The 144,179-nt window shown below is 41.2% G+C and overlaps 3 protein-coding genes and 1 long non-coding RNA gene across 7 annotated transcripts; 1 reads left to right on the plus strand and 3 right to left on the minus strand.

Annotated features, from left to right (window-relative positions):
• Positions 1 to 2,653: 2,653 nt before the first annotated feature.
• LMBR1 (limb development membrane protein 1) lies at positions 2,654 to 79,566 on the minus strand. 3 transcript variants are annotated; one of them, XM_055707445.1, is made up of 17 exons: positions 79,239 to 79,565; positions 63,603 to 63,675; positions 61,067 to 61,106; positions 58,789 to 58,928; positions 52,183 to 52,286; positions 32,135 to 32,261; positions 31,636 to 31,704; positions 29,191 to 29,255; positions 28,029 to 28,101; positions 21,564 to 21,644; positions 20,455 to 20,531; positions 20,152 to 20,229; positions 19,203 to 19,276; positions 18,878 to 18,968; positions 17,286 to 17,352; positions 12,936 to 13,097; positions 2,654 to 10,329 (listed from the first exon to the last, which is right to left on the minus strand). In XM_055707445.1, the coding sequence occupies exons 1-17, from the start codon at positions 79,299 to 79,301 to the stop codon at positions 10,247 to 10,249; spliced, it is 1,467 nt and encodes a 488-aa protein (XP_055563420.1). In that variant the 5' UTR covers positions 79,302 to 79,565; the 3' UTR covers positions 2,654 to 10,246. The 3 variants fall into 3 exon arrangements, with proteins under 3 accessions (XP_055563420.1, XP_055563421.1, XP_055563422.1); XM_055707446.1 differs by lacking the exons at positions 58,789 to 58,928; positions 61,067 to 61,106 and having other exon boundaries at positions 79,239 to 79,566; XM_055707447.1 differs by lacking the exons at positions 58,789 to 58,928; positions 63,603 to 63,675; positions 79,239 to 79,565 and having other exon boundaries at positions 61,067 to 61,096.
• A 1,033-nt stretch (positions 79,567 to 80,599) lies between these two features.
• Positions 80,600 to 100,618, minus strand: LOC129736007 (uncharacterized). The gene is made up of 3 exons (XR_008732099.1): positions 100,543 to 100,618; positions 93,460 to 93,561; positions 80,600 to 81,826 (listed from the first exon to the last, which is right to left on the minus strand). It is a non-coding gene; the product is annotated as an uncharacterized LOC129736007 (long non-coding RNA).
• Positions 100,619 to 102,986: 2,368 nt separating this feature from the next.
• NOM1 (nucleolar protein with MIF4G domain 1) lies at positions 102,987 to 118,099 on the plus strand. Of its 2 annotated transcripts, none has more exons than XM_055709213.1 (11): positions 102,987 to 103,864; positions 104,609 to 104,731; positions 105,721 to 105,916; positions 107,891 to 108,214; positions 108,744 to 108,854; positions 110,119 to 110,286; positions 110,872 to 110,993; positions 114,531 to 114,663; positions 115,032 to 115,163; positions 115,895 to 116,004; positions 117,048 to 118,099. In XM_055709213.1, exons 1-11 carry the CDS (start codon positions 103,020 to 103,022, stop codon positions 117,223 to 117,225), a joined length of 2,442 nt encoding a protein of 813 aa, XP_055565188.1. In that variant the 5' UTR covers positions 102,987 to 103,019; the 3' UTR covers positions 117,226 to 118,099. The 2 variants fall into 2 exon arrangements, with proteins under 2 accessions (XP_055565188.1, XP_055565189.1); XM_055709214.1 differs by having other exon boundaries at positions 102,987 to 103,859; positions 104,607 to 104,731.
• An 11,182-nt stretch (positions 118,100 to 129,281) lies between these two features.
• On the minus strand, positions 129,282 to 132,470 carry MNX1 (motor neuron and pancreas homeobox 1). Its single transcript, XM_005442371.2, has 3 exons — positions 131,864 to 132,470; positions 129,716 to 129,876; positions 129,282 to 129,617 (listed from the first exon to the last, which is right to left on the minus strand). The coding sequence occupies exons 1-3, from the start codon at positions 132,468 to 132,470 to the stop codon at positions 129,282 to 129,284; spliced, it is 1,104 nt and encodes a 367-aa protein (XP_005442428.2).
• Between the last annotated feature and the right edge of the window lie 11,709 nt (positions 132,471 to 144,179).

The following is a 144,179-nucleotide window of genomic DNA, read 5'->3' on the forward strand; positions in this document are numbered from 1 at the left end:
GCAGCAGATGCACTGGTTTCCCAGCAAATAACCAATGCTCAGCTAAGTTCTGTACTTCCTTTCTTTAACACAGCTGTGCCCTCTGTGCAGCACCCATAGGGGGTATGAATAGCACATCTGTCTTGGGGAAGTCCAGTGATGAAAATCCTGTGTTTTCTCTGAAGGATAATGGTCTATCAATGGAGTCTGGGGACCTGCTGCTTTTCACCTCTAAATCAGCAGTGGGCACCAGCTGCAAAATAGAACAAGATTCCACAGACCATGCAACTAATCAGGCTCATTTGTCCAATCGCTCACAATTCATCCACATATGAAATACCTGTATGTAACTCCCGATCTAACAGCAATCAATTTTCTTTTCAGGTTCAACAGATCAGCAATTGGCTGTTGAGTTTTTATGCCATCAACCTAGGTGGATTTTTTTTTTTTTTTGAGATAGTTTCCTTTATAGCTGCAAGTTAAGATGTGTTTCAGCAGTTGGAAGGAGAAGGAATATTAATAAGTGAAACTGACTGGGAGAAGATCCAGATGCAGATTGGCGTAGGGGGGTTGTCCCCCCTCTTTTTTTTTTTTTAAAGTAGTTTTGCATTTATAAGCTCTTTTATGCTGTTTTGAAGGCATAGCTGTCTTCAGCACAATTGAGTCTTTTCTGTTTTCCTGTATTTTGGTTCATCTGTTCCAAATCGGTAATATTAAAAAGTTTTTACGGTTCAGAAATTTACCTCAGCAGCATCTCTCTTCTACTCAGCTGAAGAGCCCAAAGAGGCTGTAGAAAAAATTGAGAATCAAGATGTCAATAGCGTCTCAGAATACGAGCCATAAGATCTGAACATTTGAATTAGCACTTTGCTGATCTATTTGCCTTCCCTTGTTTCACTACAGGTTTGGTCATTTCTTTGTTTTTCCTCAGGCATTTTGGCAAGAGATATTTGACTGTCCTACCTGTATCACGCCACTCAGTCCCACACTTCATCCTGCCTGTCTCTCTTCTAGTACCAGCCATTAGTTTTCACAACAGACTGTTCTGTTTTCTTCTTCACATGTGTTTCATCATACCTGTCTTAAAGCATTTGAAGTTTTCCTTGGGAGAGCAACATATTTGTCCTTTATGTTGCTTATATTATAAAAATAAAATCCTCAAACGTTGATACATATAGCTCATACACACACATACTTCTAACTTTGGAGCCTTTTCAGAGCCAGATCTTCCAAGAACAAATGATTTTGTATGGACAAATGGTACTTCCAGGCAATACTGGCAAGATCCATTTGTGTCATGCATCACGCGAGGTGGTCACCACAACACCAGCTGCATGGCTTTACAGTCTGAAGCTGGAAGGGGGAAAAGGCTGTACCAGAGAACCGTTAGGTGAAGTGTTTTACAGATCGGTTGCTGGTTGACTGAGCTACAGGACTGCCAGCTGGTTTGACTGCAAGATCTTGTGGAGAACATGTGACACTCCAAAGGACTAGGAGTTGTTAAACCTATCTTGAAACCAGGGAGGAGGGAAGAAAGCCTGGGGAAATGTGGACATTAGTGTCACTTCACTTCCCAGAAAAACACTGGTACAAACTAAAAGAACTAGTATTTGACATGGGATTTGCCAAGAAGAGAATCACACTGAGCCAATTCAGTTCGTTTTTGTAACAGGATGCAATCCTGCAGATGAAACAGAAAAGTGTCACAAAATATGAAAGTGCAAAATATACCCTTATATAGGAATAACTGCATGTATGACATGACTCACATCATCTATATGTAGCGACTTTCTGTAGAAAGACATCCAGAAACATATTGGAGAACGCAAGTTCAATACGAATGAATGATGTTGCAAAAAAAGATGCACCAAAAAGAGAAAAAAAACAAACCACAAAAAGTGCTGAAGACATGACGCAGGGTAAGGGCTCAAGCTCTGAGATTTCTGTGTCCAGTTCCCAGCTCTGCATTTCTAGAAACATGTAAGGGTCCCCACAGGCAAGGAGGGATGATGGGAGGCCTACATCAAACAGCTGGGGGTACTGAGGGTCTCTTATAGTAAGATAAAAGGGAAATGGCACCTTTTCAGGTCTGGAAAAAGCTGGTGCAAGCAGAAATACTTGTCTTACTATGGACCTCTGAGAACCAGTCGAAAGCTTAAAGCATGGCAAGGGCCGCTAACATTTGACGTTTAGGAAAGCTTGGACAATAACGGAACACTGGCATACACCGCCCTAGAGAAAGCACAGGGCGTACACACATCATGGACAGGCCCTGCCGGGCTGGGATACACCTACGAGTAACGTACGCCCTTCAGTCAAACTATTAAATGACTTATACATACACAACAAACTATTGGAAATTACTTCTACATTACAACATCAGCATACTCTTCTGGAAACAAACCCCACTTGCCTAAAGTAGAGGGTTCAAATTAATCGTGTACCTGTCTTAAACACAGGGCTGTTATGAATGCCTCTGGATGTACAGAAATCTCCACCATGTATTTTAAAAACCTGACCATATGAGAATCTCAAATGCATGTTAAATTGCAGGGAGGAAGGAAGGAGAGAGAGGAATGCAACTATTCACACCAACGACTGACAGAGTAATTTAGAATGCCACCAGTAATTTTTTTTTCATTGCTTCAAATAACAAAAAAAAGCAAAACTCCACTATGAATCAGACTTCAACTTTATTGAAAACACAGTAAAAAAAAAAAAAAATCCTACAAAACATTCAGTGTAACAGTTCAAACAAAGGAGAAAAAAAGCCACGTTACCACTGCTTTTCACAAAAAATTCAACCTAAGGTGGCAATACTTTCATTTGTTTGTAACACAGCAAAGTATCCACAATGGAGAACATTATAAAACATATTTTCGGGTGACCTAAAATAAGCCAGGAAGGATTTGGTGGGGAGAAGGTACAGATACAGAGAATTGCTCTGATTAAGTAACGCTAAAAGCATAATTTTTCAGCTATGTTTTACCTTGGTCAAAGACACACCCATGTGAAAGGAACATCAGTTGCTCAAGAATGCAGAGTTTACAAAGCCTGAAGTGCAAATAGGACCAAGAGGGGAGCGCAGATTCCATTTAGCATCTCTCAGCCTCTCATGCAGTTAAGATTGTGCATAATTTTTTTGTTTTGTTTTGTAAACTGGAATCTTAACCGGTAGTGAGAAATGTGAAAGTGCATGACACAAGCTACCTGCTGCTGTCATTAACAGTGCCAGCAATAGCAAAATCCATAGAAACACCAGTTCAGAACTGGGTTTTTATGGCTACATCACCCAAGTCCATGTGAAGCCCATCCCACGTGACGAGATGGTCAGCAGCACCCCGAGAACGTTCGTAGTCTCCTCAGCGGGGGTTTCAGAGACAGAGCTTCGTGAGGACACGAACAATGTGCATTTCGATTGAGGTAATGCAGGGCTCGGGTTGTAACCCTACAGGAAAGCAAAGGAAATCTAGGGTGGGGGTGGGGGGGTGCGTACACAGCACATGTTTCATACACTTTTAAGGTTTCAAATCCATGACCCAAACATACCTTCATTTTCTATCCATTTGTTTTTAAAGGAATAGAAGTCAAGCCACATAACACAAAAATACTTGGAAACCTATCTTTAAAAAATGAGAAGTAGCTCAACTTTGTTTTGTCATATAAAGCCAGGGAGGAGAAAGCTACTTGCACAGATTGTGTGAATCTGAAGTATTTTGGCCCAGACTAGGAAAACTTGTAGCTAGGGGGGAAAGACAGGTCATGCACCAGCTAATTTTCTCCTTCAGCATTTGAACACATCCATCATATTCACGATTCGGTACCACCACCGTGCCACCCTTCTGAATGATTGTTCTACATAGAGAGAGAAGGCGCAGAACATGCCCATACACATGAAATACAAAGGTACAGAAAACACACCAGGGCCCTTACCTTGGCACCCTGCAAAGTCTGACTGACCAAAACATGAGAGTTACACACCGGGATGACGCATCTCAATCTCCAACAGAGTACGGCAGCAAGACAAATCAGCAGCTGTGGCCTTGCTCTACAAGTTACAAGGAAGATAACCAAAGGGCAGGTCCACAGAACATCAGCTACTCCAGAGTAACTGGCATCACCACCAGCTCACACTGGCTGTACAAGCACGTTACTCTCTCACTGAGGAGTAAGCCGGTTGCCTTATGCTACTGAGAGTTACAAGCACATACATATGCAATGGCTAAACCATTTTCACCTTGCTCCTACTTCAGACTTACATGAGCTCTTGGCAATATGTTAAAGGACCCACCCTAATGTCAGAATTGTTTTAATGGAATCCAGTGGTAAAAAACAGATCAAGTATAAATGAATAAATAATTTTCATAATGGAAGAACATTTCTAACTAGGGAATGTCTCTTTATAGATTCTGTGGGAAAAGGAATATATTAAAATCAAAGCCAGTGCCCTCATACTTCAATAGCTGGTACCTATGGAAGCACAGAGTATCTGAAGAATGCAAAACAAAACACTGTTCGTAGAAGGAGCTTCATCCAGTGGTGCAGACTACCCCAGCTTAATGGAAAGGAAGGGGGGGGGGGGGGGGGGGCAGAAGCAGCAGCAACGCTTGAGGTTCACATACAACAAACATACAGAAGCAATTCAGAAGCAATATCCCAAAGTGGTAGGTACAAATGAATTGCCAGATACCTACAGCCTTTAAGAACTGGGATTTCCTAATCTCTAAGTTTACGTGAGGCCTTCCTACAGACACAGCTTTTAAATAGTCTGGAATTGGGTATGTCAGGATTGCCAACATTTACAGGATATTTCTGACACTATCCCTTTGACTGTCTGGAGTCACCTTCTAGACTTGTCAAAACATGTAATGCTATGTATGTTAACAAAAAAAACCCCAATCTACCAGCAATAAATGAAACTGAAAAAGTTACTTAGAAAAATACAGTAATTAACACAGAACTAGCAAGCATCCTCAGGTTTTCTGTTGCCGAGACAAAACTATCTTCAAAAGTTCACAGGCTTCTGTAAATGTGAAGTCAAGGATACCGTTGCACTGTGAATTACAAAACAGATTTTAAGAATTTATGAAGTTCTTTTCAGTGTTAGTGAATTACTGGCATATTTAGAAAACATACAATTAACTCACATATACTAACAATACATGTGTTTCTTCTCTTTGAGAGAAGAGTTTTAGGTGCTTCAGTTGTGACACATTTCAAAAAAAAACTTCCCATTTAAGTTTCCTTCTGGTATGCTTATAGATCAAACATTAGATCTACGTAGATTCTTCTTGTTCTGTTATTTCACATTTTGTCTACATCAAGAAGAGTATCTGTTAACAGCAACGCCACCGAATAAGATTATGTCTTGAAAACACAAAGAAGGAAAGCAAGCAGAGATCTTAGATGTTGTCAAGAGTTAAGGCCTGATTTAGAAAAAAGTTTCATCACCCCCGACTTTCATGAAGTTAAGGATTTTAAAATGTATTTTTAGTAACACGGACTTTCGAAGATTGACTAGAAAAAGACTCAAAAACAGCCTGTCTACACAGGTGAGCTCCACGTCATTTCTCCCCTTCCCAGTTACCGGGCACAGTGGGGATTCTGGAAGTCACATTTAGATGTGCTCTGCTTCCTAAAATTCTGACCGATATTGTCAGGTTTTAATGGTTAAAATGAAACTTGTAGGAGATCCTCTTTGGACGTGGTCTGGGGGAACAACAGTTCCAGTCAGAATGACACAGCATTCTTGAAACAGCAACAAGCCAAACACCGAACGGGCTGCACAAAAACGTACCCCCAGCAAATCCTGAATTACTTTAGTCCCAACAAAACAGAGCCCAAAGTGAAAAGCAACAGTTCAAGAACCTGCACAGCTATCCCCTGGAAACCCCAGGAGCCTGCCATCCCAACCAGAAGTAACCCAATTCAGCAACTACAACTGCGTGCAGCAGGCGGACAGACCACAGGCTGACCTCCTCACGCCATGAACAGAAAAGGAGCATCACAACTTCTTATGGCAGCACGAGAGACTCTTTGCCTGAGGTGAGGGGACGGGGCAAAGCAGAAAAAGGTGGCAGAGGGTCTCACCACCTGGGTGACAGCTAGTGACAGGGAGAGATTGCTCTCTCTGAACAGGATGGACTCAAAAACGGCATTTTTGGAAGTTCAAATGCTGTTAGTGCAACTGAAATAACTTGCCAGTTTACCAATAGTAAATTCAATATTCAGGAGCTCTAGGTTTCAGCTCCTGAAACACACAGGCTGGGGAGGGAAGTTAGTGTACACAATATTGTCTCAAGTCAGCACTAAAATAAAAAACCAACACAAATATTAACACTAGGGGGTAGGGGATCTTATTTCCTTAAAGCATTTAAAGGTTGACAGTTCACATCAACACTTTTTTAAACAAAACCAAGCACATTTCTTTTTGAAGAGCTTGTTAACGTGGCCTTAGTGTCTGCTTAAATGACTTTACCTAGATTAAAAATCAGAGTATATGTAAACCAACAGGATTTAGCTGTCTTCCTTCAAACCTGTAGATGCTAGCTAAGTGTAAGGCTCAGCTGCCGTACGTACACCTCCTGAGCTCATCCGCTTCTGAAAGAGGAGGAAAAGAAAGGAAAATAACCTAGAATGTTCTTACAAAATTCAAGAAAAGTCACACGCATGAAGAGGCCAACTGCTCTTTGTTTCCGCGTTACTCCTGTCTAAAGTAGATTGTAAGTTCTTTAAGAAGAGGGCCATCTTGTCTTTACTGCGCAGCAGTGGGAACATGTGAGCACCTGACGTGGCATCAGCTGCTTGCAGCGACATAGGGGCGAGCAGGACACACAGGGTGGGACAGACAAGGGCCGCAGCCCCCTTCCGACTGATCGCTCCTGGTGACACACTGGAGAAAGTGTCACCCTGCAGCATCCACTCGCGTGCCCATCCCATTAAGCACGGCTGCACAAGCTCCTGTCTGCACAGGCCTGATGGCAGCACACTGCTGCGCCTCCCTGCTACTCAAGGTGGTACTTTGGAGCCAGGCAAGGAAAACATTGACAAATCTTTTTAATTTCCATGACGCAAAAACAGTCAACAGGGTAAAAGGTAGTGGAGGAGCAAGACCAAAGATAAACATTACATTACAGACAGTAAACAAAGCTTCCTATGAATGCAAAAACTGTACAGTAACCAATACTATTACTTTTTAGCTTAAAGGGATAAGCATGTGTGCTTTACGCTTAGAAAACCCGCAAGATTACAGTTCTGCCACTGCATTTAATATTGTGCTACCAACACAGAATAAAGCTGAGAAACAGCTAACTTAAAACACTTAGTTTACATCTACTTTTTGGTCTTGTGTGGTATCTAGTTGAAGATGGAAGCATTTATGTGCTTTTTGCCTCCTGAGAAGTGAGGCAGATGTTAATGTTACTAAGATCAGCTGTATATACCTTGAAGGTATAGACCACCTGACTCTACATGAGTCAAAATACTAGGAATGTATCGAAATATCCATTAATGAATTACCAGTTGCTTGTATTTAAGTGACCATATGCTTCTGTTAAAAGTATATAGTGACCTGTATCTTACACAAAGTATATGGGGTAGCATTGTATCTGTAAAGAAGTTTTGCACAAGCATGTCATTTCAAAGCCAACGGCATGTTTTAATGTGGACAGAACAAAACACTGTCAGTAGTTGCGCAGGGTAGTTCTGAATTTCTCATCCACCTTGGAAACCACACAGCACCTTAACCACCCTCCACAGCTCGGTGTAAACTCTTCCCTAACGCAGCCTGAGCCCACACAGCTGCTCAGATGGTGGAACCCCGCAGAAGGGGTGGGAGCAGGCAAGGCTGTAACATTCGTTTTGAACGAGAGTTTTACAGTCTTGCCTGAAACTCGTATGCTTGTCAGCAGGGACTGTCTCTGCTCAATTGAAGTAATTGCCTGACTCACTTTCAGAAACCACATACACATTGTAATCCCATCTTCTTCTGTGTTCTTGGGTCACTGATGCCAGGACAAACATCTCTCCAAAAACACGAAGAGCCAAGACCTATGCTGGTTCACACTCCCTACATTTATTCCTTAAATTCATTTATTCAGTTTCAGACTGTATTTAAATAACTGTCTTTAAGTTGTAATAGAAATATTTGAATAAAGCTACCTAGACTCACACACAAGTCACCAGCCCCATTAAAGACACCAGGACAATTTTGGTCACACAATCACTTGCATGGACAAGTGGATACATTTCCGTTATTTTTAACTATAACGCTAATACATAAGGCTACAAGCTCTGAGAATACCTGAATGACGCTCCTAATAGTAAATCTTCCAATATTTTAAATGTAAACACATTTTAAAATAACTTTTCGTTACAGCTCCCTGTTCTTGTTTACAGGACTTTGACTTGCATAAAGATTTCTCACTCAAACGTCAGCATTGAACTCAAACAACAGAAAAGATGCTTGTGAATCTTAGTGAAATCAAGCAATTTTACTTTGTCTTCCAAGACTCTACAACACATCAATAGTCATTTTAATAAGCCTTGAATTTAAAGCAACCACAAAAAAAAAAAAAAAGTAACTCTCTAGCATCATATTTACCACAGCAATATTTACATTATGCCCCAGTTCAAGTCAGAAAAAGGCAACTGCAAAAAAACTGAGAAATCCTCACATCTACTGGAGCTTGATCGCTGAAGCACCCGCAGCAGGGCTGGGGGGCTCACACACCCACAGCCCAGACCAGCCACCTCCGAACAGCCAAAGGGTGTTTGACACAAGGTGTGGTTTGTTTGGGTTTTTTTTGGAACCACACTGGAAAGCTAGTTGTCACCTCTTGATTGCCTGTGAGACTTCAAACTACAGACACACTTGTTGTTTTACAGAAATGGGAAATACACAGGAACATTATCTGACTCGCTCCGTAACAGGCACACGGAAGGTGTCCCCTCTCCAACCTGTTTGAAGATTAATTGTGGCAGAGCAGAATGAAAGCGCAACCAGATTTTGAACACACACTTGGGTTTTGGTTGACGGGGGTTTTTCTTTACTATAAACTTTTTAAAGGACTCCTAAGGCTGAAGTAATGCTACGAAAAAGGAAATTGCCACCCACCAATGCCATCCTGAATCTAAGGCCTCTGAGCAGTTAAACTGTAACACAGAAATTCATACTACCAAGACTGAACACAAGTTTTACTTACCAAGACACCTACGTCATCTCTATAAGCTTAGAATTTAATTTAAGGTATCTACACATACAGGCCTATATACATGTTCATGTGTACATTAAAAAACGGGCTAGTGAAAGATACTGGATTATGCCACTGAACAGAAATCCTGGTAACTATAGTATAAATTCAGAGAAATAATTTAATTCAAATTAAAGATTGTAAAAAACTGCAGTTGCGGCCTCCTCGGCCTGTGCTACTTGCATTGATTACAAGTACTGCTTATACACAGTAGTTCATCAAGAATTTTACAGGGGTACTCGGTAGGGTAAGTGACCTCCGTGGCACAATAGCTTACAGAACTGTAAGAGCTGTGCCAAGGGGTCTACACAGCTTTTTACAAAGCATACTAGGCTCAGATTTAACACTGAAGTTAATCTTCATCTTGTACTTCACTATTCAGTAAGACACTGACTACCAGAGAAGCAACCTGGCATGTACAGCTAAGAGCAGAAAGCTGTGACCGCTGGCCTTCTAAGAAAGCTCTGTGACGTTAGACTATGAAGAGCCTACTGCTCCAGCATGGAAGGAACTGCGATATTTTTTTTTAACATGTTCTTAGTGGAAGTGTTTATCTACTGTCAAGGATACCTACTCCAGGTATTTTACATTTCCAGTAAGGGTCATATTGGGCTTCAAGTGTATCTTTTTTTTTTTAAACCAAGTCCCAAAGTTATCTTTTATAGCTGTGTCTGTACAACACAGGAGGTACTGTGCATTCAAATGGCAGCAGGGTTATATCTAAGAATGTGAGGCTTTCAACAAATAAAAAGGAATGCATTATTCTCTTCAGCTTCCAGTCTTCAAGGCACCTCCTGCATTAACTTACTGGGAAATAAACAAGCAGACCGAAAGTTCACTGGAAAGAGAAGAATCTGATACACGTAACTTCCTCAGAAGCACACAGCATCAAAAAAAATGAGACAAGGTTGGACCCAAATTATCAACAAATGAAATCAATATAAAAATGCTGATGAGATGACAGGAATGCCATGAGGTTGATGTTTTCAGCTCTGTTGATTGCAGGTGATTGTTAATCACAGTGTTTTCTGATGCCCATTCGCAGACGGCTTTGTCTCTGAGTCTCTTGGATTGTTTGACAGATGAAGTTTATCTAATCCTGCAAAACATTACACGATAAGGAAAAACTGAGATTCTCCCATGTTTCAAGCGTACAGGTATTCAAAAGAATACATAACAAACCAACTTCTACTTTGTGATTAAGGACTTTGGGTTTGCTGAAGACCAAAACTGACATTCTAGCTCAGGTAAGAATTATTTCTGGGAAATTCCCTCAGTTGTGTTTTAAGGGAGAAAAGTCCACTACAGTGAACAAGCATGGAGGTGACGGAAGCCTAAATTCACACTGCCTAAATCACAGGCTTAGATGTTAAAAACCCAGAAAGACTTGCAATACTTTACTCTGTCAGCCTACAAAGACCAAAATAATTGCCTACATTATTTATTTTTAAATACAGCATCCTTCTGAAAAGAATGCATTACTGTTCTTAAGATCACTGGTGATGACCACATCACTCCTCTAAATTGTTTGTATGTCTAATAATACTTTTAGGCCTATGATATTACCAATTTGTTTGTCTGCATTTTCACCCATTTGTTCTTATTGCATAGTTCTCTACTATGAGTGCTAATTATAAATTGTCCCATCCTGCTCCAGGCAATTAGTTAAACCACTCTTTTTGGTCAAGGAGAGATGGGGAAAGATGATAAATCTATGAAGTCTCTAAAATTAAGGATCAAAAATGGTAAAAGCTTCTTATTCATTTGGTGTAGAATTGTATTGAACATTTTACTGAAGTGCCATGACATACCAAGCTAAATTTCTTGCATCATTGGAATCCCAAATTTGACTGCACTGCTATATAAAAAACCCCCGCTTAATATTGTATTGTTGCCAAGTCCCAATATTATATGAATTCTCTTGGTCACAGGCCTGCAGGAGGCATTTACCTCCCACTAACGAGCTATGATGCTCCACCAACCTCTAGTCCTCAGCATCACAGTTTTCAGCATGGGGCAGTAACGAGCACACAGATTTTGGTTCTCATTCTCCGAATGCCATGTGACAGTTTTTAACAGACATTGTTATGTATAGTGTTGAAAACAAACCCAGCTTGTGTCAGGAACCTGCACTCTTCAGGATTTATAACTCCCTGCTTATGTCAAATGCAAACCTTTCACTAATTACTTTGCTTTTCCATTTTAATCACAATATTTACGCAAAAATCATGTAATACGTGATAGCAAGAGGCCAAAAAAAACCCCTAAAGAATCCGCAAGAATGATGCCATCCAGTGACCATTATCCTCCTATGCCTGCATTTTGAATTTTGTTAATCTGCCGTCAACATATATTTATTCAACATTGTGTTTAATACAGTATAGTGCCACAAATTATCAAGATAAAACTTTTACATGATTTGCTTTAAGACAGAAACTTTAAAGTTTTACTAGACCTGCTGCTATAAGCCCATGCTGACTGATGTTAATTTATTTCCTTCAGAGCTCTACAACAGCCGTTACATTATACGAAATAATCCCTTTACAGTCAAAACAGTTGCACAAAAAAAATAGGATTATGCAAGTCAACTGAAAGAGATGAATCAAGGTCTTCTCATAAAATGACCTTAACTAAAAGCTGGGGGATAATGTCAAATACATCATACTCGCACCATGTATCTGTCTCAATCAACAATGGAACTGCTCTGAAAATATTTTCAGCATAAAAATCAATGGACAGATTTACACACCCCTGGCCCACTAATCCGTTCCCCCGGAGCTTCAAAACGCAACATCAAAAGTCACAGAACGGTTTGTTTTAATCCTACACTATCAGTCATTTCGTATTTCCCTATTTAGTAGGTCTGGGTTTAACTTAATTGCCACCAGCAGAGGTGCACTCTAGGAAGCGCCTGGATTTTGTTTACCAGGGTCACAATTCTGGAAAGCAGTAATCGGTGAAAACTAACCTAAGTACCTTTTAGACACTACAAACTGAAACCGGTTATAAATAAACACTGAAGTTTTACCATTAGTCCTCTCAGTTTAAGCAAACACTACTCTAGGGTTCTAAAGAGGTAGGAGCTTCATTAATTAGTAAAGATAAAATGCAGTAACAACACAATTACTAAATTTTTACCCTCTTAGTATCAAATATTTTTCAAGCCTTTCTTCTATGGCCCAGAAACATGAACGCACAATTTGATCAAAATTTTGACTATATCAAGTACAGGTTCTACTCAGCCAGTTATAAAGATCCTGTGTATTCTCTACAAAGATCTTCTGAACATGTAGTGCTCAAAAAAAAGTATCACAACAAAGCAGCTAAGATTTCCACTAAAGCATTTTTAAGGAATTAATAAGTTGCTTTAAACAAAAAAGAAAAAAAGCCAACCCACACACAAGTTGGAGTTCTATTTTGGAATACTTGCTGAGTAGCAACGCGAATGTTTCTGTGCTCTCTAAAGGCTGAAAAATCTAACTGCAGATCCGTAAGTACACAGACGTCGCATTAAGATCAATGTTGCACCTCAGCTCCTGACTCTTCAAAAAATAACACAAACCTATGCATTCTCACCCTAATTTAAAGAAACTTTCACCGAAACAAGAGTTTTCTGCGAGTTTCAACAGAACTTTAACAGTAGCACAGCACGGTATCAATGCTGGAAACGTTCAAGCACAAACAAAGTTTTCAGCACTGTCTTACCTAATGCCTTCAGGAGCTCTTCTCGCACAGCAGAAGTGAACTTTCTGACCAGACACAACGTTGTCATGATAGCAAAGAGCAAGTTATAAGATAATACAATATAGAAGTTTCCCAGCCAGTTAAACCTTCCAAAGTCTCCAAGCAGATCAAATCTGGTGATTCCTGTTAAAATCACATTTAAGATATACATCAAAATCTTGATTACATTTTTTACAAAACACAATAATTTCATTCTATTAGTTTTTACACATGGAAGCAAAACTCTTTCAGACAACACACTATAGAACACGTGGTTAAACACACAAGACAATGCTCTCAAGGTAATTTGCTACTTCACTGGCCGCTAAAACACACATATCAAAATGTTAGTTAAGTTTCCTAGTAAAATGTTTAAATAACGTAGAGCTGAACTACATTGTCTATTCCAGATAAGAATTCTGCTTTTATAATTTCAATAAATGTATCCAGGAAAAAAAAAAATCAGTATTAGTATGAAAATTGCTTGAAATCTCAATTTCTACAAAATCCTTATCTAACCTAGTGAAGGATGAAAAGCACTGTGGGCTTGCTTACTTAAAAAAATACAGGCAACAAAAAGCCTTTCCACAAGAGCCACAGCATCTTAAACACTAAGCCTCTGTAACTGTTTTTTCAGACCTGCTGCTTTTAAACCAAAGTTTAAAGACATCTTTCCAGCTGCAGTTCTTTTCCTAGATCTACCCACCACTATAGCCACAGAGCATTTGCACAGGAGGAAAAGAGTTTGGCTGAAAGACAGTGCTGACAGGTCTTCTTCACACTGGAGCTCATAATACTGACGCTTGGGCTTTGTGCTGATCAAAGGCTAGTCAATCACTACAGCTAAGGGAGCAAAATTTTTCCAAAACGTGGAAGTGTCCACAAGCTGTAGGGTCCATCTGAGAGGGCAGAGGAGGAAGAACCACAGGTCGTTCCTTTGCCAGGTCTACATCAAGGACTGCACTGAGTAAAGGGCAGAATATTAAGATGACACCCAAACAGCAGTTGTCCAGGACCGATGAGTCATATTCCCCAAAAAATTTGGCACAGATGATGTCAAAGTGATGTGCGCTCTCACAGTTGAAAGCAATAGTGGGAAGGAAGGAAGTTTACCTTGCCCCAGAACTGAAATGGCAGCAGAAAACTAAGCAATCAGAAAACAACCCTGGCTCTAAAGTTCCTGGAAGCGAGTTTTCTATCAACCTTATTTTGAAAGAGTTTGGGGGCTTTTAAAAACTGTGACTTCAACAGTGACAATAAATTGAGAGAGAGAGAGAGAATTTAGGGTCAGTTACCATCCTTTCAAAGGGTAAACCTGGCACATGATTCTCATTGTACTTCGATACCCAAGACTCACAGCCAGCTATCACAACATTGAAAGATACACACGCCTCTTGTACTCAGCATCAGTCATTTAAATAAAAAACATGGGAATCAAATTTGGTATCCCAGGAAGACATGCCAAAATGAAGAAAATTAAAACAAGTGTCAAAGGATAAAGAAAACAAAAAAATCACTGAAGCTGATCAAAACAACAAGAGAAGCAGGGAGAAATACCAAAAAAGCAAAGGCGGCCTTAGCACAAAACCAAAAACTAGCTGACTGAATTAACCAGTAAACAGATGAAGGACAATAAACACAGAGATGCTTTCACACTTGAAGGCAAACAGTATCCTTAATATTTTTGAAGGAGTGTTTTATCAGACTGTAGAGCTACAGGAAAATTGGGAAGCAGGTTAAAATGTATAAGCTATAAGACCTTTAAAGGAAAAGAAACAAAACCAGGTAGAGCACTGGGTGAAGAGTTCTCTGGAAAAGAAATAATACTCCTTGACACAAAGAGGTTCAGAAGAATAGCCAGCAATAGAGCAGGCATTATAAGGACAAACAACAACGAAGCCTGACACTTCTGTTAGAGCAGGTGGGAAAAATATTGTCCACAAGTTACATTCATTTTCTTCTTATTAAAGAAAAAGCCACTGCTCATCAGAAAAGATCTGAGACAATATCATTTTGTAAATTTGTGGGAAAAAAGGGTCAAAAAGCTTTTGATGACTTTCTTACAGAAGTATCTACTCAGCCCACAGAGAAAAAAAATTCCCATGACTGCAATTTGAAAAACTATTCAGTAACCAAACAGAAAGCTACATCTCTAGTGAACACGTATCTCTCTCTCTCTCTCCAAGAAAGTTGGTGACAATTTACCAAACAAACTAAAAACCAACTATGTTTTTGACTGTACAGACAAATAAGTTTCAAATCACTGTTTACTTAAATGATAAAACTTCTGTACATCAGAAAATTCAATTTTGTTTGCAATTCTTTTTTTCTGTATTCTCGACAATTAAGTGCCCCGTTCCCAGTTTGTTTCTCAGTGGTTAGCGATACCGAGTTAACTTCTTTTAGTAAAAACTTTCCTGGAGTTCTAAAAGAATGACAATTAGACACATCCACCACCGACATATCTAATGAGAATGCTACAAAACGTATAAAAAAAAAAATTCCCCTATTTCCATTTTTAAAACTTGAAAAAGGTCAGTACATGTATTAGGTAACTTTTGCTTTTTTACCTTTCCCATAAGAATAAAGTCTAGTCTTTTCTGTATAGTCTAGAAACTCACTTTTTTAATAAAGTGAAAGACTATGAATCTGCTTAACATATTTATTTCTTTTTTATCTATTCAGTGCCACAGGGCGGTAGCATGTAGTGCAACACACTGATATTTTTGCAAAGCACCACATGACTCACTGTACTCTAACACACTCTATTAATCCTGTTTGGACAGCTGTGACTGCATTTGTTAGCTGTGTGTTAATTGTTCCATCTTTTTTCTTCTTTTATTTATCTCTATGGCAAACTATTCAGGAATTTCATTTGTTAGTCTTTTTTTTTTAAGAGAGTTTTATCATTAATCTGATTCCTATGAGACAACAATGCACCCAGCATGTATACTTACTTCCACAGAATCCATTTATTACCAACTGTTAATCTCGTAGATCATTAACAATGATTTTTTTTTTTTTTTTAAACAAGTGATGAATGCAGTAACTTAGTGGACACAATACTAATGTTAAAAAATTTTCTAAACTAATTTTTCAACATAACATCTTGCTCTAAGTGCTAGAACTGGTTTGCTACTTAAATCTTTAGCATACTGGCTATATTTTAAAACTGCACTGCTTTAAATACTTGAATTATTCTTTTGCATTTTTGTGAAGTTTTACTGCAGACTTTAGAACATGAGATCTAGAAGGTGTATTTTAAGATTTAACCCTCCAAAATGCATTGGAGGGGGGCATGTTATAGGAATTATCTAGTAAATCTAATAAAAATCATCATCTGTAGATAGACACAGCATGAAAATATACAGTACCGGAAAGTATGAACTGCTCTTCATTTGACAGTATGCTGGTTGAAAGGAGAATCAGCCACAGAACTGCTGGGTACACGTTACTGGTCTGTGGGCCTGAGCTTAAACTCCTCAGCTCGTGTTTAAGACTAGTACAGCCCGAGGTGAAGATTTTTGTTTTGTTCCGTTTCATGTTCTCAATGAAACTCACATTAGCTGCAAGTATTCTGCACTACTTAAACATATAATAGCCTTGCAATCTAACTTCAAGAATTCAAGCTGATGATTACCTAATTAAACAAAGTGAAGATACAAAATATCTTCTCTTTCCAACTGGTTAAAACAGTTTTTCCACTTCAAATGCTACTGCCAGTTCTTAACAATAAAATCAGAACTGCTTCAGTTCTACTAGGCTGGGCTACGAATTTTTATACTTGAAAACTGAAGTAACAAAGAATGCAAGCAGATTATTTCAGGGAAAATGAGCGTAGCCTGGTATTATTTCTGATATAAATCTTAATTTATTAAGATTCATTAACTTTATAAAAAGACATTTGCACTCAGATTTTATACTGAAATCCCCAAACGTAGTTTTTCCACAAAAACTGAGCACTGTAATTTCGCAGTGAACATGAAACTGTTTTACACTACTGAACAAGCAGTCTCTGTATCTACTCTTCACACCATCTCCTGTTTTAAGTTTTAAATCTGACCTACCTTTTTAAATAATCTACTCTCTAGAAAATGCTTAGCATCTTTTTTTTAGCATGTATGTTCTGCAGTTCATGTACATAGAATGTATGTTCAATGGCTCATGTTGGGGCAAAAAAAGAAGACCACACATATATGCTCTTTTTATTGAAAGTGGTGGCAAATTAAATACATATTACGAAGGCTACAGCTACTGGCTGTTCTTTCTTCTTGTTTTTTAACCCAATTAAACATCCTTTATTACAATGTGTTATACTCCCATTTCACTTACCCAGTGTTCTTGACATCACTGGCAAAGCAGAGCTCAGCACCAAGATAGAGACACAGTTTCCAATGATCTGTTTGAAAATGACAAACAGCATTTAAATTATACAGAGGATTGCTGAAGGGCAAAAAACACAACCAAACCACACAAAACAACGGAAAACTAAAACCAGTAGTCAAGATGAAAAAGAATTCCTGGAAGTTACATTCTCCAAACTGAACCTAAAGAAACTTACAATAGCATAGTTAGTCTTGCTTACTTCTGTCACATTTCTCCATACAGCGTTTCACAAGATGAAGATGATCCAAGAGACGAGTTAAAAACAAAAGCAAATATGTAATCATCTGCTTGTAATCAGTGTTATGTACGCTTAGATTCAAAATAATTCAAAACTGCCATGTTGCAAAGCATCAACTGTTTACTTAGTTCCTGCAAACTTTTATAAAAAGAACCATTCCATAGGCTTAGAATAGATGACTGATACATCAGCTTAAGCTTTGTATGTAACTGCTTGCAGGATTAGCATTATTTAAAAAATTACAACAAAGAGCTTCCTTTCAGTTGAATGCCTGTTGACTACTTTAAATAGTACGAAAAAATTCACAGCTGTTCGATTTTACTCTAGTTTGTGAAGCCTTTATAAAGAGTAATTGAAACTTTCTCTCACAAGGGATCACTTTCTTCAGCTCTAATTCTATCAGAATCCAAAAGAAAAAAACACAAAAAACTTCTTCAAAGTAAGTAGACAGTTGTGCATTCACGATTTAATTCTACACTATTCCTGCAGTACTGTAAACAATCAATAGGAAACATTAAGGACATTCCAACTCCCTACTACTTATTTACTATAACCGTGTTGTGTGTTTACCTACTTTCTCACTTTCAACATTTTATGGTAAAAATGTCTTTATCCATTACCTTAAAAAACTAACCAAACCAACAAACAAACAAATCCCACAACACACAATGAAACACATTGAAAAAAATAATTAATTAAATTCAGCATCTGTTCCCTGGTTACCAATCACCTCCCCTTGTCAGCTGTGGGAATATTTTGCCAAAAACCTAAGCATGTTCCTCAGCCTTGGGTAACAGCACTCGTTATTCTGAAGCCAGTGCTAAATTGTAGAAAGTCAAATTAGCCTCAGACTGCAAAACCGTTGCTTGAATAGACCTCCTCAGTCTTAGTTTAATTATTCAAATTTGTATTACTTTGTCTGTATTACTTCTAGCAACCAAGTTCTTCAGATTTCAAACAAGCTCCCTGAAGTACAGTTAGCACAATCAAAGTTACTCATTAGCAATACGTTTCCTTTGAAAAAAGTTCTTTCACTAGCTTTTCTATAGCTAGTTAACAAGCTCTGCTACTCCCGGCTTTTTACAAGTGAATGGATGCCATCCAAACTAAACAGAGCACATCCTTTTTCCCACTCATTCAGCATTTTGAAAATCTTCCAGTTTGCATTTACGCAGCTTACAAACAAATACTGATCACTGCAAATGAGCCATTCAGGGCAATTACTAACTAAAAGAGTCAGTTTGTCTTGGGTGGCAAGAAAGACAGGAGGGGGCCATCACCAACACAGACTTTACCTTACCTTTGTCATAGTTGTGTCATCCTTCCTGGGAGTGAAATTTTCAAAAAACCGAAGACTGTAGAAGCCGACGACAGAGGATACCATAAGATAGCTGTGAGAATCAAGGAAAAAGGAACCTCCAAGGAATGCGAGTTTCACTCAGGTTCTCAGCAGTCTCCTAAAAGTCTTAAGAACCAAAGAAAAAAAAACAAAAACACTTCGAGTGCTTGAGAAGGACTGACCCATCTCTTTCTTCTCTGCAGGCAAGTGTCTTAGTAAATAACCAGTGTCCCAGAAAACTAGACAGAATACTTGTTAACAGACAGAATTCTTAAAGAAAGGATACAAAATCAGAATGATTTCAAGTGCTGCTCCCACAAAACCAAAGGTGGATAGAGAGGCATTTCCTATTCCAGGCCCCTACAAGGAGAAAAACACTTTGCATCATTTAGTAAGGTACACGCAACTGTTCATAAAGTTGATTTCTACCAGGACTAAAAAACCTAACATCTTACATGAAATACAGCCTTTTCTCAATTCAGTATTTAAGGGGCATTCTGATTTTCTAACATGCAGGTCTCCCACCCTATGCAACTACATCAGCTAGCTTTCAAACTGGAGTGAAGTGTATTCCTACTCACATTTTATGTATGCTGCATCTACCCACCATGCTGCATTTTATACATGCTCCACTCATTACTTTGGAAACTAAAATGTCTCAGAAGATGACACTTCCAGTTGTTCGCAATACTACAGACAGAGCGGACATCATCACTAAAAACCTTTTACAGCTCTGCAAGCTCATATACAGCTACATGCAGGGGAAAGCATTGCCAAGTTAACAAAAACACGCCCTCATGGTTAAAGACACTGCTACTCAATGTGCTGTTCTTTCTTGAACTACTTTTATAATAAAAGAAAAAAAATGTCATGTTTTCTAAGAGGAACACAAACCGAGACAGGCTTTTCATATTGGCTTTTAACATATTTTCTTAAATTGAAGATTTCTAGTCCATACAAAAGTAGGAGACATGAGTAAAATGCAAACTCCAGATTACTGATTTACTGAATCACTATATCTTAAAAAAAGATTCTGGACTAGTTTTATTAAGAACTCGCTGTAACAGGACATGTAACAAATGTTTATGTGTGCACAGGACTGAAACCTAGAAGCAAAGTCAAGGCTGAGGCACATTAGTTTCAATGTTATTAAAGCAGAAGTTCTCACTTGCGATTTTGTAAGGGCTCCAAAGCTTTACTGAAGTTATAAAATTCATAAGAGATGTTTACTTTACCCCTGATCCCTTTGGCATTGCAGTCTCATCAACCAATAGGTAAAGAATGTTGAGAGCAACTAAGAGGACTGAGATGGACTATAAAAAAGTAGAAACAGTTGCGTTATTTACAAGTATCCCACATTTTTTAAATTTGTATGTTTATCCCCACCAGATTTCATAATGTTAAGTTTTTTTAAAACGGTCAAGAAAAGAATATCAAATTTGTTGCTTAAACACACCATTCAAAAATGTTAAAATTATTCCCCCAAGTGACTGAAAAATTCCTTATAATTTTTCTTGGAAGGGGGGCAAAATTCTTACCGTCTCAATCAGTAGCAATATCATAACAGCTGGATACACTAAATTCCTTTCCCAAGCAGAAGCTTTTTTCTTCCGTTCTGTTCAGAAGAGAAAAACAGAAGCTTAATACCGTAAATCACCTTAGAATAAAACGAGTCATTTAGCTATCTGTGTAAGTTCTTGTTATAGCTATAGGTAACAAAAGTTATCCTAACAAAATCTTATCCTGAACCAACACCAACTGGTTCACAAAAACATCCACCCTAAAGAGCTGTACAAAGCAATGCCAAAAATATGAAGTCTCTTCAGAGAAAGGCTGGGGAGATAGAGAAGCAGATCCTTCTTTCTTGTTTACAGGCTTGTTTCACCAGAACTTTTTTTTTCCTCTGGCATACAGCAGTTCTGAAAAGTTTTAAATATAATTACTTTTAAAATATGCTGTTCGGATGTCTATTTTAATGTGTCCTAAAGGGACTGAACAGAATTTCAAATATTTAAACAGTATTTTCCTTTTAAAACATAAAGCAAGAAAGACACGACTAACTCACCAGACTTCACTAGTACGTCTAAAAAGAACACCCCAAAACTTTTTGTTACCAGTCTTAGTTTTGCACCTAACATGTTGATACATGCAAAAATCCCTCAAGCCTTTGAGTAAGTAAGCTGACTCCTGCTGAGTGGTTACCATTACCAGAAGTATTACTTTTTAGTTATAAAAGAACAAACCTGCTGAGAATTATCTTACTGTTCTTAAACACAATTTGACTTTTACAGAAATAATTCAAAAACAGAGAGGAAAGTAATGTCTTAGATCATCCCAAATAATCATATCATCATATACGAAAAGACCGTGCTGTTGAGCTCCATGCAAGGAAGTCAAGAGCATTACAATTTCTCTTCAATTATGTTAAAAATAAGATCTACATTAGACTCCTTACTTAAATTTGTTAGAGGGACACAATGACTCCATGTAATGTATCTGGAGAAACTCACAATTTAGGAGTACTGGAAATGGACACATCTGTTTAAGAACAAAGTGGAATCCATCGACTGCTACGAGCTAAACACAGTGTCTTATGTGCATTTATTAAACTGCAATCCACATGAAGCAGTAGAAAGAAGTTTATTACCTAGATTCGTTTTCTTGCTTTTCACTTTTTCAAGCTCCCGTTCCAACTCTACCATCTGGCATTCCACCGTGGAAGATGTACCTTTTAAAAGAAGACGACAGTGTTTTCTTTTGAGTGAGACTAACTATAGCACTGTAAGACACACCACGACGATTCAGATTTAGGAAGCATCACATTAACACGCGTGGCTTTAAACTGCAGATGTTTGAGACTCTTCAACCACTTTTCAAAAAACAGAGTCTCAGACAAGGACCTTCCAATTCTGTCTAACCGGAAGAGTCCAACACATCCGAGGTTTCGCAGCGTGACCTGCTGGGACCGCTGCCTACGCTGCCGACCAGCTGCTGCAAGAACCGAGAGAACAGCTACTGCTGAACTGTCACACAGGTCCAAAACCCAGTTACCGTGTGGCAGCCTGACACAGATGCCTCAGTCTTGTACCTCTATACAATTCATATATCAAGATGTAACAAATTCTCTGGATGCCCTTCAAGGGCATTATTATTTAGCAACTTAAAGACAAGTGGTCCTTTGCCTCCAAACTAAGCAAGCTGATAGCCAGATCTCCAGTTGCAGCTTTCCCCAATCCTTTTTACCCAGCAAACTCAGTTTCCATACTGCTGACCTGCTTGTTGACACCTCTTCTGCTCATGTAAAGTTTGCCTGATTTGGTCAGTCTCTCTGTGTCTCTGACAACCATAATCCCACCTTCCTCACAACCACCCCTGAAACCATATTCTTTCATTTTCCTTTATACAGGTTACAGCATGTGTGTGTCACTGTTGTGCAATTCCTCAAATTCTCTCCTCTACACCAGCTGAAAACCGACAACCACGATCTTAGTTCCTCTCTCTCTTGCTAAATCTCTGCCTAAAGTCGCTCAGCAACCCTTCCTCTTACCCCTACACAGGCTCTAGGAAATCCAGCCCATTTTCCCTCTCCATCCTTTTTCTCTTCCACCTCCCGCTCTCTCGCAACCTCCCACCTTTCCCAGTGCAAGCACACTGTGGTTTCTTCCCTTGATTCCAGTTCCTCTATAAACACTGCACAGTGTTCAATGATACAGCTCTGAAATGCTGACTGGAGAGCTGCTATCTCAGTTATCATCTCATCATTTCTACTTTAGCTTTTACTCTTTGCTATCACAAACGGGAACTACTCTTCCCGGATTAAGTTAGAGAAACTCTCCACTCATCTTTGCCTCACTCTCATCCCTTTTATTTCTGAGTAATCTCACTTGAAAATAAATCAAGAGGGCTCATTTTCCCTGTCTATTCCAGGCCAACCTCACTCTGCAAAAACACGCCATGGTAGCGCCAAGGTCTTAATAAACCCTAAGTCCCCTCTGTCACCTTCTTTCTTTCTTTACACTGGCACCCTTCGCCTGCTGGTCGTTCCCTACCCTCGGCCTCACCTCTGGATGCAGGCTAACCTCTAACAGCACCACACTCCAGGGACCTTTTTTAAACACTCCCTAATAAATTTCTATGAGACTAATAGCCTTGTCCGGGCTTTTATCCCGTATCGTGATCATTTGCCTACAAAAACTAAGTAGCACTTAGGTTACTGGCACACTGACGCTACTTTATAGCCCAGTCTCATCATTCCCTTATTTTCTGTTGTCTGTTCATCCACCCAGCAATCTCAGCACAAGATAAGAAGGTATATTTCTAAGCCCATCCAGTCCGCGCATTCTCCATATTCCAGCACAGTGATGTCCTATCTGAAAGCCAAGAAATACACACGTATTTCTGGGATCGCATTTTTTTTTTTTAACTTTTACTCTTTTTATTTCAGAGTATTAATACTGATATTTTTTTTCTATGCGAATTACCGGTGAGACATCCAACTGTTGAAAAAATTAATTTTGAATATTTAATTGCATGCTTCTTCCAGACACATTTTTGCATGTAACACACAGTCTTTGTGCTATGCCTAAACATTTACCTCTGTTATCAGCGACATGATGTGTATGTGGTACAAATACATAAATATCTCAAATCCCAGGACTAAACCAGTAAGACCTACAAATGCTGTTTTGTAATAACCGTTCACTTGAAGTACCTGCAATATGAGTATCAGCTTAATATCTCAGTGTTTTTTAAATAAGTAATCATAATACACAGGTTTTGAGAAAAAGTCATTTTGAAAAAAAAGCATATCTAATTATCATTATAAAAATAAGCTTTTGCACTGATGCATTCCCTCTGAAAAAAAGTCTAAAACATCTGTTTTATGGAATGACTAATTACTATGAGTTGAGAAAAAGGATAGCTATAGAGATCAGTGAAAAAGTCTCAAGAACTTTACTGGAAGCGGTTGAAAAAGAAAGAAAATTCAAGTTAACATATGACATTTTCTTCTTCTCCTCCATAATTTGGTGGGTGTCAGTCTCTTCTCCCAGGTAACTGGCAACAGGACAAGAGGAAACAGGCTCAAGTTCTGCCAGGGGAGTTTCAGATTGGATATTAGGGAAAATTTCTTCACTGAAGGGTTGTCGAGCATGGGAACAGGCTGCCCAGGGGAGTGGTGGAATCACCATCCCTGAAGGTGTTTAAAAAACACATAGAGGGGGTGCTTGGGGACCTGGTTTAGTGATGGACTTGGCAGTCCTGGGTTCACGGTTGGATGCTATGATCTCAAAGGTCTTTTCCAACCTAAATGATTCTGTGATAATTGATTTAAGGGTCTCTAGGAAAAGCTTTATTTAAGATATATGTTGTTTCCCCGCCCAGTATAAAAATCCAGAGCTCAAAACACTGATATTCATTCACAGGAGTCTTTCCAACAAAGTCAACGTGATCACATTAGGTCTCTAAGAGACACTTCAGTAGAAATTCTGAATCACATTTAAGTGCTATTGTAGTTCCTCCTTAAAAATATTAGCAAACAACAGGTCGCTACACAAAAAGATATTTTATGAGAGGGGAAGGCAGCGTTTCAGATCAGTCAAAAGAGTATTTGAAAAGGATGCAGCTAAATTCTTAAAAGCTCTATAACATTAGCTTTATTTCAAACACGCACAAAGTTCAATGTCAGCGCTGTCTAGCCAATAAATCAAATCGGTAGACGAGACTAGTTTGGACTAGCAATGAAAAGTTAGAAGGGATTCTCCAAGAAAGCCACAAAGCAGCTCATTTAAGGTCAATTTAACGGTATTATTCTGTTTTTCTTCCAGCCCCAACATAAGACTTCAGTACCTCAAAGGAAATTGTAAGAGTATCTATTTGCATTCCCCCTAGGTGATTGGCAGTTCAACACCAATTAGTTCAAAATTACACTGTTACTAGCGTGCAATAAAAACAACACCTTTCATCTTTCTTACATAGGTAAGGATACCTTCAGAGCCAATAACTTTGATCAAGTAAGTATTTTTGATCCTACCCCACCCGTCTCTTTGGATTCAGGAAAACTAATAGCTGAAGGCAACTTTTTTCTTTTAATATAAAAAAGTCCCAGCTTTATTCTTTAACTGTAGGAGTGATGTGGGTACTGAAATATAATACACTGGAAACAAACATTTTCCCAAAGCCCAGTATCTCTTCAATAGATAAAAATACTAGGGTAGATAACAGGATCAAACTTTCCCCTCCCCCCTCCTCTGATTTTCAGTTATACACTGTAGACCATCTGAGAAGGAAGAGAATTAGTTTCCACCAAAAAGATACGCAGTTTCACAGGTAGATTTGTTTTCACATATGAAGAGCTTTACAGAATACTCTCATCAATTGCATCACCACCACAACAGTTACATCTATAGGAATCAAAAACAGCATCAGCTCACACAGCTAAATGTTCTTCCTCCTCTGAAAGCTGAAGCTTTACACAACCTATTCAGTGGAAACAGTGATTCATGTTACCCCCTTCCCACATCCAGACACTGTCTCAGAAAACATTAATTAGAACATGGCAAAGCAATGCTAAGAGTGTGATAATAATTGTTCTAAAAAAAAACCAAAAAACAAACAAAAAAAAAAACACAGCCAAACAGCAAACAAAACACCAAAACCAAAAATGTCAGCATTGACAATCACTAAGTATTGCTTAAGCCTATGGTTTGGTTCTCTTCAGTTTTAATAAAAATTCAACTCTTTGGTTATATATTTAAATGGAGTATATACATCAGAACACTTTTCTGCAAAACTGTCCAGCAGGGTTGCTGGAGCACATGCATTTCCTCTACCACAACCGTGAAAGAGATGCAACAGCCATGGCCCAGGGAGCGTGCAGCCCAATACACCTGCTCGGATACAGCAACAAAAATCCTTACCCAATCTCTGTGTTAAGTCACAGACTATGGCCTCTGACATCACAGCACTACATTTATTGATGTGATTAGCACCACACCTCCATTTGTAAACATTTTTTAAGAAGGCAATGAGCATGATAAGCATGAGTCTTCATAGTTCTGGCAAAAATGCTATCTATTTTTCTGCCATAATTCATATTTATTAGGAAGACTTCTGGCAGAGAATATAAAGCTCTGTATGCTTGCCACAAAAGTGAGAACAATACTTAATTAATTACTCACAAAAATCTTGCAGAGTACCTTCTTGAGCATAGAACATACTGCCTGCCACCTACATGCTACATCCAAGTTTAGATTTACTTTACAGCTTGTCCATTAATTTCCTCTGTACACCAAACTGTGGGTTTTCGAGCATTCCTTCAGCTGGTGGTTCCATACCATTCCCTCACCACGTGAAACAGAAGAATTCCGTTCCCTCTCCTGTCAAAGGACATTTAAGCCCCACGTCTTTCACCTCTTAAGAGTAGGCTGGTGAGAGCTCTGTGGAACATGGGTGGGTTGCAGTTCCACGTTACGTTGCATACTAACCGATTCACTGAAAGAGAATCCATTCTTTTGGCTAGCGGTAAGGGGAGCTACCTGCACACATCCTAAATCCAGATCCAATTAATTAGTAGATGCCTACAAACAGGCTAAGTCCATCTCACGAGGGATATTGCTGAACTGCAATATAAACAACTGTCACATAGACTTCTATGCAGAAAAACAGCAGACACTCGGCACCTAAACAATCACATTCTCTACTTAAATAGCGGAAACTACTCTGAACTACGTCTAATAGATACCTGAATAACACTGGGTCATTCTTCTGTATCGCTTTTCCTTGTGCATAAGCACAATCACCATGACAACATAAAATATTCAGCAACAAATATTTTACAGTTGCTAGCTAACATCAAACACACAGAACAATTATAATTACCCCATCACAGCTTCAAAGACATCCACTGCATGCACCTTTTTGCTTGTCTGTGTAAAAGCATATATATATATATATATGCATGCATGTCAGTATAAAAACCTAAGCTTCCAAAACAGCAAAGGTGAACGTCACTTTTAAACTGAAACCATGGCTGATTTTAGCACAAAGTTGTCATTACTCCTTCACAAATTTTAAATGCTGGAAATAAAGAGAACCACAATGATCTACTGTTATCAAAGATATTTTCCCTGACCAAGCAACTTTGAAAGGGGACTTACTGAGACTTGAAAGAAGGAGAGATTGAGACGTATGACAGAAGACTGAAGACCAAGAGAGAAAGGCAGAAAATTTAAAAAATTAAGGCTAAAGTCAGTCATAAGACAACACAACAATGGATGTGTCATGACATTAATATTCTTTGGGTTTCCAACCTGAAGCAATTGTATAAATAGTGGATGGATGGCTTCTCCAAAGCAATTCAGAAGAGAATTTCTGCAACATGATTTCCAGGTTTATAGAATCGATACATTTTCTGTAATTGGTGCCTGCCATGCTGCAACACTCATTCTCTTAGAAGCCAAACCTTCATACTGCTTTTGAAACTCTTCAGAACAGAAATACCTTATCAAGAAGTGCAAAAATTTAATACTAAATACAAGATGTCTAAAACATTTGTACAATTATTCATTTTGATTGTTCATTAACAGATTTCAAATTATTAAATCTACCAAATAGCTCCTAGAATATAAAGGACTGCTCCAATGTTTAATGAATTATTACCTAAGATTCTAAATATAATGAACTGAAACAGAAAAAAATCCTCTGAATAAAAAACCCCATTATGCAGGAAGTTGAGCCTCTTGCTAATCTAAGTTCATTGTTCTTCAGACAAGGTTAAAATACAGTCATTTACCAATCCAAACTATTTTGCAGTAAGGGTGGTGGGTCTGGTCAACTACTCAATTTGCTTTCTTAGGCTCAGAATATTCACATATTAGAGCTGATGAACATGCTAAAAACAAAACCAAAGCAAACCACACACACACGCGCGAGCCAATCTTGAACACCACAGTGAGCAACGAAATGTTAGCTTGTAATGCTTGTTACACACACCCCAAGACGTTGAAATTTTCTATTTTGAGAGAAGAGGCTATGTAACAGTGAGATCAATAATCCTGACCAGAACCACTCTATTCTCAATACAGTATTTGAAGCACTATCAGAACAACCATACCATTAAGCCGCCTCTGAATCGCTTCCTCCTCTAAAGTGATGATATACATCTGCTCATCTAGGTCTTCGAGGATCTGTATTTGGAAACAGAAACATGAACTCACTGTGTATCAAAGTAATTTGTTTTTCCAACTGCACTAATCTAGTCAGGTTCATTTAGTTTTAGTAACCTATGTCTTAAATATGTAGTCTACAACTTTACAATGCTGATACAAATATACTCCACAAAAGGTTATTCCATTCCGCTACGGATTATTTACTGTAAGCAAACTTTCTGTAAAGTTTTCATTTCAGGTTAAAGCTCTTATATTCAGTTTCAATCTAAAGAGACTTACAGAACAGGGGAAGAGGCAGTACGCTGGACCTATATTCAAATCATATCAACCTATCGACATCCACACTCAATTTTATTTAAACAAAAATAACTGCAGATTTTGAAAAAGTATATTAAAAAGTGACTGCTGAAACCAAATAAATTTAAGCCTGTTTACCTTACTATTAGCTGTTTTGAGTTTAAAGCTTACAGATAGCAAAACAGTGTATATTTTCTTTGTATTTGCAGGGTTGAACTGACAAATGAGAAGGAGCGCACCCAAATTTTAGCAAACGCAAACTAAGAAACATGACATCGAAGTCACCAGAGCACTTGTACACAGTACAAGCTTTTCCCTTCCCTCACAGCATTCAGTCCAAGAACAGCAGAGTATCTACGTGTAAGAAGTTCTTACAGATGCCAACTACCTACATTTCACCCATCTAAGTGTACCCCCAGGTACCCTTCTGGCAGTCCAGCCTTGGTGTGGTCTTGTATCCTTTGCTCCTGACCTCAGAACAAGCCTGCGCTTTTCAGTCATTTGCAAAACAGACATAATAGGCAATGCTGACAAATATTAATATTACTAACAGTTTTGCAAATCGGAAAATCAGAGGAAGTCCATACTATTTTAAAAACCCAAAGATTTTTCTGTGGAAAAAACGGCTTTTGTACTCTATGAGAAATTTAAACAAGTACACAAATATTGACTATAGAAACCCTAATAAACTGAATAGAGAATTAAGTAGAAGTGCAGAATTAAGTAGAAGTGTAGGCATTCCAGAAAAAAGTTCCCTAATGGCATTCTGCCCTCTGACAGCACATGAGGACAGATCTGTGTAACACTTACTGTTGGCTTCACCAGCAACTGACCCATTACTGTAAACATCCGTGAAAGTCCCACGGGCGTGCATACTGCAGAGGAAGAAAGATTATACAAAACAGTGATTTGTAAGTCAAAGACCAATTTTTATTTGGATATTCAAAGTGCTATTCCACATATAACCAAGCACAGTGTTGAAAAGAACTGAAAAAGCTTTAAAACTCCAATATGAACTTTAAAACATGTTGTTATCATCTGAATTTTGAACGAGACAAGCATCTCTCCCCCTCCAAGAGCATAACTGATTTTTTTGTCAACAAGGATCATCACATAATCAGATCTCTTAAACTTGCTCAGGTAATTATTTATTCAAAGCATGTGGCACCAGAGGCTATGCCTGCACTAGTGAATTCAGCAGTGCCAGGAAACATTCCTGGGCAGTAAGACTTGACTGCCTGCACCAGTAAATTGCTAGAACTATCCCTGGCATGATTTGCCCTGGGCCAGTTTGCACTTTCCCAAACCATTCTCAGGCGCAGTTCTGGATTTCACGCACTCCAGGCACCATTACCGTGAGGCAATACATGCGCAGCCACCGTCTGCAAACTGCAATATCGCGGATGGAATGACACTAGTTGGCCACAGTGCTGGAGAACACCTCAGACACATTTCACAGGCACAGGTATAGCTGTAAGGTCAAGCGATCATGAAGCTGCTTTGCTCTAAGTTATACTGCAACTTCAGTTAACAGCAGGCTCGGCTACCAGATCTTAGGCTACTTTCCTATGAAATACCAATGGGCCCTTTTTGATCATAGCCTGTGAGAGTTATCAGGTATGGTACATACCTGCTTGTTGGGAGAAAGGCTCAAACCACGATAATAGAAGATTATTAGTAAAACTCAACAATTTAGGGAGAATAGCCTTCAAATACTGAAGTGTGTAGGAGATGGAAGGAACGTGTAACAGCACCGATGAGTATATACATTTATAGTTCCCATTATAGTAAAATGGTGTTGCCAAAAAAAGAAGCACACAAGATTTTATAGTGAGGATTACATTTATTTTATTAACCAGTGTTTCACACTACTATGTATTACAGGGAAAATACAAGAGTATTCAAAAGGCTAACTTCGGCTAGTCTCCCTCTGCTACAGGAGAAGCCTGCAGGAAAAGGAGAACAGGGAAAGGAAGCGGTACTCCAAATCACCGCTGCAGTTAGCCTTACTCGTACACTGCTCCAGCAGTTAAGCCAGCTGAAGATCTACTGAAGCTCTACCCCAGCACCTACCCCTTTCCCACCGCTGCACAGTGCCTTTGGAGGGCCTTACATAATTTCAGTGATGTCCTTGTGTAAGTTACAATTAACTCTTCCCAAAAATGGCCTTTAATCCCAATTAATGTATGGTTTACAACAGCCCCAGAACACACAGTGTTTTCAGCTCTGCTGAAACAAATTGTGAGACAGATGTAAGAAGTTCGTTAGCCAACTTCTCCATTAAAACATTCAGCAGCTATTGTGAATCTCACCCTTCAACAGCCTACATAAGACATGCAGAATCATCTTTTTCACTCCCCCTTCCTTGAATTAAACTGGACTTAAGAATCTCCACATACAGAGAACCTAAGGGGACTCTCTGATGTCCCTGTGAGCAACGACTTTCACAGACAGATCTGCTTAGTTTTACGGACATTTCAAACTATCATTCCCCATCCTTTCTCCACAGCGACAGCCCTGTGTCAGCTGTAAACCTACAAAGCCTGGAGAACAGGTGAAACCATGATAACCTAGAAAGGGAGATGTTCTGTTCCCCTCTCGGCAATTTTCTAGAAAATATTCAGGAAGGAGCTGAAATTGCAAGTGGGATCTGTAGCCTTCCATCATCTTCCTTATTCCCCTAAACACGGATGACTGAACTCTGGCTAGGAGCAGCTGCTGTAAGGTTAGGGTTTGCACTGCATTTGTTTCATATGCAATCATATAACTGGCCTCCAGACTGGCCAGATACCAGTTTTGTGATTAAGAAAGCTAATTGCATGGTGTTCCAACTTCTACCTGCATATGAACGTCTTCAATTAAAAAAGGAAGAAGCGCAGTTTACTGAATATAGAACAAACTAAATATTCAGAATACCTTTCTCTCCATATCACCAACCTCCTGCACACATTTCATTTAATAATTATGTTTTCTGTTGCAGAATGGACTCCCTATTTCTTAAAAACCTGCTTTAAAAAGTTAAAAGTTGGAATTATTTTGAGTAATGCGTGAAGTTCCTCAAAACCTGAAAATGTAAGGTAACATTTGTTCAAACTTCAGAACCCAAACCTAACAAATTTACATCTAAATTCAAACGTAATAATAATACAAAATTCAGTTAACATTCACAATCTTAATTTTCACAATTAAAAAGCCTCTTAATTTTTTTTTAACAGAAAATCATTCATCTTTTGGAATAATCACAAAAATACTTACACAGAAGTAGTAAGCATCCCATCAGTGATATACAGGAATATAAATATGGGAGGTAGAATTCCCAGAGGTCTGTAACGAAAATATTGTGCACAGCCTTAGCTTATTACAAATAGGCTACTTAGGTCACAAACACAACTGAATTAACTTTTCTTAGGTGTTCAGGATTAAACAACTGTATTTCCAAGAATAAATTAAGAATTACTCAGTTAATAATCATGCAACAAAACCCCCAAGTACTTCAGCCTGAAAAATATCTTCAGCTTTTACTTCCATTCCACTTAAGTCACTTGTTTTTAGAACACATCATGTCCACATGGGCACAGAATTCTCAGCATGGTAAAAACGGATTTAACAGAAAAAATGGTAATGGCTAAATTAATACAGCTTCTTCACAACCTGTGCAATACTCACAGAGCATTTACTAGAAATGCACTTAGTTCAAAACATCCATTTCCATAATTAAAATGAAACCAGTGTGGTGTTTTGTTGAATTCCATACCATACAAAGACTCCATACTGGCAGCATCATTGTCTATGAGTGCTGAAGCCACCCATACGATTCCAAGGATAAGCAGTGCAAGAAGAATAAGCATTACAAGGGTTTCCAAAATGCGTGCTCTGATGCCCTGTGGGCAGAAGAGGGGAGAGGGAGGAAAAAACACAGCCAAAAAACTTTAAATCAGATACTTTCAAACCTACAAATAAACAGCAGTTCCTTCTTTCTACACACATACTCACATTTTATCATGCAGACAAAAGCATAACAGTTGCACATTTTAAAGGCAGTGCATAAAAAAGGAAGTACTTATGGCTTTATAGTGCCCAGATGGCGTTTTTCCCCTTAAAACCATAGAAAACTGTTTTAAATTGCATATGCCTTACAGTTCTCATTAATCTCATTATTACATAAAGTATTCTTTATACCGTATGATTTTGCTCAAGCATTTTTAAAAGATGGATTACTTTTCTAATACTTTCAGCAAAGAAAGTGGATTAGCAAATTTTTATCTATGATTCCAATCAAGGGAATGGAAAGCCAATTATGGCAAATAGCCAAATGGCCCAGCAAGCATTAAACCCTGCGCAGGTACAATGCACCAATTTAGTTAAAATACATTCTTCAACTGCAACCGCTCCTGCACCATTCCTCTCAGTCTTCAGAGCCCTCAAGCGTGCTGTCGGAGTACTGCTCGCTCTTGGCCTACCCATGCGCTGCTGCTGCTGCTGCTGCATCCCTTACCTCCCCTCTCTGCATGCTCCGCGCTGAGCAAAGCATGTACTTCTCGCTTACAACACACACAAATCACAGGTCTACAAGGTTGTATGTCACAGCATTAGCTCGAGTCTAAAAATGTAGCAATGCTCTAATAGTTGAACGTTAGACTTGCAAGTGTAAATATACCAAATAACACACAAAATCATAGGTTTTTTCCCTACTGGTGTTTTTACCACTAATTTTACTAAGTTCAAGCCACACAGTTACTGGGACAGTTTCTTCAGACATCCATGCATTAAGGGACCATCAGATTGCTGTTCATATAATTTTATTTTTCTTCATTTGCCAGTATACATCTCCACAAGCAAACGCAATCTCTTCTTTCTCACAGGCTAACCCCCAGCTTGGGCATATTCCACTGAAAAGTCTACTTTATAGTTAAATGCAGAAAGTTTGTTCTACTTTATAGTTTGGCTACTTTTCTCAACTCTTCCCTCACTGCTTAACACAAGAGGATATTCTTTCCATGATCGACATTCACCCGGAAAATCATGCTCCCTACATAACCGCTGCATCCCACCATGAAAGAGGACCTCAAGCATCCTAACAAGGAGCACTGATCCCTTCTAGCACACCAACTGCGCCACGCCATCAGTCCTCTGCAGAACAGCTAAAGTAGCAAGAAGGAAAAACAGACAAAAAGAGACCTTCACAAAATCCCCCTAAAGGCTTAAATGGGCAGATTAAGTCCAATTCCACAGAGGATCTTAAACATCAAATTTCAAATTAAAGGTAGCATGGACAGGATATGGATTTATTCCTAGAATGTATTTTGTGTATAATACAAGTCGCTTTAAGGTTGTTAAAAGTTAAATAACGTGTTATTTGTTTAGTACTCAGAAACCAGCTTTCAGTCTTCCATGATTTATTTTGAACGTGAGCATCTAAGCCAAATATACATATTTGAAGATTAAATAGCCATAAGTTTCATATGAAAGTTTTGAGCTTTAGCTGTAAATTACCAGGAAACAAACAGATTACGCTCTAAGTACTGAGCATTGGTTCAGAGCCTTCACTTAACAACAGAAGGAAGTCACAGGATTAGAAGAAAACCTAAAATATTCAAGGATGCATGCACAGAGATCTGCTTCAAGTTCTCCAGAAACCTTGAAGACTCCCCTCCTCTCCTAGGCAAGGAAAATATAAAGCTACCTTCCGGGTTTCAGAAAGTCTTAGCCACAGAAAGTGGATTCCTTACTTCCCTACTATGAGACACACGCACAAATCTCAGCCTCTCTGACTTCAAGTTTCACAGCAACAGATTCTTCTGGACAAACCCGGAAAATATTTCATTTTACACGGTAACTCAAACAACAAGTCCTCCTCCCTTGGATGGAGTAGCGATACTGTCAAAACAGATAAGTACACACTGTGATGGAGATAGTCAACTGTAAATAACATTTTTTCATTTTTACTGCAAGTGTCTCTGAAGACAGGTAAGATTAGGACAATGCAAATAATACTTACTTCCAAAAAAAGGGAAATGACCACAGTAAGTACTCCAAAGTAACCACCGCTTTTGTCCAAAAGCTCCATTGGCACAAACTCTAGAAAAAAATCAGTCAGCTGCCTAATGAGCTTTCCCATTTTTTTTTGTTTCCATGCTAGTTTGAATAATATTTGATTCTCAAAAAAAAAAAAAATCTATCAATCTCCTTTGGCTCCCACTAATTACACCTATCTCCACACCTCTGTGATACATCAACAATACTGCAGTCTCATGTACATGCTGAAAAGCAGGACTGACACTTCACTCCAAGGGCAGAACATTTTTTATATTACACAGTACAGACTATCAGATTCATACACTGACAATCATTTAAAAATAGTAAAATAGTAGTATTTTTAAGAACTTCAGTGAAGTGACTAGATAGAAACATTCTGTCACAGGCACTAATGAGTAGCTTTTAACAGTCCAGGATTAAAAAAAAAAAAAAAAAAAAAAAAAAAAAGAATTAAGATGCTTAAAGCATATAGGTAAATACTTAATCTCAATTAGGCACCCATAAAACTCTGCCCTATTAAAACATTAATGTTCCAGGCACATTAGTTCATACTTACATACATTAGTGTACCTATCAAATAGCTTCTATTTGTAAGGAATGAAAGGTACAGAATTTACCCACCATGCGCACACAGAGAAAACCTCTGGAGAATCACAGAATGGCTGTGGCTGGCAGGAACCTCTGGAGATCCAGCCTGCTCAAGCAGGGCCACCTACAGCTGGTGACCAAGGACCACACTCAGGTGGCTCTTACATCTCCAAGGACAGAGACACCACAGCCTGCCTGGACAGCCTGTGCTAGCACCCAGGGCACCCTCACAGTATTTAAAAATTAAAAAAAAAAATTAAAAAAAAAAAAACAAAAACACACCCAACACACATGGTAGTGAAAACTGAGCCCTAAACACCTTTATTACTTCTTATTTTTGCTGGAGGTAGTTTTGTTTGTTACAAATTCAAAGCTTGACCATTACCATTAGGAACATCACCAATTTAAGAGCTGACAACAATCTATACTCCTGACCGAGAACAGGAAAAAAAAAAAAAAACAAAACAAAAAACCAAAAAACCCACACACCACAGGTAAATGCAAGCAACATTTAATTTGATTACTATGAAAGCAAAGCTATGCAAATATATGTTGAAATTCAATGCTGAATTATCTTTTTCTGAGCAAAAACCTCTTCACTGACATTTTGGTTTTGGCTTAACATTTCTTGAGTCATTTCACTTCTCTCCCACAGCCCCATTATATTACTCACATTTCTTAGATGAGCCAAATGTCACAGCATATCTTCATGGCACAGAAGATATTGCCACTTCTATTCCACATAATACTGGTTGCACTTTTTGAATCCATTTACTCCTTACATTTTTTTGTGTGTGAAAAGGAGCATTAGTCTGCCATCTTCAAAAACTGCAACAATCCCATCTAAAACTGGAGATTTCAAACCAGCTTGTGAGAGAACATTTATTGTTCATGTGCAGTCTACACCACTGTATCTGTCTTGAGCACAGAATTAACAAATAAATGCAATGTTAGAAAACGTGTAGCATAGGTACATAGGACTACTGCAAGTTAGCATGCTAACCAAGCAAGCAGAAGCAGTCATACAGCACTAAATCTTAGTGTCAAAACAGTTGACTGCATTTGAATCAATTGGAAGAGTTCTTTGAGTCCTCACCATCAGTGTGCAACTGGAAACAAAGGGAATCTTCACCACACAAAGGAAGATGGCCTACCCAGCAAGTGAGGTGTGTACATGTGTGCATGCATGTACACGTGCTGGGGCAGGTAACGGAAGGAGGAGAGAGTAGTCACCTTGTACATCAGTTTTCCAGTTCAATTATTTATCAGGAGAAAATGCCTCATGAGTTCCTATGATCACTGCTTTACATTCCTATGGAAACTAAACTGACTGTAAGAAAGAGAAATGGGAAAAAAATACTCTGTATTTTTAGCTTTCCATATTCTATTTGAGAAGGAAAATTAAGTTATCCAAGTCTTCATCTAGTCTTCTCTAATGGCTCTGACAGGGAAGAACAAAGAAAAGAAATAGGCACTATACAACTAACCAGCTTTCATCAGGTTCTTCAGAAAGTTGATCTAGATCTCCACTTCCAAACCTGCATTTGACAACACAAATACTACTTCATTTTTTAGGTGCCCTTCATTACAAACAGAATGCATATAGCACAATAAATTCACTGTCTTATGAATTATTTTAATGCAATTCCACTTGCAGTTTAACCTGTTTTAAGGGAGGACAGATTTATTGACCTTCAAACCAAGCATGGATTGCACAGTAAAGCACTACGGTATCGCCAGGGTATTGACACAGGGGGGAAGATACCGGTTTGCACCTATCCTATGTTCCAGTACTTAAAGAATTCAAACATAAGATGCAAAGTGAAACAAATTATAAACATCTACACAGGTTATTAAAGGGGGGGTGGGGGCATGAGGAGAACCACCTTGACATCGCTATCAATTAAAATACCAAACTCAGATTTCAGTACAGCATTAACTACACAGCCTTAAATAATGTTCCCATGCTGTGGACGTATAAGCAAAACCGTAGCCTTTAGAAGTAATTAAAAATGTTCCACTTTACCTCAGGCTAAATTGTGTTGGTTTTAGATACTATGATAAGACAATTCTAAACAAGAAGAGTGAGCTCAGGCAATACACTTGATTTTCAGTAAGACAAGCTGACCCCTGCAGTACTTCTATTAGCATGTCAACTTCAAGGAGGTCAAATTCATTAATTTCTCCTGGCCAAATACTGCTGTGATGCTGGTTAGAGTTGGAGGGATAACAAAACCAAAAAAAACCCCAAACAAAACATAAAAAAAACCAACCAGTGCTACAACTACCAAATACCAGGAAGAAAAATCGCAAGCTACACAACAATTGAGCTTGAAGTTATAAAATTAAATGGGGAATAGAAATACATGTTAAGGTGGTGGGTTTTCATACTTTCACTGCTATACACTGAGGATATTGCTCTGACTTCAGCTTCCACTTACGTGCACAAGGCAAAGGGGTGAGAAAGAAATAAGGGAACTAGAAGGATCTAGAACAAAATATATTCCTTTTAAAAAAAATTTGTCTAGAATAAAGCCTGGGATTAGAAAGATTATTTCCCAGTCAGGAAGATTAGAAAATACGAATCTGAAACCAGGACACATAGTCCTCAAAGGTAATGGATGAAGCAATGCAGACCATGGTTACTTCTTCAGACACTCCCTGAAGATCTCAAAAAACCCAGCATGACATGAACAGATTAGGGGGTTTTATTATAGCGAAGGGGCTCAGAAAGCATCATCACTTTTGTAAGCATTGGTCCTCCCCATTTGTAAGCATCAGACTCCCCATTATTTGAAGGAAGGTGGCACTCTTGCTGGATAGTAATTTTAGTTGTAGTAGCCCAGTTTTGAAGTCTTCTTCCATGAAGGTATCTAGAACAAACCATCAATTGTCATTGCTTCCAGCACTACAAGTACCTAAGATGATCTTTGGTAACTGCTAAACAGGAAAACAAAACACCTCCAACAGCTTGCAATTTCCTCAAGTGAGTTTCAAATTATCCATAAGGCAAAACGGACTTCTGAAAGTGAATGACCTGCACAATTCCCTATTGTCAGGGAAGCAGAAGCTTGGCATCACACAGGCCAACTTGGCACATAAAAGGAGTCTTGTGGAAGATGGAAAAAACCCCGAACATATGGTCAACAAAAACTTTTGGAAGCTAGTAACTATAATCTGATAGAAACTAAAACTAAAAATTTTTATCAAGAAAATCAGGGGGAAAAAGACTGGCAGATTATACCCTCTAACCATCACCACTCCCTTTTTTCTTTTTAAACTTCAAGTTTCATACTTTAGACTCAACAGCTCACCTACAACTTTACTCACAGCACATTTTAAAAATCCACCCAGTTCTTCAACATCAGGATATCCGACTCAGACTTCCTTAAAGTTCAATTGCTGAGACATTCAGAAGTTTTTATATTGTTTAATACTGAGCTACTTACGCTGCCTGGAACAGCAGGCATAAGGGTTCCTATTTCCCAAAAAGCCCGACTTTAACAAGAAAGGTTTCAGTTATTCTAGAAGCATTCTGACAAATTTTTAGTTGCTACTCTGGAAGGCATCACCGAAATCTTACCATGTTTCTTTCTTATTATGATTAATATAGGTAAGTCATCCAGGACAAATATCCAAAACATTAAAAAAAACAGCACATGCCAAAAAAAGGGTCATTCTTCAGCTGAAAAACCCAGTGAAGTACAAACGGCAACAGCAGTCCTGAAGGGATGACAGGTGTCATACAAGAAAGTCAAGAAGTGTAATTACTAAGGAAACTATTTCTCCTCCCCGGTACATTTGTTAAGCAGGATGACTACCATGCCACTTGTAACACATTAAGACTTTTCCCGCTATATGTATTCACACATAAAACCTAGAGGCTGGTTTTTACTTTTTAAGAGAACATACATTTGTTAATAGTTTCTTACAGCTTTTCAGTAAGGATTGATTCTTGAGAACGGAGACAGTAGTAGTGCTGGGGTTTTTCCCCATTTTAAATTCTGTAACTATTCCGAATGATGCAAATGTAGCAATACAAAACGCTTTGCCATTAAGCTAGCATAAGTTCACAAGCAAAGACTCTGCTGCATAGGCTGGTTGCCCAATGAGGTCTTGTGCAACTAGCAGTTAGCACAGGGATTTCTCCAGCCTACGACGACTCATAAGGACAGTGCATAAGCAAGAAACCTACTGACTGCTCCTCACTCCATTAAGAGTCGCGTGCAAGATGGAGAAAGGCTTGAAAGGAAATCTCTGACAACTGCCATTCTTGCAAAGCTAAGGTAAAACATGCACCATATATCCAGGAAACACTGTGGAAGATACGGTTATATTCTAAGCAGTGACACAACCCTGTGCCAGAAACTCACAGGCTGTAGCTTTTTGGGAAAGAATGATTACACAGAGGAAGGCAATCAAGCCATTTTTTGCCAATTTTTGCTCTGCTGGTTGTGATAAGGAACAAAAATATTATATTCCAACAGTTTAAGCATATTTTTTGACACTAACGCTGTAAGAATTTCAACATATATGTACAAATAACATTTACAAGATTTCTTGTGTTTTAACGCTGATGAAGGAGTAGAAGAGCTTGCTACATGGTACTTTCCCTTTCTGCAAGAGGCAAAATTCCTGGTAAAACCAAAGAACAACAGCCCCACCCCTACGTCAAGAGAAAGCATTTCTTTGCTGGAACATTTGCTGGTGATAGTGATTTTGATGAAGACATTATTAGCTCCTGGATGGACATTTTTGGAACCACATCACTAATGTATAATATAGTATGGCTTTTGTTAATTCTACATTTTAATTTGGTTGCAAATTGTGCAGAAAAAAAATTTAAAAAATTATCAATGAAGTAAAAATTACATTACACACAAAACCAGAGAGTCCTAACAAAGTTTCTATGGCACTGAATATTTGAACACAGTTCTGCTTGGACATCTTGACCTCTTGCAAGACAGGTAAACATTACCTTTTACACCAAGCCCTGACCCGTGGGGAAAGCCTGGGAAACATTTCTGCAATCATGGGACATTTAAAGTACACATGAAACCCATTGTTTTCACGTGACAAAAAGGAGTCTTAGTAACCTTAAGATTTGTTCAGCGAGAGGCTAACAAACACACATGCTAAAATCTGCAGAGGCACTGAAAAAAAAAAATTAGAGCTGGTATGAGGCTGGGGATTTTATTATATTAACAACAATTACATTTTTAGCACATCATATGCCCTCTTTCTCAAATTGTGAGCATTAGTGAAGAGATCAGCTTCAAGCATTCTAACCATTTCTATGGTTAGAAACCATACTTTGAGCAACCTTTATTCTGATCTATTCAAGGCAGTGCAGTAACAATTTTTTTTAATAAGCAAAGGAGAGCCATTTTCCATCAGGTAACATGGAAACACATAGTATATTTAGCACACTGATACTTAGTCAAGTGGTCATTACCTTATGAGATGACCACAAATTACTGAGTCAAAACCAGAAGCTGTAGTTTTAGGAAAACTCAGTTCATTTTAAAAACGTGTAAGCCAATGACTCAGAACCTTCACATAGTAAGCTAAAGAATTTTAATCAAGAAATAACATATTCAGAATCAGATTCATGAAATTGGAAAGAAAGTTTCCTTGCCCGTGCAAGAATGAAAGACTTCAGACTGTAAACAGTGCTGACTGCCTTCTGCCACACCACCTCTCCCCTCACAGAATCTTCCCAGCCTGTGGGGATTTTAGGATTTAAATGAATACTTTTCATCACAACACAATGAATTTATTTTAGAGTTTATACTTAAGATTTGTATCGTGTGGAAAATAAAAATTCACAGCCACAAAAACATTCCCAGCAACTTCAGCTGATTTTTGTATTAGTATCTTTTCCCCACATAATTTCATGGCAGTTACCATTCCATCAATGGAGCAAGGAGGCAGCTGAAAGAATTTAACTGTATAGAATCTAAGTTACATAGTACAAGTCACAAAATCGAGAAATTTCAAAGAGAAACTAGGAACTGGAGAGAAAAAAATGAAATGAGAGTTAAAGAAACTTGATCAAAAAAAAAGATTAATTATTTGGCTACTGGCTAAAGACATATACCAGTGAATGCTAGAGCTACGCCTGCCAAGTTGGAAATGAAGGACCAAAATCACTCAACTAGAGGTCAAAAAAAAAAAAAAGTCTTTATTTAGTAGACTGGTGAAGACATCTATTCAGGATGCAGTACACCCACTAGAGTGACTCCTCTGCCAAAGAAAACTTAGGCCCTCTTCTCCAGTGTCCCAGCAGAGTACCCACACCACAGTGCTATAGTATATTTTGGGGTCTGTATCAGTCAGACTTTCCTGTTGACATCATTGCATCAGATGTATGCGACTACCCTACTGCAGTCTGCCCCTCCTTCCTTTACAGAAAGAAGCTATTACAAAAAAAAAAAAAAAAAAAACAAAAACAAAACACAACAGGATTATGTGTAAAGCTTTTATTAAAAAGGACAGATGCAGGTCTATTAACACTATAGTCAAAGCATACATCCCAAACCTTTTGCAAGGGAAGAAATGAAAGGATACACACAGTAAAGTAATGACTGTCCCAATGCTACCCCTTTCACCCACAAGTTTTCTCTGTTGTTCCATTTGCTAGCCCAGCCCTCGCTAATGAGCTTTTAGATGCTCCACTCCCTCCACCTACCAAGTTTCCCAGACTTTCCAGAGCCACCTGCAACAACATGGGAGCTGTGGGATTTCTGACACTATGAGTCTCCCTCTAATCATTTACTTTTGGATCAGAAAGAATCTTTCCTGCTAGACTGGAGTGATAGGAAGATAAATAGATATTTTCCAACTTCTTTGTAGCTTGGCAGAGGATTAAGATAAGTAACACAAAACCATAAAAGAGAGACTTGGAATTTGTGATTGTGTTTCTGGCAGAAAGAAACCACAAAGACAGTTCCCAAAAGCAAATGACACGTAGAAGCACACAGGTCACTATTAAAGTTCTAAAACCTGAAAGTTTTTTTGGTGTCCAAAAAAATAAAAAGAGAACACAGCAAGGGATGAGAGACAAACTCATTGGTCCTCCTTCCTCCCCCCCCTTGTAAATAAAGTTGTTGGCTGCCTTACAAATCCTCACTACAGATGTATTAGCTTATTCCTTGCATTGTCAATTCAGGATAAGTAATTCTTAATATAGACCAATCCTTAATGTGGAGTATTTCTAGTAATACTAAATAAATAATATAGACTAAAGGTCTAAATATCACATCGCTGGTTATCAGTATTAACGAAAAAAACCATTGTTTTCAGAGAGGGAATCATAAGTGGTATTTACCTGGTAAAGGCTCACTTAAAAAAAGGAGGCCTATTAGAAAATTGTTTAAAGCCTTTCTACGGTTAAGATATTTATATTAAAACTTGCCACTATCAATATAAAATTGTACGGCAATTTTCCTCTCTGTGAATTAAAATGACATTTCTATTAAATCTGCACAGTCTTTCTAAATTTTGTAAGAAGTAAAAGTGTATAAAGAGACTTAAAATATATACAATGGTTTTGCTTGTCCTGAAAGGTCACTATTTGATGTCAATAAACTCAAATGAAACACAGATTAATGTGAAAACATTTAAATATTCAAATCTTTATAAAATATTCCTTATGCATAAAACAGCCACTTTAATAAATCAAATCACCATGATAAAATAGCAGCAGACCAATTTAATTTCTTAGCATTTAATAAAATAAACACAAATACAGAGATGGGAAGGCGGTCACATTGCCCTCTTGAAGCCTCTAACTCAAGACATGCTAAATCCTTCAAGGCATCTGCCTTTTACCATTGACTAAAAGATAAGGCTTCTAGATTCCCTGAATCACAGCCATTTCAGGGATCCTGCATGTGTGCAATATTTACTTCTTTCCCAAAGAATGGCAAAAAGAAAAAGATCTAGTTTAAATGAAATAGTTTTATAAATTTTATTATAATCTGATAACAAAAACAAAATTAAGAAATACATCTCAGGCTTTTAGATATCAGCTATCATCTACCACAAACAGAAGGGCCTATAGAGGGCATTAAGAATGCTCCAGCCAAACAAGATGTGAAAACTACTCATTTCTGCCTAAAAAAGTGTCTTAGAAAAAAAAAAGAAGTATTTTAGAACCCAGTCCTTCAGTTTACATCAATGATCAATTAAGAGACTCAAGCATAGTATTGGTGGCTGTACCATCTGTACACTTTAGAAACAGTAGAGCTATTTAGCATGTCTATTTTTACTCATGCAGAACTCTAAGTTATCCTAAAAAGAAAAATAAAAGCTGTAATGTAAAAAAATGACTCAACTTATTAAATGAGAGCAGCAGAGAAAAAAATTCACATCTTATTGTTTGCATGCTACCAGCTACATGTTGAAGTTTTTAGCACAGAACCACAGAAATTCCACAAAACTTAAGCATGCTAAATACAGCAGAAAAGTACAAGTTCAGAATAACAGAGGAGTGGAGAAAGCACAAAAGTTCAGCAATATATTTCATTCCTGGCACAGATGAGGTGGAATAACTAATGCTCCAGTGCTAGCTTCTAAAACTAATTAGTTTTACAGATGACTACCTACTCAGAATGCATCAGTCATCTAATACAGTTTCTCACAGTATGCTAGAGAAGTAATGGTCAGAAAACCACACCTTGAAATAACTAAGCAAGTTTGGGATTTTCTTTGCACAGTGTTTTTACCCCAATATTACTAACAATCCTTGTTTCATCTTGTTACTCTACTGATTTCCATAGCTCAAATACATGAAAATGTTGCAGTAACACAGACTAACCTGACACATTTTGCTTTTCTGTCTGTATTAGGGTTGGTCAAAAAAAGTAATTATAATCTCAGTCCCATAAACTACTGCAGCAAGGCTGAGCTAATAAAGTTGCAGCAAGGCAGGTAGTGCAGAAAAGCTATGCTGAATAACCTATACCATTAGTTCATCTCCTGTTAGCCTATTTTTGTGTATGTTAAGCTGAGGCCTCTTTAAAAGAAGTACATTCTAATTTATGGAAGCAACCAACTGACGTTTAACTACTTCAATGAAATGGAGCGCAGATCACATCTCATCACATCTTGATCCAATGTGTGCAACAACCAACATCCACTTATTGCCCCCTCAGCTGTCCCCAAATACAGAACTGTTACATGCATTCAACAAACCGCAGAGCTCCTTACGGTAAAATCAAAAGGTCAGATCTTGCATCTAATGTCCCCAACTGACTGAAGCAAGACGTCTTATAAAACCTTATAAAATGTTTTATATTTCTACAAAAACAAATTCACATTAAGCCATTACTCCTCAACAGTCGGAAGTTTCTCTCTTAGCCACCAATTCTTGAATTTATTTCTATCTCGCTCTCGCTGAAACGTGACATGGCCCTAAGCTGAAGAATACATACATGTTATTCACCTGTCCTGCACAGCCTTCTTTCCTAAATGTCTAAATACAGACACCAAAGTAAAAAAAAGCTATGCATGAACACAAAAATTAATACAACCAATATTCCAACCTCTTCTTGAACTATCTGTAGTAATTTTCGTGTCCTTAGGGTCTTTAACTTAACTTGGTCTTACGGTCATTGGGAACAGACAGAAAAACACATTCCTGCAACACCATTGCAAAGTTATTTTCACCTCATACTAACTTAAGTACAGTTACGTAGTCCAGTCACAGGTCCTCAAAAGCAGGCCAATACACTCACGTAACTTTCAGACTAATTCACTGAAATATACCTGTGAGGTTAAGAATATTTTCTTTTTTCCCCCCTCTCTCTGCAGAACTGCAAATCAAGGACCTGGTAGTGTAAAGCTATAATTTTAACATGTTTTCGGAGTTTAATGTAGACACTTGTCAATGTGACATGCTAACAAGTACGCTAAACCTACTCATCTTCGATTTCCTGCCATTATATAAGCTCTTCTCAAATTTTAATATTAGATGTGCATTCTCTACATTACAATTATAAACCCACTCTACATTTAGCTGGGTACATGACATTTCTGAGACTTCAGCAGAAGCAGGAAGCATACGAAGAGTCAAGATACACACCGTTCTTAATACAAGGTTTACCACTAAATATAGTCCCTAACTACGCACCTTACATCTTACAGATTATGTTATGGGTTTGTATAACTGTCAGTTAAGTATGCTTTTATTTTAATAGGAAGGAGGAAAAACCCTGATCAAGCGACTGGCCAAATCAGAATCCCAGAATAATCAGGCCTTGCTTCTAAACAACAACAAAAAAAGTCTAGTAAATTTTAAGTGGTGTCATTTTAAATGACTGCAGCTTAAAGAACTGGACTTCGTATCTGAACTTAAGATGTTAGCATATGTCAAAAATACAAAACCAAACAGCTGCCTTTGATGTGACTGATTAAACAACTTTTGTCTCTGGTATTACTAATGGAATGAGTAAATGGGTTGTAATATAATGTACAATAATTCGGTTACATACTAGTAAACATTTCATGGAGATCAGAGCACTAAAGTCTCAGTTCATGCTGAATGATTTTATAGACAAATAAATATGAGCTTAAATGCCAAATAAACATACACTGTTAACAGGGTACCTCAAGACTATTTGGTGAGCCATTACACACAGTGGCCCGTGGGTATTGCAGTAGGAGGTACATGCAAGCATAAAACACAAAGTGAAATGCTACTTCAAGACACTTATACTCTCCAAATCACTTTTCCAGAAAAATCAACACAAATTTAGAGAATTGACTGGTTTTCGTTAGAGACAATCTCATATTAAAAAGGATTTCCAGGCCACTTTCCCCAGTATTTTGTATTATACGAACAACTGCTTTCCAAGGAATACCACTTGAGAGTAGCAAAGATGTCTCTAAAAGTAAATACTTCAAAACTAAACTTGAACATACTTCCTACATTGGCTTCATCACATACTGAAAATGTATTTTACAGTGTTCTACACCTACAGTTGTACCAGAGTTCTACTGGCACACACAGCAAAACTGGGGAGTACAGCTTTTCTACATGAAAAAATGCAATGATTACAATTTCCATACCCACCAAGAAAGGTAAGAGCTGCAGGCTTACTTTTTCACTTACGCTTATTACTATGTTTAATTATCTGGAGCTTGCAAATACAATGCACTGCAACACAACACATTAGAAACTTAAGTTTAGTCTCACTATATAGTAACATAACTAGAAAAAGTCATTACTATTGATAAATACAAAGTGTATCAAATCAACTCAAATATTGAGGAGATGGAAGACATGGCTGCTCAGCAAGTTAACAATCAAAAGCTTACCTTTACAGGGAAAAAAAAGCAGTTTCAAAAAAAATGCTAGTAACTATTCTTGCAAAGCTTCAATGTTCACTTCCTCCCCAAATAAGTAATTTTATTTACAAAAACCATTTTTTTAAAAGCCATGCACCAATGAAAGAGGGAAGGGAAGAAATCTGCTTTTAATAGCAGAAACCACTGTCTTTCACTATTTGGAAGGGAACCTACACACCACATTTTACTTGCACAGGCTAAGCTGCAACTGCTAACATAGGCAGGACTTTGCAGTCACGACAGCTAAATCTTTATACAGTAGCATGCACTATGCAATAAACTGTTCTGAACGCTGGCCCATCTCACCTGCCTTAAATGTATGAATAAACCACTATATTTCTAAGTGGTGTTTTTATTAAAATAAATTCAACGAGAATTTGGGAAGAGATATCAAGGAAAGGCAAGCAGATGGGGAGACTAGCTGACACATAACAATAGCTGGTGAAATATTACTCTTATTTTCTGTAATAAACACCAAGATCAAAACATTATGCAAGTTAAATTTCCTTGAAAGGTTCCCAGCAGGAGTTTTCCTTTTTGTTTGTGCAGTACGCGATTTCCTCTCACCCACAAAAAACATACCAAGAATGTGCATGTGCCACTAACACTAAGCAGCACTTCCTTAATCACTCATTTCCAACAATTTATGGATGATCAGTGGCAAAAACGAGCAAAAATAATGAAAGCATGCAATGAAAGCTCATTGAGACAAACCGGCTTGGACTTCCTACTCATTTCTGTGTCTCTTTAAGATGGGGGTCTGATACAAATTAGCCACTGGGAAAAAAGTCATCTGGTCATAAAATACAGTACAAGGTCACTTTTATGTAAGTTTGCCAAAAGGGACATAAACCAGGACAATTTCAAACTGTGACACAGGATAGAAGTATATTAAAAAAATCTTTGTTCCTCCTCCATTGTGCTGTCATGTTGCTCAGCTTTATAGACATTCTGAGCACCAGCTCTGGCCTCTTCGCTTCCACCTGGTCTACCTAATTAATTAAGCAAGGAAGTTACCTCAAATTTTTGTACTATTTGTTTTTATTATCATGCACTTCTTTTGATGTTCCAGGAGTCAACCTCTTAATCCACAGACTCTGTGTGTTGTGTTCTGAACATTTTGGGATGTCTGGATAATTTGGATAATTGGTCAGGATGTTGCTGTCGCTCATGTTAAACTTTATGCCATGACTTCAAGTTCAAAGATCAGTATTAAGGTAAAATACTTCATAAAGCCTTTTTAAAACTCTACACTCATGATTATGCAATACCCAGTTATTCCAGTTTCTCATGGCAGTAAATTGCACTATTTGTATTTTCTTACAAGGAAATTACTCCTAAACATCTTTATCTTTGTCAACTTCAAACAAATACAAATTTCAGTTGAAGTTACATCAAGAGAAAGCATATTTTAAAGGTCAAGAAAAGGTATAGCAATTATCTCCTCAGAAATGCTCGCCTCCTTCACACAGCAGCACACATGTAATTTTCTATGCAGTTTGTTATCACACATGGAAACATCAGCACCATGAACTACAGATGCAAATACTGCAATTTTCCTTTTTTGGAGAGAACGATAAAGAATGAGTTTAATTCTGACATTAAGAAATATAGGTGACATCTTTGTTTCGTAACTACACCACAGAATTTGAGAAGGCCAGTGACAAAGAACTGAAAGAGTACCTAAACAAAAAATACAACTTTATGCACAGGCTCTAAAAAAGAAGAAGACAGAAGAATACAGAAAAATACAACAATTTTTAATACCAATGCAGGAGATGAAAGTTACTTCAGGTACTCCAACAGCTCAGTTAATAGCACTGGCTAAGGTGTAACATATCACAATGACCTCCAACTACTTCAATAGTCTTGAAAAACCTAATTCACAAACGCGCATGAAAACACACAGATGGCATGTACACATATATACACATACATATATTACACACCTCCAATATTGCTTTTATAATGATCTTCCTGATAACAGAAGTCTGCAACTGCCACTAAATGGAAATAAACTATAGCAAGGAAGAGCACTTAAGCTCTTTAAAAGGGTATGGTCAACCCCCTTAGGCCCAAAATGCCTTTTTTTGAATTAACATAGTGTTGTTCATTAAAAACTAGGCAGAAAATCAGTTTGATTTTCAGTACAACACTGCATTCATCCATGGTGAGTGCCTAATTTCTGTATTTCTCTCCTCCGCACAATATGCAAATCCTTGGTTCTCTTAAACTGTTGCCCTGGGGAATCGAAGAGAGCCTATAAGAGGGGCCATGTGCCATTTAGAAAGTACACTGGCAACCAAGAAAAAAAGCCATAGTAAATTGGAAGATGGTTAATCAAACCCATCCTGATTCATGAAACTTAAACAGTTAAGGGGGCAATACTTCCTTATGAGAATATGGAAATAAAAGTGACACAAAGCTCATATAGAGTAACCTATGAGTTATCTGAAATATAATAGCTTGCAAAAATTTCACATTACAGTGAATACATAAAATCAACTTTTATAGCGTAATCTATGATAAACACTCAGATGACTAAAAACTTTGGGGGCTAGGCCCATATCTGATAACGACTAAAGTTACTGTTGCAATTTAAGCTGAACAAAGAAACCCATTAAAAGAGTGAAAAAAATCCATTCAGTTTCAGAACTGAATCTCTTTTAATCATTCATTTGCAGAACTTTATTTAAATCCAACAAGTAATTCTTAAATCAACACCTTCCAACAGACATCTTGACTGTGCACACCTAAATTTCAAGTGACCTATTTATTCATTAAATGAAGGTAATTCTATGACAAATTCAAGATGACCTGCATAAAAGCTTCCACTGGAAAAGTCTTTTTATCCAAATTTAGATCTGAGCTGGGTATCTACAATCAACTGCTTTCCCTATTCCTTGTATCCAGCTCCCAGCTGAAAGATTAAAGATTACACATCCTGTGCCAAACCTCCTTATTGAATGTCTTCACATTTACAGTAGATCACTCTTTTCTTAAGTGCTGAAGGTTCTGCCAAATGTACGAAATGTTTTTTTACATTGAGATCACTAAAATCTGATTTTCCCAGTTAATAGTAATAGTCTTTGCATGATGTTTTCCCTCTGGCCCATTAGTCTGATGTGATAAATAACATGATATGACTTAAAAAAAAAAACTTGCACAAGCATAATCAAAGACATAATAATTTGTACAAGTACCAGAATTCTACAAAATACTCATGGTCTCAGAGTCTTCTCTGAAAAGAGATAAGCCATGTGCCAAAATCTACGGAAAGTAAAAAAAATGGGAAGTACCCTTCACAGATTCTAAAACCAAAAATCTTACATGAAAACCTGAGTTCAATTAAACATAAATCTTCTCAGATTCTAATCACCCCATTGTGTGATGTAATTCCTTTAAAAGTACGTATAGTACTTAGTGCAAGTAGAATCATGTATCTGCATCAGAATTTGAACAGAACAGCACACTCAATTTTAACTATCCACTTAGTCCATCAGTGGCATTTGCCACTTTCTAAGAAAAGCAAGCCATGACAAGGTATGTTCATATTAAAAATGGACTAAAATTCCTGCACCTTTAGGGCTCACTCAAAGCTGGTACAACAATTCAGTACATCCGCATCCATTTCAGACACTTTTAAATAGAGCAACCAGGTAGAACCGATATTGGACAAAGGTCCCGAGTACTGTACTAGGTATTAGATGTACCAAAAACATCCAGAAGACAAAGAAAAAATAAAAATATTGCAAAAAATCGGGTTCCCCCCCACCATAGGCAGGTTTTTAATACTACCCCCATGAAGAAGCAACATGACTGTAAAGCACCAACAATCATCTTTTTCCCTGTATCTGCAGACAGATTATGGCTTTATCTCATCTGGAGTTACAAATGGTTCCAAGTGTAAACATGTAACAGTGATCCTATTTATCCTGAATGGGATTAACTGATAGCCAGCATCATAAATTTAAACATTACGCTATAACTTAAGACAGCTGGGATACATAATGCATCTGCTGGAGCCAAACAAATCTACAAGTCAAGGGGACGCACCAGCAGCACTGTACATGGTGCGCTAATGGAGAGAATCCTTGGGTTTGGTTGGACTGCAGGAGACACAAACCCCACCAAAATCACTTCTTTCTTTTTTAGAAGAGAAGTTATACATTAGCTGTGGCTAGATACTTCCGAGTCAAAAAAAAAAAAAAAAAAGGAGCTGTCTCCAACAGAGGATAAAATGAGTTGCTAAATTTTCTTAGTCCTATAGATACCTGAAGTGAATGAAGAGGGGGAGGGGAGAGTGTTTTCCAGCCAAGTTGGATGAGCGAACACATTAGCCCCATCACCAAACCCCTCTGAAACGGAATTCATTAGCTTGGTCATCCAAACTTGTAACAGAAGTAACTTTGATACATCTACAGTTCAGTTAATGCAAACACTGCAGTAGCATCAACCAGCTCAGAACAGCCTACACCAAACAAGTATTTACACACCATCTTGGTGGGGTCCATCCTGCAGGTCCTTTCTGACACAGCTATATTGGTCACAGTCTGTGTAATCTCCTGGTAGCTTCAACTACAGAACAAAATCTGTTTCTTCACATTATTCTCTCCAAATTAAAATTCTCCTTCATGCTGTACTTACTAAGTTTCTTCCTTTTTTCTTTTTTTTTTTTTTTAATATCCGCCATTTTCTCTCTTAGGTGTCTACGTGAACCCTAAAATCCCAAGCTGAATGCAGCACTCCAGTTGAGTTTTCCCCAATTCCACCAAAAAAAAAAATGGCGACTTCATTGCCTCCATGCCAAGTCCTGTCAATGCAACCAGGAATTATGCTTTCCTTCCCACCACAATTATCCCCTCATTGATTTACGTTACATGCAATCCACCAATGACTCATAGACTTTTGCATCCATCTTTAATGCATTTCATTTTCCCAATTTCAGACCACTTTTCAAGATCCTTTGCTTTCTAATAACTGTCATCTAAAGGGCACAGAATTCCCTCTAGTGTAGTATCATTAAAAACAAAAGTGTAATCATTTTGATGATAAAGATTAATGCAAACGTGCTACAATTGGTCCCTAGACAGTCATTCCAGTTTAATTTATCTGAAATTTATGATTTGAAATTCATTTTGCTGTGCCTCCCATTATAGTAATTTTTCATTATATTTCTTTAGTTCACATATTAATATAATCATTACCATCTTATTGTTCAGAAATTGCTTTGCCAAATTCCGTGCTTCACTGAAATACTCAGCCCTCTCAATTTGAATGTGTTCAGCTAAGTTGAATATTTTTAGTTGTTCTCTACCCATTTAAGACAGTTTTCTTAACGTATTATTGTTAATACTGACCACACTTGAACCTTTGTTGGAAGGTTTGTAATCTTTAAAATTCACAAATCAAGCTTGTTTTCTCTGGGTCATCTGTTATTTTATCACCCTTCCCGTTAGTAAGAAGCCTGTACTTTCCCTTGTCACAGCATTTCTAGCATATTTATTGAACCTTTTAGCATCTCAACAAAACCATTTCCAAAAAAAATAATCTTGGTTAAAATATTTCATTATTTAAAAAAAAAAAAAAAAGGACATTTTCCTGATCTCAGTATACACAGCTTTCCAAAGACCATTTTCCCCCCTTGTATATACACTGCATACTCACTTCACCTGCTTGTACAACGCACATCTGTATGAACACATTCACATAAGCATACACATTCCAGCACCAAATCCTTCCAAACTTTAAATTTCAGTTTTATAAACAAGGGCTGAAAATGGAATATATACTGTAATTACTCTGCATTTAACAGTATTATCCTACCTTTTTTAAGCCAGCAAATCCTTCCGATTCCAGGAAGAAAAAGGCAAAAGGCATCAACACAAACAAACATAAATTAGAAAAAAGAGAAGCAAGATTCCATAAACCTGCAACAAACGAGAAGAAGGTTTATATTATAATTTTCTCAGGTTTAAAATGAAAGATGCGGCATTTTTCTCTTACATATAACAACGCAGTATACATACAAGTACTAGCAGAAGCCAGGTTTTTACAAATACATAGCTATATACAGGTCACTGCTGAGAAACACCCATTTCTCTGTATGAGCTTTAAACAAAAATTGACTACCAACTTAAACAGCAGTAAGTTTCAAAAATCTTGGAGACAGACTGCAAACTCAGCTGCACTACTTCCACAACACCCAAGTGAAGGCTCTTCAGATAACCATTTTAAAAGTTTTCAGGACAAAAAGTATTTTACTATTATCAGTGAATGTCACAAAATTCAGTCCTGTGTACTTACTTCCTCGCATATTTGTTCCAAGAGAAACTCAGACAAATCATGGATTTTAACACAAGCAATACACAAATGCCATCACCACCTTCAAATCACATGGAGGTATCATGGCAACAGCAACGGCAGCCCTTCACGATAAGATGACTGGCTCAATATGCTAGAGGAGAGCAGCGGATGCTGTTTATCTCAGCTTCAGTAAGGCTTTCAACACCATCTCCCAAAAATCTCCTCATAGTTTAATTAACGAAGTATGAGCTAGGTAAGTAGACACTGAGGTGGACTGAACGCTGGCTGAGCTTCTGGGCTCAAAGGGTTGTGACCAGCAGTACCAAGTCAGGCTGGAAGCCAGTCACCAGTGGTATTGCCCAGGGGGGTCAATACCAGGCTTAACATCTTCATTAGTGGTGACGGTGGGAGACAGTGCATCCTCAGCAAGTTTGCTGAAGATAAAAGATGGGCAACAGCAGCGGCCTGCCACTCAGATGAACCTCAACAGGCTGGACAAATGGGCAGAGCACACACCAGGGACCAATCATTCAAAAAAAACATTTGTAGAAAAGGCCTCAGAGGTTCTGCTGGCCACCAAATCGAACACGAGCCAGCAGTGGGCCCTTGCAGCAAAAGTGGCCAACAGCATCCTGGGCTGCACTAGGAGAAATGCTGCCAGCAGGCTGAGGGAGGTGGTCCCTCCTCTCTGCTTAGCACTGGTGGCACACATCTGGAGCACTGCACCCAGCTGTAGGCTCCCCCTTACAAGACAGACGTTGCCATACTGGAGCAAGTCCAGTAAACGGTCACAAAGGTGACCAAAGGACTGGAGCACCCATCATACAAGGACAGGCTGCAAAAGCTCCAATTCTTTAGCCTTGAGAAGAGAGGACTTGGCGGAATTCATCAATGTATGTATCTGATGAGGGAGGCGAAAAGGAAAACAGAGGCCGACTCTTCACCGTGGTATCCAGTGAAAGGAGAAGAGTCAACAAGCATGAATTGAAAAAAAACAGAAAGCCTACTTAAATGTAAGAGGAAAGAAAAAAAAAACCAAACCAAAAACCACCCCCCAAACTTTTTCCACTAGGTGTAGTCAAACACTGCGACAGGTTGCCCACAGAGGTTTTGTAGCCTCCGTCCTTCAACATATTCAAAACCCAAATGGGTGATGCCTTGAGCAGCCTTCTCTAACTAACCGAGCTTTGAGCAGGGGGGGTCAGACTAGATTATTTCCAGAGGTCCCTTCCAACCTCAATCATCCTGTGATCTAGGTGAAAAAAAAAAAAGTCAACTGACTAAAACTAGGACATCTGTAAGACACATGTGACATCTGTAGGAAAGGAAAAGGTTTAGAAGACAACCTGAAGTGATAACTGATCTCCATTAAGGGTATCTGCTCTATTAAGATTTTCTAAACTAAACACTTTCTGAAGAGCCAGTTTCTGGTGCCTAAACAGGAACCCACCATCAATCATCCTATCAGAAGTTGTGCAGGATGCAGTGTTTCTTCTTTATAAAAGCAGAGGCTTACCTGCAATTTAGTAGCGAACAGGTTTAACTAGTGTCATTTATTATGCATCCTGAAAACACAGCTTTTATTTGGTAGCTGACAAAAACTGGCTTTGTCCTCCACCCTCCCCAAAACACACACATTTCCACAATTCTGCAAGACTAGACTCTCTCATCTGAAATCCAAAAAAAGAACATCCCCCACGATAAGAAAATTTGAACTAACAGCTTTGTTTATTTCTTTCTTCTCATGTACAGGCTTGTTCATTTTCTTCTTTGAAATTGTCCAATTTGGAAAGAATAGGGAAGGAGAGAGACATTTACTAGATGTCTGGGGAATTCATTATTGAGACATATTACTGTATTTAGTTTCAAATGTAAAATAGTTAGACATTATCTTCACCTACACCCCCTTGAAAAAAAATGCTTTCACCATATATACTTCCTTTTCCCGTAAAGGAAATTATTTAAATTTCAAGGAGAAATAAAAACAAGGGGGGAGAAGGGGGGGGCCAAGAAATCTACTTCTTCAGCAGTTGATACCACCAGGGCACCAGGAACCAAACTTAGCCAAATAAGCTACAGAAACAAAACAAGAAAATTCCAAAAGACACGTGAAATATAATACTCAATTGCTAAAGAAAACAGACTGCCTAAAGGTGGCTAAACTCCAGTTAACAAAGAGGGGGATTTTTCCTTTTGAATTTGCTTAGCCAGGAAGCTCCTGTTACCATTTAAGAAACATTTACACATAGCAACATCAGCAAGAATGTCATTAACGGCCCTTACTGGGGGGACATTACCTAAAGCACTCTGCATACCTCCCCCCCAAAAAAAATTACAACACCAGAGTTAGAGTAGAAATACTATTAGACAGGGGTAGGAATTTTATATCAGCAGTTTTCTCTAACTGAAGACAGAGAGCACATTCAGATACCTAATGCAAAGCTGAATACCTGGTCATCCTAACTTCAGCAGCTCTATTACATGTGTATCTACAATGTAAAACGGTGCTTAGGAGCTGCATAGTATGTACAGAGTATTTGAAGGGAGAGGAGAGTGGTGCACATCCAGGGTGATTTTTAGGAAGTTAAAATCCAGAAATGTACACATTAGCAGCTAAAGGCACCCACATTTACAGAAATCAAACTACAGAGCTACAGTGTGCATTTAAAGTTATGAGAAGTATGCACTGCTGTACTGCTCCTGACATACACATACACTTTCCTCAAAGTAAGGAACATACAGGGCCCTCTTCTTCCCCTACCATATTTCTTATCCTAATTTGATAGTTCAGAAATCAAATTAAAATAGACCCAGAAAAATAATTATTTCCTACTACACTAACTGCATCACAAATTGCATGAGAGGCTTCCACATATCAACATATATAAAAAGCTTTAAGCAGTCTGTTGGAATATTGTAAATTTTTTTTCTGTTTGTAGCGACTTAAGACTATCACCCATAAAACAAGTTAATAAAACATAAAAATTAAAAATCTCTTAGTCTTTGGCAAACAGGTTAGACCCACAGCAATTTTTTGACTGTCTTAGTCATGGCAGTTTCATTACATTTTACCCCCACCTGGTGGCTGTATCCAACAACACCACAAGCGAACATCCAGCGGTCAGAAGTATTTCTGAGCTTAGTGGAACATGCATTAGGTAAGAGTGTTTATACTGAACCCAGATAGGGGCTTTCTGCCTGCTTGCAAAAATTAGAGGCACATATTTTTTATTTTTCGATATGCTGCAACTCATGCTACAGTCTACATACAGTATAAAAAAACCTTAATATTATGGTCAAGTACCCTCGATTATATCTGTAACTCAGAAATCTAGCAAAACAAAACTGGTTTAAAGCAATACAAATCTCTCCATTTGATAACATTTCCAAAGCAGTAAGGAAACCGTACAGGAAGGTATACTAAACAGAGTATCCTGGAGATATGAACATTTTCTGAACTTGATGGCTTGTGATAGCACCAGCAGCTCTCAAAACTTGCACAGGTATTTCATAACTCCAAAAAGGTACTGACACTGCGTGGAACAGGGTTTTACAGAGCAGAGCAACACTGCCGTGCAACCCTAGTCCCTGCCACAAGAGGGCGTCCTTCCCCAAGCTAAGGTTTTGAAATCAAGCGCAAAGGTTTTCGTCAAGTTGCCGTTAACAGAAGCCCGCGGTCAGATCCAAAACAAAACAAAAAAAAAATTAAAAAAAAAAAATTGCTGATGTTTCTGAACATCTTCTCTCCGGCTGTGGTACAGCTTGGTTTAGTTCAGCCACGTCTACCCCTAGGATAAACTTTGCAATACACAGTTAAACTTGGAAACACCAAGATGCTGAATTTGCTTCCCCGCTAGCCATTACTACTGGCCTTAGGAAATGTAAGTTATACCGTGCATGCACAAAGCTGTACTTTCAAAATATTATCACATTAAAATCAAAATATCATGGTCACTGGAACATTCAAAGGCCTTCCTATGTGCCAGCTACTTCTTCCAGCAGATTTCTAATTAATCCAAGTTTTCTCAAGTACTGTAGCAACTCCGACAGAGTGAAAATTTCCGAATTGGTTGTTATGTAATTTTCATTCTCTGAAGTATTTTATTGTAGTTTTTCCAAAGCCAATTCAGGCACAGAAGGAAGGATTATATCTCATTAATTTTTTTTCCATGTTTGGGAATAAAGAATATAAATCTGTCTAAGCAGCTAAATCTGTGTAAAAAATGAGAATTAGCTGGGGGTTTCCTTCCATGTAGGAGACATACCAAATTAGCAATACCCCACATGATGTGTGACAAAGCAGATCACAGAACAACTCAACTAGAAAGAACCTCAAGTCATGTAGCCTGATCTGCTGCTTAAAACAGCTAAACTGCAGGTGCAATCTGGTTGCTCATGGCTTCAGCCAGCTGAGTTTTGGAAAACTACCAAGGATTTAGCTCTCCCAGTCTCTCTGGACATGCTTTTCCAGTGTTCAACCATACCCACTGTGAAGAACTATTGCTTTATGCCCGGTAAACATTGCTTCTTGCCTCTCACTGCGCTCCAGAGAAGCTGGCTCTACAGAAACCCCTCACCAGTTGCAAACCCAGCTGTGCCCTGGCTTTTCTCATTTCACACCAGGCTACCAGCCCAGGAGATGTTTCTATATCCATCCTGGGCAGCTGATACTTCTGCCTTCTGAACACTTTCTTTTTGGTTTGAGCTCAGGCTCCCCATTAAGCCAAGTCGACCTCCTATTACATCTGCTCATTTCCTTGCAAACCAAGGTGCGTATTATGGTCCTTGAAGGTTATCCTTGAAAGTAAGCATCTCTCCTGGCTTTCTCTGCCCTCAGACCATTCTCCAGTAAAGACCCACATACACATTTCCTGAAGAGGACAAAGTCTACTCCTTCAAAATCTAATGTCTTTATTCTACTGTTTTCCTTCCTCACTTTTCTCAGGTCTTAAACTACTCTGTCACCACAGTCAGGGTCACTGTCGACCACCACATCTACAGTCAGCTCTCCTTATTCATGGGTTTACAAAAAAAAAAACAAAATTACTGTTCAGATAACACAAAAAAGTACTCAGTTTCAGAAAGATGACAGACAACAAGCATTATCTTGTCTTCACTTATCCACATTTAATTTGTTGTAAACTTCTTTAATTTGAAAAAACAAACACACACACCACACCACCTCTGCAAGTTAGGGATCTGGAAATCTATGAATTTGCTATCTGTGAGTATTCAGACATTTAGCAAAAAGTGTATATTTTTCAGAGAAACATCCTCCAAAGCCCGGTTACTATGTCTTGACAAGAACAGAAAAAGGACAGCACAGCTAACTTGTAAATTCTTTATTCCAGATTAAATAAATAGTACCTTCATTATCTGAAACAATCTTTCTCCGGCCAAATCTACAAATCGGTGGAAATAGGACATCTTTTATTTCCCTTAGACACATAAAGGTGTCCAAATTATTTTCAAATATTAGTATGCATTATATATGTCACAGTTGTAAGCATGTTAACCAATATTAGAAAGTATGCAAAACTCACTCTTGCCAAACATCAAGGTGTCATCGCTGCAAGTAGTATTTTTCCTCGCATCGTGTTTTCCTTGAAATAGTTTGTTTACATGGTGCCTCTTTACCACACTCAATACACTGATACTCTATAATTTTCCTTCTTTACAAATAAATCACTAGCAGTGAATTTAACTATCTAATCCCATCTGCTCATAGCTAGCAAGTTTCTTAAAGACTATTTCTTATTTTGAGAATAAGTTTGTATGTATTATCATAAAGAGACAGACATGAATCTTGCACTGATCCATGAGGAAGAAGTTTGAACAGTGTGTTTTCAAGTTAGCTTCTAGTAGCTCTTATTCTACATTAATATTCAAAGCAGTGAATTTGGTTTAAATCCAGCAAGTCTGCTCAGTTCTTTAAAACAAGCCAACAGAACAGTTGTGACAGACTTTTGTGATATATCACACAGCAGCAAAAAAAACTAGCCAATAACATATTAACAATTCAATTAGCATCTTAAGTGAAAAGGGAGTTATACGTTTGAAAAGTAAGAACATCCATGCACATATAATGAAGACATCCATTTTAATTACATTATGCTGAGTACTAACCATGAATTAGTGAGCCATTTAACCACTGAATATAGTAGTTTTGTGGAAAAGAAAGCAGGATCTCATTGCTGATTATTGAGAAAGGTAGAAGCAGGACTGCACCAGCTGAAACTGCTAGAGTGAAGGTGCTCAAGAACAGCCTGAAATTTAAAGAAACGTGCCACTGTTACCACCAACATGCTCTATTTCTATATGCTTACTACATTCTATTTCTATATTCTTACTACGATTTTTAAAAGCTGAGCAGCTTTTTAATGTCTAAAAAGCGAGTACAATTATACATAAATCCTTAAACACCAAACTGAAAATACTGGTTTTCTTTCACAAAGCTGTTATTCGAGTATCATCTCATAGCTTGGGGTTTTCTGACAGCTGTAAAGTCAATCCAGAGAAATTGTCAGAATTATTTAAAATATTTAAGCTTATTCTTTTTAGATCCCAAACACAACTTTGATCAAATGCCATCTTGTGGCATTAACGAGAACTGCATCCTTAAAAAAAAAAAACACACCACAACCAAAAACATTCTTACAAAACTAATCCAATGCTAGAAGAAAATCAGAAATAATTCCCAAAATTGCATGACCAAAAAAATATAACCTGAAATAGATCATTCCTACAACAGGAATGTCAGTAAGTTGCTTACTGAGATCTTACTTTTCCTTAACAGTCTACAAATCCATTTTTCATTCACATAATACTTAACTTACAAAAGAAAGTCTGGGTGACTGATTTTATCAAAAAAATATTACTATATTTTTTTCCTGTTTCTGAAATTTTTTTGGTTTTATTTTATTTTAAGATGTTTAAGAATTCTAAGCCAGAATTGTGAAACCTAACGCGCTACTGCCTTTCAAGGTGCTAACAGCAGTATGGCTTTGTGTTCTCCCACGCAACATATCTCTCCAGTCCTGACAATTACACTATTGCAAAGAAATATCCATCTGCATACATCTGAGAGTTAACACTTTTTGGAAAATAACATGCATACTTATGGAAAAAGAAAGCTTAGGCTGAAAGAAAAAGCAGCATTTTATATTTATAACACCACTTTTAATGAAAGGCTCTGATGGAAGTGCTGATCTTGTCTTATCCTCTTTTCCCATGAAGAACACGGTATTTAAAAATGGGTACTTGTATTTTAAAGCTAAACTAGAAAACAGATGGGAGAATAACAGTTAACAAGACAAATTTTATTCTTTGAATACTGAAAAATTTAGAACCCAGGCTAAGAGCACCGCTCCTATGAAAATCACTCAATGTATAAGAGCCTCCAACTAGTCTTAAAAGCATAGGAGAGATGCTCCTCTACTTAAGGGAAGAGCTTCAGAGCATTTACAAGAATACGGTTTTCTCTAGATCTGAAGTAGACCTTGTGGCAAAGTAGTATTTCAAATTCATAAAAAATACTAGTATCAGACACTACTGGGAGAAGCACACCTAAGATTTATATCATCTTTGTACATCTTTCAAGCTTGCCACAAATGCACAACTAAAAGTGAACAGCTTGCAATGTACTCGGCACTTTCCCAGGGTACAAGGCAAATCAATAAAAAATTCAATGAGCTCTCCTTCCAAAAGGATGACAGTACTACCACGGAAGAGCTAAGAACACTGTAATAAGCAAGTAGCAAGTCCACACAGTTTAGCAGACCACATAACTGAGAGGGCAGCAACAGCTCACAAATGTTCCGTAAATCTTCAGACATATTTAAATAGGAGACATAAATATCTAGCTTTACAAAGGAACAGGAACAGGAGACAGAGTTGCTGGCAGACCAACCGGTCTGGCAAGGCTTGTCTTCCACTTGTTATTCCTTTTTAAGCTTTTTTAAGATGATCAAATGCAGATGTCTACTTCAGGATGAGCTAATTTCTTTCCATAACCCATTACCTCCCTTCACAGGGCTTCCATCAGCTGCAGTGGGAACTTAAAACACCGACTACCCATATAAACACATTTTAGAGACCTAAACTCAGGTGCAGGTCTTGCACTGAATTCCACCTCTTGCATCAGGTTCACATGCAATATTCTGTCCAAATTCATGCCTACCAGGAAAATCACAGGTGAAAAAAAACCCTAGACAAAACTGCCTTGCCTCTTGTCATGCCTTTCATAATACAAGGTGCCACTTGACCAAATCTTTTTCTTCTGCCCTCTAGCAATCTATTTGCTGTCACATTCAAAATGGACTGCTCCTTATCTGGAAGCATACAAGATTCCTATCATAACAATATATTCAGGACAAAAAGGTCTGCAAAAGAGAGCTATACATACGATATTCTGTTAACAATAGCATCTTCATCCTCTTGCTCATCTGAAAATTAAAATACAGCAGGTTATATTCAATACTTAGTCATCCTTCTTCAGGCTAAAATGTATATATGTAGTGCTAATTTTGATTTCCAATTAAAATTTAGAATTACTAAAACAATTTAATAGCATGATTATTTTAAGAATGTTCCTACTAAAAATAAGTAATTTTTTTGCCAGTATTAAACTTTTTTTCAATCAACATAACTACAAAGTTATTTCACTTAATTTAAATAGGCAGATCAAAACTTCTTGGAAACATCTCCCAGAGGGCTTTACAGTAAACAAGCTTCAGACTACTACTGTGACTGCTGCTAGGAACTGTCCTTTTGAACATCCCAAACCACAAGAGAGCAGGCAAGCTAGAGGGAAGTCTTAGGGTCCATACTAACTACTACTATAAATCCCTAAATAGATGTTTCATTGTCAGAATTTACGCATTTTTAAGACAAGAAAGCATACCCAGAACAGTAGTGATGACCATTCAGTTGCTTCCCCTTACTCATCCTCCTCCTGACACCTGGGGATTTGGGGAGGCAGGGGAAGGAGAACTGTTGTTCTTGTTTGTTTTGGATTTAAGGTACCATGGCTTCTTTTCTGGTATTTCACATTTTAGACCATTTTTGTTCACTTACTCAATTAATATTCCAAATTTTTGAAATATTATCAACATATAACTCAGAGGTCAATCACTAGTATATCCTTCATTTATTCTCTACATACTTCTCTACACATATCTATCTGTACACAAATATACACATTTCTACATTTGAAATAATTTTAGTCAGCTTTTTTCTTTCAAGTCTCCCAGATTTTCTGTGAGAGGTAACTCAAATTTATTAAAAGTCTAAAAATAAATAAAGCCAGGTGTTTCAAGTTCTTAAGAGTCATGCACACACTTGAAATAAACATGTAGCCACTAACATCATACTATTTTCAAATTCTTCTTGGAAAGTACATTGAGTTATTGTTTCTGTTTATTTGATGGGAATCTCAGGGTGTTTTGAGAGACTAAGTCAAGGTCTCTTATGAATCATTTTGGCTAAAGAGCCTGTTGTAGAAACAGCAAACAGTTTGTCCTGAAAGAATTCCAGATGTGTTAACTCTTCAAACTTATCCTTTCAGGAAGATCCTAGCAGGCTACAAAGTTTGTCTACATAAATGTTCACACAGCTTTCATAAAGTTACGACAGCTGCAAAGCAGTTCCTCTCAGCTGATGAGAGCAGCTGCCAAAAGATAATAAAAGTGTCTTTACATCCAACAGTGTTTGACAAACCCGCTCCTCGTCCCTGTTCTTCCCTATCTCCAAATGGCAGCAGCTTCATAGTATCCAAAGTACATACCAGGATCAGAAAATCATACCCATCTTACTTCCTATGTTTAAAGAGATGCACTTTTTTTTAAAGGTATCACATTTCTTCAAGAGTTTACTTTTTTAAATGTGAATCCATCTATGAAAGCAGCTCTATCGTAACACAGGTCGTTATAGTTCAATAAACAGTTGCCCTTAAAGTTCAAAATGCCAAAATCATAATGCATAAGAATGCTTCTCCAGTATGACCGACTCTTACCAAACAACACAGTCCCAGGTAAGCTGTCAAGAGTCAAAGATTCTGCCACCGTATACAGATTTTTATGCTATTTGTCTTTAGAAGAAATACAGAAGAAAATGACAGGGGTTCCTACAGACTAGTTTCAGGCAGACGCCGTTTCCAAAGTAAACCAAAAAAAAAAAAAAAAAACCCACCACCAACCAACAGGGTTATCTCAAGGAGTAAGACTTCAGTGGTGAGTTCACAAGGAACAGCTTAAAAACACTGAATTAACAGTAACTGAGCAAAGCAGGATTTTTAGAAGAAATCTGCTGCTTCACTTCTGTATTACAGGCAGCCTTTTCACTTTACCAGCTAAAGCTCTGAACTTGATCTTGGTGCTAGAACACAGCCTGAAGATACTTATTCTGGAAAAGTTGACATGAAAGGAGAACAACAGAATCTAAAGGCAAGGGAGGCAGAAGTGTCTACTTGAAATTTTCCACTTTCTTCCCCCTCAAAACAGTTAAGATTTAGGCGCCCCGGCAAGCCACAACAGAACAACTGATTGTTGCCATCCACACCACCTCTACAAGAGCCACACACTCTCACTCAATCGCAGAGTGCCATGGACAGCACTCACTGATCCTCTTCTGAGATGCTTCAAGTGCACTCCCTTCCTCGGTTGCTGATGCTAGAAGGCACATTGAAGGGTCTGAGAATTGCCAGAGGAAGCACAAGGGAGATGACAGGAACTCATGGCTCGGGGACAAAGGGAGCAGAACAGAGGGCAATAAAGCAGCATATACAGTCAGACCAGTCCAAGCTGCCATAGACCAGCAGCCTGAGAAACACCTTTGTTCAGAGAGCTAGTTCTGCTTTCCTTGTGCAGGCAGAGAGAAAAAGCATCACCTATTTACTTGAAGAACAGAATTATTTTTGAATCTATGAAGAAGTCTGTGCTTACCTGCTTTCCTTTTGTATCTTGTGATTATAAAGTAGGAAACTATGTAGAGAACAGCAAATAGAAGAAAACAGATCTGGAAAAAAACACATTGCATTTATTAGGTTGTGAAGAAATGCCTGGATTATAATAAGAATAAACAGAAAATGCAGTAACAACAACTTAAAATTGAATTCAGATCGACAAAAGCGCATTCTATGTAATTCTATGTAAATGCCAACACTTATATTTTATATCTTATTAATAGAAAGTTAAGCCCATTGAGAACAGTTTAATTAGAATAACAGGCATTGGATCAATTATATGGCCAGCAAGTTTTACATTACAATTAAGAAGAGTGTCTTATTTACAGCGCAGTTTCTTGTTTGGGGGAGGGGTGGGTGGGGTGGGTTGTTTTTCTGAAGTTTGAATCCACTCGAGTTGTAAAAGTTAACACGCTTTGTATTCCCTTCACATGTAAGCTAAGGGTAATCTTCAAGAGCCCACTGCATAAAATACAATCTACTTTGGAGTAAACTATCAACATAAGTGGAAAGAAGAAAGCAGTTATGTTTATTATTTCCATCATGTCTTGAATCAAACAGGTTCCAGGTGACATTTCACCCAAGCGAGACTCATCTGCCTACAGTGGTTGCCTAAGCCAAGCATGAGCTAGTCAAACATGATGTTTCCTTTACGTTCAGAGACCAAGGGCACAATTTCCCTCCTCATAAAGTAGGTGGCTTATTTAGGTGAGAGGTATCTTGAGCCCACACCATGACTTCATCAAATTGTTTCCAAGATTTAGCATTTAAAATTCAATACAATAAGGTAAGACCAAAACACCTAAAGTATGTTGGAATGCTTAGAGGAAAGTAATTGAACAGCAAAACAGTTTAACCCTCCAAGCCTTTGTGGGAAACGAAAAAACACATTTATTTGCTCCTGAATGAGGCACCAGTGGCTTGACACTGCTTCCTTAATCTGGTTTGTTGATACCTATTAAAAATGTGAGTCAGTCAGAAATGAAACAAGAACGAAGCATGCCATTCAGCCCTGCTGTGGCCCTTAGCCTTCACTGGTACCTGAGCAGTCACAGCGCACAGTGCTGCATACCACCAGTGTCTCCTGCTTTCTGCTGGCTTGCAGGAAACAGATTACCTGCACACCACAAGCTGAGAAACTAGCTGAAGTAGCCCAAACTGCCAAGATTCTTTTGCTTGTGCTCAATACGAGGAGCGACCTAATAAGCCTGAACACACAGCAGTTAACCAATTGAATCTGGCAAAACTGTTCTAGCAGATTTAACCATTAAAGTGAGTTTCCCCTGTTACCCCATACAAGATTCTTATTTTTTTCAATTGGCCCTGCCTGGATCTGCAATTCATAATATTAGCATCCTAAATGGGTTCTGCTTCAGTCTGAGCTTTAATCTCCTTTGTGGTCTGAAATTGCAAAATTACTTTACCAGGCAATAGTTGATCTACTTCTTTAATCAACCATTTAAAGATCTGTTGTTTTAAGAACTCACTGTCTTAAAAAATTAAGAAGCAGAAGAGGTACCCTAAGTGAAAGGAAAACGTGAAAGTGAAGGTAGTGATGATAGCCCTTAAAAAGTTACATCTAAATAAGCATATTATATCCAAAGCAGAATCGGAGGGGGGGCAGAATATATCACCCAATCAAGAAAGACAGACTTTTTAAGAAATGCTAATAAAAATAAATGAGGAGTTATTTTGTGTAGTTGCGCATTTTAGATTTTAAAAATAAATAAATAAATAAAGGAAGTGTTTGAATATGGCATTTGGGTGCCTGCAACAGCCATACGGTTGTCTCCTGGGAGTATTACAGTGCCATAGGTCTGAAAGTGGCAGCTGAGCTCATTCTCTGTGCAGGCAACACACACACACTGGTGATACGTATCTGAAATACAGATGCAGAAAGTTAGATTTCAGAGCTAGATCCGAATTCAAATATTTCATCTGAATACAGTTCACGACCCCAGTGCTCTAGAGGATGCCTCAAAGTGGAAAAGGTTTCACTAAGGAATTGAATTCTTTAAATAAATAATTTCATTAATAAAGAATGTTATTAAGATAACAGAACATTCTTTTGTACAGTATTTTTTAAACAGGAAAAACAAAATAAACTGAGAATAGCCTTGGGTTTTCAGAGTACTCTGACGCAGCTTGTCCCATCAGTATCAGAAAACGCAATGCCAGTGCTGAAAGAGAGTCCTTCTCTAAGTTTCCAGTTCCTCTGAAAATAAGCAAAAGGCTACGGATAGAAACACCTGATTTTAGGCATCCACTTTTGAAAATCAGGTATCGCATAAAAAAAATAATCTGTCAGACCCAAATAACACTGTCCCTGTGCAAAATAAAGATCTAGTTAAGTTCATTTTTAGTTTACTTTTATTTAAGGCAAGAATTTACTGGAAGGGTTTTTTGTAATTACAATTACTGCAATCTTCTTGGTATCTTCAAATAAAATGGATGACTTCTATCTGTGATAGGAAGGTTACAATGAAAATGTGGGTCTGTACTTACAAGGTACCACTAAGATAACTGAGGTATTTTGATGGCACAGCAAATGAAAGCTGTCCAGTAACATGAACTGTCAAACATCGTATTTCTAGTTTTAGATGACAGCTACTTTGCAAGTCAGCAATAAGGTGTAACTATATATCTTGGTGCAATTATCCGTCTACTTCTTTCAGAACTGAAAATGATTTTATAAATATTTGTTACAGTTGTTTATTACTGAAAATTCATGTAATTTTAAAATGACCGGCAAGAAAAATAAGTAAATTCTACTCAGTGAAAGCTTCAGAATCTTAAAAAAAGAGAATTCATAAATTACAAGTCCTTCATACTGACAAGTCAATAAGCAAACTCAGAAATATTACTTCAATTTCAATTTATCCTTGGTGAAATCTACAATCCCGAAGTGTTTCTAAGCATGCATTCTGAATAGCTTTCTAAAGGGAGTAACAAAAGCCAGCATCCTAACTATTTTTAGAGTGGAACTCAGTTAAGTTGGGGAAAAGGAATGTGTTGCCCACGATAGCCAAAGAACAGACTCCACCATCCTGTCACACTGCAATCCTGAATTCTTACTCCTCTCACTGTTCTTTGTTTCAGGATATTTTTGTACTACCCCAAAAAAAAAATAAAATAAAATAAAATCCCTTGTTTGTACTTGTTCTAGCTTCAGTTCAGTTCACATTTCTCGATTATGAACGGCTGGGCTTGTATGCAACATTCCAGGTAAGCTCTTATGGCTATACAGAACAGCACTAAGCCCTTCTTTCTGTACTGAAAATACTTCAACATGTTCACCTAAGAATCACACTAGCAACTTGGCATTATCCTCTGATCACTGAATCCACCCATGCTGACCCCTCCAACTGCTTCCATCAGAGCAGCTCTCAAGTTACAGTAGAAACTTGTTTTTAGGGTTCAAGTTCATCACTCTGCCTTCCGCCCCCCCCCCCTTTTAAAAACCACACCTTAATTTCATACTACATCTATTATTTGGGGGTCATCAAGTCCTTTCTGCACCATGTTCTAACCCTCCTTCGTATGGACTGTATCTCCTAAAGAATGGGTTTTCTGCTAACACCATAATGTTTTAATTCATTTTCACCTAAGTTGAGCAAGATTGCTCTTAATACTGACACCCAAGGAAAATTAATAGTAGCTTTTTTCCCCAAAATACAATCTGTTGTCATGTATACTGCAGCCAGTTTCTTACTCACTTTACAGCTCTTCTACTAAGGCATGCTGACCCTAGCTTAGGAAACACCTTTCAATGTATTTCCTGGATGTAGCCCTTGGCATATGCAAAAGAAACTCCCTACCACATCATGTGGCTTCACAAATACAGTTCTTAACCACCCCTAATTGGACTTTCTTAAAAAACCTTTGGAAGAGGGAAAATTCACATGTACATATGTCCGTAGTACCCTAAATCATCTGTCAACTTTCATTTCTGATCACTTATTAAAAAACATAGGTAGTCATACTGACATAGGGCACTAATGAAAAAGGAACACCACACATGAAGCTGTATCAATACCTTCAGTTAAAGAAGAGCCTATACTCTTGAATTCCATCTTTTCTTCAGAAAACTATTATACGCAACAGTATTGAAGCCAATACAGTGCTAAATTCCAATCATACTGCAAACTATGTTTTCAACCAAAAAGCAGCGGTTTATACCATCACCTATCTGTACAAGAGCTGACAAAAGTTAAGGATGCTGCAAGCACAGCAAATTTAGGACAAGCTGTATTCCTCATAGACCCAAGTTCTCTGCAACGAGTTTGTCACTGGGGCTCAAATGAAGCTTTTCCAGGTTTGACTTGAGGAAGACAGGGAAGACACTGTGCAGAGAATGTACACAACTGATGAGATGGGATTTCTGACATTCCCCAACAGTGTTAATTAAAAAAAAAAAACCACCACACAATAACTTCCAATCTTTAAAATTATTTCCTTAAATCCATTCCGGCTTTAGAGAGAAAAACTAGTTGTGTATCTGTTGCTATAGGTAAGACTGCTCCTGAGAAGCTGCTTTAAACCCAGCTATGGCAAGTTTTCACATTACAGGGGAAATACACTCAGTCCACATTTGACCAGCTGCATCAAAATACAAAGGAAATTAAGAGGGGTTTGAAAATTTTATATGGTTATAGCCGGTCAAGCAAAGCATTTCTTAATATGTGTGTTCCCCGCTCCACACTACTCAGTAGTAACTGAAAACAAAATGCATAGATTCTATGCTGCATCTGTGGGCTGCCTTTTAACAGGACTCATATTAAGAAGTCTTCAAACCTCGAGCATATAACTTCACATCGCTTTGCATGGATTAATACAACCTTTGATAGGACGATCAAAAATAACGCTGTCTTTGCTTGGAGTTCTTCATCTTCATTTGGGAAAGGAAGTACCTTCTGCTCCCACTTAAGATTATACAACTAGACACGCTGAGAGGCTACTTTTGGAGATGCACTGCACTACATTCTTAGGCATCTTGTATCCAGCTCTTCCACAGAGTCATACTTTTGGATCTGTCATCCAAAGTCATCCAAGTATGATCCAAGTGATACTTTTGGATCTGTACCAGACAGTTCTCGGCTCCTCTGAGAATTGAGCTAGAGATAAACTGCACGCATTTCAGTTCATAACTATGTGCATCTAAGGGGCTGGCACTGAAGAGTCCAGCATCAACATGAGCAGTACAGATCTGAACTAACTCAAATTACATGGTACTTATCCCTACTGACAGTTACTGAAGATCAGCTTTAAAACTTTGGCACTGAAATTCATGCCTCAGCTTGATAAAGCATCATCTTCTGTTGCAAGTGCTAGAGCAACACTTTCATGCTAAGAAAGAACATGCTCAAAATATACAAGATTCTCTCTTTTTTCCCCTTATGCACAAGACACTACCATGTTTCACAATTGTAATTCATGTGCATTAAAAGCTGCATTTTTGTGTACAGAAAGAGCAACACTTTTTATTTATATAGCATGGTATTCTTCCCAACTGTTGTGCAGGGAATACAGCTGTAGTTTATACTAGGAAAAAAGCATACAGCTGCAGTGTCCAGTAATTGTTCAATATCTGACAACCAGCGTGCCCTGGTAGCAAACATTCCAAAGAGCATCCTGGGCTATATTACCAGAAGCAAAGCCAATAATCACAGGAAGTAATTATCTCTCTCCAGTCAACATTCACACGTAGTTGCTATGTCCAGGTTTGAGCCCCCAATATAGGAAAGACATCAGCAATTGCAACAAGGAAGATGACCAAGATGGTCAGCAGGCTGGAACACTTGCCTGGTTGCAGACAGGCTGAAGGACCTCTGCTTGTTCAGCCCGAGGGCAACAAGGCTTCAGGAGAACCTGGCAGCAGCTTGTCAGTACCTACGAGGAGATCATTAAGGTGGCAGAGCTGGGCTCTTGACGGTGGTGCATGGTGGGAGGATGAGACTGGAGGTGAGTAGAAATCCCCTCCTGAGGAAAGCCAAGCAGTACAACCAGTTGCCCAGCAAGGTTGTAAAATCTCCATCCTTGGATGTTTTCAAGTCCTAAGTAACCTAGTCTGATGTCATAGCTGATCCTCTTCTGAGCAGAAGGCTGCGGTCCAGTCAGCCTTCTTTTCTATTATCCTGAATAAATCAGCACCATTAGAAACTTTGTCACCTCATAATTTATACCCTTCTCCAGGTCATTATTAATGTGTTTAGAAGTATTAGTGTAAGCACAAACCCCTGCAGCACTGTGTCAGGGATGTCCTCCCACTATGAAAAAGCTGTACATCTTACAGAACAACAGCTTTTAGCAATAAGGAACCACCACAGAACTCTCTTGGAGAAAGAAGTCACAGACCTTAGCAATGCTCTTGGATTTAATACACTTCCAAATGCAAAACACAGATTCAAGATTTCTACTTGAAAAGCATCAAAGCAGACAAGTGATCATTTCCTCTCACTTGACTGCATACTAGCGTCTAGAACAGGGAGAGTAAAGCTGGCAGAGCAAAACAGACAAGTAAACAGCATTTTACTATGCTATGTATGAAATGAAAGATCAAGAAGCTCCAAAAAACTAAGGAATAAGGTAAGTAAAGAAAAAAAGCTTTCAAAGAAAGTGGCTGCATCAGTATTAAAAGAAAAAAGCGACTGCTATTAAATCCACCAGCATTTCTATGCAAAGGATATGCAAAAAATAGTAGCTACAGACATTATGAAGAATATAATGAAGAATATCTCCACTTCTTGCTGTTACTTTACGGAATGTGTTCTTTCCCCTAAATAGAAAAAACAGCGTAGAGAAAAGGTAGAGGTCACTCTTGGTAACACCACCCTGTAGAATATGTCTAAAGAACACATTTAAGAGTTGAAAATTGAACTGTCAGAGTTTTGCTTGACTGGGTTTACTACCTACAGAAAAACAGTAGTGTTGCACTTCTGGAGTTTAATTTCTGGAACAGAAAACAACTAAACATAGCATTATACACCCATCTTACTGCTCTGATGCTGAAGTATGTTAATGCGCATTAAAATGCCACACAGCAACTAAAAATCTTCCTCCTACTGTCCCACTTGGCAACTACTTTTGTTTACTTGTGGAAAGGACGGCAGGAATAAGCAGTAAGAAAACACAGGTGGAGACAAGTAGTTCTGCTTGGTTTATTTCTAATAACTCCATTGTCCCATCAACATCTATAAAGCAAACAAGGTGTTCCACCTGTTTTGGATGTGTCAACAGTAAGTTACCTGTAACAAACTATGCACACTAAAGAAAACTAAAATTTTTAGCTATTCTCTCAGTTTGAGCTTGGCATTCATAGTATCATCTGCTCTGGCCATCTCATTTTTCTCAAAAATGAGATATTAACTATTTATTCTTAAAAACTCTGTGCTCTGTGATTAAAGTTCCCTCTAATCCAGCCAGCCTGACAGGCTTAGCGACACACTAAATTCAAGCTTATGAGAAAATGTCAAATATGTCTTATGACTACAGATTAATTGAACTCATTAACACAGCCCTCCACACCTATGATTTCCCCCACGTGTATGGTCTCCTCTCAGGACTCCTCCCTGGCTTAAAGTATGTGCAAGAGGATGACCCATGGTTTTTTGCTGGTTACTAAATTATTAAGAAATCATAAGTAGTTCAGAGGCTGGGTGCCTAGACTTGCTCACCTAGGGAAAAATTCCAGGATCTAACAAAGTATGACATTTCCAAAACTATATTCTGTGTGCTAGAAATACTGCTAGCTGAAGATAAAAAAATCTAGAGCCCTTCAGCAGGTAGCTTCCATGTGTCATTTACTTAAACTACCTTCACGTTAATGTCACCAGCAGCAGAGCCTCACTTCAAACTAATGAAGGAATTCAAATCAACACATAAATTTGTTAGCTTTTATGTTCCCTTTTATATACTTAATGGGAATGTATTTATGTTCTGGGTAAAGGGGAAAAAAAATGTTACACCACCTCCATGATCCTTAGTAATAGGCCCAAAATACCTCTGTTCAGGGTACTGAATTCTATACCCAGTAATACACTCAAAATTCCTCAAAGAATGACTGCAAGTCATTTTTCTTTGACCTGTATGGGCTACAGCAACGCCATTAAAATCAGATTCAAGAATATTTTTCAGCATTAGTACATGATGTAAAAACACCCTCTAGAATTAACGCCAATAGCACCAACCTAGATCATACTAGCATTCTGCCACTGAATGAAAGTATTATTAAACATTTTACAGACAGGCTATAATAACCAGTTATATTGAAACTTCACAGAGTCATTCCATTAAAAACTCTTTTCTGAAAAAATAACCTCAGAAGTCTCATTAATATAACAAACTTGATAAACAATCTATTTGTGTTAAGGCAGCTTCTTTGGCTAATAATAATTTCCAGGGCAAGATGCCTATCTTAGAAGACAGAGCTAATGAATTTTCTCCTCCTAACTCATAGAAATACATTTGTTTGTCTTCTCACACATACATACATACCTTACGATTCAAGTAGCACACTTTTTTTTCCCCACCGCCACTGCCAAAACACAAGTATATTTAAATGGCAACACTTGCATTGTTTTCATAATTCTCACCAATTGTGCAGACTCTCTACTGGACATATCACAGTTTGAAACTCAGCCAAAATTTTAGACATGTTGCTGTAGTCAAACTCAACAGAAACTCATTGGCATCAATTCTTCCCATCAGCCAAATACATTGAAAGTACAGTTACAGGTAATGGAAAAGATGGGATACTTAGGGCATAAACAGGCACTTAAAAATCAACAGTAGAACTGTGAAGCACCACATTTCAGTGACAACTGTGAAGCCTAACAGTGGAAACCACACCACTATAAACCAAGAAGGTGAAGGGGGAAAGAAATCTTAGACACATGCTGCTTCCATCCTCTATACTAAACTCAGCCATACACTGATTTCAATGCCATCTATACACATTCTACTTGCTATGGAGAGCACAAGTGATACGGAAACAGAGGAACTGAAACAATTTTCTGTGGAATAATATTTTCCAGTTAATCAAAATTTTCAAACCCAAGTTATTATCGAAGTGCTCAAATATTAAAACAGTATTTTCTTGGAACTATGTTGATGGTAGTTAGAAATAATTTTTAACATATTCAGTTAATCAAGAAACTAGAAACCTCTGTGTGGGAAGCAGCTCAGCAATACTGCAATGCATATTCAACACCAAGTTGATGAAACATCAACATGACTTTTGTCAGCATCTTCATAGACCAAATTGGGCCCCAAAGAGCAACAGATCAAAGCTCCTGAACATATGAAGCAATTTCACTTGTCATGTGATGACTAATAAGGGGGTTACAGCAGTAACTTATACCAGGTCATCTCCACCTAGCTGTATGCTTACCTGCTAGAGTGATGCAACAACCAAGGCTGTTAATTATCACATGCATAAAAACATAAACTACAGTCATGACTTTCAAAGTCTCTCCTGTTCCTGTGTTATGTTATGCAAATTCTCGCACATTAATGTTACCAGGAAGTCATTTGACATGTTTATAGGAAAGCTTCAGTGGTTTTCAAAGTAAGGGGGAGAATGCAAAGAGTATTGCAGAAGTTAAGACCTTCTAATCGAGTTATCACTGCCCTCCAAAATGAGGAAAAATATCACATTAAATAGGGGATAGTGAAAGACAGGAAAGGAGAAAACCCTGCAGTTAAAAAAAAAAAAAAACACTTATATAACCTTCAAATAAAAGCAGTCAGCTTATACCAAATGAAATGTTTTCTTTACATAGTCTTCCTTAACCCAAATTTCCATCTATGTCACCAGAACTGAATTCTCACTTATAACTTCACTGGCAACATGCTTCAGATTCAATCTCCACTCTGACATTACCACCATCTCCTCTGCTGCTCTGCTTTCTGCTTCACCCACCCCTCAACCCTCCTCAACATCTCTGAAAACGCTTCTTTCCAGAGAGTCTTGTGCTTATAAATTCAAACACATTCAGTATCCCGACATCACAGCAAAGATTAAGACATTCATTACAAGCCTACGATCTCTCAGTTACATCCTGCCATCTTGTCCAGTCCCTCTACATGACCAGCCATCCAAAAAAACCCAAGATGGATATGCTTGTCTTGGCCTTTTAATCAATAGCAGGCTTTGTTTGCTGTCAGTTCTTTCACTTTTCATTAGATTTTCTCAAATCTACTTTACACCTTAATCTAAACTTTCTTAATCAGATGTCTGTACCTTCCACAAAGTGTGGTGTTGCCCTTTTGGTCAACTGCTACCACAAAGCAGCACACCAGTGTTCAAAACGAATTATTTGGACTTGTAACTTAATAGTAACTTTTTACACTTCTGCCTTTCATGCTTATTTTACGTAAACAGAAAAAGCGGAACTCTACAAAAGTTGTTCCTGTTCGGGGAATACGCATCCCTCTATCCACTTGTCTTTGCCAAGTATTTGGAGATGCCTATTGATTCCAGATGGATTCACCAGGACCAGCAGCCAGAAGATGACTCATCACTTCTTAAAGTTCAGTACAACACCCATGTTTACAAGTAAAGATATATTTTTAAGATGACTGAATGATGCCAACATTGTATATACTTAATTCCATTACATGTGCACCTATCTTTGAGCCTTATATCTCACCCCACTACCACAAATACTTCTTCATTCAGTTACAATTTTTTTCTAAAATATTTAAGAAAAAAAAAGCAATACTGAGAAACCTATGCAAAAGTTATTTTTGAGATACAAGAAGCCATTTAAGATATAAACTACTCCAACATTTCAGCATATAGATAAAAAATTGAAAGGCATCAATTTTATTGATAAACTTGCATAAACATTCAAACAAAACTAATTCAGTATTTGTAATAGGTTTGTTCTTAAAAAATCACCCATGCTTCTAATCAGCATTTTCTTCCTGGCCCATTATCAGAATACCATCACTTCTGGTGTAAAAAATAGCCTGTGAAGATTTTGTCTGGAACATAAATTTAAGGAAGCAAAACTGCTCAGGAAGAAAAGCACACTACCAGCAGGAGTACAGTGCTCAAATCAGTGTTCTCATTTTATAGCCTATAGGGGACAAATGCCAGCAGGAACCACGCTGCATTAGTTCATACAGAAGAATCCCAAACACCTCTCTACCCCAAAACGGGACAAGAGGATAAAAGGCACAAAAAGAAACCAGAGAAGAAAACAGAGCCAGTGGTGTTAGTGTGAAGCTGCAAACAAAACCAAAAAATCAAAGACATGACACAGTTGCAACTACCTAAAAAGGACTTTCTGAACTGCTGCACATTATTTTTAGATTCAGATTGACACACATATACACAGCAAATAACCATTGTATCACTAGTAGCAAAAAAATAAAAAAAAAAAAAGCACCCCACATTTAATTTTTAAAAGTGGTATGGTACCAAAAAAAGCCTTCTTGTATAGTGAATTGCATTAAGAATTAGAGAAACTAAGTTTTGCTAAACATCTGGCATCTGAAGCCTACCTCTGAAAATATTTAGTCTTTCAAATGGAAGCGTTTGACACTAATAATCATAGAACTATATATTACACCAGCTTCAACATCTGCCTGGACTTCCATGGAACAATTATAATAACACTTTTGCATTTTAACTTATTCTACCAGGACTGATTTTTTTTCATTAGGTATTTATTAAGTCATTTCCAAACATACTATAGTAGTTCTTAAGCTTTCCAACTTGTAATTCTATAGTCACCAAATTGTTTTCTTCCACAGTTTTCCTCACACCACAAACGCAAGCACAGTGTGTTTATTTTGCCAAGGAAACCTCATAACCAAGCGTATGTGCATGTTTTTACAAACTCAAAATCCAGCATTTTGTAAATGGAAAACATAACATCAAAAGTTAGATCTAAATTTTAAAAATACAAGCTAATATTCCAGAATAGAAGACTCAATCTGGGAAAAGAGGAGTGTAAAAATATTCTAAAAAGAGTATACCCAAGGGAACGCAAAGAAACAGAATCACTGCACTTACTTGATTTGCGTTTTTCTGAAAAACAGCTCACAACAATACTAGCAGAAAATGGAACACTTTATAATTACATTGTATAAACAGACATACCAACAGGACACAAGGGAAAAGCAGTTTTCTAAAAGCTTAAATATCTTCCATAAATGTTCCAGGTCTCAGCGAACTATAAATGCATCTAAAGCCTAAGAAAGGCAAGCCAATTACGTGTACAAAAGTAACAGATAGTATCAGACCAGCACAGAACATTGTCTGGCCTTTAAATCTCTCTCATACAAATGCTGACAAAGTGCAGAACACAGACATTCCTCTATATTTTGTAATCAACTAAAGTTTCTTTTTAGAAATATGCCCTTTTTAGTCAGAACTGTGAATGATTCTGGCTTTATTGAAGTCAAGGCTCTCATTGACTTTGAGCAAACTTACGGCTGTGCCATTCTCTTATACTGGGTCATCAGTTCTCCATCTCCACTTTTACTTCACTCAATCTGAATTTTAAAAGTTCATAGAAGTCTGAAAAAGTCTGGGTGTTCTCTGCAACTGTTTCAAACAACCGGTCCTCTGCATGGCAGACTCACATTTGAAATGCCGTGCTGAAACTAAGCTAGGGAGTTAGCCTTCTATAAGTAAAAGAGCATCCTCATGAAGAAACAAAATACATTATTTTCTTGCAGACAGACACCCTCTTGAAAAAAAACAGGTACCATACAGACACTCCAAATGAGGTCAAGCCTGAATGGGCCCGAATTAAATTAATCATTAAAGCACAGAGACAGTCACCTCGAAAGCAGATGAAGGATTTATTTTTGTAAAAAATCATCTTCTACTACCCTTGCTCAATCTATAAATGTGTCAAAAACGTTTGTCTTTTCAAGGTGGAATTAGCAGAAGTTGGCACCTACAGACAAGTACCACCAGCAGAAGGATAACAGGCCTTTATTTTTTTGTTACATAACACAACTTGATGGAAAACTTTGTAGCTTGTCAGTTCAAAGAATAGATGAATTCTTAACTGAAGTTAAACTTAGTGTGCCCTTAGGACTCCATCAGAAAGCACAATCTAGAAATTCTGTATCTATTCAAAGAAAATGAAGAAAAATTGTAAAAGAAAAGTGAAAAGGGTTTTCTTTTTAACTACATCAACTTAGTTTGGTTTCTCTTCTCCCATGAATATATCATTTTAGCTTCCAGTACAGATTGTGCCACACAACTAGATCTCCAAAGACAAAACTCCCAAACTGCACAAACCCAACTTGCTCCTTACAGGCATACAGACATTTCCTCCACTGTAAAATTATGCAACAAACATCAAATCCTTCTATTAACTGCTTCACTTCCCCCAGCCTACCTGCAACTGGAACGAAAGTCTTGTGCATGTGTCAGAACTCCATGTTCCCTCCTCCAGCTGAGGGGCTGATGATTACACCCACTACCCGCACAACTGTCTTCTTGCATATTTTAAGAAATTATATTCACCATATAACTTCATGACCAGCAAGAGCATGAATGATTAGGACAGGATGTTGACATAATGGTACATGTAAGCAACACACTCTGTGTACTTCAATATGCTTAAACTAACCACAAGTGTAATCAAACTTGCAATACACTTTTGCAGCATGTGAGAGTCACAAGGACACTCAGCTGTGGATGGCAGCAGTTCATGCACTCATAAAACCCTGTGGTCTTCCAACATAAATTAAAGACAAGATCACAACTGTAACAACGCATGATTTAAAAGGCAAAATTGTCATTATTATCCCCACTGATTGAACAATAATATAGATGGTTTGTCATCAATATTAAAGATCACAAAGTACAGTTTCAAAAGCAAGAATATTCTGCCTCCACTGTCCAAATAAAGCAACACTGCACCTCTAAAATGAAAGTTATTTATGTCTATGTGATTTCTTATATGACTACCAAGGGGAAGAGTTACCAATTGCTTTAAATAGGCTAAAAAAGTTTTAGGGAAGTGACTGCAGCATAGATAGGCTACTTCTCCAAGAATTTATTAACCTTCACTGTTTGTAACAGTACCTGGAGAGGCTGCACACAGCCATTCCTTCAGACTCAAAATCTGTGCACCCTACCAGGTACAAAAGCACAATATGTAGCATACAATGTATCTGAACAAGACTGGTGGATGTAAGTAGGAGATAATTAGCACACAAAGAAATAAAAATGGAAGAACGGACACCAGGGAAAAAGATACCTGCTAGCATCCAGAAGGGAATGCATGATTTGTGTATACACTTGCATTTTCATAGCATAAAAGAGACTACGATAATGCTTAGAGACTTCTTTAGAAGAAAGTATTTCCTTTTATGCCCCTCTCATGACATTCCACTCACAAAACACAGAAGATCCAGAAAATCTTGTAAAGCGACAGTTCTCTTCGTATGGACTTGTTTAGCGCTCCAGAAAAAATATTCCAGAAATTTAATACTTCACCAGAAGAAAAAAGGTCTTGATATAGGGATTTATAAAACATAGAAAAGACATTAACACACTAGGGGTCCAAGCAAGTCTCTGTTATCAAAGAACCTAGCCATAGGCCTACATAAATCAGTTAACAGTTGTATTTAATATTGTCTCCCGATACAGCTCAAAAATAATTATTAAAATAACTAAACTGTATTTGAATTCAAGAAACCCATTCTTTCTTAGAAAGCAGTAACTGCAAAGAGAACGCAATTACCCAGCTGAGTTTGGACAGCATGTGCACAGAAGACAACACTGCACGTCTCCTACGTGCAGCACATACTTCCTTCCTTGAACTGAAGCAGAAGAGACAGAAGCCCCATCAAAACACCTCTGTCAGCTTTGAATAGTCCTGAAAACAATTACGAGGCAGTCAGAGAGGAAACCACAACAGCCCTGTCCATCTGCACGTTGAAGTGTAGCATTGCACTTGGCTACAGAAGGCTGAGTTAGATGGGACAGCACAGGGTTCTGCGCTCCGTATTGCTCCGCTTGGGGAGCCCAGGGCATGCAGCAGCACTGGGAACAACACGAGGGGTTAGGGAAAACATGAAGGTTACACACATCCGTGGCAAACAGCACAAGACAGGAGGGTCTCAGGGTCACAAGCGGTAACACGAAATCCCAGGCGCACGGCACAGTAACACGGCTGCACTCGAAGGCTGAGGTGTTGAACGCATATCGCAGGGCACAGGAACACACGTTCGGAAGCACAGCCACGTCCCGCATGTGTGCACGCTATTTCCCCTCCTCACGGCAGGCACAGCCAAACCCACGGCGGGGTAAGGCTGGGACCGCCCCCGCCCACCCCCGCGCCCCCTCACGCCCAGCCCGGGGCAGGGAGGCGCACACCGCTATGCCCACACGGGACAGGCCACCCGACCCGGGCTGGAAACGGGAGCTGGGGGGCAAGGGGGCAAAGCAGCCAAGGTCAGGCAGGGAAAGAGCGGGACAAGCCTGCGGCTGCCAGGCGAGGGGACGGGCGGGTGGGGGGGGGGGGGGGCGCAGCCAGGCGGGGAAGGGGGGTCCCGCGGCAGCGCGGCCTCGGGGGCACCGCAGTGACAGGTCAGGGAGGAAGGCGGGAGGGTGCCGCGGGGGCCCGGCGGTGCCGCCTACCGTGTACTCCCGCACTTGGCTGTGGAAGTTCTGCTCGCGGATCGTCACCTCGTCCGCTTCCATCCTTCATAGTCCCGCGGCCCCCGCGCGCAATGGCGGCCGCCGCCGCCGCGCCTGCTCCTGCCCCCCCGGCGGCAGGCGGGCCACCATGGCCAGCGGCAGCGCCGGCTGCTCCCCCGGGACCTGGCAGCGGCTGACTGGCCCCGGCAGCGGCGCTGGCGGCGGGCTCCGCCGCTCTGTCACCGTCCGGCGGGGCGCGGAGAAGGAGGAGGAGGAGGAGGAGGAGGAGGAAGGGCGAGCGGCACCGCCTCAGCTCCTCCTGCTCCGTCACCACGCAGCGTCCCCGCGCACGCCCCGCCCCAGCCGCCCGGGGGAGAGGCGGGGCTCAAGGGTAGGAGGCGTGGTGAAACCTGGCGAGGCGGGGGCGGGGCTAAGGCTAAGCGGCGGGAGGGCGAACCGGCGCCCAGGGGAGGGGCTAAGAGGAAGGGGCGGGGCCGGGATGAGAAGCGGGCGCGCAGCGGGGTGCCGGTTTGACCTGCAGGTCCGCGGCCGCCTGGGGCCTGCCCCGCGGAGCCCGGAGGGGCGGGGAACCGGAGGCCCCGGAGGCGCCAGCGCTGGGTGGGGAAGAGCTCCGGGTGCAGGGCCAGGGAGGAGCCCCCCCCCCCCTAGTGAGGGAGGTCACCTGTGAGAGCCGCCCTGGCCCCGGGGGTCGCCCGCAGGGTTCACCCGCACCTGCCCGTCAAGGCCCCTCAAGGAGACGGGTGCGAGGAGGGGTCAGAGCCCCGCTGAGGGAGCAGGACAGCCGGCAGTGCGGGGGATCCCGTCCGGCGCCCTAGCTGAGCCTCCTTGAACTCGGCCCGCCCTGTAAATGCCTCAGAATTTTCAGTTTGAAAAATGGTACTTAAAACTCAAGTTACAACTCGTCTTCTACTTGTCTGGAGCAGCTTTTTGTCTTGGAGTGGTTTCTGCTGACAAGTTGTTGTGTTGGGTTTTGGCCAAGTGCTGCGGTAGGAAGGCACAACCCCCCAGCTGTTCCTTGTTCCCTCTATACACACGGGCAAACCTCTTTGTTTCTGAGTTTGCAAGTAGATCAGTTGTCTAAATATACACAAAAAACTATTAATCTAGGACACTATAAATTATAGATAGTGATTTAGCAAATCAAACACTTATTTCTATCCAAATATCTAACACTGTTCCAAGGAAGTTCCAAAAATAAGGATCCTTGCTTTCTGCCTGTTTACATCTATTGATACATTCATTATATATGATATTCATGCCAATTATAATTGAGATTATATTCATTCCCCAGCCTCCGGCTCATTTTCTGGGTTAAAAGCAAATGGTGAGGTATTTATGCAATTTTGGAGTTAGCAAAAGTAATCTTTGACTGTCTAACACATTTCTTGTAGTTCTGAATGGATGCAGAACTTCCTTCAGCTTCAGTATGACCAGAGTTTCACCCTGGTTCTTTTGATACTTGAGAAGATACAGACAAGGCACATTCAGGCAGAACCACGCCACAGGCATGTGATGGGCACTTGACACCTTAACCAAACTAGCGGTAGTTTGGTACAGACTGCAAAGGAGGTAACAGCCTGAGCCACAGCCAGGCCAAGAACTCCTCTAGGAAACCCACAAAAGGGCAGTGAGACATCAATGTATGTGAGCTTGGAACAGGGATCATGCAATTAACACATGAGTAGCAGTGTGTTTTTCCAAGATTCATTTATCAAGGAACAAAGAAAGTTGTGGGTACAAGAAGTCTCATGCATACCTTTCCCATTGCATGCAGTTGGAGTAGGAGCCAACCACTTTATCACGTAAATATGACAGCCTAAGCGAGCTGCCTTTGAGCTCTCCCTGCCTGGCAGCATGGCTGCACGCATGGCGCTGACCTCCCCTTTTGCTGGAACACCCCTCAAGTTCACTCGTCAAGACAGAGACCTTCTACCCAAAGGTCTGTCATTACCGAGTTCAATTCGCATTCTTTCCAAGTTGCAACCGGACTGCCCACCCGTGACTCCCCTTGAGCTGGGACACCTCAAGGTTTGAGATTCCTTGCCTGAGACCAAGAGATCCTTCCTTACCCAAGGAGGAACCTCTCACAACAGATTCTTGCAAGTGACTGATAGCATGCTGAATTAATACTAATGAAATACATGTAGCTTATTCCATTAGACATAAACCATTGTCCAAGTCTGAGGCTAAGATTGGACCTAGCTGCACCTAAGCTCATCAGAAGTTTACAAAGCAAGAGGGTCCTCTCTGAAGCTCATGACTCAATGGGAGGGGCTCTCTTACCCTCTTGCATCTCCAGTCTCTGTGTAAATCGTCCTAGCCTGATTTAACTCTATTTTCCTTTGTATGTTTTGTCCATGTAGTAAGTAATTGAATGACCTTTGTTAAGTCATGCCTTTACAAATTCATATTAAAACTACCTTTGCTAGATACCTTTGACTGTGATTCTTTGAGTAATCCTAAGTCACTCATCCGCAACAGGGTGCGAGACGGCAGAAATATCCCCACTTTCTCTCCTCCTGAAGTCCACTGCTTGAGGAGGGAGACTTTCTAGGTATTCGCTGAGGCTGTAGGAACAAGGGAGGACCATTAAAAGCAGACCTGAAGGAGCAGGGAGTACAGTCTTTTAGATGCTTCTTGGGAAAAGCTGTCCTGTTTTACAGCTATTCCCCACATAGCACTAGATAGTGTCTGATAGACAATATTATTACTCGTCTGTTTTTTTCTTCAACTATTCCCACTTATCTTCAATCAACTTTTCTTCTCAGGGTGCTGAAATTGGTGAAAGCATCCATAGCTCATCCAAGAGGAACTTTACATGAAATTTGAACTTTCGAGAGTGGCTAGGGCTGTTCCCCTCTCGGGACTTGGCCCAGAGAGCAGTTTAACTGAAGGTGAAGTTTATGGGTAGAAGTAATATCTTTTATTATAACAACAATATCTTTTTATTATAACAACAAACAGCTAGAAAAAATAGACAGCTGTTTGGTATGCAGGAGCCTGACCCTAGAGAAATCAAATTTTCTCAGAGCTGCCTATAGAAATGTTTGTACAGAACAGATAGGTTCTCAGCTTCTGTCACCTTGTTTAAAACACCTACAAAATAAATTGCAGTGGTATTATAACCAGGGAGTGAGGAACCTAGCATTTAGACCTTCACTAGATTTGTAATTAAGACAGAAGTGGTGCAGCCAAAACAAACCAGATCTAAGAACTGGGAAGACCCGTCCCAGTCAAAGAAGGTCCCATCAAAGGGGAAAACTGGGAACAACCAAGAGATTAAGCCAGCAATCAGTATGTTAAATATACATACTAATGCCAAGACAAAGGAGTAGCATGGCTGGTGTTCAGGCTACAGTCAAGCAGCAAGTTGATCCAGGCAACAAGGATGATGCACAAAAAGCAGATAGAAAAGTGAAGCAGTTTGAGGAAGAAGAGACAGTGAAAGCCATAGTTAGGAGTCAAGAGAAGGAACTAAGATTAAAGCAAGGCAATCTGTTGGCTCTTTGGGAATCTCTGCCAATAAATACCAATACCTGCTGCCAGTTGCTTAGAAATCTAGGCCTGAGGTGAGATTTAGTTCCTGAGCTACCTGGGAAATGATTCACTCTCACGGTTTAACCCCAGCCAACAACTAAATACCAGGCAGCTGCTTGCTCACTCCCCAACCCCGGTGGGATGGGGAGGAGAATCAGAACAAGGTAAAACCATGGGATAAGAACAATTTAATAATTGAAATAAACTAAAATATATTATTAATAATAATAATATAGTACTGAAAAGGGAGATAACAAAAAGAGAGAGAGCAATAAAACTCAAGGGGGGGGAACACAACAGAAACCCCCAAAACGAGTGATGCACAATGTAGTTGCTCACCACCCACTGACCAATGCCCAGCCAGGCCCCAAGCAGCTATCTCCCCCCTCGCTAACTCCCCCCAGTTTATATACTGAGCATGATGTCACATGGTATGGAGTATCCCTTTGGTCTGCTGTGCTGGCTGTGCCCCCTCCCATTTTCCTGTGCCCCCCAGCCTACTTGCTGAGAAGACCTCAGAAACTGAAAAGTCCTTGACTTAGTATAAACACCACGTAGCAACAACTAAAAGCATCAGTGTGTTATCAACACTATTGTCATACTAAATCCAAAACCATAGCCCTGCACCAGCTACTAGGAAGAATATCAACTCTGTCCCAGCAGAAACCAGGACAGTCACCCGCTGCTAAGGATGAGCTCATTGAATCTGAAACTAAGTTTATTTCATTAAGGAGGTCTGAGAGTCGTATCTAGGTGCCAAGGTTTTCATACATTTCTAACTTTATTTGCAGACTTACTAAACAGTGCTCTGAAAGAGAAGGTTGTATGGAAAATGACTTGTACTTTTGTAGCTGTTATAGAAATAAAATTAAGTTTAAGATTTAGCAGAATTGAACCTTTTGCTTCTACCTGGGCTGTATGTTTTCTTTTAATCTATTAAATTTGAAATACACCTGAGGAAGAGATACAGAACACGATTTGTCTCATACTGTGGACTGGCAAGTTCTTTCTTCCATTTCTAGCAGATGAATCATCAGAAACATGATACACATTTATATTTGCTAAAAAGATGGGGTGTGGGGGGGTGGGAAATAGCGTCGATCCTTTCTTGGGCAGAAGTTATTGCTAGTTCCAAGGTGTCTGCATCACAAAGGAAGGTCATGGCAGCCACCACAGCAAAATCTATTTATATCAAAAGAAGTACAATCTACAGTAGGAAGCTCTTGCAAACTAACAAAAAGGGTGATCAATGAATCCATTGTTTTTTGACAGGAGTACAAAAGTCATATTTTGAGGCATACCAAAAGAAAAAAAAATCAAAAAATAAGCCTGAGGTTCCTTGCACCAGAGAGTGGTTAAAAGACCTCTAGATGTTTTTCATCCATACTTCAGATAAAACTAAAACTGTGCTGGAGGGAATGTCCTCAGCAATCCTTAAGACCTCCTCAGTAAGCCTAAGGAGCTTGGTCTAGGTATAAGCTATACATGATTTAGATGTAAATAGAACATTTTCTCAAACTGTTAATGTACAGCTATACACACACAAAAGGAGTAATGAAAAACAGACTTAATTTAGACTTACATTTAGTGGTGCCTAACCCCTCAGCATAAAGGTTGGGAATTTAATAGATTTTCTCAGTTTATTCCTTTTCAGCCTAGTTTTAAAAGTACAGTTTTTCAGCTTCAGGATAACTCAGTAAGTGTCTGGTATCCTGAATCCCCAAGGGGGAGTTTACGCGCACTGGGTGAACTCTGAGATTCTCCAGAAAAAAATGTTGGAATATTCAAGCTAATAAAATTTAGTTGAACTGGCTAAAATTGAAGTTGCTAAAGTTGGAACTGTTTCACTGGGAAGGTTCCCATAGAATTTGTCAATGGTTTTTAGATCCCTCTCTTTAACTCTAAATGTGAAATTGGCACCATGCCTTTAAATCTAAATTTATCTAGCAGCATTTGAATAAGCGATGCCTTCTTTTCAAGTCATTATTCAGCCAAATGCTGCTTGGACTAAACAGAAAATAGGAAGTTATTCTCTCAGTTAACATGACAACTTACATTATTACGCTCAAGATACCGCGTAAGAGTTGGCCGGATTGAAGCCTGAAGCCCAGTTTAGTATGTTGCTGAGAGTGACCATTGATTTTAAAGAAAACTTAGGGTAAACACACCACAGATAATAGCCAGCACCTTATATATTCAAAAGCAATTATGGAAGACAAAAAGAAAGATTGAAAAATTAAAATAACTTGATCATGATATAAAATAAATGTTATGCTAACATAATTATATACATTAAGATTATTTATTGGGTAATCATTTCAATGTCTTATATTTGGTAAGCTAAAGCATAGCAAGAATTACATTATAACTTGAGAAAGCCAGATCGATCAGTCTTGGATCTGGATTCAACCTGAAATATTGCTGACTGGTATTTCATTTCTATTTTCTCTTTGTTTGCTTTTTTAAAATACAAAAGCATTCTTTTTTTTGTTGTTGCTCCAAATACCTCCAGCCTGTATCTTCATTGTGTCAACAAGTAACACTAACTCCCCATCTGAATGATATATTAGGGCATTATATATGTATATGTATGTATTTTGAAATATATATATTCAAAATATAGCCAAGGGAAAGAAATTTAAATTAAAAATTAGAATGTTGGCACAAAAAATGTATATGAACTAGTTCCATATAGACTCAAATAGGTATGTGCTGGATTTTTTATATATATATATGTATATTCATCAATACATTGAGGAATCTATACCCAAAAAGTAGAAGAAAAAACGCATCAAAGTCATACAGTTTTGAACAAGCTTTTGAAATTAACATTTCAGTAAAGTATCTCCACTACTTTTGACTTAAAGGTTGGTCCAGTTATAAAATTCCGTCCAAATATAAAATTGCTTTCAATAACCAAGGAACTGGATTCAGTGATGAATAAAACTTCTAGTCCTTAGGTTTGCTTCACTGATAGGCGCCTAGAGTCAGAAGACCTCTGCAGAGTTTATAGTCAGAGGCATAAACTCTGCAGGAGTTCAGTGTTGTCAGGTAAAGGAATAAGGCATATGTCATGAAGCTAGAACAGTTTCAGTTCCATATCTAGGCAGCATGAAGTGACTAAAAGCTCAATTTTGTTTCCATTCACCTTTACTGTCTCTTTCATGTCCCACTGTGAGGATTCGAAACACTCCTCAAAGCAAAACAAAACAACAGAAAAAAAGAAAAGAAAAAAAAAACCACCATACTGCAGCTTAAACTTGGTTAGGAATGAAATAAAATTAAATATTCAAGGATATGTGGCTGCATACAAAAGCCAAAGTCCACCTACTACACAGATATGAAGAAGCCCAGGGACACGTGCTCCATGCTGTCTATCTGTGGTGGATTTGGCCGATTCTTCAAGTAGGTATTTATTGGTAAAATGCCTACACTCCTGCAAGGGTCAACATTGTTACAGAGTTGAAAAATCAAAACCAAACAAACAAAAGGAGAAAAAAAATAAAAGCCTCACTTTTACTAGTCTATGACTATTCCGAGCCCAGAAATTAGTGTTTGATTCAATCAGCCTCTGAAAGGTAGAGTGAATGGATCAAAAGAGTGAAAACTCACTACTTTATGATGTGTTTGATATTTAATTCTTCCTAAGCACAATTCACCTCAAAATCTCCTTTTCAGTCAGTTAAAAAGATACACTCTAAGTAAATTTGCTCTTTAAAGATTTTTCTCAACCATTAACTCAAGGGTTTTTTCTTCCTTCTCTAAATTATCCAAACTTTTTTTGTTTGGGTTTTTTTTATTGTCTTATATATAAAAGATAAAATTTAACATACTTATTAAAACACAGGGAAAAGAACTGATAGTATTCTTGGCTCAGCTTCAGCCATTCTATGAACAGATGTAAAGTCAACTCCTTATTTTATGCTCTCTATTACAGACCATTTTAATCATTAAAGAGGAAAATAGCACACAGTTTCAGAGGTGAAAAACATGATTACTTCCCAGAAGCAAATGGGATGTGCAATTGAAGAAACTTAAGTCTACTCCTGTCTTCCTGCTATCAGAGGTCTGGCTGTAGGTGAAAAGCTCCCTTGTGGCAGACCTAAAGTGAGATTAACAGCTCTCTACCTTTGTTTTGGGTTGCCATGCCCACTTATTTACTTACAAAAAAGCCAGGTTTAGGGACATTTTAATCCAAATGCTATAGCAATCATTCCCTTGAGGCAGAAAATAGTGGCTACCTTTGACCTTTGCTCATATCAACCAGCAGCAATCCATAATTTCTATTCTGAATCATTGTTCTCCAGATACAGCCCCAGTTCTGTAGATAGGACCTCAATTCCTTGTTCCTGGTGCATCCATGGGCATTTGGCTGAATTCAAACTCTCTTGTTGTCTGCTTCCCAAACATTTCAGATTGCTCTGTATGATTAACTCATCTTTGTAATTTACCACTCTGTGATTTCCAGTATTTGCCAACCTCCTTGTGGCATCAGCCAGCAGCATGATCAGTGATTTGTTGACAAGAATAAATATATTCTTAAAAAAAAAAAACAAACCAAAAAAAAACACAAACCCACAAACATTTCCATCCCTTTTTTATCCAAATCAATTTTTCTTAAAATTTTTCTCATAATTTTTCTCACCTTTGGGAACTTCCTGACATACTAAGTACATCTAATATTCATTTTACTGGTTCCAAGTGTTATGTTTGACCATATGGAATAAGAGCTTGCCAATATAATGGGTTGGTTCCATGGTAATACCATAATGGAATCCAAAAGAGTTATTTGAGAGTGAAGTTAATATTTTTTGTGTTAGCAAATAATCATTAGAAATTTAATGGGTTTTTTTTACCACTGGTTGAATAATAGTACCAGCATATGTCTCTAAAACCAGTGTCACAAATAATTTTTCTGTTCTTAAAGAGCAGATGCTTTCTTCTCTCCTGTGCTTTGTCTTCAGTTTATGTTTAGTTCTGATTCTTGAAGTGCTTACACACGACCATTTTAAATTACTCCATCCCCTGCTCCACTGTGGTTTGTTGTGTATGTAGCACTGTAGCATTACATCGACACAACATGCTGCACTACCTATAGAGTCTCACTCATCACTACATCTGTGCTTTCTCTGTGAGTTTTGTTGATTGTTTCCCTTTCATTGTTTCTCTGTCCTTTTTGAATATTCTCCTTTCATTTGTGGGCCATTCACCATCTTTCATTAGACATCTTAGTCTGCCCATTACTATTGATTCTAAAACATGTGACATGCATTAGCTGCATTATGAATTGTGAAAATGCAAATATCCACCCAAAGCATCAGTTCCTGACTACTTAACATGGCTGTAATCATCATCCTTTAAAAAAAAAAAAAAAGAAATCATTAATCTGCTGAACCATCTGTGCTCATTCTGAACTATCCTCAAGTTACATTTTGTAAGTTACATAGTTCTGAGAAACGAAATTTTACAAATTTTGGAGAAGATAAGCTGCACTGCCAAATCCTTAAACAATAAAAAAAAAAAAAAACATCTTTAGTATCAGTTAAATAATTTTATTTTTCGTTCTTAAATTCAGTATCTGACTCATCATGACTAAGATGCCTGTACTGTTAAATATCACACAGAAGGCATTTCTAAAATCTATCCAGTATTAAACTACAACCATTTTTCAGTCTGGTTGACAAAAATCACATTGTATAAATTTAGTCTTTGAAATTAAGCCATGCACTTTTTATGAAGGACTTTTATCCAAAATGCTAGAAATTTTAAAGGAAATAAATCATCTTAATTTCTAAAATTAATAGGTGCAAGATTTATTCTTAAATCATGGATACTCCTTTCTAATTAAATTCAAATGTGTTTAATGCATCTCAGGAGTGTTAAGATAATAAGTAATCCTTTTCTGGAACTTAACATCCCCGATCCCTGTCAATAATTATATTGGGTGACTAATAAAATATGATGCCAGGCATTTTTTAAATCTTTATCTTCTTCCTCTGTCTCATTAGCAAAATGAATAGGTTTGCTCCACAGGCACCACCTAATCTGGAGAATTCAATGTTGTTCAAGGACATTGCAAATAAATTTCAGCAGGTATTCCTTCATGCGACGGTCACACATAACACACTTTTACAATACTCACCAGTTGCCATGCTAAAGCTTCTCTTTGCTGTATAAGCTTATTGCTAGTGTCAAAGGCCAGACGGCCAAAAAAGGCCACTGCAACTGTCAAGTCTGATCTCCCAACCAGGAGAACCTTATGCAGTTATCCTGTCAAAGTCTACACTCTACATAGAGCTCCAATGATCAGTATTTGATCCACAGAACACGTAGCACTCACGCATTCCATCAGTGGTCTATCAGAAAATGCTGACATCGCAAGAAGAGATTATTTTATAACATAAGACAATACTTATTTTCAGAAACTGGACTCAGATCTAGCAGGCCTTTTAACAAAAATCATGCCAGTAATGTGAAATTAGCTAATTTGTTCTTGAGAGTTTAACTTCTTTTCTCAAGTAGATATTACATTACAGTAATTACACCTCCAAGTAACAAAAATGTGGCAGGATCATCAACCCCTGGGATGATATATCGTCCTCTGGCCCTCATATAAAAGCAAGAATCATCTCTAGTGCCTTTAACTTTTGGGTATATCTAAGTATTCAAATGGAGGACTACAGATATTTCATACTGTCTTGAAGGTAGGAGTGTAGAACAAGGAATAGGTTGTGATTCATCCAACTCTAAAATATTTTCATCTTCCTAATTTTAGGTCCTGTGAGCCACACACTAGATTCAAATTATACCCACCCTGCCAGAAACAGAAACTGCAGAGATACCCCATGCTGAATGTTCCAGATATGCCCATGCTACAAGGCACACATAAGATATTTGACCCTATTTTATATGTGGTGTGTCGCATAGAGTATCTTGAGTTGGAAGGAACCCATACTCCCTGCTTCTCACAGAACTACCTAAAACTAAACCATATGACTAAAAGCATTGTTCAGATGCTCCCCGAACTCTTGACAGGCTTGGTGCCATGACAACTTCTCTGGGGAGCCTCTTCCAGTGACCACCCACCCTCTCCATGAGGAACCTTCTCCTAACATCCAGTGTGAACTTCCCCTGATGCAGCTTCATTCCATTCCATAAGGCACAACTTTGAAAGTCATTATCACACTGCACCTGCTTAGGTTTTTTGCAATTTTATTGAGCCATAGCCCTTGGCCTGGGCAAGAAGAAAGGTCAATCTACGCAACACACAGTAAAGCATACAGCTGTCCTACAAACCTCCAAATCCAAGGTTTGCCTAGAGACTACTGTCCACATGCTTCTCGTCTGTCATTCAGTTTCTTCACTTCCACCTAATCTGACTCACATACAGAGGTTGTTGCCAAGGACTGTGCCTTGAATGCCAGGCCAAACTTCAAAAGAAGACTGAAAAAAACACGTGAGAAAATATCTCATAAAGATCAGCCCTTCTTCCTGAAGTCAGCTCGAACTAGGCAGACACTTATCAGACACCGAAAGACACAGTTCTGTACCTTCCTGTGTTCCTTGGGACACCTGGAATCTCTCAAAGTACATTCAGACTAAGTACAAGCAGAGACCATGCTTAGCCTGTTCCCTGGATCAGGCTGTCACTGCCCTGAATGTCCCAATAGGCCCCAGCTCCGCCAGGCACCTCCACCTATGCCACATCACCTCTGGGTAGGTGGCAGAGATTAGCCACATCCAGCTAAGAAAAGCCCTCACCCTGCCTGATCCTCACTGAAGGTGCTGGGGAATAGGAATTACTCTGTGTATGAGGGTGTTGCAGAAGCTTTCAGGGCTGTGATCTGCCTCTGTGGCTGGGCTTGTATCCACCAGGATTCTAAAGTGAGCCTGGAGCTGTGGGCAACCCTGTGGGAAAGTTCCTATGCACACATCTCTCTAAATGAGGGACATGACAGTCTATATTCTCATTTTTTAAAAGTCTACTATCACAGTTTAAGAGTGGTGGAGTACAGCTGCTATGATGTCCAGGCATATCCCTTTCCCCTGATCTCATAAAGCTGAGGATGCCATCAGCTACGTTAGAAATGTTGCAGATGCTCTCTCTGCCCTATTTTCTGCCTGGATTGTCTAGTCAAATAGCATTGATACCTGAAAGTCTCTTAACAGCCTGATATCTGAGGCTGCTTTCTGATTTGGAGGATTCATGGAGGCCCCTGAATTCAGAATAGGTCAACTATGGAAGTTGCCTGTCAGTTCCCCCAGTGACATGGGTTTAGTATATGCCACCATGGATAACATGATGCCACCATCTTACTCTGTCTCAGGTTTTCCTATGCTCCAGACAGAGGTGTGCAGGTGAGGTCAGAAGTACTCCATGACAATGCCACTACTCCCTGGCCTGTGTGTTTGCTATTCCTGCACTAAATCCCATCCACAGCATGCATGAAGTCATCCCAAGCCCTCTCACTGTTGGCTGAATCCTACACATGCAAAAGATGTGTCTCCTGGTATTTCAACAGGGGAGCAGCAGAAGGGAAGGTCTGCCTACATTACTGGCCTTCAAGTTGCATTTTGAACTTGTAACTGTAAGATGTCTTCTTTGCCTGACCAGGTGTGCCCTGCTTTTCTACCTGCTGCTAATGACTGAAATGAGAGGAGTGGGACAACTCCCAGCCTTAACCATGTAAGGTTGAAAGTGTCAGTATTCATCCTTTCATCTCCATCAGTGTATGATAATGGTCATTGACCCCATTTCTCATCAAAAATGTGGTCATGCATGGCTCAACCTGTAATAATGACTACCTGACATAGGAGAGCATCTTCTCCCTGGCCCAAAGAAATAACCATACCTTTGGCCTTGCTATAGGTGTCCTACAGCTTTATAACCTCTAGCCAGTTGCCCCGATTTTCCACATGTTCTGCATTGATATGGCTGTTGCAGTCAGGCTTTCCCAAAAGCTCACCTTGTAGAGAAAAAAAAGCATAGAGCTCCATATGGCTCCATCACGTGACAAGTTCAGAACTGCTGATGAGCTTAGTTCACCACAATATGCTGGCTCTGTATCATACATGGGAGGATAGAAGGCTGCAGAGTTTTTAGAGAAGCACAGAGACAAGGAGTTTCTTCAGTGTGAAAGTAGATAGACCATTCATTCATTCTTCTTTGAAGCATGCTCCCTACAACTGGTTAATGATAAACTTGCAGAATCTAGTTTTTCTATTTCAATACTGATAAGGTTACAAACATGTCATCTGTTTGCAACAGATGGTCTTTTGTTTCTAGACCATGTCATTCTGCGAGTAATCACTTATTTAAACGGTAGGGATAGTACAGAGTTAAGTGTTTCTTAGCATACACTCATATTGTTTTGTATCTTTTGTGTTGATACCTCAACACTTTCTGTAAAATTGCTTTTAGAGAAACAATATTTTTTGTATTGTTCATTAATTTGCCAAAAGCTAAACATTAAAAGCATACATTAAAAGTCACCATAAGATACACTGGGAAACCTGGATACAAAGGAGTCACTTCACCCTAAATAGTAAAAACAAGCAACCACAGGAAATAACTCTGCAGTTTGCAGCCACTGGTATTGCATAGGATGTAGTTTTCTTGGAAGTACCAGTAATGCTGCATAGCATATGACTGAATTTTACTATCTACGTAGTCACATCTGCACTGAACACTGTTTCTATAGCCTGCCAGGCCACCACCTCACACTGCATTCTATCCTGTTATCATTGTGGGTATCCAAGTGCCACAACTCTGGGCACACACTGACCTGATAGCATCGCTTTTTTAAAACCCTAGCCCACAGCATGCTTCGTTCTGTTTATAGTTCCATGCTCCCAGAATTAGCATAATTGTAATATAATTTCAGACCTATTTGCTGTCTCATTGTGTACTAACACCTGGATATCATCAACAAAGTAGGAAAACAACCAACATCTCTCAGATGGGTCATCTTCACACTTGAACTCTTTTACCAAAGTGACATTTAGTCTTAAACGTATTCAGGCTGCCAGGAAATCCGTGAAGGAAATCATTACTGAACATTGCTGTTGTCCCAAACACTATATGCTATGGCATATGTTTGGATTTTCTGTTGTAGTGGTAAAGGTAGCACAACAGTCAGCTCGTGACCTTTCCAAGTTCTCTTCACCTCACACACCACAGTAAAACACTAGCAGCACCTTAGTGAGAGACAATTTTCTAATGTCTGAAATGCCAGCCATACTCCTCCCTTCCTCTGTCTTACATGCCCACCATTGACTCCCATCTTCAACACCATCACTACGCAGCAGGATCTGCTGGTACCTCCTCTACCCTTCATACTTTCTGATTGTACCTTGAGTTGCGACAGGTTTGAGGAAAGATCAGCTTTCCTGTCAAATAGCTCTGAAGGAAGCCTCAAATTCCTTCTCTGTGGCCTAAAGAACCTTACAGAATATCTGAATAAAACCCTATTGTCTGTGTTATAAAATTTATCACATAATTTGGCACTTGTGAAGTAATCCCACAGCAGACGCTGTACAATTCCAACTTCCCTACATCTAATTGATTTTTTTATTACTTCAGGCTAATAATCTCTATAGAGCTTCTGAAAAACCCAAGTGAGGATTTCATTTTAGCACTTTGTAAAAGTACCTGAGCAAGTACCTCTCAGGCTGTAGCACTGATCCTGTTCAGCTTTGTTCTTGTTCAGTTTGCTCCCACTATCCCTTCAGCAGTATCGACACAGCAATATATGGCCAGACAGACCTGGGGAAAATAAAGTAGCAGAAATAAAAAATTTAACCAGAATGACTTCTCTGAGCCAGTTCATTCCGTGTTCACACAGCAGGAGGAGTGAAATAAGTAAGCAGACTAAGCTACTCCAGCCACCACTGTAATAGAAAAGTTTGTGAGCTACAGTGTACACTCAAAACAATCACAAATATGTTCCACTATCTGGCCGATGCAGTTTTTAGTACTGAGAGTAACAGAAAAAGTGAGAAACTATATTGTCCTTTTGCTCTGCACATGCACAACCCTCATAAAGGATTCATGAGTCAAGAAATAACTATAGACCATAATTTTCAGATAGTTCTTCCTGCCCTATGTTATGGAGTAATACTTACACACAATGTCAGCAGGACAAATTTATTGCATTTTTGGAAGAATTTTTTTAAATATTCACTCACAAAATAGATATTAAAGTGTACATTTTCACATCATTAAATGAATGTACATATTGTATGCATACTTACACATAATGTATGTCTGTGTATTTATATATCTATTTATATGTATGTGTGCTTATTTTTAGTTAAAGTTCTCTGAAGTACAGTTACCCTGCCATAGTTCTAAAATGAGCTGGTGCAGAAGACAGCATTGCATAGCGTCCTCTACAGAATTCCTTTACAAGAGCCAAAATACACTGATTTGTATGCTAAGTTAATTTAAATCAAGGTACTAGTATTACCTTTTTTGTTTGTTTGTTTTTGACAAAATCACTGTCTATTGACTCTTCTGAAAATGGTATTTTTGCCCTTATAAAGGAGCAGCAGCTTATAGTATTCTTTCATATAAGTTTCTGTGAGTATGTATATGAAAGAAAGAAAAGCATAGTTTAATTACTGTTGGAGTGTCTCTTCAGTTTATCATTTTATTATGGAGTTTATATTTTATTTACTCTAAGAAGAGCATTGAAGCTTGTGCCCCAAATAAATGCTTTATTTTAACACAGAGGAAATACTTACATGTCTGAAACATTTAAATAAACTGAAAAAACATGATTATATACAAATCTGAAATATACATAAACTAAAGCATTACCTTAGTTATCTACCTCTGTTAGATGCATCACTGCATACACAAAGCCCCATACCCCTAATCAATGTCTTCACTGCAACTACACTCGGGGGGGGGGAAAAAAAGGGAGTTTTGACTGCATAGAAATATGGTAAGAACTTCACAATGTGACCTATAGTTTTTACTGAAATAAATTAATGGATGGCATGCAGATGCCAAGATTAAACAGAGTAATAACAAAACATTAGTAAGCACTTTTAATGTAATTAAATTTTTGATGTATTACAATTTTTAGTGTGTAATTATTTTTGAAGGAACTGAAGGGTAATACTGGATCACACCCTTACTCAACCTAGTTACTAAATAATAAAATGCAACAATGTTTTTAAATTCTATTGCAGAATAATAGTGTATTGTCCATCACAGATAATGATGGCAAGATTTTTCTCATCTGATAATCACTCATAGTGATTACCTAATAAAAGGACAATCCTTGGTACTGTAAGAACCTATGGTCAGTCCAGAATGTAAGCAAGCATGGAAACGTGCTATATAAAGCATCTCGGCTTGAAAGTGACCTTGAATCTCTGTTTCCTTATTGCTGGAGGTTGGGATTGTTCCATGGCTACATTCCCAGTCTGCATCAAGGGGCTGCTGGTAACATCAATCTTAAACACTGGCCTTTAAAACAATTTTTGATGTTGGCCTTGAACAGGTCTAATAATTTTGCTTAATCACTTCTGTTTCTACACAAAAGCTGGGATCTAGGCTGACTTCTAATTTTTCATTCTTGTGAAACCCAGCCACAGGCTTTCTGTCTGCCATCAAATATCTGGAATCACAATTAGATAAAATATGTCAGATGCCTTGTGACACCCAGTCATCTTTATTGTATAGAAGTTCACTTTCAGCCTAGAGCAGAATAAATTCCATTTGACTCAGAGGTCAGTACGTGGGAAGAAAAATAAGAAGTGTGTTCACTTGCATATTCAAATATGCTAATTTGGATGCATCCAATTTGCGTTATTTGTCTCCTAATGAGAATGACCTTTCTGCTGATAGGAAAAAGCAATTGAACTTGGGCAGGTGAAAGTTATGGAAGAATAAAAAATTCCAAATCTCTAACAAAAGAGGTCAACTGCCTGCTTCTGTGAATTAAAAAAAAAATAATTGAGGTCAAATTGAACCCTAAATCCCAGTGCTCTTTCATCTTTAGGGACACCCAGATTAGGGTCACTACCTGAATTTCGCTGCTCAGGCATATCTCTAATAACACTTCTTGCCTAGTACCCTTCCTCTTCACCATCCTTTACAAAGAACATCTGAAGAGTTCTCCCACCACTAACGTGGCAGGCACAGCTTAACGCCATAGCATCTTTATAATTAGCTTACATAACAAAATTCGAAGCACCAAAACTCAAAGACTGACTAGCCCAAGGCTACAAAGAGGATGTTATTACATCAGGAATGGAACTTATTTGCATCTAGTCTTACATCCTGTGTTCAAACACGTAAGATCAAGTTTCTTTCAGTACTGAAACTGAAATGGAAAGAAGCCATGATCAGTTTACAAAGTAGCATTAGGATCACATAGCCTGTGTTCTACTTCTGTGAACACCAAAGAAGGAAACGAGTCCTGCACGTAGGCAGCTCACCTATAGACAGGTAACGTCATCATTATTACCATTTTACTACACATTTAACTGTCCTCTTCACTGAAAAAAAACCCCAAACCACAAACATATATGGTCAAATTGCCAGTATGCTTCTATTCCTTTCAAGCTTAATTTTTCATCTGCAGACCTGAAAACCAGGCAGTAATGTCATGACATAGTTAGTAGGTCTTAGAACTAGAACCACTCACGTGCAGAACTCAGGATTAATTAAAGAGCTATGAATTCAAACAAACATCTTGGCATGGCTTATAAGCAAGGGCACAGTTATTTATTCTTCTTGTTGTTTCTTTTTCATTATGGTGCTGCAGGAGTTGCCCATCAGGGATCAGGGCACCATATTGTGAGGATTTATTTATACACTTAATGAAAATATGGCACCTGCAGTTAAGAATTTACAACTGCAATTATAAGACAAAGAATAAAACTGTCTCTTCAGTCAATTTCTGCAATCATAATATTCTAAATGACACTAACACATACCTCATTTTAAGTGTGTGCTTTCCCATGATTATATATAGAATGGGCTGCAGTAAGCTTAACACAGCCACTCTGAAAGTGCATCCAGACAAACATGGGTTATCCTGAAAATAGATATCTTACCTTTGCTATCAGTAAGCAAGGAGGAAATTTCCACTTAGAAAACAAAATTCAAGAACCAGCCAGCTCTCTAGGCCTATACATACATATCCACTTGCATAGAACTTTGTTCTTAATGTTAGCTTACTTGCTAGTATGCTATTTTTTGCAAAATTACACAGGAGAGCAAAAAAGACAAACCGTTTCATGATAAACAATGTAATTACACGAAAAGGGCAGCTTTTGCAATTGTTCCTCTTTTCACCTGTGTTTCAAATCCTATTCCACATTGGGCACAGGTGCAACTGCTTACAGATTGGGCAACAGAAGGACCAGCTATAGTTGTTGGAGTAACGAATTCTCCTTTAAAGCAGCATGCGAAATAACTGTCCTGCTAGTAGGCTACTCTGATGTGGTAATGTTTGTAACCTGCTAATGGTGTAGTTTTGTAACTGATGTAGGGGGACCTTAGTCTGTGCTATTATTGGAAAGAGCAGTTCTTTTTCCTATTGCTAACTACTTCTTTCTGTAGCTGAACCAGGAAATTAATCCAGCTCAATTGAAAAGCTTATTAGTTTCATTTGAATCAAATTTTTTATTTGGTGGATTATGTTACAAGTCCTGGTGTTAACATAAAGAACAATAAGGAAATGTGTTACCTGGGTAAGCGTACAGCAGATTGAGGTTGTCCTAAAGTAGCTGCAAAACTGCAATCGTAAAAGATGGTGACTGTTTGAAAGGGATGTTAAGAGGTGTAGGAGTAGATTAGGGTGGTTTCTATTGTCAGACACATGCTAGGCACAAAATATGTAAATGTGAGGTTACCCAAGCTCATGTGCAGGTAGTTTTGTTTCACTGCTTTGTCTTTGCATACAAGTGGCCTAGGTATCTACAGTGCGGTTGCTTGCATCTAAGCCAGTTGTGCAAGATCCCTTTTGAATCAGTGGAAGTCTAACCATTGTGTCAATGGAGTCTGAGGCGCTGTCCATCTTTTCCTGAAGCAGAAGCCTAAAACGGAATAGATTTTTCTCTAAAACTCACTATTTCTCAGTTTGACTATAAACAGAGAACAGCGTGACTACCTTTGCTCTAGTGTCTGTCTAAACTGAGGGAGAAGAACTCTATCTTGTCCATCAGGGTCAAACCAATTTCAAAGTACTCTGAGAGAAGAGCCTTTAACTAAAGATATGGTATGCACAGTCCACTGCTGCACTCTGGTTATGGCCAGGTAAGTAGAGCTCTTGACCAGGAACTGTTATCTTAAATTAATACTATATTACAAACAGGTCCTACAACACATTACGTTATTGAGATTAAGATGTAGAATAGCAACCAATATGTATAAATTGATATCATTGTTATAGTACAAGTCACCAGATCCAAAGTTTGCTGTCATCCTGGAAAGACCTCCAAATACTTCATTGTATTTGGCTCAGATACATACTACATTTTGCATGTTTAACAAAGCCTCAGGAAAAATGCAGTAAGGTTTTGTTAAGAGCTAGGAGCACCCTCCTGAGCTAGAAAAAGCTGCTGGAAATTAATTTTCCCTGAAAACAATTACCTTGCACCATGTCTAAAAAAAGACAGTGTTAGTAGTGGGACAAACAGTAACACTGCACACTACTACTGGTACAATTTTTCCGGTGTCAGTGGCACAATACTTATTCTTGCCAGTGTTTTCACTTTTATAGATAAAAAAACAGGTAAAAGGTGATTTTAACAAAGTAGCAGTAACTTTAGTAATTTTAGGGGATTTGTTTGTTGAATTCAAGCATTCACATTCTGGAGTGTCACTCCTATTTCTGGCTATTTGGTTTTTTTGAAGTTGTCTTGAAAGAATTAAAGAAGTAGCTAATAAAAATAAAGGCTGATCTTCAGGGAATAGAATTATAGTTGATATGTTAAAGGTAAGCAATTACCAACAAAGGAGAAAGAACAGACAGAAATGTCCCTTGTTAAATATTTACTTTAAAAAAAAAAACTACCTTATAAATGACAGTATAATAGAAGTGCTCCTTAGATAAGGTCGGTGTTCAGCATAGAGTTAAGCCTCCCAAAGAGACTTACATTTCTTGGCACAGAAAGTTTGATTACATAAATTTCATATAGGAAATGCAAAGTGCCATAATGTGGGACTTTGATCAATGATGCTATGCTGATTTATAATTGTGGGGTTTTTAACTGTGATGTGCACATAGCACTAATTTAAAAGCTCATTTGAGTTGCAACCTACCTCTTCCTTTTAATAACAAGAAAGTAATCTGATTACATTTTTTCAGTCATCTTTGTGTCACGTATTAGATAATCTCCTTATAGTTTAAAACTAAAAATGCTAATGGATTGGGGAAATGGATTTTTGCTTTCACCCAGCATATCTGTCTTTTTTATGCTTGTCTTTTGGATCATTTATCTAAATAATAACCTTTAGTACTCACTCCTTCCTTCCAATGAACTAGATATTAATGATTAAAGTCAGTGAATAGACATCTTCTTCCTACTCTAGTTTTGCCAGCTGAGGTTACCACTTTCAGCTGCTCTTTTTTTTTTTTTTTTTTTTGAGAAGGAGGTGGAGCTACAGGTATCCCCTCCATCCCTTTGCAGAGCAACTCATATGTTTACTTCCTAATCTGTCAGTCAAAACAACCTAAATTAGCTTAAACTACCTGTAGGTCTCCCTTAATGAATATCACCAGCCAGCACTAACCGAAAGGGCATTGATCTCAGCAACTAGAAAAAAGCAATTGTATGAAAACTTAGCAAACAGCTTTCAGTCAGCAAATCTGTTGGGGCAGCCCCAGAAAAGAGGCAGTAATAAGCCCCCTCAGGGAAGGTGCGGGTGGTAACTTCTTCAGCAGGCAAACCTGGAGATACAGGAGGATATATTTGCATGCCCTTAATCTCAGAATGATGGAAGATAACTCATTTTGTACAAAAGCAGCACGGAGAAGATAAATAAACAGCCCAAGGTCAGGTACAAAAATTATGGCAATTGTGGGAGTAAGTGCCAGGACAGAGTTTTTGCTAGAGTATTTGTGTAGTGCAGTTCTCATGACGCCTGACTTAATCTGTACAATGACCAAGCTTTCAGAAACTGCCTAGTACATACCCTCAGGGGGGAAAAAAAACCCAAAACGAACAAGATTCTGAGCAACAGGGATGTATCCTTAAAACACTAAGGAAATCACTTTCCTCACCTACTACATCTTCTGAAACAGATGGAATTTGAAGCACATATGAAAAGCCAACAACTTTGTACTGCCTTGAGACTTCAGAAAACATTTTCCAGAGCAAAAGTATCCTTCCACAGACAATCTCTCCCAGCAGACCAAATTTCAGTCCTGCTGACCCCAGTGGTGACAGTATGACACAGGAAAACAATACCCCAAGTAGATGGATGCTGTACTGGAGACTCACAGCACAGTCTTCAAGTAACTTGCACTGTTCTGAGGCTCCCACTGCTTAGAATAAATTCATTCCGGCAGGAAGCTTTCCATCTGCATAGTCAAAAAAGGCTTTGGATGTAAAGCAATATTCTTACATGAATCAGGCTGTTTTCTCCATTGATAAGAACAAAGAATGACCCTTTGAGCTTAGTCTAAAAGTCTTTCTGGTGCTGCTTTGGTATTTCCTGTGGTGATAAATAGCACAATATTCTCAATAGTTGCAAATTACAAAAGAGCCAGAATATACATACCTATGTGTATTATGTAGTCACTAAATCACATTTTCATGGCATGTGGGAGGTGACCAGGAGACAATAGCAGATCTGCTGAGGGGAAAAATATATATATATATATATCTCCATGAGTATAATTTAATAGGAAGGAAATCTGTTAACAAAGATTATCTCAGCAGGAAGCAAAATTCTACTGGAGCAACAATTCTATATGAACTTCCATTTCCAGTGAATCATGCCATTATGTTCATTTTCATTATACATGCAAAACCTGCCCTTGCGGCTTGTTCTTTGCTGCAGGATCACTGTCAAAACAAAGAACAATTACAAAATGTTCCTTCAGTTCAGAATTCTTATTTAGTAAGTGATGCCCATATGATGCAGAGCTCTAAATGTGAAATTTGTAAAATGGAAACTGGATTTCTCCCCTTTTCTGGTATTTAGACAACACAGGAAAGTTGGAAGAGTAGTGGGCAGGAGTTTCTAATTACTCACATTTTAGATTTTAAGAAAACTGTATTTACCAGGTAATTGAAGACAAACTGATAAACATAAAATAATAAACCAAAGTATTGTAGAATAGTATCCAAAATATTTGTTACAATGTATTTACTTAGATATGGCATCACTAGATTTGAATGCTGAATTAGTCTCTCAAGCAGATTGATATTCCTTTCAATATTAAATTTTCTTGATTACATTTATATTGTCTGAAATATTGCTTTCATTCTTAGTGTTTTTACTTCACAAACAGGTGATAATAATTCTATTCATACTTTTTTTGCAAAAGTAGCATGCCCATTTTCACTCAAATTTGGAATTATGGAGTTCAACAAAACACGTTTTCCACATATTGCTTTGTGACATGGAGTACTGAAGAAGGCAAATACTGACATTTTCTCTCCCTGAAGATATGTGAAATCTCCCATTACTGGGAAGCTCTGTTGCCCTGAATGACAAATTACATGATGAGACAGAAGGAAGATGCAAATCTTGGAGTTTTAAAAGCATCTAATATTTTCTCAAATTATATTCAGCTGTATTTATCTAGCATTCTGGCATGCTGCTGGATTACTGTTATCAATAAATCTATAAATAGGATGCAAAATGCATGTGAGCTGTCTGTGCATGAATAAAGAGCGGCCCAGCAATAAATTATAGCATAATATATAGTTGAAAATGTAGCAAAAGGAATGTCTTGACAAATCAATGCAACATATCTTGTCACTGAGAGTGAAAGATTCATTATGCATCAGCCTTGAGAAAGCTGCATTTCTGAAGAATGGGTCATCTAGGGCATATGATGTAATGAGAGAATATGGAAACATGCATAAAAAGACAAAAATAATCTTCTGAATAATAGAGCCATATTAAATTTTCAGGTGAAATATAAGTCCTATGCAGCACTTCGTTGTTCAAGAGAGGTCAGAAGCGCAACGCCAAAGAACAAAATAATAAAGCCTGACTTCCTACGAATTTGGTCCCCACAGGAGACTGAAGAGTAACCCTTTTTCTGAAACTGGGTTATGTGCACTGGCTTTCATGTGCGTTTTCTGGTGTTTGCTAAGGTCTAAGGTCATCTTGTGGCACTTCTTCAGCTGAGAAATTCCTTCCTCTACCCAGCTACTATTTTGATGAAACTTGGGGAAATTCAGCGTTTTGAGGAACTGTGGGCATCTGCCAGACATGACTGAAACTGGCACTAGATTTCAAAGTTGGTGGGAGGAGAGGACACAGACACAGGGCAAGGCACACACGGCAAGCAGGTTGCATAAGCCTAGAGTACAGCAAAGAGACTAAAAATAAGACCAACCAATTGGTTTTCCTGCTGACAGCAGCAAACTGCCGTGGGACATTTAATTCCCTCTGATCACATCAATGATAGACAAGTTGTCACCTGCTGTGCGTGCTGGGGAGGCAGAGCGGGGAAGATCCCATCCCTGTGGTAGGGGCCACTGGTCCCAGCAGCTGCGTCACCTTGTCCTGCACACTGCTGTGGATGGAAAGGCCCCATGAGAAGTTAGCACCAGACAGAGGCCATGTGGATGTTGTCCCTGGCCTGCTCAGGAGGAGACACCACAGCTTGGCAGGATCGGAAGGGGTTTAAAATGGGGGAATGGGGAGGTGGAGAAGAGGCCAGGGGCCCTGACATCCCTCTGCTCCTGTGGCCTCGTGTGGCTCCTGTGAGAGCCTCGTGCCAGCGGGCATCAGGGCCTTGCAAGCGCAGCCAGGGCTGTGAGGGACAAATCGTTCCAATCCCTTCTGTAAGAAGAGGGACAAGCCTTAGATTTTCTTAAATGTAAAAAAAAAGAGAAGGGACCTCTACGGATTTCGCGTCTTTCGTACGGGTCTCAAGCGAGCTCCAGCCCGCCGGGCCCATCCCCTCAGAGCTGGCACCGCCTGAAGGGTCGCCCCGGCGGCCAAGGCCCAGCAGGGGGCGCTGCTCCCCGAAATGGCGGCCGCGCGGCGGAAGAGGAAGATCGGCTCTCCCCAAGATGGCGGCGCCCAGGCGCGGCGTGGCTGAGGGGAAGATGAAGAGGGCAGCGGCCGCCCGCGCTCGCCGCGGCAGCAAGTTAGACAGGCTGCGGCAGGCGGTGCAAGAGTTCGTGCACGCAGCCGGAGACCAGCCGCCGCTGGTCTTACTGAAAGACTCGGAGAGGCAGAACCGCAGGAGTCGCCGGGACGCCAGGAAGGAGAAGCGCAGGCTGAAGCGGAGCCGCCGCCGCCGCCTCCAGCGCGGGGAGCCCGTGGCGCCCGTGGCCGCGCCGGCCCCGGCCAAGCCGGCCCCGGCCAAGCCGGCCCCGGCCAAGCCGGCCCCGGCCGCACGCTCCAGAGCCCCGGCCTCGCCCGCCGCCGCCGTCGGAAAGCAGCGGTCGGTGCCGGCACCGGCACCCCGCGCGGCCGCCGCCGCCTGTGCGCGGAAGCGGGCCCTGCTGCAGGCCAACGAGGAGGAGGAGAAGGAGATTCGGCGCCTGGAGCGGCGGCTGGGGCTCCGCAAGCGCCGCAAGAAGCAGGAGGCGGCCGCGGCGGAGGAGGTGCCTCAGAGCTTCCTGCGGGACGGGCTGGGCTACGTGCTGGGCGCCCTGGGCACCCGGGCCGGCCTCAGCGGGCTGTGCGAGAGCAGCGACGAGGAGGAGGCCCCGCGGCCCCAGGAGCCCCGGCCGGGGCCCGGAGAGCGGGACGAGGAGGAGGCGGAGGACGCCTCAGACCCTTCCGAGGGGGATGGTGGGGAAGGACAGTGGGAGAGCGAGAGCTCGTCCTCTTCCCCCGAGGTGCCAGAGGCCAGCGAGCCCCCGGGCGAGGAGGAGGAGGAGATGGAGGAGGAAGAAGAGGAGGTAGGGTGTTTCCCTTAGATAACGCAAAACCTGCTTCTCAGAATTACGCGGCACAACCTGAACATAAAGCAGAGTTCACATCGCCTCAGTAAAGCACAGGTGCTTGCTGTCGGGGCAAGCCATGCGGTGTGCTGCGGGTCCAGCAGCAGTGCTGCCTGCCGAGGCCTGGGGACAGCGGCTGGGCCTGCGGGGTGGGTGTCCCCGGGTCAGGCCTCTGGCAGGTGATAAATACCCTGAAGCACAAGGCGTGTGGCCTTGTCTCTATGGACAGGATCAGCAAATAAAGGGAGGTACCCCGTTGCCGTTAAAATGAGCAAATTGAAGTGTTACTTTTTCTGGGTGAGCCCTGAGGTTCTGCCTGTGTTGGGTCTTGTAGCAGGGGTGGAGGAGAGGAGGCCAGACAGGTTATTTAGCCTGGGTGGCACTAACATTAACTGTTAGTACATCTGGAGCTGGTAACATCTGGATAAAGCCAAGACCTAAGATGCCAGGTTTCAATAAAAATAACTTAAAAGAAAATTTCATGTAAAGCATGGAGGAGTTTTGCTGCTGTTATATCGGTCATAAAGGGTAACTCATTGCATGCTTCTTTTCTACATAAAGTTGTTCCTTTGGTGTTAGTTATTAGATGGTAAAATACTTAATTAAAACTCTGTTGTATTAATCTTAAATAGAAATGTATATTTGTGTTCAAATATTTAAGATACTAGCCTCATTTGGTATCTTATTTTACTGTTTTCCTGAAAGAGTCATAATCACAGTGCTACAAAGTATGTTCCCCCTCAAGTAAGGAAAGCTCAGGAGACACTAGATGACAAGAAGAGAGAAGAATTGGGGAGACTGAAGAAAATGGTGAATGGCCTTATTAATAGGTAATGTAATAAGGAAAGTCATTAATCTTTCTGGTTCAGTGTGACAGTGCTCATCATTCAAAGAAAAGTGGCAAGGATGTGACTTTTCTCTTCACAAACTGATTTTAAGTTGGCAATCATGTCTGCTATCCTTAATAATTATTATCTTTGTTGATATAAATTCTTCAAAGTTGGTCACTAGAGAAGTTAAAAATCTGGAAAATAAATTTAAGATTGGGCTGAATTCCACACAGCAGTTGTCTGCAAGTGCTAGGTGTAATTCACTGTCGGTTGGAGTGTGCCTATTAAAAACACCTCAGTGTGAGTTATAACTTCCCTCCCCAAAAAAGCATGATTTTCTTTTTTTAATTAAAGAAATCTAAATTTCTCCAACATTACAACTGAGGAGGAGCAACACTTAAAGTAGTGTTAAAGCATAGCTTAAAGTACTGAAGAACAGGAAAAGTATTTTAACGCTTTCACACGTTTTAATTTTAGAGTGTTTGTAAGATAAGAAATCTATTGGTATTTTTGTATCTATGTTATCTGTAAAAAGCAGGCTATGGTTTGCAGTATGTGGTTTGTTCAGTCATTTAGAATTTTATGTACCTTATATGTTAGAAGAGTATGAGGTGTTTTAATACTTAATTTCTCCAAAGACTGTGATATGCCATAGTTACAACTGCTTAGAACAAAGTCGGTCTTCTTAAGGAGTCTGTTCAGTGTGACAGTAAGGACACTGACAGTGCTTTGTGAATACCGCTGCCAATCTGTTTTTACATGTAAATATTAAAAAAAAAAAAGGCAAAAAGACCTAAACATATTTTGTCAGTTTTTAGTTTAGTGAACACAGCAAAATACAAAAGGTCCCTTCCAGTCATCTTTTCCATCTTTCTTCTTAAGCCAAGCTAGTTTCTCTAAAAAGACTGGGTTGATGGTTGGGTAAATTGAAATTTGGGGAATCATGTAGAGAGAAGAAAAAGTGAACATTGCATTTTGTTTCTCAATAGGTTGAGTGAACCGAATTTGTCCTCCATTAGTGGACAGCTGGAAGAGCTCTACATGGCCAGCAGCAGAAAGGACATGAATGAAACTCTGACAGATATTCTCATGAATGCTTGTGTTACTGCAGTAGCCATGCCTGCAAGATTGATGATGGAGCATGTCCTTTTAGTCAGCATTCTTCATCATAATGTAGGAATTGAGGTAATTCTTGTGGTTGGAACTAATTGTGTTTAATAATACATATTGTACAGTGTTTTCCTGTTATTTTGTTTGAAAGGCTTTTTAGTTTTTCATTGTGTGTCACTAAAAAGCATCTCTAGCTGAATTTCGTCAGTATTTGTAGCTTATTTGCCAGGTGTCCACAAGTGCAAGGGACCAAGTCTGTTGCTTTATCAGTTTAATTTATTTCTTCCATGAGCTACCACTGGTCAGTTACAAAAATATCAGAGTTTTCATCAGAATCTTTCTACATCCATAAAACTGAATTTTTTTAAATTTCAGTTTTCTCCTCGTTAATTACACTAATCCATTTCTGTTCTCTTGGGCCTATGAGGGCATTGTTCTTGAACAATGTGTATCCAGATAAGAAAAGCACTACAGTTACGGAAATCCGTTTACATCAGTGGAAAAAGTCCTTTTTTAAACCCAGTCATGTAAATCATCAGTGGAAGTAACTAGGTATGTCAAATATCAGAATATAACAGAATATCAAAACCTTCAAAAAACATGGCAAATTTTTTGGAGGTTTTTTCTTTTGTGTTTTTAAACCTTATGAACGATTGAGATAAAATATCTATTGCTTACTGTTAGGAAGAAGCTGAAACTGCTGTTGTCAAAAGGAAAGATTTTAGCTAGTTTCAGTGAAATGTCTCTCAGGAAACAGCTGTTTCAGCACCATGTTCCCACCAAGTTACATTTTCTTTGTACATCTCAATGCAAAAGGTATATTGATGCAAGTTCTTCAGTTTGTCACGTAGTGACCTGAATGCTATCTCTGAAACCATTTTAAATATCAGATGGATGCAATTACAGCAGTTTTCTCTATGCAGCCTTGCCATTAAACTTTTTTTTTTGTTCCTTTTTGTTGCTTGAAAGGCTGTTCTGACTGCAAATATAATGTAATATTACAATGCTTGGTAATAGGTTTTAGATACTAGTATACTAATTGGTATTAGAAATAGATGATATCCAGACTGTCCTCTGTACTACTGACTCTGTTACACAGCATCTTTAAATGTAAGACTCTAAGTATACCATAAATCTCCATTGTCTCTCTGTAAAATAAATGCAATATATGCTTTATGTGGAAGTGTGATAGCACAGCTGCATTTAAGATTAGTTTGAGCAGTGCAGAAGTTGGGATTCCAGTAACTGCGTTTAGGTATTTGTGCAGTATGATCATTGGATAGTTAAAACCTAAGCTGCTTGAGGTTTGTAATGCAAGCCAGTACTGCTACTGGGACTTTGGGTTTCATAAGAAAATTGGTAAGTACTAGCACCAGAATAATGGCGTGGGTCTAGTTTAGCAGTAATGTCTTCATTACCTACTTATATTTTGCTATGCTTTCTAATTCCAGTCTTTACCATCAATTCTATCTTCACAAATATAAAGATACCAAAATTTCTTCTCCCAACTGCACCACTGACAAATTGCTAAGACTTATCCCCGCCTGCTTCAAAAGCAGCCTAAGCTCATGCTCAGCAGCTGTGAAACTTGGTATGTTGGGGGTTGTTTTACAGTACTATTTTTTACCCACCTGCTAAGGATTTTATTCTGAAATGCTGACATCTGTGATGTGCTTGGGTTTTGACATGCCACTTCTACTGGATGAGTGACTAGCAGTAACAGCATGCTAGCCTGGCAGCTGGGAAGATGCTAATATGTGTCCATGAAAATTATGTAAACAAATTCTGATGTATGTGTACTGTAAGTTCATAACATTTGCTTTTCTTGCATAGAGTTCACAGGGCAACGGGATGTCATTTAACACTTAGATATTTGTGTATGTAAATGTAGAACATCCATATTGGTTGGGAGGAGCAACAATGTTTCTTTAAAATTATTAGTGGCAGTGCCCCAAAACTGGGTGTTTTACAGATTTCTATAAAATCTACTTACAGTTAACTGCTGGATTTTTTTTATTCCCCCCCACCCCTTAATGGAACTGTTGCCAGGTCGGTGCTCATTTTTTGGAAGCTGTGGTGAAGAAATTTGATGAACTCTGTAAAAGTGATGCTGAAGGGAAAGAATGTGAAAATCTGCTTGCCTTGATTGCTCATCTGTATAACTTCCATGTGGTTCATTCCCTGCTGATCTTTGATATTCTGAAAAAGCTTATTGGCACTTTCACTGAAAAAGAGATTGAGTTGATTTTGTTTCTTCTGAAAAATGTGGGCTTTTCCTTAAGAAAAGATGATGCGTTGGCTCTGAAGGAACTGATCACTGAAGCCCAGAAGAAAGCAAACACAGCAGACAAGAAACTACATGATCAGACTAGGGTATGTGTGTGTGTTTTAAAGATTTTCTGTTCTGAATAGACCTTAATAAGCACTTAGATACATGTGTTTATTTAGTTTTCTGCTCCACTGCATTTGGGTTCCAAGTTACCATGAGTGTTCAGTTGTTGCATTCAGTTATTTGCCTTCCTGTCTGCCTTTCTTCATTAGTTCTTAGGACACAGACACCAAAATGCTTGTAATGAGTAAGCCTAGGAGCGTTTTGTGTCTTATGCAATGGACAGTGCTTCTGTTTTGTAATACTTAAAAGTATTAAAAAGACTTTAAAAAATGGTCACTGAGGCATGGTGTTTAGCAAATTAAGCTTTGCATTGAAAGTTGAACACAAACAGATATAATAGGAGTTAAAGTAATCATCCTTCTCTGTATTTGTATTCACGTAATCTAAATTTTGATGTGTATTGCCAGCTGAGCTGCTTACTCTTGCAAAATAGTAACTTCAAAGTACACTCTAGTTTATTAAATAAACTTAGAGGACATAATCCACAGAAACTTTTCTTTTCCCTAATAGGTTCGTTTTATGCTAGAGACTATGTTGGCATTAAGGAATAATGACATGCGTAAGATTCCTGGTTATGATCCTGAACCAGTTGAAAAACTCCGCAAATTGCAAAGAACACTGGTGAGAACTTTCTTGACGTACTTAGTATAGTTATTTTTAAACCAGAAGTAATTATTTACATCGTGCATAGGCTTGAGGGCTATAGTATTTTTTAATTCATTTAACAGGTTGAAACCCTTGTGGACAAAAATCACTTCTTAGATCATTATCTCCTGTGTCCAAGTTAAGTCAGGAGTCAACCAGCATTCTGCAGAACAGTTTGAGAAAGGACATAATACTTAGCCAAAGACTTTGCCTCAGAGTCCTATCCTTGAAAAAGAGATTGTGGGATGTTTAATGATTGTGCAGAAGAAATGAGTCATTATGACAAATTCTTTTTTCCATGGATTTGGATGCAGGCACCCACTTCTAACTTGACCAGAATCACTTTGGAAGCCTAACGCTTCTGAAAACCTAGATATTTTTTCTTTCCTGGGTTTTTCTTTGGGGGTGGGGGGGTGGGGATGTTGGCTGAGAGAGGGCGGTTTGTCTAGAACAGCCCAGTACAAAATGCATGAATGTAACTGTCTGTCTAGACTGAGAATGAGTTCACTTTCACAGGACTTGAATCTGGTTTTAGATTCCATGTATCTCCAACCTGAAAATAACACTACTTGTCTACAACACCCAGGGCATCTTATTTATCAGAAACTTGTAAATGCAGGATGTCTACATCAGAGATAATAGGCCAGGCAACAACAAGCTAGGTAACCTAGTTCTGTAGAATTTCCTCTCTTCAGTTTTCATAGTCCTCCTGGTATGCTTCTAGACTCCTTTGTTGAAAATTTCTTACTTTGTTCAAAGGGTTTAAACTTTTTGTTGTTTGAGTTGTACGAAAGTTAAGGCAGTTTGTTGTGTAATTGTATTTGATCACAAGTGTTCAAAAGGAAAATCATGACCAGATTGTAAGATGCTGCAACTGATTTACAATGTCAGCTTCAAGTCTCAATTCTAATAAAGTTTTATGAGTAGAAGATGGCTACTTTTTTAATTTATTATCTCTTTTCTTTAAATAAAAAATCAAGAGCTTTTAAATGTAGATTTAAGCAACTTCTTGTATTTGAGAAATTAGAGGACATAGGAAACTTGTAAATTCTCTTCAGGTAGCTGAAACTAAAGGGAGCAGGGGCATATATGCAAAGACCTGTATGGAGATTTAAGATATTTGTTTAAAAATTTGTTTAAAAGTAATTTTAAGTAATTAAAGTATTTCTTTTTTTTTAAAAAAAAAAAAAAGGAAGCCTCAAAAGCTTTTATTTGAGTTTTTTGGGTTTTGATATTCAAGGTTCACAGTGGTGGTTCTGGAAAAGAAACTCAGCTCCGCGTCTCCCTGGAATCTCTCCTCAGCGCTGATCGGGTTGGTCGCTGGTGGATCGTAGGGTCATCCTGGAGCGGAGCACCAATGATCAATGATACAAACAGCAAAACTCAGCAAAAACTGCATATAGGAAAGGTAAATCCAAGCAGTACTAGTTATAAGTCTAAGTGTTTGTGATCTTCTGAATGTTCTGCATACAAGTGAATAAGTTCATTTCCAAGCCCACCAAAAAAAGACTCTTGTAAGACTAAGCTTTTGGACTGTGAATTCTGCTCTTACACTTTTCAAAATGTTGTACTCGTGCTTTGTAAGAGTTGTTACTGCAAATATTATAGCTCATTTTTTCTTATCCTGTAGAATTACAAAAGTAATATATGTAAGTGGAAGAAGAGCCTTGATTTAAAAGTGAATTTCCTCATATGAATTCTGACAGGTAGCGCTGTCTGTGGGTGGTATATATCTGAGCTGATTCTAAAAGTAGTGTGGTGAGATGGTCTTGGTGACTTATATTAGAGAAGCACATCTTAAAAATAATTGGCACACTTGAAATATATAGTTGAAAAAGCTCCTGATGATACCTATGCCTCTGGGCAAAAGTTCAAGACCTTTAGATTGCTGCTTCATAGTTTGACATCTTCATTAATGGTTTTATTCAATACTGCACAGAAATAGCTTTCTCAAAGCAAGCATAAATAAAGTAGCAATTGGATTTTTTTTCAGGTGAGTTCAAAGATAATGGAGCTTGCTCGTAAGCAGAGAATGAATACTGATATCAGAAGAAGTATATTTTGTGTCTTGATGACAAGTGAAGACTTCCTGGATGCCTTTGAAAAACTTGTCAGGTAAGTATAGACTAACGCAGACAGCCCAGAACTAAAAACAGCATTAGCTGGGTTGGAAAAATAACATTGCTGGTCTAGGTTTAAGAGCATTTAGTTGATAATACAATTAAAAAAGTGCATAGCTAGGGATCCACATAGGGTAAAAGCGTAAAAGAGGGACCAAAACCCCGGGGTAAGGACTAGTAGGGGGCAGGCAGAACTGACTGGCAGTCAGAGGAAGGGAGTAGCCCCTGTTACTGTCACTCATGTCTGTAGCTGTGATTTGCAGCATCTTGACTTCAGGAGCCTGTATCTTTTTGCACTGAAGATGTGTATCCTGGTCTAGTGGATGGAAGTCTGTTGCAGGCTTGCTTCCTCACAAGAGGCAGACTAGAAAGCCCCTTCAATCTCTTGGTTTTGTTGCTAGATTTCCGTAGTGCTGCCACTTCTTTACATCTTGCCACCTTGTTAAGCCATCTTGTAGGTCTCTGTCCATACTTGCATGACCTGGTAGTGTTCTAGCACCTCCACTTCTTTCTTGCAGAATTTATTAGCTTTGGATTTGCTCCAGGGTCACATTTCATGTTAAGACCAGTTGCCTTACCACTTGGCAAACAGCTTTCTAGAAGGTGTGATCAGGGAAAAGCTCAAACTAAGCTGTTCTTTGTGTTTGTCAGAATATTAATTGTAAGTCTTAGTAACTGGGAGGGGAGGGATCATGTCTGAACTTTTCTGTTGCAGCCTTGTAATTCAAGGGACTTGTCTTACCAGGATGGCATGCAATTATTTAATTTGCTAACCAAACCAAAACAGACTTCGTAATAAAGTCAACTAATATTTGATTAAATGCCACTTCTGCAAAACACAGATTGGATTTAAGGCTGTGATGGAGTCATTCCAATATCTTAATATGGCCTGTTCAATTAAAAGAAATTAGCTGCTGCTGCTGCAGTTCTTGCCAAGACCTGGTAGCTCAATTTGCAGATTGATCCTTGACTGTCATCCGTGCTATCCAAGCTAGTATACAAATCTGTATACATATAGGCTTGGCAGACAAACTGCCTGCGGATTGGTGTGTGTTGATAGTGATTTTAAAACAGCAAACTCAGAGAGGGGAATTCTCAAGTCTGCCCACATATGGCAGAATATAATGGGAAGTACACAAAATTGTCAGTGCAGGAATTATTCAATGTGAACATGTGTTCCAGAGTGTGTGGGAATTAATAGTCATATGTTTGATGTCAGCCTCATGAGGAAGAGCATGAGAAATACATAAAGAAGTATTTTAACTGTAGTTGTTGGTTCATCTGGTGCTAGGTCTCTGGCAGAGTTTAGGTGTGGTTAAATGGTAATTTAAACTCTTTTAAAACCAGGCTGCTGTAGTTTTGCTTGCCTTTCTCCTTACAGCAAAATAGTTAGTTTGAAGCCAAACCAGCTCCCTGAACTGGCTCAGCTTGTGATTGCAGAAGTAAAGGGAGGTTTGGGAACATCCTAGGAGACAAAGAAGAGAGAGACTTGATCCATTTCATCAGCTGAAAGGCCACACCTCTTTCACAAACCATAGATTCACAAAGGAGATGGATTGAATGCTTCTTAAGTTTGATGGAGGAGCAGTTTTTAAAGCTATTTCATAGACATCTCACAACAAATGGAAGCTTGTAAAAGTCTTCAATATCCTGTTGTAGTGTGATGTGTAATTCAGGGTAGCAAAAGTGATCAAGACGGGAATACTGTCACTCATGAATGATTTAATAGATGAGGTGGTTGCTTGTTCTTTATGAAAGAAGATCAGGCTTATGAAGTCTGTGCAGGTTTATGGTGAAGCTCAGCAGTGAAAGACAGTCCTGACTCTTAAATTTTAGATGTCTGGAATGCTAGGTCTGAAAAGATTAAATACTGCTAAGTCTATGAAGAAGTCTAGGTAAGAACAAAATTGAACATTGAAGTGCTGATGTACTTGGTTACAATGTCTAGCAACGTGCATATTTCCTAAATAAGCAAGTCATGAAAGAAGTGATGATGAACAAGGGAAGAGACTGCCAGATAAGTGATTGCAATGTAACTTCCAGTGTCTGAAAACCTGTGTATTTAAAAAAAAACCCAACTGTTGTTACTCTGTAATAAAATCAGATAGAACTTCACTGATGAGAGAGCAAGTGAATTATATCACAGACACAGTACTTACAGTGCTGGCCTCTTGGAGAAGCAGGCTTGTAAGTTTTCACCACTCATTAGCATCAGCCCAGATTTTCCTATTGTAAAACCTTAAATTCTGGGGGCGATTTGGCTGAAAGGCAGTATTTTCTCTGTTAATCTGGTGTGTGTCCGTGATCAAATGCAATGGCAGATGTCTGGAGGTGTGTACAAACAAGGGACATTAGAATTGAGCAATGACAAACTACTCTACAGACGGTAGAGCAAGTTCCAGTGGAGTCAAACTTGGTTAGAAAATACACTTGAGTTATACTAATGCCATATGAAACTTGAGCTTGAAGCAATGAAAAGAATTTTGTTTGACATTTTTCAGATTATAATATGAAGCATTTTTCATTTTAATTGGTTTTAATGCTGCCAAGCATTTGGCAGCCCTGGAAGCTAAATCATATTATTCACAGAACAGGTGCATTGTGAGTTAGTTACCATTCTCTGCCAAAGCGTCTCAGCCCTCTTTCAGACTGGTCAGCTGTTCAAGTGGGAAGGCTGTTCAGTCCTTGGCCTTTATGCTGAGGCAGCCAACAGAAGTACTCATTGATACTGTTTTCTTCAGGCTTTTTTTGCTTTTTTTTTTTTTTTTTTTTTTTTTTTTTTTTTTTTAAGGTGCTTTGAAATCACTGGCTGCATCCTTTTAGGCTACTATCAGACAATAGTGAATTTCAAGTATTACGTAAATGGAGTTGATCTAGAGATTAAAGCATTCATATCACCAACTAAATAGGAAGAACATCTTTAAATATTTTCATCTCTAGTGACTACCACAGAAGTGAAGGGCCCTGGACATGCTTCTCTAAATAGGCTTATGCTCGTCCACAGGCTGTTTTTCCTCCCATGAACAAGTGTGAAATAACTGCAAGGGGATCCTGCAGTTCTTGTTTCACTTTTCAAGCTTTGTACGCCAATGTACACCATGCAGCAGTGCTTGCTGCAGTGCTGCTGCTACATTCAAAGGCACAAGACTCCATGATGACAGTGCCCTCTCCTGTTTTTCTTCATGGAGAGCTACAAATGTGGAGCGCGCTACCTTTACTCCCACAGGGGTAATTGTACTTGTATCATTCTACTTCTGTCTGTCGAGGTCTTGCTTTTGCAGCCACTCCTTTAACACTGATAATACTCTAGCATTTTTATATTGCTGTACCAGGACGCTGATTTAGCCCACAGTCTGAAGGGTTTGAGGCCATTCAGTGTTTTAAAGACTTGTAAGAAGCTTCTCAAAGTAAAATCTAATACAGTGTTAGGGGTTGTTTTTTAAGTATTAGTCTTGGATGTTAACTGTAGCTTTTACTTTGTGGTAGTAATTTTTCCCGACTAAACGATTCTCATTCTCTCACTAAATTTTAGGCTTGGACTGAAGGATCAGCAGGAGAGAGAAATCGTTCATGTTATCATTTACTGCTGCTTACAGGAGAAGACATATAACCCCTTCTACGCATTTTTAGCTAATAAGTTTTGTGAATATGAAAGACGATTTCAGGTGAAGAAAAATTTGTTTCTATTTTGGTTTAGTGTCATTATTGTGGTTAGGAAAACAGTTATTAAATACCTGAGAGTGGATGCATGCCTGTTAAGATCAGGATCCTGAGGAAATATTCTGCTGGTATAGCTGTGTATTCAAGTAAGGCATGCTCATGGTCAGATCTGAACAGGAAATAAAATAACTACTGCAGAAGGTTTACTTTCCCCTGTTTTATGCATTTGAAAAGAATTGAATAGTCTGTTCAAGCATCTCTGTTAATTATCAAAGGGCTCATAAAGAATAGAAGGTCAAAAGGTTTTGTTACATTGTTACTCATTTAAACAGCCACTTGATTTGTAGGTTGTTTTTTTTCCTTTGACACCTAGGTCACATTTCAGTTTAGTATTTGGGACAAAATCAAAGACTTAGAAAACCTCTCAGCTGCTGCCATCTCCAACTTGGTTTCACTCTTGGCTCACTTATTAAAGACAAAATCGTTGCCACTTTCAGTTCTCAAGGTTGGTGTGTTTTCTTTCCAAAATACTTCTGTGTTTGCGTGTGCTTGTTCTATGGAAAATATGTTTTCTTGGTTACCTAGCTGGTACTTTAGCTGTTCATGGTCATAAACTAAGACAAAACTTGTTCTTGAATTGCTAAATTAATCCAACTGATTACAGTAATGCTATCATCTGAGGAAAAGGGAACCTATGCTGACCCAGGCATTCAGAAAGTCTACAGTTCTATATCTAGAGCAGTGGTAAGATCATTTTCTTTAGAGTCCGCAGAGTTGGAACTGAGGCCCCTTCATTAACAAGCTTTGTCAGTGGATTTTCAGCTATGCTTTTGAGCTGGTGTTGATTTTTATTAGGCACAAAAGAAATCTACTGAGCACTTGGATTTCAGAATGGGGAGTCCGTATAATTTTATTAGAAGAATAATTGAAATGTGTTAAACAGGCAATTATGTGGATATTCATAGGTATTTCTAAAGTATGTATCTAATAGAGAAATTATATCCAGTATTCTGGTATTACTAGACAGGTTTATTCCTTAAAAAGTTCTCTGCTTTCCTTATTAATTAGCTTTTGGAGGCAGCGTTCTCAGCTAATTCTTCTGTGCCAAACTTAAGACTCTGTATATATGGGAGGCCAGTTGGTATGCTAATGACTATTCATTTAGAAGAGAATTCAGCTGTTTGAAATACTTGAATTAATCTAATTCTCCCCCTCTCTCTCTCTCTCTCTACTTAGGTAATTGAATTCAGCGAACTAGATAAACCCAAAGTCCGTTTCTTGCGACAAGTATTAAGCATGCTGTTAACCAAAACAGATCCTGAAGAACTCAGCGACATTTTTGTGAGGTAAGTAATCAGAGAGATCTCCAGGGAACCCTTGGTGAGTAGTAATTAAGAAGATAAGAAGTTTGCTTATTTTGTTTGGAAATTACACAGTGCCTATTCCAAAATTCAGCCATCCGTCCCTTAAAAAGTAAGCTCTCCTGGGTGAGTGGGGAGAATCACTTCTGTGTTAGTACAGGCTCTGATAGTTACAACTGTGAGAAGTGTTACACAAAATAAGGCTTTCAGATATTCAACGTATAATTTGTCATAGGATTTTCATGAGCAGAGCTCTGTAATTACCTACTTTCCATACTGATTTACCATCTGTGTGCAGTAGAATTACCTTCTAGCACAGACTACTGGTAGAGTGGTCTTTAGTGTAAGAAGGAAGAATTAAAAATAGTAATGAGGGAAAGGTTTGGGTCCTTTTCATTTCTTTAAATCAGCGTTGTCTGGAAAATCTGATTTTTGTGTATGGGATAGGATTGCCTGGAGAGGCTGGGAAATCTCCATCCTTGGAGATCCTTGAGTGGATAGCACTGAGCAACTTGACTGCACCTGGATGTTAGTCTGGCCTTAAACAGGAGGTTGGACAAGATGACCTGCTAACATCCTTTCTGACAAATTATTCCGTGATTCTGTGATGTTCTTGTATTAAACTTGCAATGTCACATGAAGTTAGAAAAAATTAGGTGGTGATGTTTCAACCATTACACTGCAACACAAGGAAGCTCAAACGTGGCATTTGCCTCATTTTTTGCTGTGATATAATTGTTGACATAAAGAAGTTTAAGGCTCCAATATTCCATTTTGTTGTTGGGGGTCAATTGTATGTTGAGTGTGTTTGGGCTGCTTGCCAAACTAATATAGACTTGCTGGTAATTTGAAAACCTCTTCAGAAAAGCTCCTTTTATAGGTTGGATTTTTTTCTATGTCTCTGAAGTAGATAAAGAAAAAAAATAAAGAAATTTCTGAAACAGTAGAAGACTAAATACTATTTTAAATCTGTGTCTTTACAGGATAAGTAGAAGACTAAATACTATTTTAAATCTGTGTCTTTACAGGATATCTGACAACCCCAAACTGGGATTGCTGCGGGAGGGCTTGAAACTCTTCCTTGCCCACTTCATACTAAAGAATGCACAAGCTCAAAGGAGCGCTGAAGAAGCTAGCTTACTAAAAGAGAGAGTTGAACTAGCAACCAAGGCTTTGCAAGCAAAAGAATCCAAATTGAAACTATAGTTCTGGTTTTCTAATAAAACATACAGAAAAACAAAGTCTGCATGAAGATGCAGAGCTTTGTTAGTCTTTCAGACCCAAATAATTGAGAATGAGGAGAGCCATCAAGGATCCATCTTTGGTCTACACACTGGTTACAGGTTTAATCAAAGGTGATATAAGGCCTTTTTGAATAAAGGGGAAATGTATTTTTTGTCATAACCCTTTTTAGTATGAGTGCTTCATGTTGATGGTTAGTGTCTGGAGAAAAAGAGTAAATTTCTGTGATACTCCCAGTCAGCATTCCGCGTTTCATATTCTAACCTTTCATTTAAAATGATAGCATAATGCTGATCACCGTATGTTAAAGAAGCAGCCTTAACCAAAGGCTTTTAGTAACTAATTGTACGTGCCTGAAGAAACAGGCCACTAGATGGCACGAGGACTGGTGAGTCAGTTTTGGAAGAAACAGACTTTATTTCTTAAAAGTGTTGAAGTTGTATGCTAATTCTGTGAATTGCTTACCTGACACTGTGTCAGGAAAAGATCTTCAGTCGGATTCTAAGCCGTAGTAAAATGACTCGAAGATCTGACTTTGCCCAATTATATTGGGTTTAGTGATAACAGCACATTTTTATTGCTCTTTTAGCCTGTTTTTCACAGCTTTAAAACTGGAGTTGGCTAATCACTTGTGTTGATCAGATTTTTCTAGGCATAAAGAATAATATCAGCATGAGTCTTTTAATAACATAATACCTTCCTTCAGAATTTGCTTGCATTTTCCGTTCAGATGTTTAAAAAAAAAAAAAAATGTACACTTCTTTTTGTAACACTCGGTGTTAATGCTTTGTTTCTTTTCTCACCTTAGCACTACACATTAAACGGTAGTTTTTCTAAAGATTTGCTGTTTGTATTAGCTTTACCCTAGCTGGCTGACCAGGAAGGGAAAGACTTTAAATTGCAGGGAGGGGGGGGGAAGCACTTTCTCATCCACAGTATCGTTGCATCTGCATGATCTACCTTTGCTAGAGAGCTGCGAGCCCTGTTTCTATAACCAGGCTTGCCCTCTAGCGTGCACTAGCCCACTCGCTTATGGTGCTTCCTAACTACATTTGATACCAATTGATCTATTCAGCTACTTTGTTTGAATCTGTCCCTGCTGGGAAAATTTGCTCCCAGTAGGCATCCTCCAGAAAATTTTCAGTTCTGCAGCAAAAGAGGTGGATGAAAAATGTTTAAATATTTTTATTTTTTTAATCAAATAGTTGAGTGTAGAATACTCTGCTTGCTGAGCTGTAGGAGTAATGTTTTCAGGCAGGGGAGTGCTTCTTTCCCCAGCAGCCAGAGAGCTGATTTTTCCCACCTTTCCTCTGTTGGAGAGGGCAAGTTGTGCGTGGGAGCAGAGAGACCCGGTTTCAAAATCCCAGGTTGTACTAGCAGGGTAACAACTAACACAGAAGAGATTCCTATCAAAAGAACAAGGCAAGATGCTTTCTTCGGCCTGTTTCATACCACTGGCAGCTCTCAAGGATAGAAAAGTGGCCATTTCCCCTCAGTTGCATCTTACATGCAATAGGCAGAAGAGGAAAAACATTTAATTCAAGTATTTCTAATATGCATACCAACGAACAAAAGTATGGGCAGTGGAACTGAGACTATTTTGACAGACACAAAAGATGCAACTTTAGAGAGTGCATGTAAACGGCTCCTTTGCAAACAACCATGCCAAACCTCATATTTCAGTGTTGAAGACAAGACTCGGGAGAAAATCTGTGCAAGCCCTTAGAAGCTGCCTGCTGTGGAGCGCATGGGACCTCAGTGAGTAAAAATTGCTCCCCGTAGACTGCAACAGCCACCTAATTAATTGCCTTTTTTGCAGGAGTTTAGATAGACCCAGCTTTTCAATGTGTTTGTGATTTAATAATACATAAATGGAAACACATTGCTCTAGCTGGGAGGTTTAGGCAACTTTGCTCCTCAAGATAAATCTTGAAACATCTTCCTTACATTGAATGTGACAGGCGCTGGTTCCTTGTTCAAATGCTTTGCTGGGTGATCAGAGTTGACCACCCTTTGCTGCCCATGGAATGATTGTCTTGTGTTTTACGGCTCTGAATCTATTCACTTGCTGCAGCTGCCTGAGGCGGTGTGATGCAGGTGTTGCTATGCAATTAGAGGAGATGATTGTAACCTTACAGTTTAAAATTACAGTTGCTGTATTTTTTTTAAAGCAAGGCTTGCGTTAGTTATCATTTATTCCAAACAGCTAATATGTTTTATTCAAACTTAAAATTATTAAAGTCATCTCTTTGTTTCTGAAGAAAACAGATTTTACCTCATCAGTTTTTACATTTGTCACGTTTATGTACAAATGTACATTTTTTCGAAAAAACTGAATTTTCAAGGAAAGCAGCCAAAATGCACCAGTCCCCAGTGCCATAGTCATGGTACGAGGACAGTTGCTGGGGGTGATTCTGCGTAAGTCCTGTCCTCTCACTGTGATTCGCTGAGGGAATAACTGTCAAACAGAAATCTGCCAATTCCAAGATAAATGTGAATTCCTGAGTCTTGCCATGTTTAACAATTTTTCCTGTGGTCCTGCTGACCAAACTACCACAGCTTGGCAGAGGTGGAAGGGCTGTCAGAGCATGCTTTTGATGTACGTATATATCTGCAAGCTGTCGCTTCTGTGGTCCAGTCGCGTCCCAAAGATATAAGGCACGTGTGAAAAGGAAAGTTGAGATGATCTTATATTTATTTTATATTAATATAATCTATATGTATACATAATATATTTTATATGTATCACATATATGTACACATATGTATAGATATATATATGGGGGTTTAGATATCATATTTTTAACCCTGGAGAAAAAACTTATCACCAGCACAGCTAGCCTGGCCAAAGCATCTCCTCCTTACAGCAAGGTTGCTGGTGCTGTAAGGTCTCTCTGTAGCAGCAGCAAGTCCAAATGCTGGCAAGGGGCTCCCTGCAAAACGGCAGGCTGAGCGCTGGCTGCCAGCAGAGGCTGCTGCAGAAGTTACGCTGGGCTGCGACACGTTTTGCTTTGTCTGCCGTGGAATAAATGCTTAATAACACGCATACACAAAATACATCGTGTTGAGGTTTCTTCCCATTATCTGTTAGCCAACATCAAACCTTCACGAGGAACTTTCCCTGGTTGTTCCAGTAAGAGACCTGCTGCTTAAAATGTCCAGAAATCCTTCCTTAAAGGAGGTTTGGGGGCCTTATTACCTCATGAGCAGAAAAGGGCTTTGAATTGCTAAAAATGCACTACCCTGGAGAACCAAGCAGCTATGGCAATGCTAACCCTTACTCCTGACAATCCAGTAGAAAATACAGCATGATTTCCTTCAGATACATTTAAAAGCTGGATGTTTGATTCTTATTTTTTTCCTTGCTATATAGCATAAGATTTTGATTCCCCCTTTAAACAGTACTATCCACTCATAGCTATTACCATGGTTTCTCAATTTTTGCTTTCTTTTAAGCTGGACAGTGATGTTTTAAACTTCCTCTGTTTTCTGTATCAAAATTAACAGGGCAGCAAAGTCTGGGTTTTAGCTTTGGCCAGAGTGTTACACTGATAAATCATACGTGAGTCCTTTTGGCAGGGTTTTAACACCGCACCTGAATGGGCCAAGTATCTGCAGGGCTTTTTTAACTTGACATACTTCCATCGTCCTGCACGCCGGGGACGATGGGTTGATATCAGCCTTGCTCCGAAAGCGCAGACGCAAGCAGGTCTGCCCTGCCTCGCACGAGCGAAGGTGTGCAACCCAATACTGTGCTTAAAGCACATCTGGGATCGTTTGATTCGCATTGTTCTGCGAGTGAACTTTGCACGTGAAAAGTTACAGCCCAGGAGCAGCGCAGTGCCAAATGTGTGCGACAGTGCTTTCAGCGTAATAAATACGTGAGTGGCAACTTTTAATACTCAAATTTTTGTTGTGTTGAGTGTAGTGGCTTAGTGCCTGGCTATAACCCATGTGTGTGAGAATCAATACATGATTTTTTTCCCTGCAGTAGATGAAGCAATTTTGTTTTCAGGAGACAATTTGATCCGTAGGGTCGCTTTTCCAAAGGCGAGGTGTAATGTTTACTCAAGACTTTTTGGGTTGGATGGATTTCAGGAATTGTAGGTAGAGATATGACTCTTTTACCATATGCCACTTTTCATGATTTCATCTCCTGGAGCAACTTTCCTTCGCCCTCCAGTAAAGCTTAGTTTACCGTGAGGCCCGCAGGCATGGACATCGCAGCTGCCTGTATAAAACAGCTGTGCTAGCCTTAAACCCTGGTGCAACCTGCAGCCTTGCTTTAAAACTAATTACAGTAGCCTTCCGCTAGCTCATATGCATGCACGATTCAGAATCGGATGTCATGTGGTTTCCCTAATAACACTTTAAGGAAATGAAATGAGCGTCTTATCAAGAATAAGCTTCAGAAGAGCCAGCTGGCACCAAAAATTCCTTAAAACTTGTGTCCCAGCACAAAATGGTTCACCCACCAAAACCAGCTCACCTGATGCAAATGGAGGACTTCAAAGCGAATACATTAAAAAATAACCGAGTAATATAACTAGAATGAGCGGTACAGAGTAAAACTACAAATAGAGATCTTTTTTTGATAGTTCCTTTAAAGTCTTTTGTCAGTAACAGTGAAACGGTTGTTTCATTTTCGTAAGTGAAAGATTTCCAAGCATGACACATTTTTCTATTAAAAACTCCATTATGAGCCTTTTCCCGTTCAGACGGTACAAGTACCCTCATCTCTCTCTTGGGTGCGCAGGCACACACGGCTCCGGCATGAAATAACAGGGCATGTTGTTAGGAGGCAGTGAAGCCCGGTGCAGGAGCAGCCTTCAGTTACAGTCCGGGGATGGAGCAATGTGTTGTTCTAGTACAGAGGCAATAAGCTGAGATATGCTCAGTGTCACCTTGGGGAAAAATAAGTCATCTTGACTGCATTTTCTAGGCTTGCCTCATTCACAGAATCATCTCTCCTCCTCAGCCAAAGCCTTAGATTCTGAGTGGATTTTTTTCCCCCCTTGCTCTGCAGGTCAGTTCACCCTGAAAATGTTGACTAGACCGTGTTTACTTTCCCAGTTTCCCTAACTAAATGGTTTGAAACTAAATCTGTTGGTCTCGTGAAGACTTTTGTTATGCCAGGGGTGGTGCAGGTGCTGTGTGGCAGAGATTAGGAAGCCATGCAGAAAGGCAGGGACAGCAACTGCAAATCATAAGTGCTTCCTACGATGATAAGAGCTGTTGAGGCAGGCTCTAGGGAGCTCTTCACCAGTGCTTCAGAGCTTGATCAGTAGGCAATAGGTTGACTTGGAGGCTGCGTGTTTTTTTCTTATCTGATCTGAAAGCAATGTGAGAGTCGGATCTGGAAAGACACTAGAGCCATCGATGTAGGCTGCCCTGTTCTTGTGAAACCTTACACAAGGTTTGTGAGTTTAAAAGAACCTTCAGGCTGCCAAGGGCTGGAGAAGCAAATCTTTATTTCTGGCCAGGTTTTTGACACCCTCATGGATGCTGAGTAACATTTTCCCTGAAATGGCCTCCTCCAGGGAGGAGCCAGGGCTACCCAAGGCTGATGTGGAGCTGTCGGAGGCGCAGGGTTAACAGGTTTTGTAGAGGAGCACATTTAAGCTTTTTCAGCATCATCCTATATTCCTCTGCTGCTAAAATTGACCCTCACATCTCACCTCTAGATGTATTTATCAGTCCTAAAGATGAAGATCTGGAAGAATAAAGGAGTGGGGGTTTCAGGTATCTCGCCATGCTTAGCTGATGAAAGTGCTTTCTCCCTCCCACCCCCAAAGCAAAGAGCACCCATGAAGATCTGCAGTAACAAGAGACGTGTCCCATCTGGGCAGCTTCAGAGTCAACGCAACAGGTCATTTTCATGGTGCATGGTGCAAGCTGCCAGGAGCTCCTGCTCCCTTGAGGTGATCCAACCTTAGACACCCAGACTGACCCTCCCGTCTCAATGTGACTGCGTGGTCCCTGCAAGCAAACAGGTCACACGCTCATGTCCTTGCTGTCCTACAGCCGGGGAACTAGCACGCAGGCAGTTTGACTCATTTACCTGGGAATTCTGTGGGAGAGGCATGAGAGGAGCTCACACCGCAGCCCTCCCACCCATACATTTCAGTGGCCCAGCCAGGCTATCCCTCCTCACTAAAACCTCCATCACAGGCTTTCCATCACCTGAAACCTGTGTTGCACTGAACAGCATCTGATCACAGGCTGAGGAGTGAAAATGTGGGTAAAATTTATAAGTTTTACTACAACAAACCATATACTTACACAGCTGTTACTCCAGCTTCTCCATAGTCATTAATACTAGCCGTGATCCTTTCCATCAGAGGTTTCCAAGACACACAAAAAGGCGAAGAAGGTGGGAAGCCCAGCCACTTCATGAGGTGGAGGCCAAAGAAAGCGAAGCAACTTGCATACTTTGTCTAAGCCAATTACCTGCAGAATGGAGCTGAGTGCTGTGATGCTCTGAGCAGGAGCGTGGAGGCAGCAGGTCACTGCCTGACATCACCCAAATCTCCTGCTCCTGGCACCCTCAGCCCCCCTCACAAGAGGTTGTGAAATGCTCGTATATAGCTTAAAAGTTCTCAGGCCACAGTCAGTAAGGCCCTTCAGAAAAGTTAGGGGGCTAGGAGGGGTGAAGGTAGTCAAGAAGATCCCTGAAGGAGGGTGAGAGCCATGGCAGGAGCTGGGGGGGCAGAAGGAGACAGCAGAGACAGTGGGAACCACTGGCTGATGCTGCTGAAGTGTCATCTTAATTATCTCTGGCAAAAGAACAGTGATTAACATCAATGACTGTGGACAACCTTTATGTAATTACTCATTAACATTTCTAAAATTGCACCTAGCTGCTACAGCAATACATGCTTTATAGATTCATCATGTTGAAGTCCAAAAAGAATCATTAGATCGTCTATGCAGACCTCTGCGCGTTGCCAGCCGCTATTACACTGCAGAAATTAGCACCGGAGGCGGCTCGGTGGCTTGTGCTTGGCTTTCACGTACTTTCCAGAAAGGGCATCCGGGGATACCAAGCGATGGACAATCTGCCCCATCCCTTGAAGATGTTGCTCTAAATTGGGATCGCTGCTCCGCCCCATCGCCAGGTTCAGCTCCATGCTGGCTGCCTTTTGCTTGTATTTATGGAAGTGGCATCCACACCCCAGCAGGGCTGGATGGGAACGGGAATTCTCCGTCCCTGTCTCCTCTGTGCGGGAAGAGAGAAGGCAGCCGAGTTAGAGCCTTCTGCATTGTCCATCCGTGCTCCCTCTTCAGACACAAGTCCCACCTGCCAAAAGCTACCATCAGCCAAGAACATTAACAGAAGTCCTGTGAATAATAATTTCAAATAATGGATTAATTAGAGGAAATTGTGACCTGCTTGCAAATGTCCCGCAAGCAGTAAAATGAAACTCAGCCTTCCAGCTACACAATTCGTTGCAAGCCACTGGCTCTGCTGGGTTTTACAAGAGGAAAAGGGCATCATTCCTCTCATCTACCAATTTTAGAGACGGGTCCCAGTTAGATTTAACTCAGGAAAACAAAAAGGAAGCTGAAAACCAAATTTTGATAGTAGCTTGTGATCAGAGAAAGACCACTACATGAGCTCTCTGACCTCCTACACGTTGCAGGCGATCCCATTTCCACACAGGCACCTCCATTTCCATACAGGGAGTGCCCCAGAACTTTGATTAAATTAAAGCTCTTCAGTCCTCAGAGCAGGGAGAACAAGACACTAAATACCTCCTGGAACCACTGCCCTTGCAGAAGACTCTTTGGAGGAGACACTACACAATGCCACACTCCTCAAGGCAGGAAAAATAAAGCAAAAAGTTCCAGAAAAGACAAAACCGCCTCATCTAATCTGTGGCAACTCCAGCCCCCTGCAGATGTGATCCTGGTTGCATCAATATTGGTGAAAAATAAAAAAATCTGTATCGCAGTTGCTGAGTAACTCCCAGAGTGATGTGCAGTTGGTATTTAGCTCTGGCCAGACCTGAACCAGCACTTCGGGGGCAGAAGGACCATAACTGGGGCCACTACGCACAATGCCCAAGGGAGACTAAGGTCCCCTTGGGAGCTTCATCTTTTCCACTATTTGTCACACATTGCTGTTCACAGGATTCAACCAGCCCACCAGGCAGCACCCTGCCCACCACAGGAATGACGTCGGCCTCAGGAATTAAAAAAATAATGTTTCCTCTTTCACAGCTGAAGGACCACGCAGTTATCCCGGCACCCGCAGCAAGGGCAAAGCTGGGGAAGAAAGGAGGAGACCTACGCTGAGATTCACCACCCTGGGGCATCTCTGGTGCCTGGAGTGGCACCTGGGGACCCAACTGTTAGTGCAGCCCCCCACGAGGGGAATCAGGACCAGTAACAGCATCAGGGCCGGGAGGGCTGAGGCCTCACTGAGCAGCAGGCAGGCAGCCCCGGCTCGTGGCCCTGCTGCTGGCCCAGTGGGCGTAAGGGGAAGGGGTGTAAGAGGAGGGAGCATGGGGCAGGGTCTCACTGTGAGCTGGAGGGAAAAACTGACATTAATCCCTGAGTTTTGGATGAACGTAACAGTTCAGACTTGAGAAATAATCAGCGGTCTTTCTGCTAATGAAGTATTTCATTCCCAGCAGTTTCACAGAGAGTTTGAGGGGGATTATATTTATGGTTTCCCATTTGAAAGACTTTTAGCAGGTTTACCTTGAACATATGGATCCTATTTTTGGTTCTTTTGTTTTAGCACTTAATGCTTATGAAATTGCCAGTTAATGACATCCATGCCTAAACCATGTCGCTTTTTAAAGTTAAACGTCTACCAAAGGTCCATGTTCATACTTACCACTTCTCAAGTACAGCAATGAAAGTTTTAAGAGGCTTGATACCTACTGTGTCTGGGGGAGGGAACCGATCAAATAATGAAATTACAAACAGGGGGCTAGATTAAAGCCTTGCTAAGCCCTGCCTGCGCTGGGGCTGGGGGCAAAGCAACCCCACCGACACCAACGGGGGTCCCCAGGGCTGGGTGCGGGGCACCCTGGGGATGGGTGCAGGGAGGACCCACACTTGGTGGAGGGAAGGGGGTGGGGGGGCGGGGAGGCAGGCTGGGCGCATAGGGAACACCCTGGGGCTGGGCAAGGAAGCGACCCCCGGGAGATGCTCCAGCCTGTCTCCCCGTCCCCAGCCCAGCCTCTGGCTCACTTGGTGCCGGTGTGATGCCGCCCGGCCGGGCACAGCCCGGGGCAGCCACCGCCGGGCGCGGAGCGGCGCGGAGCCTCCGCGGGGCAGGGCGGGCTGCGGAGCGCACCGAACCGGGCTCCGCTAATCACCCCGCGGCTTTGATTGCGCTGCACGTGGGGACGAGCCTCCGCACTTCAAAAGAGCGTGGGAAATGCTGATTAAAAGGCTTTTCTCCCCCGTTGGGATCGCCACCTTCTTTGAAGCCCTTCCAAGGGACAGTGCAAGCGCACCCACCGCCGAAGGACCGTATCTACATTTTAAGCGGCTTTAATTTCTCTTCCCCCCCCACCCCCTTTCTCTCTTCCCCCCTCCTCTCCTTTCGGTTTTGGAAACACCTGGTAAGTTGTAAAATGATTTACGAAGTGCAAGTGTTAAATGAGGCCACCAGCTGTAAGACTGACAGAGCTTTATGAGTTTTATTAGGTGCCCTATTATGGAAAATAAACTTTAATCCGTCCATAAAAACAGAATCTGAAAAACATATTTGCCCTTGTAGTCTGGAACACTAAAGGTATTCTTGTGAGACGCTGGGCTTTAAAGAGATTAATTTTATTGAGACAGACGCAATACACCGGTAGGACTTTGATACAGCATCCCGCAGTGGCTGCCCGGGCCCCGCAAGGCTGCTCGCAGGGCTGGGGCGCACTTGGACACACGCCTGTTGGGCACACAGTACATTTCTGGGCCAGTTTAATTAGCGATTTAATTAGAAATTAATGGCTGAGGGAGGATCTTTCTTGGGGTGGGCCATCTCAGGTAGCTCTCAGGTTCTTTTAATTATTATTATTTCACTTAGCGTTAATTTTTTGTAAGATAACGTTATGTCCTCCGGATGGATGCGCTTGAGGCATGTGGAGGTGTAAATGCGGCTGGAAGCAAGCGGCCCGGACGCGCAGGCGTTGCGCCGTCCTGCGCGGGTGTTGCGCGGCCCTGCGCGGCCGTTCGCCCAGGACAATACAGCCGCAGCAAGCGGGGCGGAAAACGGCGGAGCGGCTGATGCCTTCATTTTTCTATCGCCTTAAATCCTCTGCAAGCGGCGGCCGAAAGGAAATCGTTTGCAAATTGAAATCAAAGCCTCAGACGCGGTTGTTCCCGCGCGAAGGGGGAGGTATCGATCAAGCCCAAATCGAGTTGATCCCGATCAAGTCTTTCGGCGTACGGGATCCATCCAGATTTATGATTTACCCCGTGAGGGTGCGTGATTTACGGCGATACCCGCGGCGCGCTGGGTGTGCCGGTGAGCGAGCACCTACCGGCATCGCCCCCGCTCCCCGCGACGGACACCCCTTGTCCCTTCGTGTCACTCCATGCCACCCCCCCATGCACCCGCCAGCCTGTGTTTCACGGGCCGGGTTTTTATAGAAGCCGTTTAGAGGGGCCGTGCTGTTCTTCTGTGAAAGGTTAACGCGGGTTTGTAAAATTTTTTTTTTTTTTTAAGGTGTCGGGAGTGGGAACGCTCCGTATTTCAGAGCTCTGGGGCTTTCCGGGGCAGCGGTGACCTACGAGGCACCCGGGATGGGGGGGAGGAGGGGCTGAGGACCGCGCCCCGCGGTGGGGACCCTCCGGCTGCGGCGGGTCCCTCCGCCCCCCTGCGCGGCCCTACGCGGGAGCGGGACCCGCGCCGCGCAGTCATTCATTAGCGGGGATAAATTGCCAGAAGTGGCCCCGAGCTGGTGGGGATGAGCCAGTGATTATATTTAAATTCGCTATAATTGATTTGGGGAAGAGCTGCGGTGACAAGGATGAATTGATCTGCAAATTTATTGGCGAGATAAATCCCGCCGTTATCGCAAAGCCCGCGCTTCGCTGCCGGGGCGGCCGTCGGGGAACGGGGAGCCCCGTCCTCGGTACCGGGGAGGGCGCGGGGTCCCCTCGCCCCCTTCCACCTCGCTCGTTTGCGGGCCGAGCCGCCCCTGGAAACCAGCGCTGCTCCCCGTTTCCTACGGGTTTGCAGCCTTGTGGGGGGAAGAAGGGCCCCGTTTCTGCCCGCCCTGCCCCGCCCCCCCCCCCCAGCGAGCAATCCCCCAGTACGCGGGTGGGACAGGCAGCGGAACAACCCGCGGGGCCGGGGGGAGCGGGCTCCGTTCCTCCCCTGCGTCAACACGCTTCTCAGCAGCACCCACGCTGATGTCAGATGCAGCGCGGCAGCTGCGGCACCGATTTAAAGTCGGGTTAGAAAACGGTTCCCTGCTCCTTCCCGGGCCCCTCGGCACCGCCCGGTGCACCGGGACCCCCGGCCCGCAGGGACCGCGGCCCGAGGAGCCCAGCATCACCCCCGCACAGAGCGCTCGTACAGCTCAAGTACAAAACGCCGTTTATTTTCCACCTCATCGCGCAGGTGGGAGGGCCTGGGGAATAATTTAGCATGCATAAGTAGAGGTAATTTTTTTTTATAAATATGATATACAAAAATAAAGACAGTATTGAGATTTCCAGCAGTTTTAACGTTCATGACATAAACAGTTTCCCCGATATATAGTAAGAACAAAACATTTCCAATATTCAGCGAAAGGAACACGCTTCCAGGGGGCAGGGACGGGAGGGAGGGGGGGCTCAAGTTTTGTCTGATTTTCAGTCAATGTTAACACTGTATTCACCGTAAATCCTCTTCCCCGCCCGGCGCGCGGAGGATCCTCTTCTCCATCCCCCTCCAAGCAGGGAGAAATCGCAGCAAGGGGGGAGCGGGGCCGGTGCCGACCAAGAGCAGCAGGGCTTCCCCCCGCCCCGACGGGACGGGCAGAGCCCGCGGCTGGAGGGAGCGGGGCGTGCGGGGGGGCTCACTGGGGCTGCGCCGGGGCTCCGTGCCGGCCGCGGGGCTGCGTGTCCTCCTCATCCGCCTCGGAGCAATCGGAGGAGTGGTAAGGGCAGCACCGCCCGGCCGCTGCCGCTGCCTCCTCTTCCTCCTCCTCCTCTTCCTCGTCCTCGGGCTCGCTGTCGGGCAGCTCCCGCATCCTCCTCCCGCCGCTCTTCTCCGAGGCGGGCAGCAGCAGGTCCTCATCCCCCTTGTCCTCCCCGCCGCCTCCCTTCTGCTTCTCGGCCTCCTGTGCCGCCTGCTCCTTCGCCTTCTTGCTGCGCTTCCACTTCATGCGCCGGTTCTGGAACCAGATCTTCACCTGGGCGAGACGGGGGACACACAGACCGCTTCATCCATTGCCCCCCCGACGGCAGCATCCCCCACCTGCCCCTTGCCCGCGGGGCCAGGGGGACTCACCTGCGTCTCGGTGAGCATCAGCGATGTGGCCACCTCGAACCGCTTGGGCCGGGAGAGGTACTTGTTAAGCTTGAACTGGTGCTCCAGCTCGAGCAGCTGCTGGCTGGTAAAGGCCGTGCGGGGCCGGCGGCACTTCCCCAGCAGGTTGGACTGCGCCTGGGCTGGGAAAAGAGAGGAGGGGGAACGCGGAGGTGAGCGCGGAGCCGCCCCACCACGGCCGGGCATCCCCGGGATGGGGTGAGGAAGGAAAGATGCTGAGGGGGGCAGGCTGAGGCAGGGATGGGCAGTTATCCACTGGAGCATGGACAGGAGGAGGGAATCTCCTCCAGGCCCTCCAGCTTGGAGGTTTCTGGGCTTCCACAGTGTCAGGGGACCCCCCCCCCCAAAAAAAAAAAATTAAATTTTTTTAAATAAAGAAAAATATGTCTCTTGATTTCCCAAGAGGCTAACAAATGCGAGACAATAAAATGGAGCCAAGGATCGTAGCGAAGGGGTACCGGCCTCCCCGGGGAGCAGCGATTTGTTCCATTTAATGTTTTAGTTAAACCTGCCGCACTCCCAGCCCGCCCATACCCGTTTAATTAACGGGAGTGCAGGCGGGAAGCGCTGCGGCGGGCCGGGGCCGCTCCGCACCGCAGGCTGGCAGCGCCGGGCACCGCCGCCCGTCACAGCGTAAATAGCGGCGAGGGCTGGAAAACTCGTTGAACGGGAAAAGAGGAAGAAAAAAAAAAAAAACAACCCAAAATTGGCGTGTTTTCCGCGTTCAGAGAAAAGAGTTAAAGGCAAGGATTGTATATGTAAAATAAGATTAAAACAAAAAAAAAAGACGCGGTGATGGGCAAGAGAGAGGGCAGCGGCAGGGCTGAGCCCCTTCAAGGGGCCTGGGCACCCCCGGGAATGCAACGCGGCAGCACTGTTGCCCATTTCCCGAAGTATTTTGGCACTTTGGTTTATTTAGTTTAGGGGAAAAAAAAAAAAAAAAAAGGAAAAAAATTTAAAAAAGCCCTAGGCAGGGGCGGCTGCCGCCGGCCGGGGCGGGCTGCAGAGCCGGGCAGTGTCCGCTCCCGGCACATTTTCTCACTGCGGTGCGATTTTCCGAGGCTCCATTCTCGTTTCTCTCCGGTTATTTATTCCCCCCTCTGCACCTTGTTTAAGAGGCAGGGCTCTGACAGCTCTCCTAATTATTTTTTTCTTCCTGAATGTTCCAGTCTAAACAACCCCAATTCGAGAGAAAACAATGGACTTTTTTGTCTACCAACGTGTGCGCAGAGTATGGGGGGAAGGGGGGGGATTTTTTTTTTTTTTTAAATCACAATTCTTTTCCTGGCATGATTTTTGTAAAACTACACCTCCGGTATTGTTAAACGGGCCATTCCCACCGAGAGCTCACACCTCTGAAAATGATCTTTGCCTAAAACAGATGCATGCAAGGTCCCCATGGCCGCAAGGCCTAGCACCAGCGGTGTGCCTTTGCTGGGACTCCGGGATTGTCGGGTTTAATGCAGCATTTTCAGCCTGCCCTGCTCCCAAACCTAAACCCTGTCTTCTATGTTTGCTTCGTGTCTATTCGTGATCCCCAGGGAACGCAGAACCCCGATTCTTTTGGCTCACCCCAGCCCCCCCCCTCCCCGTTTAACTGGAGGAGCCTGCCGTAATTATCACAAGCCCGTTTGCGATAGAAAAGGAATAAAATGAAGAACGATGGCTGAGCGATGGGACCTGCCACCCTGCTTTTGCCGGGGTACATGGGGACCGGCTGTTTGGAGCAGTCCACGGGGGCTCCTGCCCCTGCCCGGTCCCCACCGCCCCCATCTCCCCTCCTGGTGGGCGGCGGGTAGGGAGCGACCTGCCACCTTTATTTAACCGGCCACGGAGGGCTGGGATGCTCGCGATTGATTCCTCGGGGCTCCTCGGGGGCCGGGAACGGCGAGGCGCCCCACACATACCCGCCTGCCATCGCGGATGGCTGTCTTCCCCTTTTAATAAAAACTAAAAAAAAAAAAAAATTGTCTCCTCCGGTTTAAGTCTACAGCTTATCTCCGCGGGGGCAGGGATGGGGGGTTTCTTCCCTCTGGGAAGGAGACAGCTCCCGGTAGGCCCCTGCACCGGGACAGGGAGGGGACGCGGCGGCGGGAGGCAAATACTCACAGCTGAAGTCGGGCATCTTGGGCAGGATCATGCCGGCGGTGGAGGCTCGCAGCCACTGGTCCAGCTGGAAGGTGCCGGCGCTGAGCTTGATGGGGTCGGCGGCGGGGTGGGACGGGTGCGCTCCCTGCACTTGCGAGTAGGAGTAGGAGAGGGCCGGGTGCTGCCCGCCCAGCGCCGAGTAGCCGTACACGGGGTGCCCGTAGAGGGCCGCCTGCGCCGGCATGCCCGGCCCGCCGGGCGCCGCGGGGTGCAGTCCCAGGGCCATGCCGGCCGCCGAGGCGTGGTGGTGCGGGTGGGCGCCGCTGCCGGCCCCGGGCAGGAAGCCGGGTTTGGGGACCAGGGCGCAGTGGGCGGCCAGGAGGCGCGGCGGAGAGGGGCTGTCGGTGCGCAGGCAGTCGGCGGGGCCGCCGGCGGGATGCTCGGAGGAGGACGAAGAGGAGGAGGAGGACGAGGACGACGGGGGGCTGCCGCTGCCGCTCCCGCTGCTGCTGCCGCTGCCGCCCAGCGAGGTGACCAGGGCCAGCGGCGCGCTCTGCCCCGCCGCCGCCGCCTTGGGGGGGTCGACAGCCAGCAGCGCGTCAATGCGGAAATTTTTGGATTTTTCCATGGGAGCGCCGGCGGGCTGGGGCGGGAGGGGCGGGGAACCGCGGCGCGTCGGGCTGCCCCGGGCCGGCCGCGTCTCCCGGCGGCGGCGGGCGGCAGTGCGGCCGCGCTCCGCGGCGCGCCCCTTCAAGGGCCGCAGGCGGCTCCCATTGGACCGGCGCCGCTGCGGCCTCGCCCGCCATTGGCCCCGCCGCCCACCTGTCACGGCGGCCGGGGGGCGGCCCGCCCCCTCCCCCTTTCCCTTTCCCCCTCCCCGAGCCCCGGGGACCCCGGCGGGGCGGGCGCGGGGTGCTCGGCGGGGAGCCGGCTCCTCTCGGCTGGCAGAGCCCTCCCGGCCGCGGGGCTCGCCTGGCGCTGCCGGCCGAGCTGCCTCCCGCCGCGTACCCGGTGACGGTTTCCCACCGTTCCCGCACACGGCAAATATTTGCCGTAAACGCGCCGCCGGCCGCTTTTTAACGAGTCGGAAAGAGTAAACACCTGTGGGTCAGGGAGTCACGTCTGCCCCCAGCCCCCGGGTCTGTCAATAGTGTTATTAGAGCTGCTTATCTAACGCAAACAGGCCCGAACAGAAAAGGGAAGGAGCGGGGCGAGGGGTCGCTGCTTCGCCGGGTCCCGTTGCCCGGGGGGGCGGGGGGGCTGCGGGGACCTTCGCAGAGGCGGTGTGAGAGGAAGGTCAGGCTGCGGCAAGCAGCGCTGCCAAGGTAAACACGCTCTCCCTTCAAAAAGCCTTTGGCAGCCCCGGGGCGAAGTCGCTCGGGTTCGGGGACTGCCCGTGTCGCGGCCCCCGTTGCCATAAACCCCCCCCGGGAGGGGCCGCTCCGCACCCGGGGGGCGGCCGGGCTGTGCCCCCGGGGCTGCCGGTGTCACTGTGGCAAGAGTGGGCTGCCCCCCGGGGCCGTGCCCCTGGGGTGGGAAAACTAAAAGCAATGAAAAGGGGGGAGGAAAAGGGGCAAAGAAGGGGAGAGGGAAACAAACAGAGAAGCAGAGTCCGACACAACCAACAAAATAGCCCGACCGCTTTGGTCCTGAGCCCCCTCCACCACTGCTCGGGGGGCAGAAGGCCCAGGGCACCTCTCAGGAGTGCGTGCACGCACACACGCACCCTTTGCTCCCTGCCCTGGTGTTCCCCTTCTCTCCTGCACTAACTTTTTTTTTTTTTTTTTTTCCTTGACCTCCCTGCTGGGAGCCTCCGGACACAGTCGCACAGCAGCCCCACGGGCAGAAGCACAGCAGCCACACAGACAGGCAGGCACAAGACATACCTGTACCAGCCAGGCACGACCGCACTGGGCAGAGGCACACGCGTGGCACAGCGGAGCCACAAACACACACACAACACCCGCACACAGGTGTGCCCCGCACCAGCACACAGCAGATGCACCCAGACCCGAACAGCAGCGGGCCTTGCACCGGGAGCACCCGCACACGCCGTGGGGCAGCTCGGGGACGCGCCCCGCAGTCGCACCCCGCACCCCGCTCCCCCGGGCTCGGCGGGAAGGACAGGGGGAAACCGGGGTCGGTTTTATGAACCGCTTCGGTGCTTCCCGGCCACCGGCGGCCTCCGAGGGCCCGGGGGTCGCTGCCTCCCGCCGGGTTTCCCCCGCCCCCCGCTTCCCCCCGAAGGCCGCTTTGGGCCCCACGCGCGGGGCAGTCCCACGACAGCGGGTGTCCCCATGACCGACTCCCGGAGGTGGGGGGAGGATTTGGGATCCGTACCCCGGCTCCCGGCAGGGCTGAGGGTCACGTCCCTTCGCTGCACCGCGTGCACGGGGCGCGTCCCCCACGCTGGGCACGGGGACGCGGCCGCCACCGGCCCCGGGCAGAGCCGGGGCCAACTCCCGATCCCGGGCCGGGGATCCCGGGCGGGGCCTGCGCGGCTTGTTCCGCACACGCGGAGGCCGCTGCGCGGTGCGGCTCTGCGGGCCCCTCTCGGTGCAGTCTGGGGGAGGAGGGAGCGGAGCCGCGGGGGTGCAAGGCTGCGTCCGGACGCGGGGGGATGCGCGGCCGCGGCTGGGGGGGTGCGTGGCTCGCAGCGGCCGTCGGACGAGGGTGGCCGGTGCCGTGAGCGTTTCTGCAGGCGGTGACAGGGTGGAAGGCGCGGCCGTCTGATGGGGGACGAGGGCAGGGGTCGCATCGCCCCCCGCCGCGCTCTATCACCGCCTCCCGGGGCGGGCTCAGCCGGGCCGTCCCGTCCGGGCACACCGCGCCTCGGCCCGGCGCCGCACGCAGGCATCATCTGGCTGCTGGACGTGCAAAGGAGCCCCCCCACACCGCGACCCCCAAGCTTCAGCTCAGCAGCGGCCACCTCCACGGCCCCCGCAGCCCTTGGGAGCTCCACAGGGGGGCCAGCCCGGGCCCCCGCCCGCCGGGGCCGCTCGCCTTGACCCTCCTGCTCTCCCCCAGGCTGCCCTCCCACCTGGGGGGCAATACTGAGCGCTTAGGGAAGGATTTCGATTTTCAGACCTTTTTTTTTTTTTTTTTTTTGTAATTTAGTAGAGTACCAATTTTTTTTTCTTCCCCCCTCTTTGTCCTATTTTAACTCTTTAAATTTTTTCCTTTTAGTTTTGGTTTGGGTTTTTGGGGTGTTTTTTTGGTGTTTTGTTTTTTTTTTTTTTTAAGAATTCTTATTTTCCCCTCGACCCGCTCGGCGTGTTTGCCCCCCGCAGGTGCCCGCAGGGCATCCGGGCGGCTGAACTCCCGGCGGCTCCCGCACCTGTGTTGATCCAGTATATTGCCCGGGAGCCAACAATGCGCGGTTATCTCTGCGGAGATAGCGCAAGGACCGCGCTCCCCCGCCACCTCCGGGTGGTCCCCTTTCAGCAGATCCCCGCTCCCCCGGCCGTGGGCAAACAGATCCCTATCTCGGCCTTTGAAAAGCCGGCCCGGTGCGTGCAAGGGGCGGCGTGGGGCGAACCCCGGGCGGCCCTGGTGCTGCGGGCTGCCCGGTGCGAACGGCGGAGCGCCGGGAGCCCTACCACGGTGGGGGTCTCAGTCCTCTGAATTAAAGCCCCCCACGTCGGCCGGTCTCTCCGAAGCCGTTACAAACCGCAGGCGCGGGGCCAGCGTTATTGCCAAAAACACATATTACACTGCGACATTCTGTAAATGAGATAATGATACATAAACCTCCCTGATAGATGTGACATCCTCGGGATGTCTCCTCTAAATTAGCCGCTCGCATTGACTGCTAATAATGGTGAGTTTATGAAAGCAATTTCAGTGCAAAAAGCACAGGGTCTTCTCGGTCTAATCAGCCTGCCTCTCTTAATGGATGAGGGGGTCAGGCGGAGAATTATTGACACTCTGCTGCCCTTAACCTGTTTCCCAATAAAGCTGATTAGTTTTTGTCAATTCATCAGCTAACCACTCTCGCCGGGACTGCATCAAAGCCTTATTTGCTCAGGGGAAATCAACAAGTCACAGATCAGATCCATTACGGAGCGGCTCCCGCTCCCGGCCCGGGGGGCTGGCCCCGCGCCTGGGGGGCTGCCGGCTCTGGGGCGGGGGGAAGCGACCCCCTCCGGGTGATTGGGCTGGCAAAATGCCCAGGCGTTGGCAAACTTTTTTTTTTTTTTTTTTCTTTCGCCCGGGAAAGCAGGCAAGGATCCCGGGAAGGCTGCGGACAAGTCACAACTGGAGCTGGGTCCCCCCCCCAGTACCCTGCCCCTGCCGGCTGCTGGGGGCCACGGCCCGTGCACCTCCCACCCGGGAAAAGGGCATTTCGTGGGCTCCAAGGTGTCAGTCCGGGGGAGAAGGGCCGGTCTGCCAAAAGCCTTTGCTCAACCCAAGCCCCCGTATCCAGGGAAAAAGCTGTCCCTGCGTTAGGGGGCCGGGATGTTTTTATCAATTTTTAAATTATTTATTAGTATGTATTAAATATTAAATAAAAAATATGTATCAGTATTTTATTATTTGTTTTGCCCCTCGCCAAAGTTTTGCCTGGTTCTCGTCGGGCTTTCTCTTCGGATAACGTCAAGCAAAAATTTTAAATGTATTTCTGCTGCTGCAATCCCCGCACCAGGCGCGGTTTTCGGGAATAACGAAAGCTTGGCAGTTTTTTGCTCATCCTCAAGAAAACAACAAAAAGCCCACAGAGTGTGCGCTGCCCCTTTAAGCCCCGACCGACAGCCTCTCAGTCCACCCCCCTTCAATTTAATTTCATTAAAACAGAGCATGAATATTTCTATTAAACCTAAAATGAAATATGAAGCCATTTAGACTCTGCCTGCACCAATCACCCAGATTTATGACTTTTATTCATCACATCAAGAGCTGGGAAAAATGAATTTTCTTCACCCAGGAAGGAAATAAAAACCCTGCCTTGGTCATTTCCAGAAAGCTGTTAATTTGCCCATGTGGTAATTACTTTCACAATTAACTAAAATACAAATCAACCTGACAAATTGGGTTAGTTTATATATTAATTAGCCCGTTTAAATTTATTCATTATGAAAAGACAATTTAAGAGGACCCCGGGTGTCTGTTTTATCGCAATAAATTATTGTTAGGAAATGGGGGCTAATAAAATATATCGCCCTATTTGAGAGCACCGCGCGGACGGGGACCTGCCGCTGCCCCGCGCGGGGCTTCAGCGGGCGCGGGCCGGAGCGCAGGTCTCCGCGGGGGAATGGCGCCCCCGGGGGGGGGGGGGGGAAGGAGGAGGAAGAGGAGGAGGAGGAGGAAGGCCGTGCCCGTGCCCCCCCTCCAGCCACGCTGATTTAACACTCCGTCGATAGGATCATTCGATGCCTTTTAGCTTGTGATCTTTATAAATGTCCCGCTATTAAATTAGAAAATGATTCTCTCCTCGTTTAATTGTATTCTTTCGTTTCTTATTTCCAATTAATTAGTCCTATCGACGTTGCAATATTTTAAATGACTGGAGTCCGTTTACAGTTTAAAATATATGGGTCAGCGCATGCAATTTTAGACTAGGCAGAACTATATAATGTGGGGTTTAACTACTCTTCTCTCATACGTCTTAAATACCCGCCCGAATGCATCAGTTGGAAGCACCGCGGGTGCTTTACGCGCTCGGACCCTCCGCGCTCGGCCGCGGTGCGGCCGCGGGGGCTGCGCGCAGCGCAGGATGCTGAAAATCGCTCGCGCCGCGCCGTGCGCCGGCGCCGCGGGGGGACGGACCGCTAAGGACCAACCGAGCCGTTTGGAGAGATGCTGCGGGTATTTCCCCCCGCCCCAGCACAGCCCCGGGGTGCTCCGCGGGCTGCGGAACGCCTTTGGGGCTCCCCCTGCAAATCCTCCCCTGTGTACACCCCCAACCCCCGGCGCAGATGCAGCAGGTGGGTGGCATCTCGGGGTGAGGGGCTGTACAGGGGCACCCCCCTGCTGCCTGTCCCGGGCAGGAGCCCGTGCGGGGGACTAGGGAGGGACTAATGGGGTATTAAATGTGTGTGAAATACATATAATGGTGTATTAAATAACCAACCCCCTCCTGGCCGGGGTGGTTGGTGGGGACCCCCCAAAGCAGAGCCCCAGGGATGTGCTGGAGATGGAGGGACACGTGTATCAGAAGGAGATGGGGGACCTGGTGTTCTTTTACCTTCTCTGCTCCCCTCTCTCCCATAGGAAAGACCCCGAGAGCTGCCCTAAAAGACAGGGTAGGCAGCACAGGTCACCCCCTGCCCCCTGGTGCAGTCCCCACTGCTAGAGTGGCCACAGACTCTATGAAGTCCCACCTTATCGTTGAACTGGGCTGGCTCTGCCCCCATGCTGAGCCATGGGGGGACCCCACAAGCCCATGCAGGGGCACCTGAACATTCATGCAACAAGGCTGAAGGAGCAGCCCCCCAGGAGCAGGCTGACTCCAGGGAGGGGGCTGGCAGAAGCACTCAAGGGGACAGGTGAACATGGGTGGGTTGTGACAGTGTGTGGGTGGGGGAAATGCTCTGCTCCCTGCTTCCCCTTCTCCCCGGGCACTCCCCCTTGGTGCAGATGGACACAAACATCTCAGGTCTCCCAGTTCTTCATCCCTCAGCTGAGGCATCCTCCAAGGTCCATCCCACTCCATCCTACCGTCCAGCGTGTGAGGGCCTGGGGGCCACTGCAGGGGCTTCGTGGCTCAGATACCACATCTGTATGCAGGTACCTGGGACATCCTTCATCCAGATGGGCTTTCTGGGTGGCCCTTCACTGCCTAGTGCTTAAACACCTGGGACAGAGAATTTGCCTCCCACCCATGTCTGGGGTCATGCTGAACCTCTTCCTGATAGCTGTGGGCTTGGGCAGAGGAAAGCTGGGCACAGAGTCACCCCTGCAGCAGGCAGAGTTGTGCTTTGCTGTCCCCCCAGCTCACCTCGTGTCACTGGTCCCCCCAAACAGGAGCGCTCCAGATGACCTCAGCTCTGTAGATCTTGGAGGCTGCCTTGCGCTTAGGAGGCCCCAGCCTTAGTCTCCAGCCCTGCCTCCATGGGACCCCCTCTCCAACCAGGCAGGGCTTCTGGCAATGGATTTTAGAGGGATTTGGAGAAAAAATAGATCCATGTGGATGAAGAGTGGGATAGCTGCCACCTCCCCAGGAGACACGTGAAGACTCTCTTCACTTCCATGCTGTTCAGCTCTGGGACTGTTTGGGCCTCCAGTGTGCATGTCAGAGGGACAACATAAATGTCAGGATGGATAAAAGATGAATCATAAGGGCAAATTAATAATGTGTCAAATACTATTGTTTCCTGGCCTGGGCTTCAAAGGTCCTTCCCATCCATGGTGGGCTCAGAAAAAAGCACCTAATGTGGTAAAACCTAAAAGTGAACCACTCTCGCTATTAATTGTATCAAATGCCACCGTAGTAACATCAATCACGGCAAGTTCCTCCTGTGATTTAGGAGATTGTAATATGTGATTCCATAAGACTTTCATTGTGATTTAGCATTGATTAATGTCCATTCATAAAATGATATAAAACTTACTTCTCTTCCATTGTAGAGCCCCCAACAGCATTCCAGCCAATATTTCAAAACCTTGTTAATGTAACTGCTAATTTCAGAAGGTGATGGTGACGGTTATGGTGTACATGGGCTTGTGCAGAGGGGTCTGCGGTGGGGGCAGGAAGAGGTTACAGAAATTATTTCCAAAGCAGAAAACTGCCGTCCGGTTTAAATTATTTCAGGTGTTAGATGGTTATTCTGCCGTGACTTCAGGTTTACATTAGAGCTTCTGAGGATTTAATTGGGACTTTGAAATACCTGACTCTAAATGCTCAAAGAATCAAACTATTTGGTGTAAAACCCACAGGATTTGTACCTGGGGCTTCTCTCTATTCCTGCGTGGCTTTTGGCCACCTTCCACCTCCCGGTGAGCAGTGAACTGGCTGCTCTGAAGATATTCATAGATGCAGTTTGCTTTCACTGTATTTTCTGGAGGCAGGAGGCTCTTCTTGGCACAGGGCCTAGTACAAAATAGCTCATGCTTTTTATTTCCTTTTATTCTTCTTTTTTTTTTTTTTTTTTTTTTTTTTAAGACACATACCAGGGATTGCAATGTGCATGCATAATGTTATGTCACCCAGGAATCACGCTCTTGCAAAAAAAGATCAAATTAGTGAAGTGGGGAGGAGACTGTGTGACTAGCAAAATGTTTAGAGAATGAAAAAAAAAGGCTGAAAGTTGACATCTGGATAAAAGAAACAATATATAATAGGAAGTTCAACATTTGGTGCTTTAGTATATATAACTTAGCTATAGATAATAGATAATAGAGAGTTCACAGGATCACTTGATGGGAAATATATTGATAATACAATTTTTCTTTGCAAAATGTATGCAATGATTGCAGTTTTGGTTTAATAATAAATTTAACTTTGAAGAATCATTTGATTCAAACCTCTGCTTTTTCTAATGGCATTCAGAATTATTAATATCTGTCTAGCCAGCTAAAGAGGTTTTTAAAAGAGTATGCTGGGTGTTCTGCAATTAGAGTAGCCATCTGCCCTTTATTAAAACTCCATTAACCTTTACATTAAAATACATTTAAAATGCAGACACACTGAAAATATCAAACACAAATAAAATAGATAAATCTAGGCATTTTCTTTGCTTTACTGGCTTATTTGTGCAGAAGATGGCAACTTGTTGTGGCACCTATAATTTTCTGGGGACAGATAACACGTTGTATCATCAATTTTCCCATGTTAAGGACAGGAAATAATTACAAGAAGGTAATGGAATTAATAACATCACTGATGAAAATTTCTAGAACATGATCTTGTTTATAGAAGACTAGAAAATCATTTAAAGTTAATATTATTAACTTCAGAATAAAAATGCCTAATTTTAAGAGCAGAACTAATTTGCTTTGCTCATGCAGTGGAGATATTTACGTGGTAGAATGATCCATGCAAATAAAAAGATTGACTATTTTCTGAAAATATTCAGATATATCGTCAATATACTATTCAACACCATTCCTGTAGATGCTGCTGCATTGTTCCCTTCAGCCTTGTACTATGTCATTTTTCTAAGGAGTGAGAGCGATACTGTATTCTCCCTGCCTGAATTATTGCTCCTACTGGCAGAGCTGCTGATTTTTTCCTGTACATAAATATGCCTAAAATACCCCTTCTAAAGACCTGTTTTCACTTGCTTCTAAATTCATCACATTTGAGCAATGTTGGCTGAAATTCCTGAGCCAAAATATCTGCCTGCTTTTTATTTTTTTAAGCCACCAAAAACGGTTCAGCCATTTCCAAGAGCCAGGTTCAGAGATAATGTCGTTGTTTTGCCCCGCTTCAAGTCTTTCCAGTGAGGGTGTTTGCATACCCATGGAGCTATGATTTACGGCCAGAGCTGGTGTGGATCAGGCCCCCCTGGCACGGGGCACACCTTCTGTCATCGATCCCACAAACGCAGCCTTTGGCCAAATCATAAAACTTTCAAAAGCGGCTCCTCCGTGAGCTACGCAGCCTCCTCAGCTGCATTTCCCAGGGACTGCCTTTGCTCCAGAGATAACCCTAGTCAGGCTCTGAGTGGGATTTCCCTCCCTGCCTTTGCTTTTTATGCATCCCATGGGCTGCAGCAGCCGGTACTGGAGAGGCGAGGTGTCAGACCCAGCCGCAGAGAGGGAAATGGGCTGAGGAAGGAGCCAGTGGTGGCACAGAGCCGGCTGAGTGATGCTCACCGAGTGATGCTCACCAAGTGATGCTCACCAAGCATCATGGGTACCGCACCTGCAGCGAGGGCTTGCAGGGAACTTCGGAGCTGGACGTGATAGAGGCAGGTGGGAGGACCCTGGAGCCAGAGATGCTAAAGCGAGGAGAAGAGAGAGGGTGGTGGGAGGTGAGGAGCGATGGGGGGGATAAGGATGGGCGAGGGGCCCAGGGCTTCGATGTGGGGGTGGGGAGGGGCACTGGGGAAGTGAGAGGCAGTGCCACATAAAGGGGACATCAGCGCCGAGAGGGAGAGGTCAGCGGTGGTCAATCCCCTGCCTGGTGGGCTGCCACTGCACTCAGCAATCGCTCACAGAGGAATTTCTGACAGTCCCAGGATTAAATACTCTCATTTTCATTGCAGGATTGACTTTGTAAAAACTTTACATGGCAAAGCGTTTCAATCCAAACTGCAAGAAAATGCTTTTACTTGGCTTGACAGCGTAATTTCAAAGCCATAGTTTCTCAGAGTGTTTTACAACATTTTGCAATTTATTTTTATTCAGAACAAACCCAAATATCAAAACTGTAGAATTTCCCAAGAACCACAAGTCCTGCTTCCTTCAAGTCTCTGCTCTCAATGATCCCTGTGTATCAGATGGTACAATATAAGTTCAGATCCCAGTAAAGCCTTGCTGAGAAGGAAACAGTTTGGGGAATGAAATAATATATTTCTGTGGACCATCATGCTGTTTTCTTAATGGCATTTTCAACACCAGAATCCACATCCCTGTAGACTGAAGGATCACCTTGGGGAAAAAGAGCTTCGCTTTCAAACAGGTTTGTAGTTTTCTTAGCTGGGTTTATATATGGTCCTTATATCGACAGTACTTTTTGATTAGTATTGTGTATAATGTTCCTTAATGCATCAGTTGAATTAATTATGCAGAAACATTTGGCCACCTGGTCGTACTACTGATGAAATGACATTTTATTGACAAAATCGCAATTTAATACTGAGCTTTCCTAAAGCTTTCTGCTGCCTAGATCGGTTCAGCAAGTAGAAGAGGGATGTGGGCAGCTCACGAAATCCTTTTCCCCAGAATTTCTCAGTTGACTGTGAGTATGTCAGCTTTGCTACTGGAAGTTAGTATAGGGCTACTTGGGTCTCCTGGTAGTGGACACTGTCCAGAGAAGCAGGTTCATCCATAGCTTCTGCTGGCTGAGCTCAATGCAGTTGGCTAAAATGCACCTGCAGGTAACAGCCCCAACGTCTCCTTTTGGCAAGGGCCCTGCTGTGGCTTTGGGCAGTTCAAATTATTTTGGTAAATGAGTGGATCTGTGGCTGGTTATATATAAGACATATATGGCTGTTAAGGGGAAAAAAGAGCTGCCTCCACCAGCATGGCTTGCAAAGGGCCTGGGTTTGCTGCCCTACACACACCTTGGCTAGAAAAGTGTTCAAAACCTTCCCTTCTCATCCGTGGGGACAATATGATCTTGCTGTGTGGTCTTGAATAAGCTTTGGGTTAGCTTCTTCTGTGGTTTTTAACCCCAGACTTTAAAAATCAAACAGGCTTCAAAATGATAGATTTGGGGTGGGATTTTCAAAAGCTTACAAGTGACTTTGGAACAGGCGTCCTATGAAATTGCTGGGGTCGTCAATCATCTGGGCACTTTAGAAAAAAAAAATCATATCCTTTATCGGGACCTTAATTTCTCTTTCTTAAAAAATTGGAGTGTAGAGGCAGTCTTGGTGATGGAGAATAATATTGACTTTCTGTAGCTGACAGCAGAGATGTGAGTGGACTGGGAGTTTTCCAAACAGATGTTTTTTTCTTGGAAAATGCTGATTTATTGAAACTGAAACTTTTCATGGGAACATACCAGTACTGATTAAATTTTGTTGAGAGGATTGCTAGGGTCTGAGCCAGAATTTTTGGCTGTAACAAAAAATGAGATCCTTGAATGGGGAATGGCCAACAGGTCAGGGCAGCCATCTGGAGCCTGTCTGGGTCAGGTAGAGGAGCGGACGGACTATGGGTCTCCCACAAAACTGACACAGCACTTGGGCTGTTGTTTATTCCAAGGATCACCTACTGTTTTTTCATAAAGCAAACTTTAAAAACTCTCCAGTTTATTTTTATATGGAATGAGAAGTTTATTTCTTGCCTAGGCAGTTGTGAAAATTAAATGCTTGCAAACGTCTTTGAAAATCCAGTCTATCAAATTATTGGTGTTGCAGTTATTACTACTCATTTAGAGAGGAAGTTGCATTGCAGGGTATGATCAACAGAAACGCTTTGAAGAGGATGTCTGGATGTCAAGTCCAAAGACTGAATCGTCGGGAAGCAAATTACTGGTAACTGCATTATGGTAAGTAAGTAACATCCGTAAATGTTATTAGCGTGAGGATTTGTTCCCATGTCAGAATGATGTTAATACAGTCTCAGTGATGCAGGTCTTTGGTGTCAACATGAGAATATCAAATGCAAGTGGAGGAAAATTGTATTGGATTGTGGAGATGATGGCAAATCAATGACACAGAAAATCTATGGAGAGCAGTTCACGGTGACACAAGAAAGCAGTGTCCGCATAAATCAGTGCAGACCA

This window comes from Falco cherrug, chromosome 4 (genome assembly GCF_023634085.1).
Source record: "Falco cherrug isolate bFalChe1 chromosome 4, bFalChe1.pri, whole genome shotgun sequence".
In the NCBI taxonomy this organism is placed as follows: domain Eukaryota; kingdom Metazoa; phylum Chordata; class Aves; order Falconiformes; family Falconidae; genus Falco; species Falco cherrug.

Excerpts from the sequence above, each read along its gene's own strand:
- LMBR1 (XM_055707445.1), bottom strand. The coding sequence starts at position 79,301 with ATGGAAGCGGACGAGGTGACGATCCGCGAGCAGAACTTCCACAGCCAA. Across the intron at positions 61,107-63,602 it reads AAGATACAAAAGGAAAGCAG|ATGAGCAAGAGGATGAAGAT; the intron begins GTAAGCACAGAC and ends TTTAATTTTCAG. Across the intron at positions 31,705-32,134 it reads CAGTATGGAGTCTTTGTATG|ACCTCTGGGAATTCTACCTC; the intron begins GTATGGAATTCA and ends TTTTCGTTACAG.
- MNX1 (XM_005442371.2), bottom strand. The coding sequence starts at position 132,470 with ATGGAAAAATCCAAAAATTTCCGCATTGACGCGCTGCTGGCTGTCGAC. Across the intron at positions 129,877-131,863 it reads CAAGATGCCCGACTTCAGCT|CCCAGGCGCAGTCCAACCTG; the intron begins GTGAGTATTTGC and ends CTCTTTTCCCAG. Across the intron at positions 129,618-129,715 it reads TGATGCTCACCGAGACGCAG|GTGAAGATCTGGTTCCAGAA; the intron begins GTGAGTCCCCCT and ends CGTCTCGCCCAG.
- NOM1 (XM_055709213.1), top strand. The coding sequence starts at position 103,020 with ATGGCGGCGCCCAGGCGCGGCGTGGCTGAGGGGAAGATGAAGAGGGCA. Across the intron at positions 105,917-107,890 it reads ATCATAATGTAGGAATTGAG|GTCGGTGCTCATTTTTTGGA; the intron begins GTAATTCTTGTG and ends AACTGTTGCCAG. Across the intron at positions 114,664-115,031 it reads AATATGAAAGACGATTTCAG|GTCACATTTCAGTTTAGTAT; the intron begins GTGAAGAAAAAT and ends TTTGACACCTAG.